General features: G+C 45.4%; 10 protein-coding genes, 2 long non-coding RNA genes and 1 pseudogene across 13 annotated transcripts in view; 5 read left to right on the top strand and 8 right to left on the bottom strand.

Moving 5' to 3' along the window:
• LOC144390812 (histone H2B 1.2-like) overlaps positions 1-273 on the top strand; it is a 3558-nt gene extending 3285 nt beyond the window's left edge. Inside the window, exon 1 of the mRNA XM_078097268.1 lies at positions 1-273. This exon is cut by the window's left edge and continues 3285 nt beyond it. The gene's annotated coding sequence lies outside the window, so the exon portion shown is untranslated.
• LOC120809514 (histone H4) overlaps positions 1-2329 on the bottom strand; it is a 4606-nt gene extending 2277 nt beyond the window's left edge. The window contains exon 1 of the mRNA XM_078097269.1: positions 1-2329. This exon is cut by the window's left edge and continues 2277 nt beyond it. Within this exon, the coding sequence (XP_077953395.1) occupies positions 2018-2329 (312 nt within the window). The 3' untranslated portion in view covers positions 1-2017.
• Positions 803-1438, top strand: LOC120809507 (histone H1 pseudogene; annotated as a pseudogene). Its single transcript, XR_013454628.1, has one exon. The product of XR_013454628.1 is annotated as a histone H1 pseudogene (transcript).
• A 2839-nt stretch (positions 2330-5168) lies between the features above and the next one.
• Positions 5169-5593, top strand: LOC144390810 (histone H2B 1/2-like). Its single transcript, XM_078097267.1, has one exon. It carries the CDS (start codon positions 5203-5205, stop codon positions 5572-5574), a length of 372 nt encoding a protein of 123 aa, XP_077953393.1. The 5' UTR covers positions 5169-5202; the 3' UTR covers positions 5575-5593.
• A 1605-nt stretch (positions 5594-7198) lies between these two features.
• On the bottom strand, positions 7199-7901 carry LOC120809516 (histone H1). Its single transcript, XM_040163362.2, has one exon. The coding sequence runs from the start codon at positions 7843-7845 to the stop codon at positions 7213-7215; it is 633 nt and encodes a 210-aa protein (XP_040019296.2). The 5' UTR covers positions 7846-7901; the 3' UTR covers positions 7199-7212.
• Positions 7902-11253: 3352 nt separating this feature from the next.
• Positions 11254-11894, bottom strand: LOC120809517 (histone H4). The gene has a single exon (XM_040163363.2). The coding sequence runs from the start codon at positions 11857-11859 to the stop codon at positions 11548-11550; it is 312 nt and encodes a 103-aa protein (XP_040019297.2). The 5' UTR covers positions 11860-11894; the 3' UTR covers positions 11254-11547.
• A 103-nt stretch (positions 11895-11997) lies between these two features.
• LOC144390809 (histone H3) lies at positions 11998-14212 on the bottom strand. The gene has a single exon (XM_078097266.1). The coding sequence runs from the start codon at positions 13259-13261 to the stop codon at positions 12851-12853; it is 411 nt and encodes a 136-aa protein (XP_077953392.1). The 5' UTR covers positions 13262-14212; the 3' UTR covers positions 11998-12850.
• Positions 14213-14350: 138 nt separating this feature from the next.
• LOC144390808 (histone H2B 1/2-like) lies at positions 14351-14779 on the bottom strand. The gene has a single exon (XM_078097265.1). The coding sequence runs from the start codon at positions 14745-14747 to the stop codon at positions 14376-14378; it is 372 nt and encodes a 123-aa protein (XP_077953391.1). The 5' UTR covers positions 14748-14779; the 3' UTR covers positions 14351-14375.
• Positions 14780-15552: 773 nt separating this feature from the next.
• Positions 15553-16699, bottom strand: LOC120809510 (histone H2A-like). Its single transcript, XM_040163357.2, has one exon. The coding sequence runs from the start codon at positions 16673-16675 to the stop codon at positions 16292-16294; it is 384 nt and encodes a 127-aa protein (XP_040019291.1). The 5' UTR covers positions 16676-16699; the 3' UTR covers positions 15553-16291.
• Positions 16700-19039: 2340 nt separating this feature from the next.
• LOC120811650 (uncharacterized) lies at positions 19040-24317 on the bottom strand. Its single transcript, XR_013455241.1, has 2 exons — positions 23490-24317; positions 19040-20234 (listed from the first exon to the last, which is right to left on the bottom strand). It is a non-coding gene; the product is annotated as an uncharacterized LOC120811650 (long non-coding RNA).
• Positions 24318-40117: 15800 nt separating this feature from the next.
• Positions 40118-56788, top strand: trhr2 (thyrotropin releasing hormone receptor 2). The gene is made up of 5 exons (XM_078097264.1): positions 40118-40537; positions 43837-43969; positions 44363-44514; positions 45220-45343; positions 56230-56788. The coding sequence occupies exons 1-5, from the start codon at positions 40155-40157 to the stop codon at positions 56662-56664; spliced, it is 1227 nt and encodes a 408-aa protein (XP_077953390.1). The 5' UTR covers positions 40118-40154; the 3' UTR covers positions 56665-56788.
• Positions 49793-51874, top strand: LOC144390807 (uncharacterized). The gene is made up of 2 exons (XR_013454626.1): positions 49793-50057; positions 51532-51874. It is a non-coding gene; the product is annotated as an uncharacterized LOC144390807 (long non-coding RNA).
• Positions 56789-61119: 4331 nt separating the features above from the next.
• Positions 61120-133052, bottom strand: LOC144390803 (zinc finger protein ZFPM1-like). The gene is made up of 9 exons (XM_078097258.1): positions 132316-133052; positions 99692-99838; positions 94626-94784; positions 81593-81726; positions 69125-69227; positions 68096-68347; positions 67096-67329; positions 66596-66838; positions 61120-66453 (listed from the first exon to the last, which is right to left on the bottom strand). The coding sequence occupies exons 1-9, from the start codon at positions 132353-132355 to the stop codon at positions 63860-63862; spliced, it is 3906 nt and encodes a 1301-aa protein (XP_077953384.1). The 5' UTR covers positions 132356-133052; the 3' UTR covers positions 61120-63859.
• Between the last annotated feature and the right edge of the window lie 11127 nt (positions 133053-144179).

Raw genomic sequence — 144179 nt, 5'->3', positions numbered from 1 at the left:
TAAATCTGTTTAAAATCTCTATGAATTAGTCAAACCTTTTGATTGTTATGCATAGAAATACTTTTTTTTATGAATGTTAGTAATGGCAATGATGGTTAGGTTTGCTAATAGGATTCATCAGCACAACAGAAATAACGTATGTGTTATAGTAACAGTGCTATGGGAGCATAAAAGTGTAATTGAGGATTACACATTGATGTATAAAATAACAGAAGACATGTCCACAGTGAGCAGCTCTCATTGGAGGTCTGATTAAACTGCACCATAAGCCACCACCGTCTTCAGTGTGTTTACTGTTCGCAGTATAACTCTAGTTTATTAAAAACTGATCAACATCTGATGGTTATTTTTACATTGCAATCCTGAATAAACATGTGGAGCAGTTGGAAAACGACTTTTGATGGTGATGTGATGCAATTTAAATACTTTAAAGAGAGAATGGAGTGGGAAAAGCCGCTGATCACTGCTGTCCACGGCGCTGAGTAGGTGAGGTTTGGAGGCTCCTCAAACAAAACGCATCGATCATCAGAGCTCTACGTGACCTGAACATGAAGAGAAACTAGTCCGCTATCGGCTCCTCCACCTTCAGCCTCCAGCACATGATGCACATTTAGTTTTTAGTCTTTAATCAGTGGAGAGAAAACACAAGTGACTCGACTTTCAGGCTGCACGAGGAACGCCGGGCTGGGTTGAGTCTCTACGGTTCTCATGGTGCGTTTAAGTCCAGTCCGCTGCTTTGAGCTCTTCATCAGTCTCACTCTCTCGAGTCCTCGACGACACAAACGCACAACAACGGGACAACATGGCAGAAGTAGCTCCAGCTCCAGCCGCCGCCGCGCCCAAAGCAGCCAAGAAGAAGGTGTCCAAGCCGAAAAAGGTCGGTCCCAGCGTCTCTGACCTCATCGTGAAAACTGTGGCCGCATCCAAGGAGCGGAGCGGCGTGTCTGCTGCCGCCGTCAAGAAGGCTCTGACAGCCGGAGGATACGATGTGGACAAGAACAAGGCCCGCGTCAAGACCGCCATCAAGAGCCTGGTGGCCAAGGGGACTCTGGTCCAGGTCAAGGGGATCGGGGCCTCCGGCTCCTTCAAGATGAGCAAGACCACCGCCGACCAACCGGCAAAGAAAGCCGCTCCTAAAGCCAAGAAGCCCGCGACGAAGAAACCCGCAGCGGCCAAAAAGCCCAAAGCAGCGGCAGTGAAGAAAGTTGTAGCCGCTAAGAAGTCACCGAAGAAGGCCAAGAAACCCGCAGCGGCCAAGAAGGTGGCCAAGAGCCCCAAGAAGGTAGCAAAGAGCCCCAAAAAGGTGGCCAAGAGCCCCAAGAAGGTGGTGAAAAAGGCCCCTGCAGCCAAGAAAACTCCAGTGAAGAAGGTCGCTAAGCCCAAAGCCAAGAAAGCAGCACCCAAGAAGAAGTAAACTGATATCAGTCTGAAGAACCAACACCTCTATAAAAGGCTCTTTTAAGAGCCACCCAATCCTTCCTCAAAGAGCTTTTCCTTCATTATTCAGCTGTTGAGACTATAGGTGTGATTTCCAGAATTTAAATGAATCATACAATGGCTAGGAAATTCACTCACATAATGCAAAAGTATCAATTACATTTCCTCAAACAAGCCAATTTACAATTTGCTATAGATGAGTGACGTTACAAGTACAATTACAAATACAAATACAAGTGCTACAATTTTTAGTCTTAGTCTTTAGTCGAGGTACAGTCTGAAGAAAGTAAATGTTCAGCACTGTATTGAAGTACATGTTCAGCACTATATAATGGAGAGAACTAAATTAGCAGACACATGGGCTACTTGAACAGCAAAGAAAAGTGGAGAAAGAGTACCCATCATGTAAAATTACATCTAGACATTGCATAGATTGCAATTGATTAAAATTTTTCCAGATGGTTACAGTTGTCATAGAACGTATACTAAATTTTGATAATCAACAGGAAATCAACTCTTCGGAGAGGGAGTGCGTGGCCCTTAAAAGGACCGTTTGTGTGTTGGTAACAGAAGTCTGTGTTTATCCTCCGAAGCCGTACAGGGTGCGTCCCTGTCTCTTCAGGGCATAGACCACATCCATGGCGGTCACAGTCTTCCTCTTGGCGTGCTCGGTGTAGGTGACGGCGTCGCGGATCACGTTCTCCAGGAAGACCTTCAGCACACCGCGGGTCTCCTCGTAGATCAGGCCGGAGATGCGCTTCACTCCGCCGCGGCGAGCCAGACGGCGGATGGCGGGCTTGGTGATGCCCTGGATGTTATCACGGAGGACTTTACGGTGACGCTTGGCGCCTCCTTTGCCGAGTCCTTTTCCTCCCTTTCCTCTTCCGCTCATGTTGTCAGATAAGTTTGAAACAAGATGAGCGAGTAGGGTCAGTTCACAGATATTTAAACCCAGTCGGAGGACGTGATAGGAGACACGGGCGCTGCTTGAAGTTGGTTCCCTCGCGCCCCCTGCTGAACTACACCACTATTCAATGAATGTCTCCTGCTCGTTGTTGGACTTTCGAAATGTCCTTTGAATTCAGCCTTTGATGAATCTATGGAGGGATTTCTAAAGACAGACCCCTTTGTAATATTTAGCAAAAAGTTAAATCCTTAATTTCTGAGTGAGGCTACTGCTGGTCCATGTTTTAGATCACTGCATTTACTCAGCATATGGATCAGCTGAGACTACAATGTTAAACAGCATCTGAGACCTTTATTTCTAGCAGAAATCAAATTAAAGATGCCTCTTTGCATGAATTTAAAACATTTTTTAATGTTACCTTTAATTACCTGAGTAACCGATATCAGTTCATACTCCCAATATTTAAATATTGTAGAAAGAGAACAAGCTGAGTGTACAAACGTGCTCTATCGATCGGCCAACATAAAAAATGATCTTTCCTCATTTTTTCTGAAGTGAGTGAAGATCCTTAGTAGAGGAGTCCTCAGGTGTGTGCCTCAGGGTTGCTCCTGTTGCATCTCCCGCCAACTCTTCCACACCAGAAGATCTCAACCCTTCCCCAAAGCAACCACGCAACGAGGCAACTTCAGCCTGTTGAACTGACCCACGCCGTCGCCACGGCCCATCGCCAGCAACATGGTGACGTTACCTAGCAACCGGCGACACCATCAGCGAGAGGCAACCACCAGACACTCAACTACAACAGACGTGTGTGAGTTTACCTGCACGGTACGAGGTCAGCGTGCCGTTATCGGCCAGACAGCTGGCTGCCAGCGGGGACAGATCACCAATCAACCGATCAAAGGCACAGATTATCGAGGACTTCACGTCCTCAGAGGAGAACGTGCTGTCTGAGTATGATGACCTCGCTGTCAAACGGGGCTGATCGGTTTGAATTGATGCGTATGTTGAAAGTTAACTTGCCCGCGATATTTTGCCACACTTCTTGTCTTGGCGGTGTCAGATAATGCCAAGAATACAATCAATTTCATTATCTGTAGCCCAAAATGGCAAATTTTCCTCAGAGGCCTTTACAGTCTGCACACTCGTGACATCCCGTCTCAAAACCCTCACAGAAACATGGAAAACTTTTGATAGGAAGAAAAAAAAAAAAAAAGGGGAAAATAAACTTATGGAGAACGGCAGAGGATGCCAGGATGGACAGACTGTAAAATACGTTAAATTCCTCCAACAGAAATGATTCAAATATATGTATCATGGTATGAAATTCTTCATATGTCCAAGTAATATCAATATCATTCACACACACCGTACGGTCCTTATGACAGCAGTGAAAGAATGGTTGGGATTATGCCTGTTAGCTGGGGCACTTTGACGCTGAGGACATACATTATAAACATCTACATGATTAAAGACTGATTATTCAGAAAACTCTGGATTGACAACGTTTCTAAAAATCATGAGTTTATGTAGGTGGTCGCGTTAAGGAATAAGTTCTTTACAGAGAGTGAGGTGGCTCTTAAAAGAGCCGTTGTTGAGAATCAGGGGGTTTAAGCTCGTTCCCCGCGGATGCGACGGGCCAGCTGGATGTCTTTGGGCATGATGGTGACCCTCTTGGCGTGGCTGGCGCACAGGTTGGTGTCCTCGAACAGGCCCACAAGGTAAGCCTCGCTGGACTCCTGCAGAGCCATACAAGTCCCGAGCGATCTCTCTCACCAGACGCTGGAAGGGCAGCTTGCGGATCAGCAGCTCCGTGGACATATAAAGGAGGGTTTGACGCGTTCACAGACACTTCCTTCCCTGAAACAGTCTAACAATGAGCGGCAGAGGCAAAACCGGTGGAAAGGCCCGAGCGAAGGCAAAGACCCGCTCCTCTCGTGTTGTATAAAATACTTAATTGGTGATTAACCAATTTGGGATCAACTGACAAGATAACTGTTAGATCAGTATTTGGTTATAGACTAAATTATTGATGGATGCTGCTGCAGTGTTTTTAACCCTGGCTCAGTGCCTACAATCCATCTTCCCGTTGTCCTTTTTTGATGTTTTGCTATTTCAGTAAATCCCAGTGTGATCAATGTAAAAATACAGCGGATATTTGTCAATTCTTTCCAACTGATTCCAGTCTATCAAATGTCCTATCAGCCAAATTAACCCGATGGTTGATTTCGGGCCACCTTGATCCCTCACAAACTAATCCGCGCTCAAACGTTAATTTGAAAGACTAGATGTCAGTCATCAGGATAATTGTGCTCATCCTACTTCTAAAGTCACATCACAAAGTGAGACTAGCCATAAGAATACAAACCGTACGTGTTTCACTTCTGTGGCTCAGTGTGCCGAATGCCTACAAGTCCCGTTAAGGTGCCCTTTAATATTTATTTTTGACTAATAGACATGTATTTGTCTATTCTGGATGGAAAAAGGTGTGTGTCATGTCCTTGTGTTGAAGTGTGTGTATATGTAATTATCAACAGGGTGCCATGTGATTGTGAATGGTTTGTGTGACCTTCATTAGATGATTTCAGTGCACACAATGATTCTTACAACATGATTCTCAATGTGAAACTCTTGTCTTTTGAAACAATAAATATAATCTCGTGTTAAGAGCACTAAAGTGATTTGGTCTCAATAGAGAAATCTGCTTAGAGGCGGGTTGTGTTACGCATGCGCAGTATCACACAGAAGGCAACCAATCACGCTCGAGCAACAGCACAGTGTACTTTGCATCTAGTTCATATATGAACACCGTGCTGTTGAAATTGCGACATTCTCAGTTTACAGAGAAGTCTCGAATCATGCCTGAGGTTGTGAAAGCGCCCAAGAAGGGCTCCAAGAAAGCCGTCTCCAAGGCCGTCAGCAAGAGCGGCAAGAAGAAGAGGAAGACCAGGAAGGAGAGCTACGCCATCTACGTGTACAAGGTGATGAAGCAGGTGCACCCCGACACCGGCATCTCCTCCAAGGCCATGGGCATCATGAACTCGTTCGTGAGCGACATCTTTGAGCGCATCGCCGGTGAGGCCTCTCGCCTGGCTCACTACAACAAGCGCTCCACCATCACCTCCAGGGAGATCCAGACCGCTGTGCGCCTGCTGCTGCCCGGCGAGCTGGCCAAGCACGCCGTGTCTGAGGGGACCAAGGCCGTGACCAAGTACACCAGCTCCAAGTAAACCTGATGTAGACCACCAACACAAAGGCTCTTTTAAGAGCCACCCACCTCTTCTAAAGACCATTTCCTTATGCTTGTATTTCAAATCTTTCTTAAAGGCTATTAAGACATTCATTTTTTTGTGATAAATAAATTGTGCATATATGTGGTGGACTCAAATCCAACATCTGACGTCTTTATATTAACCAGTATATACTACCAAGATCAACAGTCAAATTGTTTTTGCAGCATTCATTCATTAAATACTGATCGATGGTAATCTAGGTTTAGATAAGACTCTTTTGTGGGCCGTGACTTAATAGTCAAAAGATGTGAATAAATAGTAGATTCAAAGTTATTTTTGCTTTTTTCATTTTTTTTTTTCATGTGCAACCTTGTTTCCTCCACACAATTGAGGGAATTTGAAACTATTTGTGCCTTATCTGCTCCATGTTGATATAGCTACACACTTTGTCTACACACTTTCCTGATGAGTTCATTTTTAAAATGGAACAGTATTTGCTTAAATTATTTATAATGGTCATAATTACATCATTATGTTTAATTGAAATGTACAAGGTCATGGTTATCAATTTAAAGATGAAACCGCCTTGTTGCCTGATATGCATCCATGGTTTGTTTGCTAACAGGACGACCAAAATAACACCATAATAGTCACTATTGTGTATTGAGGAAAAATGTGTATATCGTCCAACATGTTATTTCTAGGGCAGCTATTCCCAAACTCAAGAATGCCGCAGCCCAATCTGAAATCTGAAAATCTTTGGCGGCCCACCCAAACCTTTAATCACAACTCGGATCAAAACAATGATTAGAGAAGAAAATTAAAGGCTTTTAAGTGCGCCTTGGAGTGCGGAAAATGCTGTATATTTACTTTAATACCACAAGAGGGCGCCGCATTGTTGAACAACGACAGGGGGACAAGAGCAGCCGTTTCGAGCGAGAGCCTTAATGTTTTATTAATCTGTCCGTTTAAGTTGTTTGTGCTTCATCAACTAATGTTTCACATAACTAATGTGCCGCATCATAAATATGTATTTATTTAATTTATATAATTTCAAACATTGAAAATTAAAAAACTTTTATTTATTGTAAATGACCTCTCGCGGCCCACCAGGGGGCCACCCCCCACACTTTGGGAATCGCTGTTCTAGGGAATCTATAAATCTAGGTGAATAGGTTTAATTTAACGGGGGCTCAGAAAGGGCAGGAAGGCAAGGTTGAATATAAATGGAAACACTTCTTTGACCGGATTGCAAAAGTTGGGGCAAGATAATGTAGAGACACCAGCAGTGGGTCAAAGGTCTCGTGTGTGTCTGTAGACACTAGGAGACATCAACCAGAATGAGCCAGTTAGTCTAGCAGCAACATGCCAGAAAGAGGGAGAATAGTGGGACAACATCAGGATGATCACAATGAGGGTGCTTTAAATAGAGAGTCTGTCAGATAAGTAAACGTGTTGGAGAAAGAATAGAACACAGATTAAACTGAAGTGCGTTAATCCACAACAGTTAACAGTGTATCTTTGATTAGAGGTAAACATAAAAACTATTGTGTTAATAATTTAAGAGAAGGAAAAGCTCTTTAAGGAGGGATTGGGTGGCTCTTAAAAGAGCCTTTTAGTGTTTGTCACATCAGTTTACTTCTTCTTGGGTGCTGCTTTCTTGGCTTTGGGCTTAGCGACCTTCTTCACTGGAGTTTTCTTGGCTGCAGGGGCCTTTTTCACCACCTTCTTTGGGCTCTTGGCCACCTTTTTAGGGCTCTTTGCTACCTTCTTGGGGCTCTTGGTCACCTTCTTGGGGCTCTTGGCCACCTTCTTGGCCGCTGCGGGTTTCTTGGCCTTCTTCGGTGACTTCTTAGCAGCTACAACTTTCTTCACTGCCGCTGCTTTGGGCTTTTTGGCCGCTGCGGGTTTCTTCGCCGCGGGCTTCTTGGCTTTAGGAGCGGCTTTCTTTGCCGGTTTGTCGGCGGTGGTCTTGCTCATCTTGAAGGAGCCGGAGGCCCCGATCCCCTTGACCTGGACCAGAGTCCCCTTGGCCACCAGGCTCTTGATGGCGGTCTTGACGCGGGCCTTGTTCTTGTCTACATCGTATCCTCCGGCGGTCAGAGCCTTCTTGACGGCGGCAGCAGACACGCCGCTCCGCTCCTTGGATGCGGCCACAGTTTTCACGATGAGGTCGGAGACGCTGGGACCGACCTTCTTCGGCTTGGACACCTTCTTCTTGGCTGCTTTGGGCGCGGCGGCGGCTGGAGCTGGAGCTACTTCTGCCATGTTGTCCCGTTGTTGTGCGTTTGTGTCGTCGAGGACTCGAGAGAGTGAGACTGATGAAGAGCTCAAAGCAGCGGACTGCACTTAAACGCACCATGAGAACCGTAGAGACTCAACCCAGCCCGGAGCTCCTCGTGCAGTCTGAAAGTCGAGTCACTTGTGTTTTCTCTCCACTGATTAAAGACTAAAAACTAAATGTGCATCAGGTGCTGGAGGCTGAAGGTGGAGGAGCCGATAGCGGACTAGTTTCTCTTCGTGTTCAGGTCACGTAGAGCTCTGATGATCGATGCGTTTTGTTTGAGGAGCCTCCAAACATCACCTACTCAGCGCCGTGGACAGCAGTGATCAGCGGCTTTTCCCACTCATTTCTCTCTTAAAAGTATTTAAAACACATCAATTCTCCATCAAAAGTGGGTTTCCAAACTATCCACATGTTGGTTCAGGGTGTCAACGTAAAACGACCATCAGATGTTGATCAGTATTTAATAAACTGGAGTTTTTGTGGAAGCAGCAAACACACTGATGGTGGTTACAGTTCAATCAGACCTCCTATCAGAGCTGCTCACTGTGGACATTTCTTCTGCTAATAGTACCTTTTACTATACGTAGTTACAATTTTTAATTATCAAATATACTGACCCACTAATGTTAGTTTTTATGAATCATTTTATATGCATATAGGTATATTATTGTAAATCCTTATTTCTATTGTGCTGATGAATTCTATCAGTCAGCACAATAGAAGCCAGCACAACATTTTTGAATTTTTAGTGCTGTCATTATTATATTGTCATTATTATGTATGTAGATCAACTGTGAACAGCGAAGCACATGACACACGATTAGATCAATGAACAACTTAATAACTCCTGATGCATCTACTTCAGCAGAAAAATACAAGCTGTCTGCTCGAGACACAATAAGGTGAAATTTCTCTCTTAGTTGTTTTCCTGATAAATCATGTTATTGATGTATAATATACATAGCTCAACTTATAATCAACAAACTCACTCAAACTCAATGCAGCTTATTTTGGGAAGCTTTAATTAGGCAACACTCATTGACATTATTAGTGTAGAGCTGATGAATGATGTCAGCACAGATGCAAAGTTATATTCAGGTGAAGATATTTAAGTTAATCATTACTATTATTATTGTTAAAGAGTTAAGTATTCTTAATAAAAATAAAATAATAATAATAAATGCATTGAGTACCGTTCTGAGCAAAAAACACTAAAACAATCCAGAAGCAATAATATGAAATTAGAATGACAATTGAGTTCGTGGCGTATCTCTGATTCATCAGCATCCACCTTTTTACAAAGGAAGACGGGCAATTTGCGGATTAACGATTGTATTCAGACTAACGGTCTGAAATTGCATAATTGGAACGCTTGACAAAACAGGAAGACAGGAATTTCGGAATAATAATGAACTGAATACAGATATTGGCGCCCTTGACTTATATTTATTAACCAATTCTTAAAATTATTTTTATTTAAAATCAATACTTATAGTGACGACTATATTTTAAGGACTGAAAAGTATATTTTATCATGCCTGAAAGGTGTGTACAGGGTAAAAGTAAAAAGAAAGTAGTCCTCCACAGGGACCTATTGTGGATGTGATGAGACAGAAATATGGAGATCAATCTCTAGAGTTTTTTCCCGAGTGGTCAAACGATTTGGGTTTCCCTGCAATGGTTCCCTCAGTAGAATATAACTGAACATGTTAGGAACAGACTCAGAGGGAAACGAGAAAGGTATAAAAACTGAGAAGGTGATAAAAGGCAAAGACATTGAGAAACAAAGTAAATGTTTCAAATTGACGTGCACGTTGGTTGAAAAACCAGACCCAAGTGTTTCCAGACAAAACGGCCGATGTGCTTCTTCTCCCACGTATCCGAGTCTCACAGGTGCTGGAGGTCTTCTCCTCAACACATGTCCCGCGCCACTGGGCCATTGCTAAAGGGTTGGCAAAGCCCTCGAAGGAGGCCTCGCTCCTTTGTTCTCGTCCCGGCCGGAAACGATGTATCAAAAGTCTAAAGTAAATCTAAAGTGACTTATCAAAGCGGCAGCAGGAGAATTGTAACAGTCCTTTCCCCACTTTGGTCTTTTTAAATCTCCTGAGGTGTGTCTTCTTGGGTGCATCTGAATGTCATTGGCGTCTCCTTCAAACGTGTCTCCTCATGGACTGTCCCCTTCACATCGAGGTGTGAAGCTGCAGCTGTAACCTGAGACCTTTCTGTCCTATCTGTCCCTCACATTCCAATGCATTCAATGTAGATACATTTGGCTTCATTCCTCAATGAGTGAATGTAACAAAGAATGCATAGTTTGTCTTCATCTTATAACTAGTAAACTTTCATTGCAACACATCGCGAATGATCACAGTTCATCACACTACATCATAAGATCTAAGACAGTTCATGTGGTCCAACACTCAAGACATTTCCCTCAATCGGCTTTCTTACATTCAGTTGCTCATCTACTGCCTGACAGGAGAAAAAACTCCCAAAAAAACCTTTTCGGGGAGAAAATTGGGAGAAATCCCTAAGGACGGCAATTAGCATCCGTCCCCAGGTTTTAAAATCCAATCGTGACAGAATGTCAATGTGTACAGTGTTTATATGATTTACATGACTATACGTTGTGTTTGATTCATATTGCATTCACTTCATCTAACACGCTAATGTAATAACTAATAACACACAAACTACAATTCTAGACTAAACATTATTACACGTGTTATAATTTCCACCACTAGGGGAGCACTTCTTGCTTAAATCCCTAACACTATTCAGCAATGTTTGAAAGTGGCAGAGCACAAGCTAATCCAGTCAGTAGCCGCTCGCTGGAATTCAGTTTTTTACAAGCTGGAGAGGCTCTGTGAGCAAAAGGATTGAGAGCATTGACTGTCAGTACATTTCTGGATGTTAGGTTTGAACATCTTTGTTTTCGAGACAAAGACAATGCGTAGGTAATCAAAAAGCGTCTATCAGACACTATCAGACAGTAGATTTTGAGCTTGGGGCTCAGCATCTACTGTTAGCTCTACCTCATGGGCTTCTACCTCAGAGCCAAACCACAGTCCTGCCCCCTCAGGTTCAGGTGTATCAAAAGGAGGCATATGGACTGATTTTGACATGCAGGTTTTGTCAGGACAACATCACCGGTCAGTGATGTGCTCATTAAATCAAGTACGTCGGTGATCAATGTTGCATACTTTTGTTGGAAGTGTTAACATGTTCATGTAACGTGAATTAAAATGAAAGCTTTCAATTTTATAGTTATTATTCTCATTTTAATGTTTAAAAGCATATTTTAATTTATTTTACTTACGAACTTCACTTTTTCTGTTCTGAAGGAGGACGTTACCTCAGTATACTTGAGCTTACAAAAAATAGCTAAACAAGGCATGTCTTTAATTCCTCTATCACCTCTTTTGTACAATAAGCACAACACAGCGACATTTCAGTTTTTGGTTTAATAAAATAGTCTTTATCTATACCCGCATTGAGGCGGGATCGTGAATTCCTTTTTATCTGATTTGTTGCAGTCAACAGACTATGGTGATGATTGATATCGACACATAATTTCATCCTAGCGTTCTGAACACTGGTTATTAACAAGGAAGTCAGCCGTTTATAGAGAACGTGTGTGGCCCTTAAAAGGACCGTTTGGTTGTTGAAGCAGAAGTCGGTGTTTATCCTCCGAAGCCGTACAGGGTGCGTCCCTGTCTCTTCAGGGCATAGACCACATCCATGGCGGTCACAGTCTTCCTCTTGGCGTGCTCGGTGTAGGTGACGGCATCGCGGATCACGTTCTCCAGGAAGACCTTCAGCACACCGCGGGTCTCCTCGTAGATCAGGCCGGAGATGCGCTTCACTCCGCCGCGGCGAGCCAGACGGCGGATAGCGGGCTTGGTGATTCCCTGGATGTTATCACGGAGGACTTTACGGTGACGCTTGGCGCCTCCTTTGCCGAGTCCTTTTCCTCCCTTTCCTCTTCCGCTCATGTTCACTGGTTGGTTTAGTGCAAAGATGATGAACACCAGTCAGTTCACAGAGTTTTAAAGCCAGTCTGAGGACGTGATGGAAGACGGAGGCGGGGCTTTGACGTGGTGCTGCAGCGCCTCCTGCTGAACGAATGTGTGTTTTATTTTCTTCTGCGGGACCAAATAAATGCTGGAAAGATCAGTATCTGACTAACTTCTTCCATGTTTTAAACACGTTACATTGTGAATGTTTTCTACTCAAAAGTACTTGTGAATAAAATATCGATGATGATCTTGATCCAACTCTAAATCCATCAGCAGATATTCATTTTTGAATTATGTCTGTATATTCTGTCTGATGTTTTGTTGACGTGGTTCACCAGTAACGTTATTGTACATCTGATATTATATACCAGTCCAGACAAAGGTATTCTTCGCCAGAATACATATAACTTATTGTACGATGTGTTTAATCACGCACTGGCCTGGGAACGCCTTGGGATCCCCCAGTCAGAGCTGGTAGATGTGGCCCCGGAAAGGGAAATTTGGGGTCAACTGCTGGAGCTGTTGCACCCCGCAACCCTACCACGGATAAGCGGTTGAAAATGGATGGGTTGGTGTTTAATCACTACAGTAGTAACTGTTTGCACGGCTTCTTTACCGCAATATTTTTTTCATCAAATACAGTCTATTACGATCTGTAGTTATATACAAAATGGGACAGTATTTTAGTTTAGTCAACATCTAACATGTCACCAGTTATCAGTTTCTAATGAATAAATCACATTCCAACAATAGTTGGTTTGTAACTTGTGAGTCAATTGCAACATTAGGAATAGTTCTTCAGTTCTAGGCGGTGAGATGTTTATAGAATAATGCATATTGATGCTAAAATCCATGACTAGATGACTTCTCAAATCATGAATTGATGGTCACGTTAAGGAATGAGTTCTTTACAGAGAGTGAGGTGGCTCTTAAAAGAGCCGTTGTGGTGTTAGTAGAGGCAGACTTTTCAAGCTCGCTCCCCGCGGATGCGACGGGCCAGCTGGATGTCTTTGGGCATGATGGTGACCCTCTTGGCGTGGATGGCGCACAGGTTGGTGTCCTCGAACAGGCCCACCAGGTAAGCCTCGCTGGACTCCTGCAGAGCCATAACGGCGGAGCTCTGGAAGCGCAGGTCGGTCTTGAAGTCCTGAGCGATCTCTCTCACCAGACGCTGGAAGGGCAGCTTGCGGATCAGCAGCTCCGTGGACTTCTGGTAGCGACGGATCTCCCTCAGGGCCACGGTACCGGGCCTGTAACGGTGAGGCTTCTTCACGCCGCCGGTGGCCGGGGCGCTCTTACGGGCGGCCTTGGTGGCGAGCTGCTTCCTGGGGGCTTTGCCTCCGGTGGACTTACGGGCGGTCTGCTTGGTTCGGGCCATGATCCTCTAGTCGTGCTCTGGTGAAGAGAAGTGAATTCTGAGAGGAGACACGCGGCTCTTAAAGTGTGGACCGGCTGAGGAGCGGTGACGCTGATTCAGACCTCGGCCCCTGATTGGTGGAGGACTCCTCCTGGAGCTCAGCCGCGCCTCCACAAGAGAGTCTCCGCTGCTCATTGGCGGAAAATTATTTCAAACTGTCCGCCAAGAGCTGCCCACCCTCGGTTATCGTGCCTGGAGCCGCCCGGTTTGCTCCACACGTGCATTAGGGTTGTCTCGACTATACAACTATATATTTATTATTGCTAATGTCAAGCTCCGAAACATTTAGTCCACGGCAAGGTGCCAATCAAAAGGATGAAAATAGTGTACTAGTAGCGAGGCTCTAAAGATTGTCTGAAGTAAACTGATGTGACAAACACTTCTATAAAAGGCTCTTTTAAGAGCCACCCACTCTTTCCTCAAAGAGCTTTTCCTTCTCTTAAGTTATTAACAACTTAAGTTATTAACACAATACATTTTATGTTTACCTTTAATCAAAGATACACTGTTACTGTTGTGGATTAACTCCCTTCAGTTTGAACTGTGGTCTATTTTCTCCAACGCGTTTACTTATCTGACAGACTCTATTTAAAGCACCCTCATTGTGATCATCCTGATGTTGTCCCACTATTCTCCCTCTTTCTGGCATGTTGCTGCTGGACTAACTGGCTCATTCTGGTTGATGTCTCCTAGTGTCTACAGACACACATGAGACCTTTGACCCACTGCTGGTGTCTCTACATTATCTTGCCCAAACTTTTGCTATGCGGTCAAAGACGTGTTTCCATTTATATTCAACCTTGCCTTCCTGCCCTTTCTGAGCCCCCGTTAAATTAAACAGATTCACCTAGATTTATAGATACCCTAGAAATAAGTTGGACGATATACACAATTTGCACATTTCAATTAAACATGTATAACCGAATTATGACCATTATGGATATTTCAGTAAATACTGTGCCATTTTAAAAATGAACACCTGAGGAGGAACGTTTTGAAATACAAGCATAAGGAAATCTTTAGAAGAGGTGGGCGGCTCTTAAAAGAGCCTTTGGGTTGGTGGTCTACATCAGGTTTACTTGGAGCTGGTGTACTTGGTCACGGCCTTGGTTCCCTCAGACACAGCGTGCTTGGCCAGCTCGCCGGGCAGCAGCAGGCGCACAGCGGTCTGGATCTCCCTGGAGGTGATGGTGGAGCGCTTGTTGTAGTGAGCCAGGCGAGAGGCCTCACCGGCGATGCGCTCAAAGATGTCGCTCACGAACGAGTTCATGATGCCCATGGCCTTGGAGGAGATGCCGGTGTCGGGGTGCACCTGCTTCATCACCTTGTACACGTAGATGGCGTAGCTCTCCTTCCTGGTCTTCCTCTTCTTCTTGCCGCTCTTGCTGACGGCCTTGGAGACGGCTTTCTTGGAGCCCTTCTTGGGCGCTTTCACAACTTCAGGCATGATTCAAGTCTTTGTCGTAGAGTGACAATGGCGGGATCTGAACAGGACGGCGTATATATATGAACGAGATGCAAAGGTCTCTGTGCGGTTGCTCGAGCGTGATTGGTTGTCTTCTGTGTGATACTGCGCATGCGTCGCACAACGGTATTGAGACCAAATCACTTTAGTGCTTTTAACACGAGATTGTTTTTTAATTTGTTGTTTCACAAGACAGAAGTTCACATTGAAAATCATGTTGTGAGAATCATTTTGTGCACTGAAATCATCTAATGACCGTCACACAAACCATTCACAATCACAGGGCACCCTCTTGATAATTACACACACACACTTAAATTCCTGATGTGTCAAAACAAAATAAACAAAATAGATAAATACATGTCTATTAGTCATAAATAAATATTATAGGGCACCTTAACAACATTACACAAATTATTAAATCCTTACATTGGCTCCCAGTATGTCAGAGAATTCATTTCAAAATCCAACTGCTCACATATAAATCACTACATGGTTTAGGGCCAATGTATATCACTGATATGCTTCCACTACATAAGCCTTCAAGATCACTAAGATCTTCTGACACCAATCTTTTAGTGATTCCCAGAGTAAATACAAATCATGGCAAAGCATCATTTAGTTACTACACAACAAACAGCTGGAATAAACTTCCTGAAGATTTAAGACTTGCCCCAAAAGACTGAAAAATGTTATGTTCAGCTTCGCCTTCTGCTAAACTTTACCTACATTGCACTTTTAACCTCTCCCTTTAATTAAACAATTTAAATAAGATTTGAATTTATCATTTTATTTGCTGTTTTTAATTGTCTTTTAATTCCAGCATTTTATTTCACTTTATTGTATGAAATGTTATGATGTGAAGCACTTTGAGTCTGCCTTGTGTATGAAAAGCGCTATACAAATAAAATTGCCTTGCCTTAACAGGACTTGTAGGCATTCGGCACACTGAGCCACAGAAGTGAAACACGTACAGTTTGTATTCTTATGGCTAGACTCACTTTATGATGTGACTTTAGAAGTAGGATGAGCACAATTATCCTGATGACTGACATCTAGTCGTTCAAATTAACGTTTGAGCGCAGATTAGTTTGTGAGGAATTAAGGTGGCCCGACATCAACCATCGGGTTGATTTTGCTAATAGGACATTTGATAGACTGGAATAAATTGGACAGATTTGACAAATATCTACTGTATTTTTACATTGATCACACTGGGATTTACTGAAATAGCAAAACATCAAAAAGGACAACGGGAAGATGGATTGTAGGCACTGAGCCAGGGTTAAAAACACTGCAGCAGCTGCATCAATAATTTAGTCTATAACCAGTTATCTTGTCAGTTGATCCCAAATTGGTTAATCACCAATTAAGTCTTTCATACACACATAAAATAACAAAGACATAGCACAAAAATTGAGTTTTAAACTATTGTGCCTTATACTGGACAGATGTGTATCGCAGCTCTTTTCGTGTGAGTGGGTGGCTCTTAAAAGAGCCTTTGTGGTAGATGGAGGTCTCCGGCTTTACTTCTTGGCGGGCTTCTCGGTCTTCTTGGGCAGCAGCACCGCCTGGATGTTGGGCAGCACGCCGCCCTGAGCGATGGTCACTCCGCCCAGCAGCTTGTTGAGCTCCTCGTCGTTGCGGACAGCCAGCTGCAGGTGACGCGGGATGATGCGGGTCTTCTTGTTGTCGCGGGCGGCGTTTCCAGCCAGCTCCAGGATCTCAGCGGTCAGGTACTCCAGCACGGCCGCCAGGTAGACGGGGGCTCCTGCGCCGACACGCTGCGCATAGTTCCCTTTGCGCAGATGCCTGTGGACGCGACCGACTGGGAACTGGAGTCCAGCACGAGAGGAGCGGGTCTTTGCCTTCGCTCGGGCCTTTCCACCGGTTTTACCTCTGCCGCTCATTGTTAAACTGTTTCTGGGAAGGAAGTGTCTGTGAACGCGTCAAACCCTGCTTTATATGTCCGCGAAGCGGGCGGGACGGTTCCTGACGCGCGCACCAACCAGAGAAGAGGCTCCAGGCGCGAGAGCAGAGGGCGGGACCGCTGATATTTGGCGGACAGTTTGAAATCATTTTCCACCAATGAGCAGCGGAGACTCGCTTCTAGAGGCGCGGCTGAGCTTTTGTTCCCAGCAGTTACCGTCTTCTGAATGAATGAATCTGTAGTGGCTATTTGTCCATAAACTTAAACAAAAACAAATAATAACAAACTTCTCAAATGGCCACTCGAGGCTACGTCATGGTTAGGCTTTACGCAGGTTCAGAGGTACCAAAGCAAAGTAATGTCCATAACAAGATTGAGTTTGAGGCGGTTTATTCACACACATAAGCAAGCTCACAGACATTTCTGCTGCCTCTCTCACGCTGGTAAAAAAACATATGCCCTCGTGCCTGAAGTACCTCCCACCTTGACCTACTTATGCAAATGAACATAACACCATGTGACCAATAAACGATAATACGAGTAAAGCATAAATACAAAATACACCAAATTAACTTTAACAGGAAAAGAAAAAGAAATAAGTAAGGCTATAAATTAACTTAAACCCAAAATAAACAAAAATAAAAATATAGCTCCAACTCTCTAACTCCAGCTTGGTTATTGGTCTGTCCAGGACGCTGATCTTCGTTTGGACCTTCACAGAGCGAACCAGTCCTCGGGAGTCAGCTATGGCGCTTAGCACTCTGCCCATCATCCATGAGCCTCTTGGAGCTGTGGCATCAGCGATTACGACAATATCTCCTGGAATAAAGTTTCTCTTTTGCTTCGTCCATTTTTGCCTTTCTTGCATTACAAGCAAATACTCCGCTGTCCATCTTTTCCAGAAAAGCTCCGCAACGTACTGCACTTGCCTCCATCTCCTCTTAATGTACAGATCAGATTTCTCAAACAGACCTAATGGCAGAATGGGCTTGCCTTTTAACAGGAGAATGTGATTTGGAGTAAGCGCTTCTAAATCATTGGGATCTTCTGAAGCCTTAGTTATTGGCCGGTCATTGAGTATCGCCTCCACCTCGCAAAACAGCGTTTGCAGGCCTTCCTCGTCCAGCAGTTGATGTCCAATAACAGAGGTAAGTACACTGCGCACAGAGCGAATCAGACGCTCCCAAACGCCACCTTGGTGAGATGCAGCTGGGGTGTTAAAACTCCACGTCATTCCTTCCTGCACAAAAGTCCTTTCAATTTTAGAGTGATTTAAAGCGGCCAATGCCTGCCTCAGTTCCTTCTTCGCACCAACAAAATTTGTGCCATTATCTGACCTTATACTTGTCACAGGTCCCCTTCTGCAGATAAATCTTCGCACAGCATTAATGCAGGAGTCTGTGTCGAGGGAGTGTGCCACCTCAAGGTGTACTGCGCGGCTACTCATACAGGTAAAAATCACTCCATATCGCTTCAGCACAGTTCTCCCTCTCCTCACCTCCAATGGTCCAAAATAGTCCACTCCCGCATTTGTAAAGGGTGCGTTATCAGGCACAACTCGTTCCTCCGGTAAGTCGGACATCTTCTGTTCTCCAAGCTTTCCTCTGTACCTTCTGCACACTGTACATTGTGAGAAAATCTTCCTGGCCGCAGAGTTGGCATTTATGATCCAATACTTCTGTCTCAATCTGTGCAGCATGTAATTGCGTCCAGCATGTCCAAGTTGGCAATGGATGTAACGCAATATGAGCTGGGAAACATGCAAATCCTTTGACAGAATCACAGGATGCTTTACCTCCCACGGCAGAACAGACTTAAACAGACGTCCACCAACTCTGAGGATGCCATCTTCGATGAAGGGGTCGAGGCGATACAGAGGACTGTCTTTAAAAACAGTCTTTGGGTCATGTTTTAGTGAGGAAATTTCAGTACTGAATCTTTGGTTTTGCGCAAACTGAATTATTGCCTTTTCGGCTTCCTCCAACCGCTCTGGTGTCAAGTTGGATTTTCCAAGTGCGGCTTTGAATTTTTTAATCTCCTTTTCCACATTCTCATTCTGGTTGACCACATATTCTTTTCTCTTTCGGCTCAAAAGTAAAAGTCTTTCTTTCAGCTCCAACAGCCAGGCCACTGATGTTTTAAGCTTTCTCCAGGATGAAAAATAGTGAATGAGCTGACTGAGGGGATTGTCACTGTGTATTGTAACAGCATTCACCTTAAGTTCCCTTTTCACCTCTGCATCATCCGATGGAATGGAAGAGGCGTCCAAGTCGAGTTTCGGCCATCTGGTGGGGGGCAAGTGCAAAAAGTCCGGTCCTTTTAGCCATTTTCCTTTTCCAAACTCCTGAGCTCTTAGTCCTCGAGAAGCTTCATCTGCAGGATTGTCTTTGGTGTTTACATACCTCCACTGATCTTTGTCTGTGGATTCTCTTATGGTGCTGACACGATTGGCAACATATGTGTGAAAGCGCTTTGTTTCATTAAAGATGTACTTGAGAACAGTAGTGCTATCGGTCCAAAAGAATGACCTTTGCAATGGCAACTGTAGCTCTTTCAACAGCATTGTGTTCACTCGAACAGCAAGCACAGCTGCAGCAAGCTCAAGGCGTGGAATGGTTAGTTGCTTTAGAGGAGCGACACGAGCTTTGCCTGTGATAAATGAAACATGCACATTGTCAGTGCTCTCCAATCTCAAGTATGAAACAGTGCCATATCCTATTTGACTAGCATCTGAAAAATGATGCAGTTCTGCTTTCAATTGTGTTCCAAAGTTTTTGGGTTTAATGCACCGTTCCACTTTAAATCCACTCATATGTTGAAGTTCAGAGAGCCACTCAGACCAATGTTCAGAGACATCACAGGGAACTGGCTCATCCCATTTGAGGTTCATTCTGCACAGCTCCTGTAACAGTAACTTGGCAGGGATTATGAAAGGAGACAAAAAACCCAGCGGGTCGTAAAGAGAGCTCACCACAGAAAGGATGCCCCTCCTAGTGTGTGGACGTTCCTGCACTGCAGTCCTGAAGCTGAACGTATCTCCTTGAACACACCATTGCATCCCCAGAGCTCTTTCCACAGGGAGTTGGTCCCTGTCCAAATCCATGTTCTCCAAACCCACTGCTCTGATGTTGCTAGGAATAAGTGCAAACACATTTGAGTTATTTGTGACCCACTTTTGGAGATGGAAGCCACCTTTTTTACAGAGAGATGTTAATCCATGTATGAGCTTCACTGCATCTTCCTCTGTCACAGTGGACTTAAGACAGTCGTCCACGTAGAAATTTGTCTTGACTGTACGAAGGACATCGGGTGAATATTGCAGTGCATTATCCTCAGCAGTTCTCCTCAGTGCATAGTTTGAGCAGCTCGGAGAGGATACAGCTCCAAACAAATGCACGCACATCCTGTATTCCTCTGGCTCCGCTGTAGCGTCTCCATTGGGCCACCATAGAAAGCGCAAGAAGTTAACGTGCTTATATGGCACCCGGACCTGATGGAACATGGCGTTGATATCAGCCATAACAGCGATGGGCTCTTCTCTAAACCGAAGGAGGACACCAATTAGCGTGTTAGTGAAGTCTGGGCCCTGCAAGAGCTGACTGTTCAATGATGTACCTTTGTAGGTACAGCCGCAATCAAACACAACACGCAACTTTCCTTTGGTTGGATGATGTACACCATGGTGGGGAATGTACCACACCTTTCCTTGTTCCAGAGTGGGCTCATTTGTGGGAACCTTTTCTGCATATCCTTGCTCTAACATGTTGTTAAGGAAATCAACGTATTGAGCCTTGAATGAACTATTTCTATTAAATCTCCTCTTCAGGCTTTGGAGTCTTTGTAGTGCAATGCAGCGATTATTTGGCAAAACAGGATCGTCAATTCTGAAAGGTAAGTCAATGTAATAATGTTCATTGTTAAGCACTGTCGTACTCTCCACAATTTTCATGAATTTAATGTCTTCTCGTGACATCTCAAGTTGTTCATCACTTGTTCTTTCAGTAAAGTCATGATTATACTGTTGCATCAACATACTTTCCAAGTGTTCCACAGATATGTGATTAGCAGTTACAACAATGCATCCTGATTTGACACCAGTACCTTCAGAGTTTCCAGCACGAAGAGGCCCGTTTATGACCCAGCCAACTCTGGTCCTCACTGCATACGGTCCACCACATTGACTATTTATCAGTTCCCATGGCTCCAAAACTTTAGGCGAGTCGGTTCCAATGAGCAAGTCTACATCTGCATCTACTTCATGTAGCCTAATGCTGCTCAAATACGCCCATTTGGCAACATCATCCTGACATGGCACATTGATTTTAGATACAGGCATTTTTGTTTGTGTCAGAACAGATGGTAGCTCAATAAAGTCATCGGTGTCAAATCCAGACACCTCCAGACCAGTTACTATAGTAGTGCTAATGGTTTTAGTCTGCCCCATTGTCCTCAACACTACATTACAGTTTTTTCCTGATACTCCCAGCCTTTCAGCCATACTTGTAGTACAGAAAGTCCCAGAGCTCCCAGGATCCAGGAAAGCATAAGTATGCACAACTTTATTACTTTTCCGACTTTTCACCTGCACAGCCACAATGGAAAAAACTGCAATATCCTCTTCACCAGCCCCAATATGACCACACGTCTGCTGCTTCCCGGATACAGTGCTCACAGTTTCTTTGGAGGTTATCCTTGTAGTATCCTCCTTCTCCACATGCAGGACAGATGGATGTTTCCTGTGACACACTTCACAATCCAACCGACCCCTACAGTCTTTGCTCGTGTGTCCATGTTTCAAGCACCCAAAACAAACGCCCTTCTCCTTTAGAAACTGAATCTTGTCCTGTTGTGTCTTTCTGTTAAACTGAAAGCATTTTTCCAGAGTGTGATTGGTAAGATAGCAGAACATACATTTGAGCTGGTTACTGTGAGCTGTCAAGTTTTCCATTTCTTTATGTCCATCCTTTGGTGCATTAACGCTGGTGGCAAATGTACCACTTTTCCTTTTCTGCTTAACTTGCATGGATAGCTTTGTATAGCTGGCTGGAGAAACATCATTAATATTTCCAAACAGAGGATCTGAAACAATTTTGACTTGTTTTTCAATGAAATTCACAAAATCAACATACACTGCTCTGCTTCCAGTTTGCTCCAGTATGTCACATGCCACATTTCTCCACTTTTCCCTCAGCTTGTATGGGAGTTTCATTAGGATTGTCCTGAGGTTAGCTGGCATGTCCAACTCCTTCATGTACTATATATGATGTACTATGTTGGAGCAACCTCGAAGGAACAAAGCGAATGACTGCAGAGCGTTAACATCCTCAGGTTTTATTGAGGGCCAGTTGTTGATTTTGTCCATGTAAGCAGAAGAGATTTTATGTTCACTGCCAAAATGTTCAATCAAAAGCACTTTTGCTCTTTGATAACCTGGTTCAGAGGGCATATGCTGACAACTTCTTACAATGTCTCTTGGTTGCCCCCTAGTGTACTGTTCTAGGAAGTACAGACAATCACTGAAATTTTGAGTTTTATCCTCAATGCAATTTTCAAAGGCTCTGAGAAAAGATTTGAAATACAGGGGATCACCATCAAATACAGGTATATTTCTCATAGGCAGAGCAGAGGCTGTGTTTTGTTGGACCAACAGCGCAGTTATTTCATTTTGACGCTGCATGATATTCAAAATGTCCGGAGAATTGGTGGGTTGATTATCGTCACAAACATCTTGCGAACCAAGTGATTGTGTACCTTGCCTTTGAAACACAGAAATGACATTAGGTATGGGTATTTGTTTTACAACATGTTTGGGTTGAACACCAACAGGGACGGAATTTAACAAGCGACTGGAGGTAGGTTCAGAGCTTTTATTGGTGGGCACATAGCGTTCAGCATTCGGATTTAGTTCATATGTCCCTTGAATTTCTGACCTTTTCAAGTAAGAGTTCGTGCCATCTGATGTTTGAGATGCACATCTTGACACTTTAGAGCCACACTTTGAGCTTACTTGCAGAACCTCCAATTTTGCATTTGTCACCTTTAATTCTGCCTCCAGAGCAAGTTGTTCCTTTGCTCTCCTTAAATGTTCCCGTTTCTTCCGTAATTCCTCTTGTTCAAGTCTTATTTGTTCCTCCTGCCCCTCCAAAGTGTGCTTTTGTTTTAGAGCAGCCATGCGCTCCTGTAATGATGCTCTCTCTGCTTGCGCTAATATTTTTGCAGATGCACTGGATGAAATCCTTGACAATTTAGAGCCAGCCTTTGAACGCGCTGCAGAACCTTTATTGGATACACTGTCCTCAGGCCCAATATCAGTTTGATTATCAGGTGGTTTAATTGGAAGTTCATATGAATGGCCTGTATTTGATAACCAGCCTTTGACGTCATCAATAAAGCTTGAAAAACACTTCTCCTTTTGTTCAAAATATTTATCTTGTTTCTCCTTCTCATCCTGAGGTATGTCCAGTGACACAAATGATAAATGATGTTGTTTTGCCTCATCAACACATATTATTATTTGATCCAAAAGAGACTTGACTGCATCAATATTGTCTGCGGAATGCATCAACTTATCCATCTGATTCATGTACGATTTGGCTCGTTTGCATTGCATCGATCTCTTTTCCTGAAACGTTTGTATAAAAAACATCATTCCTTTAGCAGTAAAACTTGTGCGTCTTCTTGTAGGAAGCGCCGTGTCGCTTTTGGCTTTAGATGCAACGTCAGACATTTTACCCTTTGTTGATGCCGGTCATGTACACACACAGTTGTTTGCAAAGATTGAATACAGCACATACCTTGTGGAACTTTGTTTGTTGCGGTGGTTGCCTTTGTACACGGAGTTGAATGCACGCAGTAGCTGTTGTTGCGCGCGGCCGTGCGCGTTACCTGTGAAGGCTTTGGGCCTTTGCGAATTCAAATTGCAGCAAATAATATCCTCCACTCCGTAGTGCAGCTCCAGCGCTCCAGTAGCTTCACCGTTATCCAGTACGGTGTCCAGGGAAACTTTACACTGTCGGATGGGTCGTATTATTCGATGTTTGCACTGTATCCAGCCCACACCTCCGTCACTCCTAGGCCCTTTCCTTTGTTTGTCTCCCGCATCCAGGTGAGTAATCCACTTTCGAAACGGTAATCCAGCAAACGACAAGTCCAGTATCCACGTAAACCAACGATATATCCAGGGCGGGTTTTTTACTTAATGTAGTGGCTATTTGTCCATAAACTTAAACAAAAACAAATAATAACAAACTTCTCAAATGGCCACTCGAGGCTACGTCATGGTTAGGCTTTACGCAGGTTCAGAGGTACCAAAGCAAAGTAATGTCCATAACAAGATTGAGTTTGAGGCGGTTTATTCACACACATAAGCAAGCTCACAGACATTTCTGCTGCCTCTCTCACGCTGGTAAAAAACCATATGCCCTCGTGCCTGAAGTACCTCCCACCTTGACCTACTTATGCAAATGAACATAACACCATGTGACCAATAAACGACAATACGAGTAAAGCATAAATACAAAATACACCAAATTAACTTTAACAGGAAAAGAAAAAGAAATAAGTAAGGCTATAAATTAACTTAAACCCAAAATAAACAAAAATAAAAATATAGCTCCAACAGAATCTATGAAGTACCAATAACGTTCGTTTCAGTTCATCTAATTCAGGCTTTTCCTAATAAATCCTATTTTCTGGCTCTTACATCGAATGTGTCTGAGAGGGATTTATTTTGTGTATTTACTTCTCCAGAAAGTGAACGGACACATTTTTGTCAGTGTGGGACTGCCGTGCGTGGAGAATTAACAAAAAAAAAATGTATTCTCTACTTACTTGTGATTTTTACATATAAGCATGTTCATGACATTTGTGTGATATTTGTAGTAAATATTTAACACAATTAAATTCTCATGAGAAAGTCATGTTAGTGTAACAACTGATGAAACACTGTTGAACAGATCATTTTTAAGAGCTGCTGGCGCTCACTGCTTTCTGTTCCAGTGAATCGCAAAACACTTGTGACTTGAATGTTGGGATTCATGTTTGACTAAACTGTGTGGCTCGCTGGTCATGTTGAATCTTAGGAAAAGGAGTTGTACTATCTTATAACAGTGTGTTGAAGGGGCAGTTTACCGTAAATGCTCAGTCACTCCAGGTACATTATTATAGTATCTCGGTAAGTCTATACACTAATGATAATTTGCATTTGTCAGTTTGTGTGTGTGTTTTACAATTGTGCAGAAAGAGTGGTAGAGATCAATGAAGCATTGCATTGGCCTTTAAGTCCCTGTCACTTTGGTGTGATTTGGGGAGGATCAGGTCAGCTACCTTCCCGAAATATGACCATCCCTGCCTTTCCCCCGCAAAACTCTATGCAATAGATGGATGTTTACTCAACCAAATGTTTGCTACTCTGCTTAATTTAAAAATCCAATCCGTCACTGGTAGGTGTTTCTACAGATGTCCATCCATCCATCCATCTTCAACCGCTTATCCGGGGTCGGGTCGCGGGGGCAACAGCTCCAGCAGGGGACCCCAAACTTCCCTTTCCCGGGCCACATCTACCAGCTCTGACTGGGGGATCCCAAGGCGTTCCCAGGCCAGTGCAGAGATATAATCTCTCCACCTAGTCCTGGGTCTTCCCCGGGGCCTCTTCCCAGCTGGCCGTGCCTGAAACACCTCCCTAGGGAGGCGCCCAGGGGGCATCCTCACCAGATGCCCAAACCACCTCAACTGGCTCCTTTCGACGCAAAGGAGCAGCGGCTCTACTCCGAGCTCCTCGCGAATGGCTGAGCTTCTCACCCTATCCCTAAGGGAGACGCCAGCCACTCTCCTGAGGAAACCCATTTCGGCCGCTTGTACCCGTGACCTAGTTCTTTCGGTCATGACCCATCCTTCATGACCATAGGTGAGGGTAGGAACGAAGATTGACCGGTAGATCGAGAGCTTTGCCTTCCGGCTCAGCTCTCTTTTCGTCACAACGGTGCGGTAAAGCGAGTGCAATACCGCCCCCGCTGCTCCGATTCTCCGGCCAAACTCACACTCCATCTTCCCCTCACTCGTGAACAAGACCCCGAGGTACTTGAACTCCTTCACTTGGGGTAAGGACACATTCCCTACCTGGAGTAGGCAATCCATCGGTTTCCTGCTGAGAACCATGGCCTCAGATTTAGAGGTGCTAATCCTCATCCCGACCGCTTCACACTCGACTGCGAAACGCTCCAGTGAGAGTTGGAGGTCACAGACGGAAGATGCCATCAGGACCACATCATCTGCAAAAAGCAGCGATGAGATCCGCAGCCCCCCGAACTGTAGACCCTCCTCCCCCCGACTACGCCTCGATATCCTGTCCATGAAGACCACAAACAAGATTGGTGACAAGGCGCAGCCCTGGCGAAGGCCAACCCCCACCGGAAACGCCTTCGACTTACTGCCGAGCACCCGAACACAGCTCTCGCTTTGGGCGTACAAGGATTGGATGGCCCCAAGCAAGGACCCCCTCACCCCGTACTCCCGCAGCACCTCCCACAGTATCTCTCGGGGGACCCGGTCATACGCCTTCTCCAAGTCCACAAAACACATGTAGACTGGTTGAGCATACTCCCAAGCCCCCTCTATGATCCTGGAAAGAGTGAAGAGCTGGTCCGTTGTTCCACGACCAGGACGAAAACCGCATTGTTCCTCTTCAATCCTTGGTTCGACTATCGGCCGAACCCTCCTTTCCAGCACCTTAGAGTAGACTTTACCCGGGAGGCTGAGTAGTGTGATACCCCTGTAATTGGCACACACTCTCTGGTCCCCCTTTTTAAAGAGGGGTACCACCACCCCGATCTGCCACTCTTTTGGCACTGTCCCAGACTTCCACGCAATGTTGAAGAGGCGTGTCATCCAAGACAACCCCCCAACACCCATTGCTTTTAGCATCTCTGGACGGATCTCATCAATCCCCGGGGCTTTGCCACTGCGGAGTTGTTTGACTACCTCAGTGACTTCCACCAGGCTAATTGACGATGATCCCTCCTCCGCCTCCAGCTCCGCCTCCACCAAAGAGGGCGTAGTAGTTGGATTCAGGAGTTCCTCAAAGTGTTCCTTCCACCGCCCGATAACCTCCTCAGTCGCGGTCAACAGGGTCCCATCCTTACTGTACACAGCTTGGATGGTTCCCCGTTTCCCCCTCCTGAGGTGCCGGATGGTCTTCCAAAAACACTTTGGTGCCGACCGAAAGTCCTTCTCCATAGTTACCCCGAACTCCTCCCATACTCGCTGCTTTGCCTCCATCACGGCAGAGGCTGCTGCCCTTCGAGCCTGTCGGTACACTGCAACTGCCTCTGGAGTCCCACCGGATATCATAACCCGGAAGGCCTCCTTCTTCAGTCGGACGGCTTGCCTGACCACCGGTGTCCACCACGGAGTTCGAGGGTTACCGCCCCTTGATGCACCTAAGACCTTGAGGCCACAACTCACCGCCGCGGCTTCAGCAATGGAGGTTTTGAACATAGACCACTCTGGTTCAATGTCCCCTACCTCCACAGGAATGTGAGAGAAGCTCCGCCGGAGGTGTGAGTTGAAAATCTTTTGGACCGGGGCCTCCTCCAGACGTTCCCAGTTCACCCTCACTACACGCTTGGGTTTACCGGGTCTGTCCCGAGTCTTCCCCCATCCTCTGACCCAGCTCACAACCAGATGGTGATCAGTTGACAGCTCTGCCCCTCTCTTTACCCGAGTGTCCAGAACATGCGGCCTCAGATCAGACGATACGATTACAAAATCGATCATTGATCTTTGGCCTAGGGTGCTCTGGTACCACGTACACTTATGAACATCCTTATGTTCGAACATGGTGTTTGTTATGGACAATCCGTGACTAGCACAGAAGTCCAGTAACAAACACCCGCTCGGGTTCAGATCAGGGAGGCCATTCCTCCCAATCACGCCTCTCCAGTTATCTCCATCGTCGCCCACCTGCGCATTGAAGTCTCCCAGTAGGACTATGGAGTCCCCTACAGGAGCCCCATGCAGGACTCCATTCAGGGTCTCCAAAAAGGCCGAATACTCTGAGCTGCTGTTTGGTGCATATGCACAGACAACAGTCAGAGTTTTCCCCCCCACCACCCGAAGGCGTAGGGAGGCGACCCTTTTGTCCACTGGGGTAAACTCCAATGTAGCATCACTCAGCCGGGGACTTATGAGTATCCCCACACCCGCCTGGCGCCTCACACCATGGGCCACTCCGGAGTAGAATAGAGTCCACCCCCTATCCAGGAGTTTGGTTCCAGAGCCGAGGCTGTGCGTAGAGGTAAGCCCCACCAGATCCAACTGATAACGCTCCACCTCCCGCACAAGCTCCGGCTCCTTCCCCCCCAGAGAGGTTACGTTCCACGTCCCCAGAGCCAGCATCTGCCGCCCAGGTCTGTTCCGTCTAGACCCCCCACTGTCACTGCCACCCTTGTAGCAGCGCACCCGACCCCATCGGTTTCCTCCACAGGTGGTGAGCCCATGGGGAGTAGAGTGTTGGGCTGCCGCGTCACTCCTTCGGGCTGTGCCCGGCCGGGCTCCGCGGTAAACCCGGCCACCAGACGCTCGCTGTCGGGCCCTCCATCTGGGCCAGGCTCCAAATGGGGGCCCCGGGCTTCCTCCGGGCCGGGTAACTCCTTCCCTCTTCCGTTTTTCTACAGATGTATTAAGCCCAAATGCATAGATATTACACTCATAGAAAGAACTGGGTACTAGAGTTGTATAGTGTTTCAGTATCTGTAGAAATCATCGACATAGCACCAATAGTTGACAACACGAACACTTGTTGCTCTTGGATCAGATATTTATCTTCCACGAATTGTGTCAGTGAAGGCCGAGCAGAGACAGTTCAAAGAGACGCAGAGTAAACGTGCGAATACATGTATTTAAACCATAGATTTAAATATATTTAACTGTGTTTACATTATTTATGAAGGTTATTCCAGATGTATTTAATGCTGGACTTTTGGTTTCTTTGCCGTCAATAAATTGCCACAATTTTTCAAGAGTGATTCAAATGCCTGATTGGTGTTACAAGAAGACATTGTAACACCAATCAGGCAAATATAACTATTTATCTCTTTATTCTACTTGTAAATAGGTCCAAACATTAATTTCTTCTACTAAATTACATTCTAGTGTCACTGAACTAAAATCTTCAAAAAACATTTCTTTATCTAGTGAGAAAAATGTGAAATATTCTAGAGTCAAAATGTCTGAATGCCATAAAGCCATACAAGTAATTTTCCTTATACCGCAGCATTTGACCAACATTATTTCTTATCATCAGGGCCCTTTGACCTCTTGGGCCTAACCGTTCGATTTCGGATGGAAGTGTGACAAATAAACCAGAATGAATGAAAACAAACGTCTCTATTCATAAACTGACATACTTATTGCTTAATAAACACATGTTCCTTCTTCCATGAAATACATATAACAAGATGTATACAACAATGGTTGCAAATTAACCATAGAAATCACATACAATAAACTGCATTAAATACATCTGTAATAACCTAGATAAATAAAATAAACAGTTTAATATAATTAAATCTATGGTTTAAATACACGTATTCTGCCATCAACTGGACTGTCTGTGTTCACTCAAGCAACACAATACGTGGAAAATAAATAAATATCAGAGCCAAGAGCAATGAGTGTATATGACAATAAACCACTTTGATTGAATTGGATTTCTTAGCTATATTATTACCTACATCATCAACTATATTGCATCAAACAGTGGACCGATTTAAATGCGTATTGCTGTGTACATGAATGAATGAAAATACATCTGTGTTAAGTGGTTTCAACGTACAAACATAAGTTCAAAAGCTGCCTTGCACTTTTGAGTAGAATCAAATTTGATTTACAATTTGGTACAACTCCTAATGTTGTGTTTAACTCGGCTCTGGATTGATCTCTGTAAGTTCACATGACTGCATAGTACATGTTTATTCAACTTAGCAACGTATGTTTAAAATAAACTTAACTTATTATCATGCTTTGTGTTAACTAGGTCTAAGTAATTATTCCAACTTGCTTGTATGGTTGAAATTACTTTCCTAGTTCATTTTACTTAAAAGTATGCATTGTTTCAAATGAATATATATAGTTCTGAGAAAGACCATGTCTTGTTGCAAAAATCATATTTATTTCTCACATTGAAATAAACAGTTTTTACAGTTCAACATGCAGATTTCTAACAACTTCTATACTGTATCTAAACAAAATGTTAAAAATGACGTTAAACAGAATATTCACAAAAAGTTCAGACAGAAAAACCTTACAAGTAAATGTAAAATCAACTTCAATTTACAAATAATGAGCAACTTCATACATCTTTCTTGAGGCAGTTCAAAATGTCTTTAGTGTCTTCAGCTTTGTAGACCTCTGGCGCTCTTGGGACCAGGTCATCGAAGCGTAACTGCTTCAGATCACGGACCAGAGAGTAGAAACGGTCCGCCGTTGTCACATCGATGCACATGAACGCTGCTGACATAGGAGCTGATGCATTGCAGGTATATACAGAGGGGTTATTGTTTTTTTTCCGATGACCAACCTTAAGCGGGCCGCATGCTGACTCGGTGAACCATGAAGCGCCATCAACCATCGTGAATCAGTCCCCGACCCTCACTCTTCCTCCTCCCGCCAAAGTGTTCCAGCTGACGCCGACCCTGGCCAGCCATCAAACACCTTATGAATCTCAGACACTGGAGCAGAAGAAGAGGGAGATGAGGACTCATGGTCTGTACATTTGGTTTTTTTTCTTCCTTCTCTGATGCATGTTTCTGTAAGGCAACATTAGAAATCCTCAGGCAATGGTTTAAAGCCCTCGGTCACTGCATGCAAGCAGAGCAATGACAGTGTGTGTGCTTTATAAAAACTTATAACCCAGAAAACTAAGCCCTTAACTATGAAATCAAAAATTGTAATTTGACTGGCAGAACAGTGGGTGTCATGGATGAACCACTTTAACTGAACGAGATTCCCAACAACGGGGCGTCCCGGCTCCCGATCTTGATCTAGAATCGATTGCTCTTCCTTGGGTTCCCGGATGTTGCGGTTCGAATTTTTTTGCATTGAATTTTTGCATTGAATTTTTTGCGGTTGAATTATTTGCGGTTGAATTTTTTGCAGTTTAATTATTTGCGGTTGAATTTTTTGCAGTTGAATATTTTAACGTTGAAAAACATTCAGATACATGATTTCAATGCATAAATATTCAGTGCTAGAAATTCAATCACCTTTTTCTTTCAAAATCCGATGACACAGATTTACTTCCATAACAGACCAACATTAGATCTTCTCATCTGTCATTGAAGTGTGACAGATAATGATTATACATAAAGAAACCAAATGTCCAGCATTTAATACATCTGGAATAACCTTCATAAATAACGTAAACACAGTTAAATGTAATTAAATCTATGGTTTAAATACATGTATTCGCACGTTTACTCTGCGTCTCTTTGAACTGTCTCCGCTCGGCCTTCAGACACAATGAGTGGAAAAGAAATATCGGATCCAAGAACAACGAGTTTGTTTAACTATTGGTGCTAACACATCCCGTCAGACCAGGATTATTTATTTATATCCATTAATTAACTTCTTACCGCAGGCATCGCAGACGGATTTCTAGCATCAACGTTCCATTGCTTTGAGTCTTGCTGTGAAAATCTACGTACTTCCGGTTTAGCGGCTCCGCTTCGTAGTTTTGTTTAATGGACAAAACCCCAAAAGGGATTAACTCAGTAAAAAGTTGTCAGTTTGTCTTGTTTTTCGGTTCTAAAGGAAAAATGAGAAAACGACTGTCCACTTCCGGTTTACCGTTTTGGATTTAAAACGAGAAACGAGTGTTTTCGTTTTCTGTTTTTTACGGTAAAAGGGACAATGAAACGGTACACGGACCAAGCTAGCCAGGGGCTAACCCGAGCAAAGTAGATTTTTATTTTTAACAGCTGTCACTGTATTTCTCCAAAACCAATTTCCTTTGGGACAATAAAATCTATCTACCACTATAATAAATTATATTATAATAAAGTACCGTAAATTCCGGACTATAGAGCCGCACCACTTAAATATAGCATCTGCTTTTATTTCCTCTGGAAGCTTTTCTCGTCTTTTTACGAGTACGTTCTTCACATTTCCGTCTCCAAACGTCTCACCATTGATTTATTAATGGTAATTTTACGTGCAGCCGCTCTGTTTCCTTCTCCGACAGCCAGATTGGTTGCCCGTAACTTTAATGCCGCGTCATATGCGTTCCTAACGTGTTTGAATATGATGCGCAAAATGGCTTTTCGAAACACAATCAAACGTCTTCCTAGGCCCTGTCTGCCTCGCTGTCGCGTGTTAGCACCGTTGTATAAGCCGCAGGGTTCGAAGCGTGGGAAAAAAGTAACTTCTTATAGTCCGGAATTCACGATGTATTAAAAACAATGTACAGTACAAGGACTTGTAAACAGACCATACTGATTTTTTGCGTACCTTATTGTGTGTAAAAATGTACTTTAGTTATAATAATGATGATTTATAATATAGACATTTAAAAAATACAATTAATAAACATTTTTACCAAATTGCATAAACCTAATTAGGGTATTCATTAAGACATTAAGGTGATAGAAGTAAATAAAATGGGGCAAAAATAGTAACTTCGTTCCTCATTTGCATGATAAATTCGTCATTCACATTTCTTCACGACATACATACATATAATATATTTTATTTTTCGACAGCAGAAGGAAACCGAAACCATCACAAAGACAAAATGTAAACTGCAGGTTAAACGAAACAACTGAAATAGTAATGATTTGAAGTCAAGTGATGTTTAGAAAAACTGAAATTTGTATTGATTAGGTTTTTAATTTAGGCTTTATTTCTTTTATCAATGTATTCCAATGTAAATTAAAAATAGTGAATGAAAGTCATTCACATTTTTGTTGTACCTGTTACATTCCTTTGGATGTCTTTAGATTTCAGTAAACTGCATACGGATCTTTGTGGGAAATGATTCCCATAACACATGAACTTCCTCAAACAAATTTCCAAAGTAAAAGCACATCATGTTCGAGTTCTGGTGAAATGGGTTCTCACGCAGTCGATTCCCTTTGATGAAGTGGACACTCCACATTTTAACGTCTCATAACTCCATGGTTACAAATTACAAATTTAATAAGCGAGTCAGAAGCAGTTTTATATTCAAATTGAGCAGTGGAGCTAAATGCTTGAACTACTCATCTAGGTTTAATTAATTAAACAATGGGAGAGCGCCACAATAGAATTATATCAGCTGGGAAAATAGATGACAGTATGATTTATAACATGCATTATATTTGCATTATATATTATATATATATTATATATTTGCATGCGACCAGTCAAGGGTGCACCCGGTCTATTGCCCGAAGTTGGCTGGGATGGACTCGAGCCCCCCCTGTGTGCAGGATAAGCGGTGTGAAGATGGATGGATATTTGCATTTATGCTGCAGCCGGTAGCTCCACTGAATCTCATTAAATGTTTGACTTTATTATTTTATGCTTATTACTGGCACACTAATCGCATTTAAAGAATATATCCATGGACGTATAAAAAGGAAGCGTGGCGATAGAATTAAGTTTAACCGACTTTGAGACCAACGACACCCACCAGCCAGACCTGCCAGACCAAACACTCCAAAGTGCCCCAGAGAGGAGAGGTCTGATGGAGGCTAAGCTAACCCAGCTAGGCGGCTGCTGCACCACCCAGCATGCTGCTGGATGTCTGATGGATGTCTGATGTGTGTTAGGTCGGTGAATGTTGAGCCCACATCATCGCAGAGACCTGGCTCCATCTTTCATCCCTGATCAGCCTGCACTTTATGGGGGACCCAGAGGACGGAGAGAAGAGCTCCAGAGAGGAGCTGGAGTCGGTGTTCACATCGTGATGTGCTTGGTGCTCACACAGTCACAAATCATGGACAAGGTTTTCCTCATAATACAGTTCCTATGTGAAGATGTCAGCGATATTATCTGCTTAGAGAATGGATTTGCCGATGCCATTTACATTCTCCCGATGTTAACAATGTACTACAGGAATGTTACACTGTTTTTATTTTGTTGTATGTCAGGTATTAGCTGTGTTGAAATGGGCTTGTTGATTTTGTTATGCGTCACTTGCCTTATGAACCTTCACACTTTGATCCTTGAATTTAATAGCCAGATAAAATAAATATCATATGGAATATTGTCTTGATTATGATTGTCATATAATAACGAAAATGAAGCAAACCTTTCCACCACAGACTTGAATGAACTTAATTCAGAATTTCAAAACAGGTTGCCCATTTCCAAAATAGATATTAGGCTTTTATTTTGAAGGCACAAGTGCTTGTTCCCTCGTCAATGTGTGTGAGTGTGACGGAGCTCTGTGGTGTGCGCACTGTGTGGAGGCGAGCGTGGACCACAGCATGGCCATGTCGCCCTGGATTTAACCAGAAAAAATACACTCTTGAAAAGAATCCCAGAAGATGACATGATGCAAAGGTAATTCCTTATTTTTTGCCCGTAAAACTAAGCAGAATAATTAAAAATGTATAATCGATTATATGTGTTTATCTCTATTTCTCTTTTGATTAGATAAAGCCATACCACCACTCACACAAATGTCATCCTCTCATTTAGCACCACAAAGGTGCACGTGAACAAGGGGAAAATAAGAAAGGAGAAAGAAATGATCATGTTTAAAAACAAATATATATATATATATATATATACACTGATGCCAATTCTTTCAATGATTGAATTGCTTATTCTCCATCTTGTTTCATGTTACCCACCTCCAAAATAAAAATATTTCCTTGAACTATCCGCAAAATCATTTCCCGAAGAACATCAAGGTTTTTACGGTATTGATGAGTTCTTTTAGTTGCATTGCTTTCCCCGAGTAGAGTGCTTTATTTGTTATAGTTCCTTCGGAAAGGTGCCGAGCAGTGGAACACCTGTTGGTACATCCAATGATGAGCTCCCCCCTGAAATCTGATTGGCCATCCACACTAACATGTGACTGTAATGTTAGTGGTTAAAGTAAATATTAGTAATCGACACACGAATGGTAAATGAATGCTGTTGTGACATTTTTGTATATTAGTGTGTACACAGAATCCCACTTCATGCCTGCAAAATTACTCAGAAATGACGTTCGAATATTCGCTTAAAAAACACAGTTATTCAAATATATTCGAATATCTGGTTGCGCATTAGACACGTCAATAACAGGACAAATTAATACAACGAGACAAAACTACTTGTATAGGTAATTTAGTTAAGTTAAAACCGATTTAACAACATATTACCTACAAACAAAATAAGCAAAATTAACTAACGGCCAAAACCGCAGACCTCAACAACAACAACAATAAACAAATGCCGAGGGCTGATCAAGGGTTTTGTGTAGGCAATTTAACGTCGCGATTCTTGTCCCAACTATTCGAATATATATTCGAACATAGAATATTCGTTGACAGCCGTAGTGACCACCAGATTGAAGTTGACCCATTCGTTTCTCCTGACATTCTGCTTGTCTGCTGACCTTGTGTTTGCTACAATTAGATATCTGTAATCATTGTAATTCTCGAGGAAATACACCAGAATTCAACTCACGCTGGAAGTAATGGTAATCAGTAATGTGCAATGTGCGTGTGCAATGGAATGGCGAGTGGATGCTGTCTGATTGATGGCAGAATCTTGTTACTAAATTACTTTTCATTCTGTGTGCACCTCAATATACTAGAGGCAGCCCTCAGGAGAGGAGGTCCAATATGTGTCTGTGCGTCTGAGGCTGGGAGGTGAGTGAAAGAGCAACAGATGTACCCTAGCGTTCCACAGGGCTGCACATCGGTTAATTAGCAGTCTGAGGAATTCTTTTGATGGAAAAAAAGCTTTTGTTCCTTGATAACCCTAAAAATTAAAAAAATAGATTTAATAGGAAATGACTATGCTGTACAGGGTTTAAGAATTAGGCTATAACTTGGCGTCATAAGTGCATTATGTGAGCTTATTTTGTTAAAAAAAAATCTTTATGCACTCTGTAGGAGCAGCGTATTGTTGGGGCCACTCGGTTACACCTCTTTTCTTGTCATTTCCGGTGATTGAGTTACGTGGTGTGCATTGGGCATAACGGTGTGTCCAAAGTTAATTTAGGAGACGGGGCAAAGGGGATGACAGCGCCATCTGTACCTCTTGGGAGCAATACTTCTCAATACTCCTCCTTCTTTGCTTACGTTTGCAGAACTCTGCATGAGAGAAGAAAAGTTTTGTATGTACTATATATATATAAATATTCAGGCGGCGTAGTTGATAAAAGAAAAGCTATTTGCATTTTCTATTTGTAACCAGAGTACTCAAAGGCGTATGTATATATATTATGTATACACATTTATATACATACATATGTCACGGTGTGGTTTCACTTCCTGTTGTATTTTGTAGTTTTCTGCCACTCGTGTCCCCGGGTAACTTCACTTCCTGCCTTGTCCCGTCATCCCCTGTGATCGTCTAATAGTTTCCACCTGTGTCCAATCACCTGCACCTCCCTTGTGTATTTAAGCCATGTGTCTCCTGTGTCACTTGTCGCGTCATTGTCTTTTGTCACACATGTTGCCTGCTGCGTTTCCTCCCGGTTCCTGTGTTTTTGAACATTGACCATTAAAGTCCTTTGTGTTTCCTGACAACTCTGCGTTTGAGTCCTGCCTTCCACCCTCTACCCTGACAGAATGACGCGACCAAGAAAGGACTCAGCAGAGTTTTTTCCCCTGGACGAGTTCAGGGGAACCCGTCTGGCAATGGGCGGTCCACGGAGTCTCCAGCGGGCTGCTGGTAATGGGGGAACGGTCCTCCCGGGGGTTCCAGCTGGGTACTTGTACTACTCCGTCTCCCCATCTGGAGCCCTCACTAGGCATCTGGGTCACCATCCGCCGCCTACCACATGGTCCCCAGAGGAGGAGGCCATTTCGTGGTCGTCCGGCGGCGATTCTCATTGGGAGCGGGTAATGGACCTTGCGGTCCGACTCCAGGCCACCTATGCTCCCCACGCTCGGCCGCAGCGCACTATGTCCAGCGCTGGGCCGCAGCGACGTCCCGACCCCGCTGGGCCGCAGCGACGTCCCGACCCCGCTCGGTCGCAGCGCAAGATGTCCCGCGCTGGGCCGCAGCAGATTCCCGTCCCGGCCTCCCGACCCAAGCCCATGACCCCCGAGCCAGTGCCACGATCCATGTCCCCGACCCCCGAGCCAGTGCCACGATCCATGTCCCCGAGCCAGTGCCACGATCCATGTCCCCGACCCCCGAGCCAGTGCCACGATCCATGTCCCCGACCCCCGAGCCAGTGCCACGATCCATGCCCCCGGTACCAGCACCACGTTCCATGCCCCCGACCCGACCAGTTCCGGCGCCACGTTCCATGCCCCCGACCCGACCAGTTCCGGCGCCACGCTCCATGCCCCCGACCCGACCAGTTCCGGCGCCACGCTCCATGCCCCCGACCCGACCAGTTCCGGCGCCACGCTCCATGCCCCCGACCCGACCAGTTCCGGCGCCACGCTCCATGCCCCCGACCCGACCAGTACCGGCGCCACGCTCCATGCCCCCGACCCGACCAGTACCGGCCCCACGCTCCATGCCCCCGACCCGACCAGTACCGGCCCCACGCTCCATGCCCCCGACCCGACCAGTACCGGCCCCACGCTCCATGCCCCCGACCCGACCAGTACCGGCCCCACGCTCCATGCCCCCAACTCGGCCAGTCCCCGCTCCGAGACTCAGGCTCCCTCCCTCCCATCCCATGGTCCTCTCCCACCCTCCCGTTGGTGATTTGAGGGCCGTCTGGGATCCGGCCCTTGAGGGGGGGGCTACGGGGTGGGTTATGGGGGGGGCTGAGCCGACGACTGCGGAGGTGTTCCGTGTCCCCGAGCTGGAGCCGACTACGGAGGTGTTCCGTGTCCCCGAGCTGGAGCCGACTACGGAGGTGTTCCGTGTCCCCGAGCCGGAGCCGACTACGGAGGTGTTCCGTGTCCCCGAGCCGACGGAGCCGACTACGGAGGTGTTCCGTGTCCCCGAGCCGACGGAGCCGACTACGGAGGTGTTCCGTGTCCCCGAGCCGACGGAGCCGACTACGGAGGTGTTCCGTGTCCCCGAGCCGACGGCGACGACTACGGAGGTGTTCCGTGTCCCCGAGCCGACGGCGACAACCGCGGAGGTATTCCGTGTCCCCGAGCCGACGGCGACAACCGCGGAGGTGTTCCGTGTCCCCGAGCCGACGGCGACAACCGCGGAGGTGTTCCGTGTCCCCGAGCCGACGGCGACAACCGCGGAGGTGTTCCGTGTCCCCGAGCCGACGGCGACAACCGCGGAGGTGTTCCGTGTCCCCGAGCCGACGGCGACAACCGCGGAGGTGTTCCGTGTCCCCGAGCCGACGGCGACAACCGCGGAGGTGTTCCGTGTCCCCGAGCCGACGGCGACAACCGCGGAGGTGTTCCGTGTCCCCGAGCCGACGGCGACAACCGCGGAGGTGTTCCGTGTCCCCGAGCCGACGGCGACAACCGCGGAGGTGTTCCGTGTCCCCGAGCCGACGGCGACAACCGCGGAGGTGTTCCGTGTCCCCGAGCCGACGGCGACAACCGCGGAGGTGTTCCGTGTCCCCGAGCCGACGGCGACAACCGCGGAGGTGTTCCGTGTCCCCGAGCCGACGGCGACAACCGCGGAGGTGTTCCGTGTCCCCGAGCCGACGGCGACAACCGCGGAGGTGTTCCGTGTCCCCGAGCCGACGGAGACAACCGCGGAGGTGTTCCGTGTCCCCGAGCCGACGGCGACAACCGCGGAGGTGTTCCGTGTCCCCGAGCCGACGGCGACAACCGCGGAGGTGTTCCGTGTCCCCGAGCCGACGGCGACAACCGCGGAGGTGTTCCGTGTCCCCGAGCTGCCGCCGCCGACCCCAGAGGTTTCCCGTGTCCCCGAGCTGCCGCCGCCGACCCCAGAGGTTTCCCGTGTCCCCAAGCCTGCCATTCTAGAGACGTGCCCTGCAGTCGCCGCTCCGGAGCCGGCTTGGTGACCGCCCGCCGGGCCGACCCCCAGAGGCTCCCCCCTCGTCTGGCCACCCACCGGGCCGCCCGCCAGAGTTTCCCGGGTGGTCCGACCAACGTCTCTGGTTTCCCTGCCCCCCCACCCCTTGTTTTGCTCTAGTGTGAGCCGCCTGGAAGTCGGTCCTTGAGGGGGGGGGGTACTGTCACGGTGTGGTTTCACTTCCTGTTGTATTTTGTAGTTTTCTGCCACTCGTGTCCCCGGGTAACTTCACTTCCTGCCTTGTCCCGTCATCCCCTGTGATCGTCTAATAGTTTCCACCTGTGTCCAATCACCTGCACCTCCCTTGTGTATTTAAGCCATGTGTCACTTGTCGCGTCATTGTCTTTTGTCACACATGTTGCCTGCTGAGTTTCCTCCCGGTTCCTGTGTTTTTGAACATTGACTATTAAAGTCCTTTGTGTTTCCTGACAACTCTGCGTTTGAGTCCTGCCTTCCACCCGCAACCCTGACAACATATACATTTTCTAGTGTTAACTAACATTTGCATTTCGAACCACTGAATGCAGAAACCTGAGGGAGAGAAATAAGGATTACCTGTGTTAGGTGTGTTAACAGGCCCAGATGACATTATACAACATCTCAAGTCATCCTCCTGCTCCTTAGATATTCTTCCAACACACTTGTTCAAAAATATCTCAAGTCCCAGAAAGCTGCAGGTCTGCTGAGTCCCTTAGCGCCATTAAATCCAGATTAAAGACTTTTCTGTTTGCTGCTGCCTTCAATTGACCATTTCTGCAAGTCGGAATTCTTAAACATTCTTAAATTACATTACAATTTTATTTTACTTGAAATATTTTAACGTCTTTTAGATCCTTTTAATGACTTTTTTATTTTATGTTTCGATGTATCAATGTTCTTAACTGTTTATAAATCTCCTTGCTTAATGTTTCGATGTTTTTAATGGTTTTATGTGAAGCACTTTGAATTGCCTTGTTGTTGAAATGTGCTGTACAAGTAAAATTGCCTTACCTTGCGTTTTGACCAAAAAAACAGCCAATTCAAAGGTTATCCTCCATTCAGTTCCGTTTGTTCAACTAATTTGACTCTTTTTGTGTTTCCAGGTGAATCAATGGGGCACTAGAAGTTCTCAGATCTTATTCAACGGTTTATTCTTTTTCACTCTTTATTAGTCAAAAGGAAGAGTCGTGTTAAAGTTAAACAGTAAAGTTAAAAGACCAACGGAAATATCTAAGATAAAATACCCTTTTGCAGTGATTTAAATACCATGGCAACCTAACAGTGATGCCCCTCACCCTTTTAATCGAATGAACATTACTTGTGATTAACAAACATTTGGGGTATACAAAGACAAACTGAGAACAGATATGACAGACAACGGGAGCTCAAGACTTGACAACCCAACCAACATCTCTCTAAATCCCAGCGATGCCACCCGGGAGTCGTTGGAGTACAAGACAGTTTCGGTCTTCCTAGTCCTGCTTGTGTGCGCTGTGGGCATTGTTGGAAACATCATGGTGGTCCTCGTGGTCCTTACCACCCGTCACATGAGGACACCCACCAACTGTTATCTGGTCAGCCTGGCCATAGCTGACCTGACGGTGCTGGTGGCGGCAGGGCTGCCCAACGTTACAGACAGTCTGACGGGCACATGGGTTTTTGGCCACGTCGGCTGTCTGGGGATCACCTACCTTCAGTACCTTGGCATCAACGTGTCCTCCTGCTCCATTACTGCCTTCACAGTGGAGAGGTGAGGATGGGCAACCAACAACCAATTACAACTTTCGCTAGATTTTACTGTACAGCAACAGGTTCTAATTTAATCAAAAAAAAATGTACATGTCAGTCAGTCATCTTCAAAGCTGCTTATCCTTCATAAAGGGTCACGGGGGGCTGGAGTCAATCCCAGCCAACATAGGGCGAGACAAAATGTACATTCAATTCAATTTATTCATTCACATGGATTTGCATAATTTGTCACTACTAACTCTGTCCTGTGCAGAAGACTTGAACACATGATAGATCAAAGAAAAGCAATTGGAGAATCAAAGTCTTTTAAAATATTGGATGTAAATGTTGCTTTCAATTAAAGGACCCGTCGTATGCCCATTTTTCCACAAGTTGATATGGTTCCTTGGGGTCTCAATGAAATGTTTGTAACATATTTTGGTCGAAATACCACATGAATCATTTCAAACAGCACCCTTTTTACCCTGTCAAAAACACCTCCCCACAGATTGACCTGTTTTGAGTGCCTGTTCCTTTAAATGCTAATGAGCCAGCTCCCCCCCAGTAAAAATTTACTTTCGGAACTCATCAAGCAGCAAGAATTTTTTTCTTAAAAAGCTGCAATAATACTGTATTTTCCGCACTATAAGGCACACGTAAAAGCCTTTAATTTTCTCAAAAAACGACTTCTAATCCGGAGGGCCTGTATATATGGATAAATTAGTTGATCCATACAAGGCGCTCAAGGCGCTCTGCCAAACATGCCAAAGCTCGGTCTACGATGGCGAGATGCTGAGCGGCGCTCAAGCGCGTGAAATATGGAGCTTGTTTCAGGGCGCGTCGGAGAAACAAAGCTGGAGTTTATTGAATGGGGAGGAGGGGACTGGTTTCCGGTGGGGGGCCTTCGCCACGGCTGCGCCTTGTCACCAATCTTGTTTGTGGTCTTTATGGACAGGATATCGATCCGTAGTCAGGGGGAGGAGGGTCTACAGATCTGGGGGTTGCGGATCTCATCGCTGCTTTTTGCAGATGATGTGGTCCTGATCTTCTGTCTGTGACCTCCAACTCTCACTGGAGCGTTTTGCAGTTGAGTGTGAAGCGGTCGGGTTGAGGATTAGCACCTCTAAATCTGAGGCCATGGTTCTTAGCAGGAAACCGATGGATTGCCTACTCCAGATAGGGAATGTGTCCTTACCCCAAATGAAGGAGTTCAAGTACCTCAGGGTCTTGTTACGACTGAGGGACAGATGGAGTGTGAGTTTGGCCAGAGAATCGGAGCAGCGGAGGCGGTATTGCACTCGCTTTACCACACTGTTGTGACGAAAACAGAGCTGAGTCGGATCTACATGTCAATTTTCATTCCTACCCTCACCTATGGTCATGAAGGATGGGTCATGAAAAGCGGCCGAAAATGGGTTTCCTCAGGACAATGGCTGGCGTCTCCCTTAGAGATAGGGTGAGAAGCTCAGCCATTCGTGAGGAGCTCGGAGTAGAGCTGCTGCTCCATTGTGTCGACAATCCCAGGGGATGACAGGACAAGGCAGGAAGTGAAGTTAACCCAAGGACACAAGAGGCAGGAAACTACAAAGTAAAGCAGAAAATAAACCCAAACCGTGACAATCTTACTTATCTTGAAACAATAACCTCGAAAAAGTTTCAAATTCCCTAGTCTAGATAAAGCTTGTGGAACTGTTCTCTCTAAAAAAAAGTAGTTCCTTCAAAAGTGAATTAACCTTAACCTTTGTATCCTGGTGGCAGCAGAAATTGAGTGATATACCCAAAGTCACTTTATGTACAACAAAGTAGATACAAGTTATGTACAAACTAGGAACATAAAGACCAAAAACGCAGACATTAGCCTATCTGCCTTGGCTCTCCTCTGCAAATGACCTCGCTCGTTTGACATCAAACCTGTCCCAAAGCAAGCAGTGAGCGCTGCTGCCTGTGGCAATAACGCTGTTTTTGAAGCAATTATTGGATTGTTTGAAAAAATTACAAAACATTTGTACTCGTTAACCTCCATATTTTTTTAAAGATATTCGGATTCATAACCCTTCACCAATACGTCCCTCAGTCTATCATTTGCACATGTGCATTACAACTTCAACAGTACGTTTTCATTTTCACAGAACTGTGTTTTTAAGATGGAAAAGGGTCTGAAATAGATCAACCCACCAATACATTTTTCCTGATACATTTACATTACATGTCATTTAGCTGACACTTTTATCCAATGCGACTTACACTACATTTTCAACCTATGGATTTTTACATTTTTGCCCTGGGAGCAATTAGGGGTGAGGTGTCTTGCTCAGGGACACTTCAACATGAGATATGAGGCAGCCGGGACTCGAACCACCAAACTTGGGGAATATCATTCAAGTGCTTGTGTGTGAGTCTTGAGCAATGCTTTGTTTTTGAGATGATCATTACAGAAAACACTTTTAGGCAGTCCCAAACAGTCTGGGAGAGTAAAGCTGCTGCTCTTTGGCGTTGAAAGGAGCCAGTTGAGGTGGTTTCGGCATCTGGTAACGATGCCTCCTGGGTTTTTCAGGCACGGCCAGGTGGGAGGAGGACCCAGGGAAGACCTAGAACTAGGTGGGGAGATTATGTATAAACACCAGCCTGGGAACACCTTGGGATCCCCTAGTCAGACCTGGTAGATGTGGCCCGGGAAAGGGAAGTTTGGGATCCCCTGCTGGAACTGCTGCCCCCGTGACCCGACCACGGATAAGTGGTTGAAGATGAGTTGAGATGAGATTTACAACCATTTCATTTTGTCAAATCTATTAACATTTGTAATTACTTTCAATATGCCACAAATTCAATCTTAGATTAATAGTCAAGCAGCACAAGTTAAAACACACAATGAAAGAGATTGGTCCTCTTGTTCAGGAGTCTCCTTACATCAACAGTGATATTCTATAATTAGAGGGGAAAGTAATTATACACTGGGAAAGATTTCTATTTTAAGTTGTTCCGGTTATTCTTCATAAATCTCATCAGTGTACTGTTGTTCTCTTGGTATGACCGGAGCTGATAAAAAAAAAACTAATCTGACCAATGTTTTTTTACTGTAATTTCAGTTTTCAAGCCAACTGCATTGATTAATGAAATAGTTTTAGCTTAGTCCTTAGCTTAATGTCTGGATGTATATTAGAGGAGAGAGTGTCATTAAATTGTTTAGTGCTGCAATAAAGACATGTTTATCTAAAAACAGCAAAAACATTGGATAAATAACACATGGCTATCTTCCCACCAACAGCTTAAAACGTTGACAGCCGCTGTGTGGCTGATCTCCAATTTCCTGTTCGCATGCAGGTACATAGCAATCTGCCATCCAATGACGGCTCAGACAGTGTGCACAGTGTCCCGGGCCAGGCGGATAATTTCCGTGGTTTGGATCTGCACCTGTGTCTACTGCATGCTGTGGTTTTTCCTGGTGGACATTCAGGTTAGATAAATAAACTGCATTTTATATTACATTTGATCTGTTAACGGTTTAATTAATGGTTAAGACGGCCTCACAGCAAAAGAATTCTGAGTTTAAACCCAGTCTTCGTTCTCCTGGGTCTCCTACCATTGGTCCAAAGACATGCAGGTGTAGAGATGTATATCTATTTATAGATATATATATATATATATTCTCATACTTTTCTCTCATTTCTCAAACATTTGTAATGCCGAGTCTCGTTTTCATATGCAGGGGGAATGTGAAAAGCTTTTTAAGAGCCCTGTGCCCTGAGAGAAGCATCATGTGTTGATAATGTTATACATTATTTTGCCTCTTAGCCCACACATATCAGTCTGGTTTATAAGTGTCCTGTCATAACTGTGTGCAATTTAGGTCAGCCAGGATGGACATGTGCAGTGCGGCTACAAAGTGAAACGAGAGCTCTACCTGCCTATCTACCTCATCGACTTTTCCATTTTCTATGTAATACCGCTGCTCCTAGCCATTGTACTGTATGGCTTGATTGCACAGGTCCTCTACCTCAGGTACGGTAAAAAGGTTCAACTATAATCGTTTTTGTGCTGGGCAACAATTACAATTTGTTATTGCGCTTAATTACAATTAAATAATCACAAAGTAGTGCATTGGGCACTTTGATTGTGTAAATAATTAGTAAGAAATAAGAAATAGGAGGTTCAGGGGGGTTAACAGCAGTATTCCCTCACACAGTGATGAATAACTTTGGTTCTATCAACTCAGGTGAATGGAAGAGATTTAAAATGAGGAGTTCTGTATTTTTCTCCATTTCCTCCATAACTAACCTAAGTAATATATCATATGTTGGATTAGTTTATAAGGGCCCTGTACCAATTTCATGCATGTAACTCATCAGTTTATTCATTATAAAAGAGTTGTAGAATGTCTTCTTCTTTTAGGCTCCACTTGTTTTTGATGATCCATACAAGGGGGGTGGAAGGGGAAGTCATGATGTCTATAACGAGCCTTCAGAGAGCTAAAAATCTTGAAAGATTGATCACCGTTACTAACTGACACTGAAGGAAATACACTGTGTTCATGAGATGAAGTATAAAGTTCAGTTTTAATTTAAAGGTCTGCATTCAGAAACCTATACTAGGTAATCCTTATTGCAGGATTTCCAGGCCTACAGCGCACGTTAAATATATACACACACATCTTAATTTAATCAATTACCTAACTTAACCAACGAACACATACCTGCTTCATTTCAGCCGCCTGCCCAACCATTGTGACACCAGCGCCACGACGCTGCGTCGCAGCTGCAGGGAAGCCTCCGAAGCGCGGAAGGGTGGTCGACAGGCACGGCCAAAGAGCACACTCTCCTCCAGGAAACAGGTTTCTGCTTCATTCAACATTTACCCTCTATCCTATTAACCCCGTTTGCACTCTCCTGTTGTTGCATCTTGTCTTATTCATTAGGCAATTGCTCACATCTTTGGCTGTGTGTGAGATCTGCTAAAATATAGAAGCCGTGATTCCCTCTTTAGCATGGTGAGGATGTTCCTGCAACCCATTGCTTCGGAAAGGGGGCCTCTTACCAGTCCGCTGTCCTTGATGTTACAAGGCCCTGTAGGCAATCACGGTGGTCACAAAAAACATCTTCTCAAGGTTTTTGGTCTTGAAAATGTACTTTCATAAGCCACTCAGAAATGTGATGTCAACGTTTTTTTTAACCCATAACATTTTTTTAACCCATAAAAGACATTTAAAAGCAACAGTACGATTTAGTAATTTTTTTAAATGAAAATATTTTGCTGATAAATCGGAAACAACCAAAAGATTGATGCATGAATTTCTTGTATTTATTTCTACTCTATACAGGCAGGTTATGAACGTATCTCTGTAAAGGTTTATGTCTGTTGAAGGAGCAAGGTGTAAGATTTGAGTATACTTTTTTGTTTAAAACATTTAGAAAATAACAAACAATTAAAAGAGCGGAAAGAAGCATTAGATTTGACCTTATGCCGAATACGAAGTTCATTGTACATTTTGATTGAATAGACCCAGTTGAAGGTGGCCAGTGGTTACACATCATTATAGAGCTGCAACGATTAAGATAATCGACGACTTTGAGTATGAAAAATCGTCGCCGCAGATTTTTATGGTCAACGTCGTATATTATAAAAGGATTCAGAGTAAGCGACCTTTTTCATTCGGCATTGTAATGCACTACAGGAAGTGGTAGGAGCAGTATCGCTTCTATTGTCTTCATGCACCAAGGCGAAGAAGAACTTTATCAAGTTGAACGTGGGAGAGCCGAAAAGGTCTGGGAGTATTTCATCAGCCAACCAAACAAAAAGTACAACGCAGCATCTGCAGAACAGTGTTGGCGTTTCACAGCAGCAGTACGGCAAGGCAGGAACATGCTGGAGCCACCACGTCTTCTCCTGATGGGTAAGTTTTAGCTAACTAAAGTAACATTAGCCTTGTTAACTTATCGTAACGCTTACACTCACATGTTGGAAAACAGAACGTCTTGGGGAGGATGCTTGCTAACGCTATAAGTTATTTTAAATGCAATGTAGTAAATCGGTGAAATATCCCAGTGGCTCGTCTTTTTGTTTGTTCTTAATAGTTAACGTTAACTTCCTCTATTTAGCACTCTTGTGGAAGATTGTGGAAAAAATGTCCTATCATATTGACACAATTATGAGAGATCTACTCTAGCATAAGAAAAACGATGATATTATAGCGTGCAACGTGATAATTAAAGCTGTGTGTCTTTCTTTTTCACTTTTAGTACTAAGCAAAGGCGCGTGCACAAGTTTGTACTTCAGAGAGGCTTGTGCACCCCTCAGATGGAAGGGCTCTGGACAGAGAGCATCCTCAACATGCTCATCACTTGCACAGGCTTGATTGGTCATTTGGAGTTACTTTAAAAACTTTATTTGCACTTTATCTTTACTTTTAAATGCATATTTGCACTTTTTGTATTAACTTGTTACTGAAATACATTTGAATTTAAAAATCCAACACGTTGAGTCATCATTTTAAATTGCTATTGTAGGGGACTCCTCACGAATTCTCCATTTTATTAGTTTTTTTCCTGCCTGCCTACTTGTCAAGTAACTCTACTGTCATTCCAGATCCTGTCAACACGAGATCATCTTTCATTCTCTTCACCTGGTCCTTGTTGTATTTGTTTTTGTGTCTACTGTCATTTAATTGTCAAAGTACGGCACGTACATTTTTAGTAGCCGGCGCTGTTTGCGTCCATCTTTATTATTTTACTCTTACCTTAAACAGAAGTATTCAAGATACTACACCCCCCTTCCTTTGAAACAAAACATGGCTATAGCTGCCAGGTGGGTTATTAAACATTGTCAATTTAAACATTTCTGAACAATTATATAGGCTTCTATGTATGCCAAATCTACAAGAACTTTGTATTGCTGCAGGGAATATGAAGACAAATACCAGTTCTCAAGTATTAACGGTTTGATGCTAAACGGCATTTCAAGTATTTCAAACGCAAACATTTTTAATTTCTCATGAACACATACTTCAGTTCTTCTCCTGTTCACAAGTTCAATATGTCTTTGCTTCACTATACGGCCTGATCTAGTGGTAGTGCAGTCTGGTGGTTGTTGTGAACCTGTATGACCTGCAGGGTCTCGCTGTACTGCTTGATGCTCAGTTTCCTCAGGCTTCATCTGGTGGTTGTTTGGTGGAAGTACCTGGTCTGTGTCACTTTCACACGTCTGCAGGAGGTGACGGCAATTACCCCTGAGCATGTGACCTCCATCAGTGGGAATGTTGTAGGACCTCTGGGTACCTGCTGGCTCGATGACTTTGGCGGGTTCCCATGTCCCCGTGGGAAGCTGGAAACGTACTGTGGCTCCATCTGATACTGTCTTAGCATTCCTGTAGTAGTAGTATTTCTGTTGACACAGTTGCCTTCTGCTGAGAACTTCGCTGAGACTGACAAGTTCAGGCTGTAGTTGTTTTCCTGTGATTGGTAGGATTGAGCACAGACGCCTGCTCATTAGCAGCGACTTCAGTGCATCAACTGGTGTGTTCCTGTCAGTGCTGTAGTGGTAAAATTAGAGGTGGGTAAACTCTGAATTATGTGATCATACAGACCTCGACGCGATGCGAAGCAATGCAACACAAAGCGTCGCGACTCTGTAAGGCTGTTCTGGCTATATTGCATTATGTTATCAGTAAAATTCATATACAATCAATGACAATGAATAAATGTGTTGTTTGTAGTTTATTAAATTTAAGAAAACAGTAAAGAAAAGTATGTCAACACAACATAACAACACAATTGCAGATTAAGAACTATCTACATATGGAGTCTCCTTTTTACAGTAGTGCCCAGAGGGCCTCCTTGTCCTCCACGTCAGGTCCTGCCTTGCACAGAGGAGCCATGAACCCCAGAACACGTTCATGGCTCCTCTGTGCTTCTCCTCTCTCTATTGGACCTGGTGTTTCTCCTCTCCCTGTGCTCTCTGCATCATTGCCTGTCCTCTCACTGCCTGAACAAATATGTTAAATTTAAGAGTTAACCAGTTAAGCAGCCTGTCAATTACACTGACAACATAAGTTAAAGGAACACTCATGCTGGCGTCACCAGGCGTTTTTCTTTTACCGTGCACGACCAGCGAACACAGAGCGCGCGCGACTACTACCCCCCCCCCGTCGGTCGTTCCACCCGCAACGACTACCTACCCGCCCCCCCCCCCCCACCGTCGGACCTTCTCGACCGGTCCGCAAAATATTTTCTGACATGAAACCGGTCCGTGAGGTAAAAAAGCTTGGGGACCGCTGGGCTGATCCACAGCGTGTATGTGCCTCCTGGATCCTGATTGGTGTCGCGGCTGCAGCCGCAAGGCACTGATTGGATGCTCACAGACCGTAATACAGCGCAGATGAACATGATTCAAACTACGGCGTTTATATGTTCAACAATAGGAAACGTAGTCTTAGCTGTTTTAAAATTACACCAAGTTTATTTCGGATTATTCCAACGGAAGAATACCAGGCGCAGGGAACTTTGAGGTGCGTAAACGCCACTTATAGGTGCGTAAACGCTATTTATAGGTGCGTAAACGCTATTTCCAAATTCTAGAGGTGCGTAAACGGCGTTTACCGTCCACCACAGCCCTGGTTCCTGTATTCCAGTAAACTCAGGTACGGGTCCATCTGCTGTGTGTGTGCTTTGTCCATGAGGGCTTTGACGGTCTGAACAGTCTTTTCAGCCAAATCATTACTCTGTGGGTACTTGTGGTATGCTCAAATTCCCAAGCATGAGAAAAACCTGTGACCTCTTGTGAACTGTAACAATGTCCATTGGCACTGATTACTGTGTGGGGTATTACAAATCTGGCAAACATGGATTTCAGCTTTTTGACAGTTGGGGATGTGAGGCTGGTACCTCAAAGTACCTGCTATAATAGTCAGTACTGTGCCAGGTGAACAAATCTGTGGCTACTGTTTGCCAATGTAGCCAGTGAGGAAATGTCCCTCATGTGATACCATAGGTTTAAGCCCCTCCCACTTCCTGGTTCACCAATTAGTATGGGTACAAAGGCTCCATTTTTACGACACTACAGGAGCGCGCTGTCTTCCTGTGTTGGAGTCTGGTTTTGACAACCTGTTTTGAGCTGGTACGTAGTTTTTATCCGTGTTACCTGAGGTTTTTTAGGTGGTGAAATCTCTGGAGCCAGGGGGTGCAGTGTACGTTGTTGCCCCACATAAGACATCCAACAGAGGTACGATATGTTAACTGTGCCATGTTAAAACCTGTACCTGTTTTGAATTGTGACCCTACCTCTATAGATGCTCCATACCCCACTGCAACAAACCCTATCATCGAGGAGCATGACCTGTGGGCAATGGTTGGGCCTGCAGCTAGCCCAAAGAACTCCCGGCCTAGTAGAGGACAGACCCCACGTCTGGGAGCCCAGCACCCCACGGGATCAGGTGCAACTTTGCAGGAGCCACTGGCAGGCCCTAGTTCCTCTCCGACCACTGTTCCTGAGGGGGTAAAAAAGTCTACCCGTGAGACAGCTGGCCAACATTCAAACCCATATAATTTGCGAGGGTAAGGAGCAGTGCGCACAGGGCTACAACCCAGATACTAGGCGGTAGTACCACCACAGGATATTTTAGACCCTGGTAGTAGTAAATTGTCAGGTTGCCAATAAAAAAAAACGCGGGGTAGATGTAGCCAGTGAGGAAATGTCCCTCATGTGATACCATAGCTTTAAGCCCCTCCCACTTCCTGGTTCACCAATTAGTATGGGTATAAAGGCTCCATTTTACAACACTACAGGAGCATGCTGTCTTCCCGTGTCGGAGTATGGTTTTGACCAGGTGTAATGATTCATTTTAACAACGATTTGAATCGCGATTCATGGTTTTCGATTCATGGACGATCTGGGTTAGTGACTTGAAATCGATTCAGTAACTTTACTGGACAGTGCAGGCAAAGTTTCTGAGATCCCTGTTTCTTGTTAAGAAATCAGGTTTAAATTAATTATGGATATTCTAAACAAGCAAACAACAATTAATGGCAAATGTATTAACATTTTTATTTGAATCAAGTGCCATTTTCAACCACATTGTAGGGTCGCATGTCTTTACAGATAAACTTGGCAATTGTTACTGTGATGTTGAGTTTGGTGCTGGCGAGGCTTGAGGTGTCTGCAGAGCTGGAGTTACCTCCTGCAGCAGCAGCAACGCTGCAGCTGGTAACTCTGCTAGAGGTCCTGACTGTCGGCGTTGTTTAATCCCACGGCGCCTTAGTAGATGGCCGGAAAGATTCGTCGTTTTTTTAATTTGGCTTCTACATATTCTACAAACAGCGACCGACTTATTTAGAACACCTCCGTGTTTGCAAAAGCCAAAATGTTTCCACGCGCTGGATCGATAAGTTAGGTTTGTAAATGTCTCTCTCGCAGTCGTCTCCTCCACGCTGTGTTTTGTTGTTTAGAGTTTCGCGCGGCTGCCGCTGCGTACTGATGACGGCAGACTGAATCGAGTAACGTTTAACGTGTCTAAAGTGCTAAAAAACAAACAAACGCACATCCATACCGTTTTTGTACTTAAATCCAATATGCAGTTTCAGAGTATCGATACAATCTATTATGTACCATTTCAATCGATATATGTCGTCCGGAATGCCGATTTGCGGAGCACAGATCGATTCAGTTGCATCGCAGGAATATAAATCTATTCAGTGAATGAATCGTTACACCCCTAGTTTTGACAACCCGTCTTGAGCTGGTACGTAGTTTTTACCAGTGTTTTAGAAAGAATCATTTTTCCATTCGTGACACTCTGGTTTGTGCCAGAGACCGTACCTCAAGAAGGCCCAAACCAGGTGGGAGCCGGTCCAGGTGGAGAGAATGCAGCCCAGGCCGTGAAGCACTGCTGTTTTGCTTGGTTTTGGTTTGTTTCTCATTTGTTTCATTTTGTTCAGTTAGATTACATTGTGGTAGTTTTTCTGTGTCTTGAACAAATTATGATTTGTCCCCCAGAAAGGTAATTTATACACTTTATTTGTTTCTGTTTAGGAGTGCGTGGGGCTGGCATCAGCGTGGCTACCTGGATGGTGGTAGGGCTGGTTGGACTGGACCTCTCACTTTCTCTTTTTCTTGCCTGTTTTAGATTTAACTTGTTTTGCGTGAGTGTGGATGCGGCACTGGAGGGAGTGAGGGCCTTGTCCTAGAGCCTGTCCCCCCTCTTTTCCCCTTCTCAGCCCGCTGCAGCCTACGGCCCCAATAGAATCGCATTTGTTTATTAAAACCTTTCTTTTTTTTGTTCTTTGACAACATTCCCAGAGCTGATGGGAATTATTGAAATAATTTGTTTCGTACCTTTTTGATATTTTAAGAAACTAAAATAAATATTGTACTCTGAGGGAATCTTTTTGCTTTGGTCTGTTTACACTGCTCATCTGTGGGTCCGTGGTGGATTAATAAATATCCCTACGGGACGATAACCTCCCCTCCGTACCTACCGGTGGTTACACCAAGAATAAACTGGCAAATCACTGTCTAAATTCGAGCAAATCAGGTTCATGCGCACGCGTAAATCAAACATCTACAAGGAAAAGTTAGTCTCACAATGTCAGTCTCGCGGGAGCAAATGTGCATCTTGCACAAGATAGTTGCTCGCTCGCGGAACGTGAACTTTCTTGCTCACAAGGCTAATCTCTGCTCGTGCTCGAAGGTGTTTTCTGCTTGCTGTTTTGACAGTAAGGGGACAGAGCCAGGTACCATGGTATCTACATCTAATTGGTTACAAACCCAGTCTTTGGATTGGCTGGAGTTATGCATTCACAGAATGTCTTTATTCCTCTCCCTGGTTCTCTCCAGCATGGCGCGCAGGTTGGCATCGTGCTCATCTTTTGTACAGCTATATACCAAAATGTCATCCACGATGGCTGGGACACCGTGAAGTCCCTCGAAGGCCTCATTGAATCAGCTCTGCAACTCCTGTGCAGAAACGTCTGCCGTAGATGGTGTTGAAGGTGGTCAGCATGGATGATGAGTTTCATCGTCCAGTATATAGTTTTTATATATATATATATATATATATATATATATATAGTTAAGTGAAATTATGTGTATATAACCATTAATTGGTTTAATTTCAAGCCTGGTATGACAGTTTTTTGATTCCACCCGACAAACCGTAAGCAAGCCTCACTCTCAAGATCCATTTTACGCTCTACCCATTTTGGCTAAGGAAGCTGTCGATCACTTCCGAGTGGGTTCCAAAAAAGTGGTTGAAACACCCCAATTGGCCTACCAGAGCCAGACCTAGAAAACGTCCCCATTTTGACTGAATCGGTTTCTGGGCTGTGACGTCTTCAGAAAAAGGAAAGGAATCAATTCATCCTCAACCATTAAGTTAAATTCATGGGTTAGGTTGCGAGGTCTGTCAACTAGCATGGGACCCCAAAGTTACTGCAACGTGATTAACTCTTGGGGGTCCCGGACTTAGGCTGGGGAGCCATCCTGCCTAACCTACTCCTGAGAGCGGGAGAGGAAATTAGCCACAGCCATCTGTGCCCCCGTCCTATGGACCACCTTGAAATTAAAAGACTAATGCCAGATACCACCTGGTGATCCGGGCGTTGGTAACTTTCATGCGGTGGAGCCATTGGAGCGGGCGTGGTCCGAACACAGGGTGAATGAGCGTCCTAGGAGGTACAAGCGCAGGGAATCGATAGGCCACCGGATGGCTAGGCACTCCTTCTCCACCGGGCTGTACCTGGCCTCCCTCGGACAGCTTCCGGCTGATGTACAACACGGTGCGGTCAACCCCCCCACCTCGCTGGGCCGGCTCGCTGGTGAGACTCCGCAAGCGTGGTTCTCGCACTCCACTGCTAGGCATCTTTCTCTCCAACGTGCGCTCACTGTGCAACAAACTGGACGAAATTCAGCTGCTGGTGAGCTGACTTCTCTACGTCCTCCGTTTTGTGCTTCACGGAGACGTGGCTCTGCGGATCGATACCGGACTCCGTGCTCCAGCTGGCGGGCTTCCAGCTGCTCCGAGCGGACCGCGACACGGAGCTCTCCGGCAAGACAAAGGGTGGAGGAATCTGCTTTTACTTTACAACAGCTAGTGCAATGACGTAACGGTGATCCTAAAACACTGTTCTCCTGATCTGGAAACTTTCTTCAACTGCAAACCATTTTATTCCCCCCGTGAGTTCGCTTCATTCATCCTGGTCGGTGTTTACATGCCGCCGGCGGGCAACGTGCACGAGGCACAGCGGACACTCGCTGACCAGATACGACATGTGGAGCGGACCAACCCGGACTCCCCAAATGCCCCACCAGAGAGGAGAACACGCTGGATCACTGTTACACCACAGTAAGCAGGGCTTATCACGCCATCCCTCGTGCTGCACTGGGACACTGACCACGTCATGGTCCATCTGATTCCTGCATACAGGCAGAAACTAAAGCTCTGCAAACCTGTGGTGAGGGAATTCAAGAAGTGGACCAGTGAGGCGCTGAAGGATCTCCGGGCGTGCTTTGACTGCACAGACTGGGATGTTTTCAGGACTGCTACTGACAGTCTGGATGAGTTCACAGAGGCTGTAACTTCCTACATCGGCTTCTGTGAGGACAGCTGCGTACCATCATGCACCAGGGTGAGTTACAACAATGACAAACCCTGGTTCACAGCGGAACTCAGAACACTACGTCTGCAGAAGGATCAGGCATTTAGGAATGGGGACAAAGACTTGTACGCAGAGTCAAAAGTTTAGCAAGGCGGTGAGAGATGCTAAACGACTGTACTCTGAGAAACTCCCAACAGTTCTCAGCAAGTGACTCTGCTTCGGTTTGGAGAGGCGTCAAACACCTCACAAACTACAAGTCAACCCCCCCCCCACTCCATGAATGAACTCCGCCTGGAAGACGAGCTGAATGAGTTCTACTGCAGATTCGAAAGACAATGTCCTGATCCCATCCCCCACAGCTCCACCAACCTGCCCCAGTCCCACTCCCCTCCCTCCCCCAGCCCATCAGGGGTTTACGCCTCTTCATCTATATCACCTTCCCCTCCCCCACCAGCAACGACCCTCTCTATTCTGGAGAGAGACGTTAACCGGCTCTTTAAAAGACAAAATCCCCGTAAGGCAGCCGGTCCGGACTCAGTCTCCCCTCACACCCTGAAGCATTGTGCTGACCAGCTGTCTCCGGTGTTCACTGACATCTTCAACACCTCCCTGGAGACATGCCACGTACCAGCCTGCTTCAAGGCCTCCACCATCATCCCTGTTCCCAAGAAGCCCAGGATCACAGTACTCAATGACTACAGGCCCGTCCCCCTGACCTCTGTAGTCATGAAGTCTTTTGAACGGCTAGTCCTGACCCACCTGAAGTCCTTCACCGACCCCCTCCTGGACCACCTGCAGTTCGCCAACAGGTCTTTGGACGATGCTGTCAACATGGCCCTCCACTACATCCTCCAGCATCTGGACTCCCCAGGAACCTACGCCAGGATCCTGTTTGTGGACTTCAGCTCTTCCTTCAACACCATCATCCCGTCTCTGCTGCAGGCAAAACTCTCCCAGCTGCACGTGCCCGACTCCACCTGCAAGTGGATCACAGACTTCCTGTCTGACAGGAAGCAGCTCGATAGTGCACTCTATTTTTAATATTTTTTTAACTTTTTAAATATTTGTAACTTTAGCTGTATTCTCTTATTTCATACTAGCCCATAGCCTTATTCTACTAACCCATTGCATTAGCATTTCATTTTATTTTATTACTTGTGCACTGCTGTCTTGTTGTCCATTGTCTGTTTTGTGTCTACTGTCACGCACCAACCGCCAAGACAAATTCCTTGTATGTTTGACATATTTTGGCAATAAATGTTTCCTGAATCCTGATTCCTCCTGGGACAAAATGGCCCAGGTCCAGCACCCCCCACGGTGTCCTGCCAAACCAGTTTCAAGGGAGAAAACCCTGTGGAACCCTGGGGAACCTCCCGCACTGCAAACAGAGGATGAAGCCATTTATCCCAATTACATTCATCTTCGCTAATACATTTACAGATCATGGACTTCAGAGTTTTTTTTCATACCCTGCACCAGACTATCGGTCTGCGTGTGGTACACACTAGTCCGAATGGACTTAACTCCCAGTAACCCGGGAAAGCGACGCAAGCCTAGAAAAATAGGTCGAAGCACGCAAGGTGGTGTGAAAAGGTATGCAAGGGACACGCAAGGGGCTCTTGCGTCTGCGTTTCCTTGCGTCGCTCTGAAAACGCAGAAGCATAAACTAGGCTTAAAGGACAGACTGCAGCACAAGGAAAAGCACGGCAAGGAGGAGAGAGGACCAGGAGAAGTGGAAACATGCATGCGGAGGACATGGGGACGACAAGAGGTGGTGTCAAAGGTGGTTGAAAAAACCTTTGAGAGAACGAGTGGCTTAACCAGAAGAACCAGCTGGACCCTGACTTCCCTCCTGGTGGCTGGCTTTTGTTCATTTAGTAAATTATGGTCTATTTAGAGTCAAATAGACCATAAAACAAGGTATGCTTTAGGGCGGGCTTACTGTGATTGACAGGTCGCTGCCGCTACCTGAGACAACAAAGAGCTTGGGGAGCTTTGTTTATGACCAGATTGTATAGGGTGCCATAATTACATTTTTTTAAACCAGTCTTAACAGGCTTTATTTAAACAATATGTCCTATAATATATGTTTGATAGGGTTTTAATGGGCTGTGTCTCTCTTTCTCCCCAACAGGTAACAAATATGCTGGCAGTAGTGGTCATCCTATTTGCTCTACTGTGGATGCCTTACCGGACTTTAGTTTTGATCAACTCTTTTGTGTCCACGCCCTATCTGGATGCCTGGTTCCTCCTGTTTTGTCGGACGTGCATCTATGCCAACAGTGCTATAAACCCTGTGATATACAATGCCATGTCTCAGAAGTTTCGCTCAGCATTTCGCGGGCTTTATTGCTGCCAACATTTAGAAGGAAATCAGAGGGAACTGTCAATGATCCGGATGGGCGTCGGCAGTATTCGTGACCCCCCAGCTCAAGGCAATAGCAATAGAACAAATGAAAATGCAAGGAGAGAGCCATTCAATGCTGCCACTCACATGACTACAAACCAGAATAGAGGTGGTCATAATGAGATAGCAACAACCAATGGCAAGAAAAACTGGCCTTTATAAAACTTTGATTAAGAAGAAAGTTTCAGTTTCAAACAAGCATTTATCTCGGCAAATTTCAATTTATGTTTCCACGGGCCATAAGAGCCCTTTTATATGGCACATTGCATAAAGACGGCTGTGCCTTGAACTCCTTATTTTTGGTAATCCTGTCAGTAGTTCTTATTAGACAAAGCTGCAAATTTTCCCTTTGATTATGGATACTTGCTCTTTGTTAACATTTTCGGTGAAATCTAAATCTTTGAATGGGACATGCTATGACTTATTGGAGGGTTAGTCTTCCTTTGCAAGTGTATTTTTTAGTTTTTTTTTAAGCATTACCCTGATATTTGACTTTAAAATATAAAATACTGATCCATCGATTAAATGTGTTGATAAAAGTACAATAAATTAGCAGTGTTATCATGATCATCAACATCATTAAAAAAACGCTTGAATAACTGCTTTCGTTTCCTACAAAACTGCATGATAGTAACGTGATGATAAAATCTAAGTAGAATTGTTGTGTCTTGATGACACGGTCTTGTCTCGTGAAAACTGTACCGCATACTCAGAAAAAATGTAGATTGTTATTATAAAGGATAATTGTGTATGAAATGTCGGATTGCAGCTTTGTAAATATTACTTGAACCCGTAAAGTATGTGTGTGTAATTCTGTGATTATTTAGCCCTGAACTTCTGGTTTGTTGCATTTTAGATTATCTGTAAGCATGAATTATTTGTTGATGTGTTTTTTTTTGATGATGTTTTGGTTGATGTTTTCATAAATATGTAATAAACTCTGATGATTAGCTTTGATTGCATTTGCATTGCAATGTCTTTCCTTCTGGATTTTGGCAAAAGTCAATAAAACACATTTGGTAAAGTGTCCCAATCACAACTCTTTTGGACTGTTTTAGTTAGACATACACATTTTCTTAAAGTTGTGTAATTTAACTTTCAGAACTGAAAGTTATGGTCATAACTAACTACATTTAGCTGCAAACTCAAAAGGGCGAGAAAGGTGAGTCAACCGTGGGGTATGCCCCCCAGAACTTGAGACGATTTAGTGTAATCCAAAAAGTGAGCCTTTGTAGAATAATCTATCATACATTCGGCTGGTTCCGGCTTGATTTTCAAGCAAACTTCAACTTCAACCTAAAAAGACCCAACCACCAACAGATTTTTTTCTTCCAACGAGGAAAACTTTGTTAATGAAAGTAACTCCACCACTAGTATGTACAATTTGCGCAGAATGAATTGCTTGCTTTTTTATGCACTGTAAAGATGTAATAAATATGTAATGCCATTTTGGAAAATGGTATCTTCCTTTTTGGAGGATATCTTGAACTATGCAATCTCATACCGCCCAATTGTATTATTCTTAAATGACCCGGCCCTACTAAAACTAGCACTGCAGCAAAAGCGTATCTTATTAATCCCCGACATACGACAAAACACCAATAGTCACCTACTTATCTGGATAGAACATGGAACTCCAGAATGCATGGAGCCAAAGGGAGGACTATCTTATAATGGAATAGAGCAATTGTTCTTAACCTCAGAGAACCGCAGAGGTTGATGAGTCACTCTCAGGGGTTCGACAGGGGTCAAGACACACACTGTATAGCCCGGTTCACACCAGCAATGTTGGGCCATTTCTGGCGGCCGTCAAAATATTGGCTGCCAACAATTTGGCAACAAACAATTTCGCCGTGTTAGATTACACATATTTAGTTGCTTACTAAAAATGAATTCAGCACACTCGTATTACTCCTGACGTCATGCTCTCGACGGATACTTCCCCACCAAAGAGTCATATCCGCTGAGACAGTCGGTCACGTTTAGTGTTGAAAAAAATAGTTTTCCTATAAAGAGATGGGAGGGGATGCGTAAATTGCGCCTAATTACGTAATACGCAGCTTGTACAGAAACCGCCCATGCAAGCGCGCCTCCGTTTTGCGGTGTAAATTCCGTTACATAGGACATTTCCCGTTACAGATTCAATTGTGCGTGCTCGTAATGTACAGTATCTTGGGCGGAGAAAGGCGCTGGATACCTGATGAAGTGAAGGTTTTGTAAATACGACGTAAACTAAAAGTATCACATCGCTTGTGATGGTGGCTGGAAGCATAGTCCAGTGTTTGAACTTAAACATCATCAATTAAGAGACTTGATATAGGTGATTAGTCCCTTTTGGTGCCCGGTATTGAATTATTTTGTGATATTTCTTGGTGATTTTTAATAATTATAATGATGTCAATAATAGTTTTACACCAGCTATTAACCAGACAGGCCAACACGGATCACTAGTTCAGCTTCTTCACTTGCTTTCACAAAGGTTTCCGTGGACCATAGTTACATCTGAACCATATTCCTACTTTTTCCTTAGCCTACTCCTTCCTTCTCTGGCTGCCCTGGTCCTGCTGCTAGTATCATTATTATTAGTCACATTATAACTGTCACCGTAGACACACTTTACTAATTGGCTTCATTCCTGGAGTCTATTTGCTTTCTCTCCTCACAGGTTATTGTGTGTGGTGGTTATATCTGATGGTGGTTATATCTGGACGGTGCTTGTTGCTGCTGTGGTCCTCCCTGGCATTATTTTTAGTAGTCACATTATCATTAATGACCACATTACTACTTTTGTTATGATTGTTAGTCTATTACATCCACTGCAGTTATCATTGGTATTAATTTGAAATCATTACTTGTCTTACTGTTGAGGTTTCTTCCTTTTTTCTCCCCGTTGAAAAAGGTTAACCTTGGATGGTACACACTTTGTTACCAGGTAACAGAGCAACAACACATGCTTTTGTATTTCCGTTGGTTGGAAACAAAACTTGGTGGAAGCAAGCTGGGCCAATGTCTATTAAAACAGTATGGAGGGCAGCAGTAGCGACGTCTGGGTGTTTCTACAATCCAGCCATATGGATATCCTACTGGTTAACTGCAAGAAAACTGTCAGGGATGCGTGGGGAGGCAGGACTCAAACGCAGACTTTTAATGAAAAACGACTTTAATAGTCAAAAAGGCCATAAAGAAAAGGCCAACGGGCAAAAACACACACAGGAACCAGGGGGGAAAAAGGCAGGCAGGAACGAGGAACATCCAGACCACAGACGGGGAACATCCGGGACAAAAGACAATGACGCGACAAGTGACAAGAGACACATACTGCTTAAATACACAAGGGAGGTGCAGGTGATTGGACACAGGTGGAAACAATCAGACCATCACAGGGGACGACAGGACAAGGCAGGAAGTGAAGTTACCCGGGGACGAGAGTGGCAGAAAACTACAAAATAAGACAGGAAGTGAACCACACCGTGACAAAAACAAAGGTTACAATATTGTAACCCTATTTCTACAAGCGTACACCGAGCCCCTCTTCTGGACCCGCTTTCTTAGTTACTGAAAACTAATCCTTTAACATCGGAACCTAGCCAAACAAATAATAACTGTCTCCCATTGCCTCTATGTGTAGAACTCCCATGGCTTCTTTTTTCATTCTTCAATCTTTGGAAACTGACTGACTGAATTCATCTTTTGGTACCAAAAAAATACAATAACACACTCTTGCAATATTTCAAATAAGCAAAAAAACTAAACAATGCTTTCAAAATGAACAAATCCATTTTGGTGGGGCTGTAGCGGATTGATCCTCGCCTCCTCAGTTTATGTCGATGTGGCAAGACGCCCCAAGTTTCCCCCTACTGTCCAAGGATGTTGTGTGAATTAATAGTTAGTGATGTTTGGCAAAGTTGCCCCTGTGTGGTTTAACGGGAGAATGACATGTAGTGTAAGAAGACAAAAGGTGCTATACAAATCTATTCAGCATTTTTGGAATCTAATTACGTTCTGTTTAACGTCACTGGTAGTTTATTGGTATCTGTATTATTATACAGCATCTCAGTGCTGTAAAGCATTCCAGGTAATGTACAGTTGGGGAAAATGGAAGGATGAGATGCTTACATTCTCAGGAATGGTCTGGAGCTATGTTTATATAGACATCTCATGTCAGGGCCTTCATTTAAGTCACATAAGACTCATAAAGGGTTTAATGCCAACCAAAACTGTGCCGGATCACAAGGTACACAGTAACTGAATACAACAGAGAGACATTCATTTACATCCCATATTTGAAGGATAAACCCACGGTGAGAAAGCCATGATGAAAACATGCAGCAGTTTATCTTTGTTGTTTTGCCATTGATTGGAGCATCCTTGAGCTCTGAATGGGCACATTTTTCTCATGCAGATAGAAAGCTGATGATTCACTCTGCCTTTATTGAAGTCAAGCAGAAACCGTGAACTGAGAACTTTCTTATGACTGATTACAAACAAGCAACAGTGAATCAAGGACCTAGAAAGGTCATGGACTCCCGTTCAAGTTTATGAAGAGAGCTGTGCATCGGTGTCTACGCAAAAATGAAAGATCGAAGCCAATAGAAAGAAGTGCAGTCACATCATCCATCAGTGTCTCAGAACTTTTTTTTATTTCCCATGCATAGTTTGGACAAGAATGGAATGGAACTGAAATAGAAATATGGAAATAAAAGCTTTGACATTCATTTTGATTTTCTCTATCATGGACATCATATGAATTATTAACAAAACATGTTTACAACTATAGGAAAGAAGGTTTTTAGGCCAAGGATGAACTCTTTCAGGAAGTCCTTCAAGGTGACGCACTTTGGACAGGGAAAAGTTCTGTATAAGATAAATACAATACAAAAAGTCCCTAAACTAAAACATTCAGCACATTTTTCTACAACACAGTGCAATTAAAAAGGGGTTAAGTTCAAATGATGATTTTCCAGCACCCAGTTATTCAATTTGTGGTAAGTTGACCTTTCTCTGTGACTTTCTTCTTCTTCTCTCTTTCAATTTGGACTGATGAAGACAGACCAGCACAATTGTAAACACTTGGGCCCTAGTTGGGCCTGGAACAGTTCAGCTTCAAACCACCACAGAGAACAGTTGCATAATAAACCAGGAATTCTGAATTCTGTTTTAGAAAATCACACACACACGTGTCAACGAAGGGACAATGGTGCGATCATCAAGAATTAATGAGGAGCTCACATCGCAACATTAACCACAACTTTCAGCTTTGATAAAATGCAAATGTTCACAGCCTGTTCTGTTGTCCCTAATCAGTAATCGAAAAAGACGTACAACAATATTTCCTCTCAACCACTGACAAGAGAAACACTTTTGATTGGGAGCAGGCTGACCACTGAAAAGACGGGTCAATGGCCGCCAACACAAGCTGTGAGAGAAGGTTTACAGTTTGACTGATGTTAGTATTTTAGCAAGAAAGTCTAACAGCTGCTTTGTGTGAACCCTTGCTGGCCAGGAAAACGCTAACCCATAATAATATCTTCCATACTCTGTATTTCTAGCATACGGTCCAATTGTGTCTTAGAGGCTGTTGTTAATTAAATCCTGGGGATTTTATACTTTATAAATTTGGGGTGAAAAAAGACAAACGACAAACCCAGAATCTGGATGCAATCAAATTAAAAATGAAGTCTGGCCCTCAAAGAAAATAAAGACGACCCTTAGAAGTATGCATCAATATTTCAAGAAATAAAAAGCATTTCACAGTTCTAACTAATACTGTATTGCAGCTGCCGCAGCAGCAAGGGTGCATGGCAAGTAAGTGTGCATGTGTGAGAGAGCAATAGAGTGAGAGAGGACAAGGACTTGCTCACACACACACTCATCGGCCACAATGAGTGTCTATTAAATAGGTGCTTACTCTACTGTGTGAGGCCTTGTAATACAATGTGACTATTCCCTGCTATGCCTTCATTCCCGGAAAGAAACACAATCATTTATAAGACACATAACATCTTTTGAGATGTGTATTAGGCGACCAAGCGTTTCATTTTATTTTTGAGTATTCTTTAGTATGATATGACAGTCCAACAAAAGCCGTCTCCGTCATGGTCATAGTTTTCATGGTATGTTGACTGGTAACTCAAGATAACATTTTGATTAAAAATTTGTATTTTATACACCCTAAAATTTGTGGCTACATCATAGTGCTCCATTCAACTTTATCTCTTCTTCTGTGTGATCTGTGGGTAAGGAAGCTGTTCTGATCTAATCATGTTGCTCATCAAGAGGGGCTAAAAATAAACAGCGCTGGTTTTGACCTCGCCATCAATTAAAGACTGCATAAACAAAATACAAAATGCTAACGTGATAACAAGGCCCTGTGTGATCCAAGTGATTACTTTGAGAAGATATTACATATCTACACATCAACACACCCAGATCCAAACAGTTCCTTCCAACAGTATGAAAAATATACAAATAAAAAATACAAGAACTCTCGGACAATATGTAGGTAGTTTTCTGTTGACATGAAATTAGTAAGGACTAAAAGATAAATATATCACATTTTTTTCCTCCCTTGGACTTTAAGGAGAAAATACCAACATGTTTGTCTATGAAAGAAACAGAATTGTCCATTTTGAAATATTATCCTTCAGTAATTAGTAACATTGGGACACCACATATTTGTGTTTCAGCTAAATTGCTTTAGCTAGTTTAGTGAGCAAAAGAGCCAGTGTTGAAACCAAAAGCATTATATAATTATTTTTTTCAGACATCATACACTATGCACAGATATTAAAAACATTAACAATGACCAAGTCTTTTCCAAACAGGAAAAACGATTCCTCTGTTTAGGTCTGAAACATTAAGAGCTCAGGAAAAGCTTGACGATTCAGCGCATTTTTACTGGATTATCATGAGTCACAAATGCCTCCATCGGTCAGAATCTAATTACAGAGACTGTATTTAACGTCCAATAATGCAACATAATGTGAGGCCTGGAAATGGCAGATGTCGAATTAGTAACTTGGGGCGAAGACGGAGAGTGATTTAGGGGACCAGGGCACACAAGTGTGTGTTTAGGTAGCATCAGCTCTTCGTGGGCCACAAACTTTGACCCATCGCAAGAGAATATCAGTTATTATGTTAGTTACACCACCTGTAAATTCTGCTCTTGAGCAGTTGGACATCAGGCCCTGCCAGGTGAGTAACAGTCATTTATCGTCATTCATGGTCAAGCCATTTTGCCCCCCTTGTGGGACAACTGGCAGAGGAGGGGGGGGGGGCAACTGAGTTTCCTGGAACTTAGTGAAGAAAAGCCGCCACTCAAAAAGACAAAGGAAGGGGAGGAAAAAGAATACTGTGCTCACTTGACATGTTCGGCGCTGTGGGAGGAGCAGTAGTATTTTTTGTGAGCTATGAATGTGGAGAGACTGCTGAACTTGATGTTGCAAAGCCGACAGAAGCGGGAATTACCGTTAAGGACCGGGGAGATCACTGTGGATTTGGTGCCGGGGGCAGGCGGGGCTGTGGCGATGGGATGGGAGGTCACAGTCGGGACGGCGTTGTCTGGAGACAACCCCACAGTCCCCCTCAGGACCTCAGGCACAGGTGACAAAGTCAGAGAAGGAGCCCTTGGGGGAGACGGAGGCAGAGGTGAGCCAGCCAAAGGTGATCCACCCCCAGCTGAAGGGCTGCCGTTTACCAGCGGGGAGACCGGAGAAGTTGTACTGCTCCTCGCCTGCCCATTAATGCTGTCTCTGTGAACTCGAGAGACCAATCTAGAATGGCTCATTGGGGTGGTGGAGGTGGTTGCCGCAGTTCCATCCCTGGGACTAAGGCTGGGGCTGCGGCTGACTACACTGCCTGGCTGAGTTGGCTGAACGGTTACAACAAGGCCGTGGGTGGTCTTGAAGTGCTCCATCAAGTCACAGGTGATGAGCCTGTTTGGGCAGTATGGGCACACCGCCTGAGAGGATCTGGCGCCTGCGCCTTTGGCGCCAGCCCCCGGGGTGGCTGCAAGTGTGTTGGTTGCAAGTGTGTTGGGAGATGTGGCATCGGAGGAAGGTAAGGCAGAGGGGTGAGGACTGGAGGATTGAGCCTGGGACACCCACTCAGCAGGCAGAGCTTTAGCCTCCACGGGGTGCAGGTGATCCGTGCGCTCCTGCGCAGGTCTGCTTTTGGGAGAGGTAGAGGCAGAACTCTTGAGCCTGTGAAGCTGCTCCAAGGTATGGGGCTGGAGGGTGGTAGCGGGGCAATAGTAGGTTTTATGGGCCAGGTAGTTCTCAATGCTGTTGAAGCTGATACTGCAAGCAGTGCACTTGTGGTAGTCTGTAAGAGGCAGGGCAGGGAGAATACTGCTGCTGCTGCTATGGCGTGGGACCACTCTCAGGCGGGGCCTCTTGCTGAGGTCAATCGGGCCATCTCCTTCTGGGCTAGAGCTGTCTTCCTCGCTGGGAGAAACCTCTTGCTTCACTGCCAGGCCCAGGACGGAGGGAGATGGTGCAGAAGCAGCCACAGCAGCGGCGGCGGCAGCGGCAGCGTTGGCTAAGGCTTCAGTTCTGGCCATATGAATCTCATACATCTTCTTCCTCTTGCGTTTGCGGATGGGCTGGGGAAGGAAGGCTGCTGGTGTGGTTGCCTTGGCCATGTGTACGGCTCGGTGGTTGGATGGGTCATGGCGTGAAGCGCAGTAGAAGCGTTTGTGTACAGTGTAGTTTTCGTGACGACTAAAGCGGATGTTGCAGGCCTGGCAGAAGGTTCTATTTGGATCGTCTTCTTGGTCCTCCGCAGAACCACTAGCAGGACTCTGGCTGCCTTCGCTTGCTCTTCCTCCTCCTACACCCCCTCCTCCCACACTTCCACCTCCACCTTCCCCTTCAGAAGAGGAAGATATTCCCTCTCTAGAGGTTTCTGTCTTTATTTCCACCACCCTCTTGGGTTCTGTTGCTCCACTCTCTGCTGGAGGGTCAGACTCAGTAGGAGAAGCAGAGGCTGCTCTACTTGCTGCTCCACCTTGAGGAGATGTGGGGGAGCCACGTGGCATTGTGGCAGGGGCTGCATCTCTTGTCGATCCAGGACCTGAAGCGGAGGTTGCACCTTCTCCGTGGTGCCTACTGGAGCAGTACAGCCTCTTATGTGCATAAAAGTTGTTGATGTTGTTGAATGTGATGTCACACTCAAAGCAGGTGGCTCCTTTATGAGGGGGAGTGGCTGCGGCTGTAGGTGCAGTCTGTCCAGAGGGAAAGAAGGCCGCTGGATTGTTCTGAGGAACTGCCTGGCCCTGTTTCAGTCGGCTGTGCATCTCGGACATTTTAGCCAGTATCTCCGAGGCCTGGGGCATAATGGCTGCCTCGGGATTAAACATGTACTGAGGCAAGAACATTGCTCCACCAGGGAGAACTGACCCTGTGCCTCCCTCATGCGCAGGGCTAGAACCAGGGGTGGGACTGGTTGGCTCTGCCTTTACACTTGCCGTGGCTGGACTCTTCGGAGAAGTTGATGTTGCACAGGAAGATGTGGCGATTCTCTTCTCGTTTGTCTTGATTGTTATTTCTTGATGTGCCTCCTCTCCACTTAGCTCATCTTTCTCTCCACCCTCCATAATCTCCATTTGCTGCTCTTCTGCGTCTGAGTCTGAATGAGGCTCCTCTTTGATCTTTAAGTCAGTAGTTTGTGCATTCTGAGGACTGGAGTCTCGAGGCGGGGCTGAGCCGCCATTTGCACCACGGCTGGATGAGTCCGGGCTCGGGACACAGCCAAGGGGCTCCCTCTCATGGGGAGACAGCTGAGGGTGGTCAACTGATGATGGGGTTCTTTGCCGGGGATTGGGGCTCCTTTCAGTTGGGACCCTGACCTCTAGGTGGGTTCGCACATGCTGCTGAAGCTGTGCAGGGGAGTCAGAGTTGTGGCCACACACTTGACACTTCAAAACTACACCAGAGTCTCCTGGACTGAGACCTGAAGGAGAGAGTCAAGAGGTAGGGGTGACGATACCAGTAGCTTACACTTGAAAACATTTGAAATGTCAAGATTTTCAAAAAATGTGACTGGTCTGAATGCAAGTTTATCCACAAGCTGTCACAGGGAACGCATGACTTACCAGTGGATATGGGCAGCTTGGGGAGGCCTGGGCCTGGGGAATAGACCTCACTGCGAGATCCAGGCTGGCACACCATGTGGCTGGTGACCAGATGGCTGTAGAGGATGTCTCTTGTGGTGGAGACAAAGCCACAGCCGTGACACACTCCGTTCAGCGTGTCCGTGTGGACTTTGAGGTGGCGCTCACAGTTTGCTTTAGTGGTGAAGGCCGACAGACAGATGAGACAGACAAACGGACGTTCACCTGTGGAAGGACGGCGAGGGACAGTTGTTATCGGAGCAGACATTGAACGCCAGCTTCCAGTTAATCTACTGAACTGGTTGATGAAAGCGCACCGCTCGTTCCGACACGATTCAGAGAGCAGAGGAGAAACCAATGTCGCGACAGAAATGACATAAGATGAATAACATCAGGCTGTTTAGTTTGTGACCTGTGTTATTGGAAAGGTAAGCTGATCTGATGGTTGGGTAAACGCTGTTCACAATAAGTCTTGCTCTCACCACTGTGTGTGCGCATGTGGATCTCCAGTGAGCTGGCACTGGGGCAGCTCTTGTTGCACTGCGGAAAGGGGCAGATGCGTTCATTGGGGTAGGACTCCTTGGGTTTGTCTTGTGGCGGGGACGAGGCGGCTGGCGGCTGCTTCTGCCGGCTGGCGCAGTAGTACATGAGGTGGGCCTGCAGGTTCCGCTCACTGCGGTACCAGATCCCACAGTCCTTGCACGGGAAAATGTCCTCTGATAAGACGACGGAAGAACAAACATTCAGAGTTAGTTGACATTTGAACACTAGCAACTTGATGAAAAGTGCAATTGATCAAACAGACACCTGTTTGACACCTCAAGTGCTGATTCTGAACTTTAATGGTTAGGCTTCACTTGCACACTTAATACAAAAGACAAAAATAGCTAACTTATGTGCATGTATCACAGCTTTTTGACTTGTGCACGCACAGAAGCAAGCAAATGCTCAACACAGACACACGCACACTCCACTGCAGTATCCACGGAAACAGTGGGACAATATTCATCATTCATCTCATCGTCGTGCTTTTAGTAACATGAAAACAGTTTGCCGCAGTGTTACCAGACATCGATTTAGGGTGATTACCAATGGTGGCAGCAAATGTGTTTGGGCAGCTTGCAGCTACGGACATTAGCACAGCACTTGCCAAACACTGCTGTGAGTCAGGGGGCAGGAGAGTGGAACAGCTGCAGTGCCATCTTGTGGCCAAAGAAACCATTGCAACCTAAAACACCTCTGCTTGATAATGGCGCGACCGGCTTCTACAGCAATGATGGAAATAACAAATAAAAGACGTAAAGGCTCACAAGACAAGAAGGCTAAAAGATTGGAATAGGAAACCGTACAGGACGTCATACTCTGAAGCCCATATGTATTTGTTGTATATTCAAAATGGGAAATATCTCCTCTTTTTCATTTATTCTGTTTCTAGCACGTGTACCACGTAGATGATTCATGCACATTAAATAGAACACTCACTATTGACAACAGCAGTGGCCAAGATGGCGGCCATGCCCGCCTGCTGTGGGAGGAGCTGGATTTCTGAGCGCAGTGCCGGCGAGTACAGCGTCTCGTCTTTGACCACGGCTTGCTTCTGGGTGACGAGGCTTAGCGGAGGAGAGAGCCGGCTTAGCGGTGAGGACGACGAGGAGCTGGGAGGAGGGGACAGGGAGGCCAGGAGCCCTTCGCCGGCCGTCAGCTCTCGGCTCACCTTGCAGAACAACTGCTCACCTGAAAACACAACCGCTGTGGTCACAATCAGGGAGTGATGAGGGACACCCCTAGTTAGGGACGACATGGGGAAAAACCTTTACACACCAGTACAGTGAGATGCTTAGAGATTGGAGACATTTGGACTTGTATTAGCGGGAAACGCACTTGTGGAACTAATATTGTCGATAATGGTTCCTTTAAATTCAAGTGTGCCAGTAGACAAACCGTGACGCTCCCAAATGGAAAAAAGACACTGTTTGAATGTCACAATGTCTGCGCTGAGAAATACAATTCAATAGATTCTTACTGGTTACGAATGAGAGAAGTTGCTTTAGCATTGCATTTTAATGCCAAACCATGTGATGCAAATAATTTATTAAATGTAAGAACCGTCCATCAGAGACTTTACATTTGGTGAGTATATTGCTCGGCACGTGAGGAAGCGCGGCCTTTAATTTTATTTTTTTTGATTAAACATTAAACAACGTAGGTCTACCTCCCTTGTGCTGCATCATCATGCATGTAGCAAGAACTTCTTCACTTCCATGGAGTTTGAACTCTCTGAATAACGACATCTTCCAAAAGGAAAATGCACTAGTACGGCTTATAGATTATAAAAAAACTGTATAATGTTACGAGAGAAGTAAACGGGGGGACGCTTTCTCAAACCCAAATAGGAATTCAGCCAAAGTCAGACATACAAGGCAGTCAGCACGCATTATGATTCACGAGAATACACTGCGCGCTGCACATAGAGCAGTATTGAGGAGGAGACGGGGCTTGAGATGTTGTCACCTTGGCTGTAGATTGTACAGTTGGCAGCGGAGACGTCACATGTCAGAGGGAGCAGACTAATCCAGCAGTCTGGATCGTCACACGCCAGAGTCAACCTGGATTGCTGCGCACACACAGAAAGGAGATCGTTAACAAAAATAACCTTGTCACTTAGTGAATTGCTGTCCATTGGGAATACACAGCCCTGCGTTACTGTACAGCTGTACTGTACTGTAAAAATAACGCCTGCAAGCCGAGGATGATTACAACCAAAGGAGGAGATGGGGGGGAGCAAGGGCTGAACAAAGCCATGTGGGAAATGAAGAAGAGAGAGACAAGAAGGGTAGAAAAGGAATAAAAGATGAAGAGTCCGAGAAGAAAAGGGAGAGAAAAAGATTGGATGTCATCGGCAATTTCTCCTGCAAATTGCTTAAAGAACAATTCAAAATGTCACTTGGGCACAAAGTTAAGCATACAAGAGTATATTTGCCTGGATAAGCTGTCCCTCTGAACTTTAAATGCCTTATCATACTCAACAAACTGCATTAAACAGCCGCTTGCCAAACAGTCTCTTCATTTTGGATAGTTTCTCAGTGAACTGCATCACAAGTAGTCATAATACCCCTAATCTCAGGCTCTGCCTTTATACGCTGTCACTCTTTGTACAAATGGTATTAATGTATTCTATTGTGTTGTGTTGCATTGTGATTTACAGTGTTCATTGTGTTTAGTGTTGAATCATCTTGTTAATATTAGACCGCTCCATTGCAATCACATGCCGATTGGGACTATGGATAAAAATGATCACTCAGTCACTTGTAAATAACAAAATCAATGAAATGAACAGTGTGGTAGACAAGAGGAGACATGAAACATTTCTTTAAGAGATGCACGATAAATACCAACACTGCTGGGGTGAAAGTTCCCCCTCCCTGGCCTGCAGATAACAGCAATGGTTATCAAGGTGGTACATGCGTATGTGATGGGCTGTGTGTGTGGGGGGCGTCTGTTATTCTAACTGACAAGATGAAATTAAATAATGTAAAGTGTGCTTTGCTCAGCTATTTGGTGTTTTTTTTCTCCTTCATAACTCAACAATTCAAAAGGGGGTAAAAAGTATTAATAATAAATGAATAAAATGCAATTTAGTCTATGATGCAGTACCCATCAGTCTCCACCAGGAGGAAGCACCACCTCAGTACTGGACTTAAACCAGACGAGCAGCTTCAGGGTCAAAGTTGACATGATGGTGTACTTTGTCTATTTACATCCGTCAATTTCTCCTAAATTCACCAAACGATGCGAATAGATAATGAGTCGTTTGCATATTTCAACATACTATTTCAGAAAACATGAATGCTTTCATGTAAATATTGAACTGTGGAAGTTATCTGTTTGTTTTTATTATTTCATGCATTTGGTCAAAAAAGGATTCCCAAGACTAATGAGTATTTTCATTGAACATGTATCTGACTATTATTTCGTATTTGTAATTAAATCCCTAACACCTGGTTTGAGTCTTGCCTAAATGGCGTTCAGCAGAGCACAAGGCCCAGGAGCCCAGACGATCCTCCATATTCATGTTATTAGTGATACAGCGTGATTTTAGATTTTCTTGGATTTATATTATTGCATCAGTGTTTCAAATCAGCAAGCTTTGCCTCACTACTATATTTTAGATTTTTGATAAATTAAATTAAATGAAAACCAATGGAGCCTGGATTTCTTTTTTACCTGCCATTGAAGGTATTCGTGATTTGGATGCTAAAGTGTTTTCCAATTTAAGCTTCAGGACACTTAGGAAGGAAGACAGAAAATGTGCTTACTTTTGCTTGGTTTTCACAAATCTTTTTAAAACCGGGAGTGTGAATTCCCCAGGATTCCAAAAACATGTTCAATTGAAATTATTTTTTAAGAGGCGCATTGCTCAAAAGGAGTGACAAAGTGTTGAGGTTCCGCTTTCTTGGGGTAGTATTACCAGACTTCCTAGCCACAGTTAAGTCTTTAAATACCTGCAGAGGATGCGTGTTGTCTGTGGGACAGACAGTGAAAAGGGCAGAAGGAAGGAAGCCTCTCAGCCTGCAGATCGACGCACAGCGTATTGGATTTCACGGGGAACTAGCGCTGATGAGCAGATACTGCTTCTTTTGTTTTAATTTGTAACCCAATGCTGGAGCCGTCTGAGCTGTAAGTACTGCTAATTTGCTTCAAGACTAATTCATCACGGCCACGGCTGTGGAATTGGCCATGATAGAGCAATGCGGAGAGCTCAATCATGGAAAACACACACACAAACACACATAAATATATACATAGCAAAACATTTTATATCATGGCAGACGCAGATTTGTACTGTTCTCCAAGACAAAAGAAACACAATCCACGCTATCTTTGGTAAAGTTATTGATCCATGGTTATACATCATCAATGTTCTTTTTTCATATCTGCTTTCTGAACAGTTTTATAGAGGTACTTCCATCTTGACATGAACAAAACTACCACATTGAAAATTAATTTGAGTCCAGACTCCCTTGTAATCCCATATGGGCCTTCACAGAAACGGCAAGCATCTAGTAGAACGAGGCCCTCGGGCCAAGTGGCAATCGGGATCCCGTGTGAGGACAGGACGCCTGGAGTAACATATTTTAATGGCCTGCCAGACTCATTACTAGAGCAGAATGCTAATTCAAGCACATCCACGTAAGCAGGGTTGGAATTCTACTGGACATTCAAACAGAACGTCCTCCATATGACCAAAGCCGGACTTCGCAGACACGTCGTCATTCACAAGCTGCTCACAGGTTTTACTCTGAGAGGTTAAACTAATGTCACTATGAACGGCGACGTGACCACAGATTAAAATATTAGATTATCTTCAACGTCAACCTGCACACACGAAAAAGCGTATACTCTGCCTCAAACGAGATGAGAACACTGCCTCAAATGAGATAATGCGAATCAGAAAGGCACAGGGCCAGATCCTTCTTTGACTGTGTGTGTGAGAATGTGTGTGTGTGTGTGTGTGTGTGTTAGCCAGGCCAGCAGAGAATGCAGATGCCAAAGATGTTGGAGGGGGGGTTAAGGAGAACGGGGAGGCTTTCGGATGGTATCAATGCTCCTTTTCACTTCTGTTGGTGTGTTGCCGATCTCGTTGACTCAAACAGCCAAGAGTCATTCGAAAAAACGTGTCCGGCCCCACAAAGAATCGGCCTGGCCGGAGGGAGACACCCAGTGTGCACAGTCAAAAGGCAAACTACACACATAAGACCCAGCTAACTCGAGCACATTGGTTCAAACGTGAGTTGTCTGGGACCGGCCCCACCCCCATCAATAAGCACATAGACATGCTGAGGCCTCACCGACTGGGCGCCGGCCCACAGCACTGATGTAATCTAATCTATATTAAACCGTGAACCGTGGTATTATAAAAGAAAATGATAATAAAATGATTTCAAAGTATCTGGTCAGGTTTTCTTGTCTGTCTTTTGCACATTTCTCTACAATATTCTCATCTCATTTAGGTTTTCGGTTAGGCTCGAAGAGACAGTCGTCCAATAAACCAAAGATCAGCGGTTAGATTCCAGACTCCTCCTGTCAAAGTGTCTTAAGCCATTCCATAAGGGCATCGGTGTGCTGGTGTGTTCCAACGGGCATTTGATTACATCCTGATAGCACCTTCTATGGACACTTGGAAGCGTGTTTGTTAATGGGTGGACTATTACATGGAATGTAAAGCCATTTAAGACTAGTACGGATTTGTGAAAATGTCCATTATCCATTTTATAATTACATATTCTCACTGTCGAACGTTTGTTGAACGGTGGATAGTTAAATGGTAAAAGTACTTTATAGCAAACTCGTGTGTCACCCTAACATCCACCCAACCCTCCATCTCTTGTGTCACCCTACCATCCACCCAACCCTCCATCTCTTTCTCTTGTGTCACCCTAACATCCACCCAACCCTCCATCTCTTGTGTCACCCTACCATCCACCCAACCCTCCATCTCTTTCTCTTGTGTCACCCTAACATCCACCCAACCCTCCATCTCTTGTGTCAAACTAACATCCACCCAACCCTCCATCTCTTGTGTCACCCTACCATCCCCCCAACCCTCCATCTCTTTCTCTTGTGTCACCCTATCATCCACCCAACCCTCCATCTCTTTCTCTTGTGTCACCCCAAATATCCACCCAACCCTCCATCTCTTTCTCTTGTGTCACCCTAACATCCCCCCAACCCTCCATCTCTTGTGTCACCCTACCATCCACCCAACCCTCCATCTCTTTCTCTTGTGTCACCCTAACATCCACCCAACCCTCCATCTCTTTCTCTTGTGTCACCCTAACATCCATCCAACCCTCCATCTCTTTCTCTTGTGTCACCCTACCATCCACCCAACCCTCCATCTCTTTCTGTCGTCTCACCCCAACTATCCACCCAACCCTCCATCTCTTTCTCTTGTGTCACCCTAACATCCACCCAACCCTCCATCTATCAGAGGGCTGTCAGGCCTCCCCGGCAGAGCTCCATCTCGGTTGAGAGTGGTGCCTTAAGCCCCATCAGCCAGAGGAGTCTTTGAGCAGCAGTCTAAGCCCCTCGCCCGGACCCTGGTCCCCTCATGAATATTAACCAGCCCGAGCCTGGCTTTAATCTGCCTGATCCCCGCACTGCTGCCGCTGAGACGATAGCGAATCTAATTATTTGGTCTGATATTAACCCCCCCCCACATGCACACCACTCCAGCCCCCAATGCCCTGTCCTCCCTATACATGCTGCAACATTCGTTAGTGCAAACAGACGCCGGCTGAACTCCACAGCCACCTCTTTTGCCAAGTCAGTTCACATTTAAAAACATTCATTCGCCATTCATCCATCCACACACACACACACACACACACACACACACACACCTCCACCAACCCCCCTCCACCTCCAGCGCAGCCTGCGACGCCCTCTCCTTATCAGGACAAAAAACGCCCTCTCCACACCGATAAAACTTGAATGCAAATGATGCCAGGCTGATTTCGTTTCTTCATTTTCTTCCTCTATTCCCTTGTTCAGTATCAGAGAGGCTCTTTGCTCGCTCGCCCTCCCTCCCTCTCTCACTCTCTCCTCTGTCTCTCTGTGGTGAGTGAGGATGAGGATGATGATGATGATGATGATGATGATGATGATGGCAGTGATGGGGACGGGCAGAAGAAAACTTCCCTCAAACTAACCGCAAAGTCTTATATATTTTGGGGAGTTTTTCCTGTGCCGATACGAGGGTTTCGGGACGGAGGATGTCATATGTGTACAGACTATAAAGCCCTCTGAGGCAAATTTGTAATTTGCGATTTTGGGCGATACAAAATGAAATCTATATATATATATATATGAGCCTGCACCACAACCAGCACACTCCTCTGCAGATGAGCGGAGGAGATTTCCCTGCACAGCTGTCAACGGCCACAGTTTTACTGCTTCCCCGGGGGAATACGTATGTTTGTATATGCAAATCATAACTGGTACATCTAGCACATCTTTGTCTCAAAGCTGTGTTACAGCCTGAACGGCCCCGCGGTCATTACATGTAAAAGTCAACAGTCCATATTATTGCAGCCTTATGAAAGTCAGAGTTTAGCCACCTATTAAAGTCTCAGTGACCACTGAAACAATTTAGTGCACAAACCAGCATTCAGCCACACACACACACACACACACTGGCTGCAGAGGCTACAGATGTTCTACCTGACAACACATCCAGTGTGTGATCAGTGTTTCCCCCTACCATTAGATTAGGGGGGCGCCCGGGAGTGTCAGTTTCATTTGGATTCATATAGTTTTCTATAAATCGCCAGATCACGTTAAAGTTATTTAAAGTTACCTTTTCTATCGAACAAGTCTATATCTTATATATCTATCTAACCCTTTCATTAAACAGACTAATTCTATTTATTGGTTTACAATTCTCCTCTGTAACAACAAATAACCCAAAACCTATTGAGAATGATAAAAAATAGGAAAGCCTCGAGGAGACTCAAGGAGGTGTGCAGCCCAGGGCTTTACAGTCTGGCTGAAGACAAGAAGATGTTGGTTTCATCTAAAAACATTGCCCTTCATTAATAGCTTCAAAGATGCCGTGCTCCTCTATCAAGCCACCCTACTCCCCTCTTGACCTTTTCAACCATCCTTAATTCATTCACTCCTCATAAATGAATTCATTCAATCATCCAATTCACCCTCTTCTCCTCTTCCACAGCCTCGTTCCTCTCTCCCCCAACTCTCATTCCTACCATTCTGTATGCCTTCCATATCATCTCTCTCTTTCCTCTCGGCCTCTCATTCTATCTCTTGGACACAGGAAATGGTTTCGTTCGCGATCCAGGAGGTTGGAGGGGGTACACTCACTGTCCCGGACAAAGAGGTCACTGTGTGAATCCTCCAAAAATACAAAGAAGAAAAGGAAGGCAGATAAAAATCTGAAAACCTACTCTCATCCTGCCTTCTCGCACAAACACACACACACACTTGCACGTTACCTCCGTTGCACCCAGGCAAAGCATTTCTCGAGCATTCAACAGACACAGGATTGTTTTTAACATGCTATATGTATACGGTTGTGGCTCAGTGGCGGATTGTAAGCTTTTCCCCGTGTGCTCATATCGGCGCACAATTCTGAGCGGCAGAAAAGGAGAGGGTGAAAAAAAAAGAAATAGAGGGAGCCAGGTTTGATGAGCTGCATGCAAATGACATGTAAAAATATAAAACTGCGATACTTAAAATGGGGGCTGAGATAAGAGATTTGAAAATGAGGCACTCCTGGAAAGCAGGCTCCTGAACTGCCGGAGATGAGGCTCAGAGATAGAGGTTTTCCCTTTCCTCTTCTCGTCTCTTAAACCTCCTCCTCCTCCTCCTCCTCTTTCCTACCTCCTCCACCCTGCAGAAGCCGGTGCAGATGACAGAGAGATGCAGATACCAGCCAGTCATTGCCTCTGAGTGATGAACACCCCCCCTTCTCATTTAACCCTCCTCTTCCGTGTTTGCCTTTCCTCTCTTGCGGGTCTCTTTTTCCTCTCATATTTTCTTTTATCTCGCCTGCTTTGTTTTAGCGGACAGACCTTTCCCGCCTTTCTCTTTGGGCCTCTTTTGTTTCCCTCCGTCTCTGGCCTGGCCGGGCCGCATGACCGTCTATCAGTATTTTATCTTATTTGGCGGGTTTTCTCTCCCCTCTCTCCTATCCTCCCTCCCTCCCTCCTTCCTTCCTTCCTTCCTTCCTCTCTCTCGAGGTGATCGGCTCCTCTGTCAGGGCCGGGTTGACGGACTGAGACAGCTGCCGTCGCGATGCGGGCAAGTCGTGCGACAGGTAGCAGGTGGAGCACACTGATTCAATCACGCACAGATAGAAGCTCGCTCCCCTCAAGGCCCCCGATGCACAGGGTGAACATTTCAAGGCGACGCGTCAATCACCAGGGTGCGGGTTTTCTTCCAAAAATGCTGCAGTGGTGCGACGGAGGTCATAGGATCCGTAGCTTCTGTAATGCGAGGTCTTAAAATGGCACATTCTGTTTTAGAAGGGATCGCGTCAAACAGCGATTGAGCGGTTCGAGTGTTCGTTCTGCACACGTCACTTTCTTTTTTCATTCGTCACTTTGTCACTTGTTCGCTAGTGCACTTTATTTTTTCATATTTTTTTACTTTTTAAATATTTTTCATTTTTAACTTTAACTTTATTCTCTTATTTTATACTAACTCATAGCATTAGCATTTTATTTTACTTTATTACTTGAGCACTGCTGTCTTGTTGCCTATTGTCGCACTGTCTGCTGTCGCGCACCAACCGCCAAAGTCAAATTCCTTGTATGTTTGACATATTTTGGCAATAAATGTTTCCTGATTGTAAAGATGAAATAATACGTGTCAGAGAACCAAAACAAGAGTCTTAGATACAGCTACGCGGTTACAAATCTCTGAATCCAACTCAAACGTTTTCGAAATATCTGTCCTTAATAGAGAGCGAGAGAGAGTCCCAACACGTCAAAGGCAGTGCTGTGCGTGGCACCGCCATGGCCACCTGCTGCTTGGCTCCGCCATCGTGGCGTCGGGGGCGCGTATCCCTCCCCTGAACTCTTAAAAAATGTGCAGAAATTAAATTTAAGCAGTGGAACCAACACCTGGAACACATTGCAAATAAAACCATGACTCAATAAGGTTGTGTTGACTTCAGAGGGGCTTTAATATTTAATTTATAATATATATATATATATAATATCCAGTAACACAGGGACAATTTTTGGATGTCTTCTTTATTTTATTGTCCCTTTAGAGCTAGAAACGCTTTCCCTGCTCTCTGGTGCCTTTTAAGAACGCTCCTTGTGTATTGCGTTCTTCTAGGGGGGGGGCAACGCAGAAGGTATCTCAACACTCGCTGTAATCATTGATTTGTCATCTTCTGAAGGAGCACCATTTTAATTAACATTCTAATTTGATGGGGCGGAGGAGAAGAGAGAGAGAAACACAGGCAGAGAAACACTGTTGATGAGTCCAGATAAAAAATAAAAAAAAGATCAAAATCTGGATGTAAACAAACCGGCTGGCAGTCGACGCAAAAAAAGGAAGAAGCAAACAGCTGGAGAGGCGATGAGGAGGAGATGGCGATCACCTTCACGCGTCCTTCCAGGGGAGCGAGAGGAGGCGGGGGAGGAGGTGGAGGAGTGGGGAGTCGAGGAGGTAGAGGGGAGGGGAGATAGGGAGTGAGAAGAGACTACCCAAAAAGTGTTTGAAAAGCCGTGGGTGGCGCGCCTTATCGCCCCAGTTCTCCTGCAGAGATTATTGGGGGATTAGCGCGAACGCTTGTTTCTAAAACACGATGAAAAAGACGTTCGGCGCGCGATAACGCTTTGAACTCCGCCACTCTGCTCCTTCCAGGATCCTGCCTTCAGGCGGCCTTTCGAAAGGAAAGACTGGATTGGGGTGGGGGGGGGGGGTCGGGCTGCTGGGTGCTGGCGAAGGAGGGAGGACGGTAGGGACGCGTACCTCACGTTGGCCACCTGTCCGTTGGGAGGACGCAACAGATGCAACCACCTCCAGCGCTGCGTACGCTTAAACGCACCCCTCTTCCCCCCCCCTCTCGCTCCATCGCAGCTGAAGATTTCACAACAATCCCGCAAACTTTGCTCCAATCCCACGCACTCCCACTATCAGTTAATTAAAGCGGGGTCCAATCAGAAGTAGAGTAGATATAATATCAGATTTGTCATGCGCGATCCAAATCGGGGGAGTAGCAGAAGTGGCGCGCTCGCTCTCCGCGGGTTGCCAGGGGAGGCTCGCCGACGAGGACCCGTTTGCTCACTCGACCGTGAACCGGTGACGATCAGAGACGCCGCGGATCGGCCGATCAGTAAACATTATTATACCATGTTCTAAAGTCCAACAGCCGTATCAGCCGGAATATATTTAAATAGATAAACGGTTTCATGCCTTTTTCTCAAGAGACGCAAATGGCAGGATTTCCATATGGCACAGGCAAGTTGACACGGCACCAATCTAATGAAGGAGATCTGTCATGGGCCTTATTTGCTTCTCGCGTTGTCTCCTTCTTGCTCTTTCTGCTCTACCTTGATTTGTCGGTATGTTTTGTCGGTAGATTTAAATGACCACCGCCTCAAATAAAGGAAATAAAGTTATTGCACATCATGTTTCTTCATGTGTTACTGGGAGGACACAGAGGGGGCCACGCCAATCTCACCCGGAGACCCGGCGAGGACGAGGACTGAGCAAGACAGGTGGTAAAAGTCAGATAGAAGTGGGGACGGACAGAGAACTGGTCGAGACCTGACGGAGAGCTGAAATATAAATATAGCGGTGAGCAGATGGTGATAACATGTCCAAAGCAGGGAGATGAACGATAAGAGCGTCCAGCCAAAAGATCTTTCCACTCACATAAGATACTAACTTACTTTACGTATCTATGAATGAGTGTTGAGCAAGTTCACGTTTCATAAGAGCTATTCTCCATTCTATTCTGATCCAGTCTAACTTATTTTCAGCATCTGGGTCTGATGTCCAGAGCTGGACGATACGGGACTTGAGACTTCTGAGCTCATCACAAATGTCACTTTACCCCTATATACGGAAATTGGTATCACCAGGTCTTTATTAGGGGTTTTTACCATTAAATCATTTTGAAATCCACGTAAACTTTCCCCCAACTTCCAGATGAACGACTATTTTGTGTTGGTCCGTTCCATAAAATTCATGACATCGTGTGACAAAATGTAGTACAGTCCAATGGGGGGTGAATGCCCGTGTAAGGCACTGTGCAATATATTATTATGCTCATTTTTCAAATGGACCTTTGAGACTGTCCCATCTCACAACAGCAATTGACATTATCTTTTTCATTAACCATAATTACACCCATTCCATAACACTACCTCACCTAAATCCAATTAAAACACGCTCACATCCTTTTTACACGCTCAGATTAACTGAAGTGGAGTTAAATGTGAGATCGCACACAGGCCTGGCGGAGATGGAGGCGGACGGGTCGGTCAAACCCAGGACATTCATCGAGAGGGGGGGCAAACGTTGCTCCGCTGCCCGGAGATCAGACTGTGCTTGAAATGCATCGGAGCAACGCTGGGCAACTAAATGTTCCTTTTGCTAAAGTACTGCAGTAGTGGAAGCATCTTCGTATCGTACCAGATGGAAACATTACCTTTTGACATAGAAATAGTTATTTAAAAAAAGTTACTTCATCCCCCCCCTCTCTCTCTGTTTCTGAAATAGCCAAATCAAGGAACTGCAGCGCGACGCCTCGGGCTTCAGCGGCGCCGCAAGAGATGAGCAATTTCTCTCTCTCTCTCTCTCTAACGCGCTGAGAACGAGAGCCTTGACCCCCGCTGACCCACGAGGGAGGGCTGGGGCGATAGATGGAGGGAGGGGGAGGATGCAGAGTGACAGGGGGGGGGGAGAAACACAGGAGGAATGTGAGATTAAGGCCACTATCTCCAGCAGATACCGAAGGTCCGTCTCCTCACTTCTCCAGTCCACAGATAGGAGGGGCGGGAAAATGAGGACGGAGAGAGAAAATGGGCGCTGAGAGTCGGGAAAGAGACGCGTTCCACGTGAATGCAAAGCCCTCAAAAGAATAGAAACTCGCTTTACAGTTCAGACGGAGAATAAGACGTGTGTAGCGGATGGGAGGGGAAGAGCAAAAAGTTATGCACACACACACACACACACACAGACACACACACAGACACACACAGCTGTACACTCAGAACCCCACTGATAATAAATGAAATCTTAGAAATGAGCCTATCAAGCAGGAATCAATCACTGGGGTTTGTTGTCCAGGAGGATGGCGCCATGTGGAGATAAAAGACAGGCGGACGTCTGGGGGGAGCTGGGAGGAGAGGACGGGGAGGGAGGGGGAGGGGGGGAGGGGAGAGGATAGCAGGGAAGAGGAGGCACGGCAGGAGAGAAAAGAAGGGAGGAGAGGAAGAGGGTGGCGTGGAGAGGTAAGCAAGAGGAGGGAGGATTGTCGGGGTAGGCGGTTTATTTTTACTTGGTGGAGCTTCTTGTCAATCTGGTTCTAAGCCCTAAACCGGACGTTTGGAGACAAACAACTGGAGATGTAACAGCAAGTTATGCTCAACGTAGATCAATACCAAAAAAAAATACGTGGGAATAATGATTGTCCTGCATGTGTGTTTGTTGGAATCTGTTCTCCATGCCAGGAAGCCTCTCCCAGCATCAGTATCGTATGATTAGATGGACTCGCACATGATGCACAAACCCAGCCTCTGATAGGGGTTCATCCGGTCCCACACTGCGTCCAACAAACACACACTCGCACACGCACACGCACACAGTGAGCTGTGTCACACAGATGTGTGATAAGGTGTTTATTCCCTTATTATCTGACCCGTGACCTTTGACATGTCCAGAAGGCTTCAGCTAGCTTAACGTCTTGAGCGGTGGTTTGCAATTCATGGCAGATTTGCATCAATGTTATACATCATTCAAAGGTTCACTCAAGTTGCATTTATTGGTGTCTTATTTTAAGTCTGTAGGTAATAATTGGTCAGTTAAAAGCAGAATTTCCTCCGACTTCAGCAGTTTTTAACTCCATAAATTGATACATTTTCCGCAATTCTACTAGTTCAGAAGGCCTACTGATCTTATACGGAATTCACTGGTTTTTGAAGTTGCAAATATTATTTACTGCACTTTCTTTTTGTGATCATCTAGGAGGTTTACATGTAATACTTTTGTCAACGACAAAAGGCTCAAAAGGATCAAAATCTGCAAAAATTCTCACAGTTAGAAATTCAACCCAACATTTATTTAGTTCTTATGATTGGAAAAACATTAAAAATGACTAAATATTTAAGATCATAATCTTTTGTGAAAGTGTGTCGATGAAAGTATGTGTAATAATATAATAATTCATATACATTCTCATTGCCACTTATTACTGGACGGTGTCGAAGCTCTTACCGTTGTCTCCCGATCGTCCGTCCCGCCCTCTGACTGGAGGACTCCTGGGTAGGGGCCCCACGTTGTGTCTGGACGGAGGTCCCTGGCAGCTACCACCCTGTTGCCCCCACTCGCGCCGCTGAACTCCAGGGAATCTAGAGGAAGGGGAGGAGAGAGCAGCGCCGAAATGAGCCAAATATACACAAATGTTCATGTGGAAAGCAATATTTAATTTATCCTTAAGCTAGTGGTGTCATTACTGCCCAAATATAACCTTTATATTAACCCACTTTCACGTAATCTTTTATTTATATTTCGATTTCATCAATAAAAGTCGACGCTAAAGCTTTAAGACTTTTAAGACTTTTGGCATTCTTCCACTTCAGGACTGCTTAGGGCTTCGATGTGGCAACAAACCAATTATAAAATTATAAGATAGTACTTATGGGCAGAAATAACTGATCAAAATATTGCTCTTAGCCTTCAAAACCGCTGCCGGTTGAGACGGGACATTTAGCAGAAACCACGTGACGGCCTCAAGAAGAAGAAGAAGAAGAAGAGTGAAGAACCGGAGAAGAAGCAGCATGTGGCTTGAACTTGACCTGAACCCTCACAGCAGAAACTGTCAACGGCTCGACAGCAGGGGGGGGGTGGTGGGGGGGGGGCTTTTCTGTTTCTGGCACGGTTCAAACAGGGGAAACTTCTCGTTTGCTTCCTCCAACTGATAGCTGCACGAGGGGTGGCAGTGCCGCCTGTGGTCTGAGCCTGCCGTAGCCCAGATAGAGTCGGTTTGCTGGAAGGCCCGGAGGCCCATGCATCCGTTTTAGAAACTTAAGACAGCTGGCGGACGGAAGTGCAAGTAACTTTCTCCATTATGGCTGCCAGCCGCTCTTCCTCTGATCGACGCGCATTCAAAAAGGAGGCCTTGCCTCCTCACATACCCCCCCCCCCTCCCCTCCCTGTCTCATCTCGCCCATGGTTCAGGCAACTGTTTTTAGGGGTCGGTCTAAAGTGGCGGACCTGATAAGAGTGTTTGTCTAACACTCTCCATGTCAAAACACTCATCTATCTTCTCTGTATCTATCCCCACCAGAGAACAACGGGCCGACGCTGATAAAATGGCTTTCCCACAGCCGGGGAAGGGGCGGAGGAGAAGGAGGAGGAGGTGGTGGTGGTGGTTTGGGGGAGCTATGGAAGGGAGAGGGAGCAGGATGGAGTGTGGCTTGAGGGGAGAAAGCAGGAGAGACAGCGAGCGGGATACAATCATTCAAAGACGCAGACCTTTCACACCAAATTGCGCTTTTAAACATTGTTCCCTGTGTTGTTGTAGAGTCGCACTGGTGTTGTGTTCCCATAAACAGCTCAACGTTGCAATGGCAGTTCAACGAACGGTTGCACATGAGAGCGTAACACAGATGCAACGGGACTTGACCTGCAGTGCTCGAGTCAGATTTGAAAATCCAGCCCAACATTTCTGGGTATTTTGAGGTGCAGCCCCCCCCCCCCCCTCACAAATTCTGGGGCTTTGGACACGAATGTTCCGGGTTTAAGTGGAGTCAGTGTCCTGGGTCAAGCGTCACCTCAGAAGAATCTAACCTGCATGCTACGAAGTCCAAAGTCCAGCATCTGTCCCAGTGCAGTGTGCTAACGCCCGTCCCACTGGGCCTCTGACCCTCCTTATCTCGGCACTCCATCAATGTCCGGCCTGCCTGTGCGCCATTGGCCCGTCTTCGTCACGTGGTGCTCTTATCAGGCTGACCAGCTCAACTGACCCTCATTGTGAAACGGAGCCAAGGATTGAGCCAACGCATGTGTGACCTTATAAACAAGCCCAACGTGAGCATTAGTTTGTTAGATATTAAGGCCGAACCCGTGCTATCGTGTTCCTTTCCCGTCTGCATTTCATACAGGTCCATGCGCAAATGTGTCACGGAGTCTTCACTACATCTACAAGCACTGGCGTAACTGGGAAAAGCTGACCTCTTGGACAAACACTTCTATTTCACAATTTGCGGTGCATTTCCTCAATGCCGTTGGAATGAAATGTGTCTGAGTCTCCGCTCCGTCCTGTTGCTTTCCCTGTAATCTATTGCAAGCTGATACAGCTGTTTGCTTATGCCAAGGGAGGGGGGGGGGGGGGGGGTTGTTGAGCAATGTTGAACATGTAACAAAACCATTTGAGATTTTGTAAAAAATGTGCTTGAAATCAACTGTACATTTTGTGCAAAGGCATGATGGCATTTTACTAGTTGATTATAATATAGTTAATTATAGGCATCGTCAAAAGGCCGTAGATTAAGTTGGTCTGAGTGTCTGTTTGATAAAAAACGCTCATAAATGCTCTCCTCGCACCTCTGCTAATGAACACCGCTCGCTAATCCCTGCAGGTCTGCAACGTTCACTGAGGTCACATGAGGCCTCCAACAATCCTAATCCCTGTTAATTACCTGCCGACCACCACAGACCCGCGTAATAACCCGGCGCTCTTTATTGATACGCTTCTGTGCTGCGCGCGCACCCGTCTCACTGCTGCTCGGCGATTTCCACAAACGGCTGACTCACACAGCAGCAAACAAACACACACACACACACACACACAATCCGGTTTTACACTACATTGTAAAAAGTTGATTTACATCCATTTCCTGTGCAGCTGGCCGAACATAGAATGGGATTATTTATGTTAGAAGGGTTTGCTGCCAAGAGGAAGGCTAGTCCCCACAACACGCGTAAAAAGATTTATGCTCACAACACACACACAGATCCACAAGGTACAAAATACACACTGTATACCATCCGTGCACATGGTATCACACCGCTATACACCCCTCATCACTAGCTACACACACACACACACACAAAAGCTTATCGATACAGACGCTTCGGCAGCCACTGGGGCGTCCAGGCCTCTTTGACGAGCCAACACAATAAAACAATCAGTCCGCCATTAATGGAATGACTAACGCAATTAACTGATGAGTGTGTGTGTGTGTGTGTGTGTGTGTGTGTGTTACAGAGGGGGGTACTGAGCTGGAGGGTGGCAGACTGGTGATATGCTGCCAGCATGTTTTGGCTGGGTACCGTACTGCGAGTGGTTTGTTCTGACACATCACGTGCATTAAGCCGTGTGAATCCGTATTTGAAGGGTTAATTTACCGTTAATGCGGGCGATGCCCACGAAAAGGAAGGAACGATTAAAAAAGAACTTCACTGACGTTAAAGTGGGAACGGCCACTTCTGCCACGGATTTATTGTCACCAACGAAAAAAATTGAAGGCGTCTTCATGTTCTTCTGGAAATGAAAACAAAAGCGTTGTTCTTTCCTTAATCACGCGGAATCCCCTTTTGCGTCGAGGCATCTCTCGGGAGGAAAACGAACACAAGCTGCATTCTTTTTTTCAGCATTTCCGTTTCATTGACTCCCTCTCTTCCTTTGTTCTTCCTCTGTTTGGAAGCGTTTGTTAACACTGATCCTTGAAATCCTTTTTTAATTTTGCTAGGTATTACCCTTTTTGAAAAGAAAAGGCACACTGGAGTAGCTCGGGCACACTGTCCTACTAATAACAACACTAATAATACCTACTGTACGCATGGGAATGGATAAACTTTGACCTGTGTTGTATATTAAAACACAGACACGCGATGATCAAGTCAAAACAAAAGAGTTTTATTGTCAAAGTGACATCATTAGAAGATGTCACAGACGGACATTTAAGCTCCACCACATTACCCCTTTTCAAGAAGATTCTTATGATGACATTTTTCATTTTTGGAGACCAAACGTCTTAATGTGCGACGGCCACAGGCTTGATGCGCCAGGGGTCACAGAGGCGGTTCATTGTACCCGCTCACCCAAAAGAAACCAGAAGCCTCAACACTGCGATCAGTGCGGCACGAAGGTGTAACCCAACACTGATGTCCTCCTCTCTCCGGTCCTAATTGATTTTTAAAAAGACTATTGTTGATATCAAATGAGCACATCGCGGCACAGCCATTGATTTTTTGACACCGCGCAAACAGGAAATCTTTATCTGCGTGCTACTCCGACCCCGCGCTAATAGGTGGGGGGGGCGTAACCTCTGCGGGATGACAAATCCCAACGCCTCCCGTTGAAGTCGCGCTCGGCTCGACGAAAGCAGGTGTTCTATGGGAACGGATACTACAGAAACTAGATACTATAAGTACACACATTTATAATCCAAATCAATATTACAGGAGCAGACATGTATCAACCTTAGCATGTTTAATTCTTTGTGTACACGTATCTGTTGTTTTCTCAAGTTGATGTCTTCTAAAAGCCATGTGAACCGGTTTCATCAGCTTCTGATTCTACATGAACACATCATCCAAAGGTAAAGCTCTTATTATTCTTAGATCGCACCGATCACCAAGAACAAATCACCCCGTATGTGTAACATACGGGGGGGATGAACGGCTTCTGGTTCTGGTGAGCAACCCCTTCAACATGACACTGCGCAGATAAACCGTTTTACTTTGTATATCAAAAGGATCGAACACGTGGTTGATGAGTCTTCAAGGATCTTAGGTGTTTGAAGAAGTAAAATACTTCCCCCACAAAATGACGACAGGTTTAAATGTTGATACAAAACATGGATGACTTGGCATCACTTAATCGAGACCTCATGAGACTAAACAATCGCTTTAGCGCTGTCCTTATTACCTTGGATGCTCGAACACCTTTAATATCAATCTTTCATCTGTCATTTTGGTAAAAGTAAAATGTGCATCTACGATTCACCTAATATATAAAACTGTCTGAAAAAAAGGGCCACATTCGAACAACAGCCAAGACCTGACCGCGTCTCCTCTCTCGCTCCGTGGTCTCCCGCGCGGCACCCATGGGTCCCTGGAGTCCGGCGGGCTCGGTGGCAGACAGACATTCGGGGATAGGCATCTTCTGCACAGGACCACGCAATCATTTCCATTTTACCCTCTGTTGCACAGGCAAGATAAGACACCTGCGTAGCCCCGCTAATCAGATGAGCTTCCAACAGAACTTTATCGTTGACATTTACCACTGTTTACCCAACTAATTTCTCTTAACTGCACTGCTGAACTTTTATCTACAAAATACATACGCCGCCAGAAAAGAGCAAGAAGCAAACATGCAAATTCACAAATATGCGAAGAAAGATAAAATGAGGTGGTGAAAACGGAAGCCTTTTTTTTTTTTTTTTTTCCTGCTCAGAGGACCAACGGGGTGAGAACAGAACAAGCGACAAGGCTACTGTTGATGAGATGAGCCCTACTCCCCCCTCCTCCTCCTCCTCCTCCTCCTCCTCAATCCGCACTCAAATGCAAGGAATGCTGACATTCACATTCAAAATCTTCATTTGGCAGTTCAATCACCTGGATGCTGGCGGCTAGTTTTATTTATCGCTGATAAAAAAAAAAAGGTGCTTCTGCATGCGTGTGTGTGTGTCCAGCGTAGTCCAACCAGTCACAAGACAGCCGGAGACAATCTGCGTTCACCCAGCACACTGCTTCAAGATAAGTTAATGTTGTAAATGTTCATTTCAATATATCTCGTCGTCTAGCACAGTAGACGCAGGCTACTTGGTTCTCTCCCGAGCGGATACACGCGTTTTATGGCAATGACCAGCGCGCACAGCCCTGAATGAGCCCCCCAACCAGCCGCTAGTCCCACTGTGTGTAACCTAAAGAGACTCATCTCAGATGAAATTATTTCTTTTCAAAACCCACTTTGATACCGGAGCTTGAGAATCGATCCGATCCCAGTGCCTTAGATTAAAAAAAGTTGAAAAAAAACCCTCTAGAATCTGGTGTAAAATGCTGTGAAAACACCTTCTTCTACTTAATTTATTAAAACGTTTATAATAATAAACATTTGAAGACAGCAGCAGATAGTTTAACATAATAATTCTTATTATTCTCAACTCAAGTGTTCCTCTAGCCTCGTGCCGTGGCCCTACTGACGCACTCTTTCCCACCGCCTGTTTGAATTCATGTCCCTTGAACACAGTCAACTGACCCTTCCTGATAGAGGGAAAGAAGCAGCACGATATTCGCTGACGTTGTTTGATATCGGTGCAAAGTCCCCAAAAGGTTGCGTAATTTAATTGTACAAATCATTACATATAATACAAATATAATGCATCACCAATTCGCCATTTTCATTTGGAAGATAACAAATGGTGAGGGTTACCATGGCAATGCATTCCATGTTCTTCCCAATGAAATACGAGTTTGTGGTTTAGTCCCGACAAATTACATCTTTTTCATTTGTGAACTGTTGCTACGTGACGATGCTGTCCCCACACAGAGCTCTCATCTGTTCAACTAACCAATTAGAAAAGGCCATCGATCAGCACAACTCACATCGACGCCACGGTGAGTTCCAGGTGACTATTCGCAGGTCTGGGACCGGGTTCATTATTGGACCCTGGGGCAGAAGCTCGTACATACCCAATAAACTACAGACGACGTGCTGAATTAGCATCACACAGCCGAGACGGGGACAAATAACGCTTTCAGACCTCGGGTATTACTACTTAAAAGGGTGGCAGACCAGGGTATGGAGGACGATCTAGAACAGGAGGTGGGTCCCCCATGCTCAGTTCTGGGGAGGTGACAGACCAAACGGATGCCGGGTGGCGTACCAGTTAAAGAGTGGTCCTGCACACAGTTTAGGTGTAAAAGGTTCATTTGACCCGTACCCTTTCTGCCCGGACTCTTAATCAATGCACACTTTAGGTTTCTGAGTCTAAACCCCCCTCCCCCCCATGCCCCCCTCCTCTGCAGCCTGTCCCAAATTGAAAGTGGAGACATTCCAGAAACTACCCCCCCCCCCTCCCCCCCCGATAATCACACATGAATTAATTACAAAACGTTTCTTGACATTCTCTTCACACTGACGGGGGAGAGGGGAAAAAGACTGAGGCAAAGCCGCCAAATTAATTGTACGGTATGCGACTCTGGATAATTAATTCAATCGTTAATTCGCGTCTGCTTTAACAACTCCTTCTGGCCTCCCGCGGGGAAAAAAGGGACATTTCAATCACAGCGGTATCGGCAGCGCGGTTCACAGAAGGAGACGTGGAAAAAGTTAAAGAGTGATGGGCCTGCTTGACACACTCGGGGTCATTCGGAGGTTCATCAATTCAAAAGACAAGCGCAAGAGAGCAGTGAGTGAAGCGAACAAACTGAAACAGACTGTCCATATCTAAAATATCTCCCTGGCAAGTACCCGTTTAATGGTGTCAACTGAAGGGAAATCGAAGAAAGAGTTTATAGGGGAACAGATCAGTTCAATTACACAATATTTTAGTCTTGTCTACAAGCAACATTTTTTTTCCTACCCTCTAGTTTGTACCGGTGGTCCACTTATCCAGTATTTTGAATAAGTTTGTAATAGTTTTGCGTAGGTAACGTTAATAGCCAAAATGACCTCTAGTGCTGCTGCAGACACACAAAGTCCCTTAACACTTGGGAAAACAAGAGATTGTTGTCTACGAGAGGAAGGAAACTGGTGAGTGAGAGATACTGTAGAGGACACACAGAGAAATAGACAGAACACGATAAGAAAGAGATATGAACGTGGGGAAAACGAGTGCGCTAGTTTAGTCTTCTTCTATCCGAGAAAAAGGCCCAGATCAGTCTGGGGTCAGCTCTTCCATTTATCATGTACTTTAAACGGATTATAACGACGTTAGTGCTTCGGTCTAGTTTTTTTCAGTTAAAACAAGCGTAAGCAGTGTTACAAAATATGCAGTAATTGATAATTAAGCTTTGGTGGTTGTCCCTCCACCATCTACTGGCGTCATGCGCCTCATCCCAGTCGAACATGACCCCTGAGAACCATCAGACGCCAGACACGCAAATATGTACAGCTCAAACACAACGGAGGGTCGTCCACTATGAAGTCTGAATATCTGCACGTAAATTAAAACTAACATACCCTAATATATGAATATTATATTTCATTAAGGCAGGAGATGACATTCAGGGTGACATTCAGCATGAGGTATAAAAAAACGAAAGCATAAAGTCATTGGGAAGTAATGCAACATTAGACATTCATTGCTTACATTCCCCTTTTTTCAATTTCGCTAAATTCGATGGACTTTAAACATGTCTGATCGTAAAAATTCAGAGCACTCTGTCCATCCACAGATCTCAGAATCTCATTTCTGAAAGAAATTTCCAACGTCGAAAAATGAAAAGGCGAATCCCGCTTGTGTTTGCATGTGTGAGCCGGCCGAGGGAGGGACATCCTACCGCCATCCAAAACGCCATTAATTCTTCATTCTATCCTATAGATGTGTGTGTGTGTGTGTGTGTGTGTAATTTATCATTCATTTACTTCCCATTAGTGTATGAATTCTGGGGTTTTAGGGCCACTTTTTGGAGACTAACTGAACCTCTTCACATTTCAGTTGAATATCGCCGCTGTACAGTGTCGGCAGTGGGATTTACTGGGAGAATTGGTTTTGATGTGGTGTAGTTGTAGGGGGGTCATTGTGGGGCTGAAAATAACTCTAAGTGAGTTATGTAAAGATTCCCGTCCCTGTCTGGTCTTCGTGGAAATACACGTAAAGACCACAGTGATTTTGTAGCACGCTGCAGACGTGTTTGTTTCTGCTGTAGAGTTTTCAGCGCGGGGATCTGGAGGCAATCGACTCACGTTTTGAGCTCGAGTGGCCGCTTGAACAGCAGTTTCTGCCACTTCCGCGTCGGCTTCGTTCCTGAGCACCAGGAGCCTCTGCTTGCTGCAGACCAAAGTGGTCGTTCTTTGCCCGGGACGGATCAACCCTAAAGTCTAAGTGCATTCCTGCCGCTGACCCACGTGCATTCGTTTCCTTCCATTGAACGGGACAAAAAAAAAAAAACTGACGTGACGAGCCCTCTGGACACGTGCCAACCAATCAAAATCCCACAGCGTTTTGATTGACGTGTGGAGTTGACGGGGTGCTTGCAGGGACACCCTCCTCCTGAGAGACGTGGCGGTCTGCTGGCTGGAGATACGGAGGAAGGTTACAGAGTACAGCATGTGTCAGCAGCTCACAGTCGATTTGGAAGAATATACGGGGGGGGGGGGCTAGATATTAGAGGCTGAACAATCGGCCTCTCCCAATTGAAATTTGATTGACACTTCTCACTTCCCCGGTTTATGTACCTGATGCTCAGAGAACATTGGCACGTATTGGGGACATATCTTGTTGGGACTTTGGCAATTTCAAATCGTGGGCTGATAGTTCATTTATTTCTATAACCACGCCCTGTCACCTTTTATTCATTCATTCATTCGGTACCGATGCTCTTGTATAACACTAAAATATGAATATGAGCATCTTCACTTATGTGAGGCATTTACACACGTTCAAAGTCAGCTGCATCAGCCAAATAAAACTTGAATAAGACCAAGATAAGATGGTATGTGAGGTATCAGAAGGTCCTGGATTTGCCTTACTAGCTCTACAGAGAGCAAACGGTGCAGGAAAACCAGGAAGCTCTTCCACAAACATCTTATCCCCCAGTGGACGCATTCAGCCACCCGTGACGAGACGGATCGAACGGAGAAGCTAAAAGGTCCGATCGCACGTGGACAAAGTGATGAGGGTGCACCTTGTGACGTCCATGGCCGTTTTCGCCGGGAGGGGAACGGCGCCGCGGGCACAATATGCAAATGTGTAACGTGGCCAACATCTCTCAGTCCCCAAGCCAAATAAATGAGACCCTCAGCGGCACCGGCGTGCCTTTGTGCTCCATTATAATTAACTACTGTATGATAACCCAACACACACACACACACACTGACCCTGGTAAATAATAATAATAACCATTATTATGCCTGCCATTACCAGGCTTTATTTGAGGTCATTTAAATGACTGTGTTGCGGGTGATAAGGGAGCGAGGAGCGCTGGGCCGGCAGGAAGACCAGGGGGCTTCCCTGCTACCTGTGCAACCTGAGCTCAAATATGTTTTGGACAATGTAATTGTTTAGGAAATGATGAACACAAATATGCTTATTAAATGCCTGATGCGACACATTTGTTGTTGAACAAGCCGAAGAGGATAAAGGATTAAAAATGTTTAGTTTCATATGATCATGTTTTTGAAAATGTGCTGATTTCACATCTTGAAATAAAAAATAATAATATTTCTGTTAAACCAGCTAGTGTGCAGATTTAAAAGATCACTATTGGAGTAGCGCTGTAACTACTGATCAGTTCCAGTACGACTTCTTGATCAATTGATTAGTTGGACTGTGTTATGCAAAATAAGAATGGTAACGCATTAAAAGTTCCTTTTCTTCAAATAACTTATGTTTCATCATAAGTTAACCATCACATAAAATAAGCAGGGAGAAAACGGAGAAGCTGAAATAAGAATAATTCAACATAACTTTTCCGAGTGATATTAAATAATTGAACATTCTGAATATTATTCTGTTGAATTAATGGACCACTTCTGAGGATGCGACTCTCAAATCACATTTCACAATACGTACAGCATGTCAGTTTGTGTAGTATTAAACGGATGAATACTAGTGTTTGTACACAGAATGCGCATATGTCATCAACAGGACTGGTTTCTCTTTATTGATTGATTCATATTAAGGTTTGCAGAGGACGCCAGCTCGCCAAGACGAGGGATTACTGTCGCACTCATTTGCATGTCACACATTTTAGGCAGTGAGGGGGGGGGAAATATTGAACCCTCCGGCCTGCAAGGTCAATCAAAAGAAAATGTTCTCCTCCGTTCACCGTTTTATTTTGCATATCACGCAGTATGGACACACTCCAGATTAAAATGGTGGCTTTAGCATATCATGCAATGCCTGATAGGGAGCAGCTCCCACCTAGACACCGTGTTACATCCATGTTACACATACACACAGACACACACATCATATGATTGTTGGGTTTTTTTAAATGACAAAAAAAAAATTGTCAGGTTTGAAACATAATTAGTGGATTAATAATAAAATAATGTATATGCATATACTGCATGGAACCTCCAAGAGTTCTGGGACAGAAGATGTTGCACGTGCACAGACTGTGATTTCGGATTTTGGGCTCTACAAAATGGACTGAATTAGATAAATAGGTGGTGATGAGTGCAGGGAGAGACAGCACAGAAGACAAACATGGGACAGAAGTCAGACTGGGTTCTAACCAGTGTGACTCAGCACCCATCTTGGAACAATCAGATCACAAAAACTGAGAAAAGTAGGAAACCCGCACAATGGAACCAACAAAACAGCTGTTGCTCAATGTTTGGTTGTTTCAGCGCTGTTGACAACACATACGTGTGCAAAGCGCGGCGGTGAGGGTCCTTACATCATTGTCAGGTTACTGTCAAGCTCCCTGCGGCAAGCATGTTGGATGTAGATGTCATTGTATTATGTAATACCAATTTAAAAGTAATAATATCAAGAGATAATGTCTAGAAAATATTTGAAACAATTTTCGGTTTAATTCCCATATATATTTTGGAGGTTTCTTCATGGAAGGGGTTTCTTTATTTAAAATTCATAGCCTTATTTTTGAAGTGAAACAAGAATCTGGAAACATTTGTGTCCTACAAATATTATATATATATTATTATTTATGCAAAATAGCATAAATAATATAATATAGAGATATATAGAAGATAAATCACCATTTCCATATTTAAAATCGCCCTTTTCACCTGTCGCGTCTCCCCTTAAAGTAACAACTGGCAGAGAGTCCAGAGGAACGCCAGCACTTAGACACGTCCCCTCATCTGTTTACGGAGGACTCGTCCGCTGCGACGCTCGGGTGGTAAAGTACGAGGAAGAAGAGGAAACAATAAGAAGAGAAAGAACAGGAGAAACCTTTTGCGGTTGGGGTGGGTGGAGAGGAGGAGGCCTGTGAGTGGGGGTTGTTAGTGGGGATGGAGGGGCCGAAGGAGGAGAAGGTGGATGGGTGGGGGAGGGTGGTGTCGGGGGGGGGGAGAACTCGACGATAAGAGAAAAATTCAGACCGGTCAAAGTTTCCTTTTTGCCAATCGTGCTCCTGATAAAGACAGCGCCTGCTCCGGAGCTGATAGAGGGGCTATCTCTCTCCCCCACCCACCCTCCCCCCTTCTCCGACTCGCTCACCCAGCAGTTAGTTTGTGAGGAGAGGAAGGGGGGGGGGGGGGGGGAACACACACAAAAAAAAAAAAAAAAAGCGGACAGCCCTATCGGTGCAGCATCATGGTGCTCTACCATCAACCAGCCGGAGCACAGCAATTAATATCGCTCCAATTACTGTTAAAGGGACGAGGCTGGGACGGGACGATAATGAACACATCCTGCCCACCACACACACACACACACACACACACACACATAAAGCGTGCTTATAGACAGCTTATAGAGGAAATAATGTGAGATAGTGCGGTAATCTTCTGGCATTGTTTAACTCATTGAAGACAACAGACAGAGAGAAATAAATAAGCAAACAAACCTCGATAAGAGAGGAAATAAATAATGAAATTATGGCGATTTACTTGTTATCTTCTCTTAGACGCGCGTGTGTGTGTGTGTGTGTGTGTTTGTTTGCTACGACTTGAATGCGTTTTCTCCAGACCCGCCACGGGGGGGACAGCGGGACAGAACGGGGGACACACAGAACAGTGTCTCCGGGACACGGGACAGCAAACGAGCAGCACGCTGGAGGACTTATGGGAAAGTAGACGTTTGAATTTTTCAAAAAGTCCAGCGATGGTCCGTCAGCGAGGAGGGTTTTACTTTCTTAAACTCGTTACCCAACAGTGTCCAACACCATATTTCCAAAATAAATAGATTAAAAATGTTATCACGGGTTTGGCAGAATGACTGCACTGGGAAATGGCAAATATAGAATATAACTAAAAGATGAATCCTTTGTTTGTTTGCAAAAAAATTGAGTTGTTGACTGTGATGTTTTCAGTTACACACATTTAAGTATTATGAACCACAGAATGTGACCATGTCATGATTTCATTATCACATTTCACATCCTTTTAGAACGAAAGCAGAAGTGAAATTGGGGGGGGACACTTGAACGTGAGGGTACCGACCTGGACCTCTCCACTGCGACGCCTCCTCCTCCTCTTCCTCCTCCTCCTCCTCCTCGTCCTCGTCCTCTTCGTCTTCCCCGCCACTGTGCGACAGACCTGGCTCCTCCCCGTCCTTGTCTTCCTCATCAGGGCCTCCTCCCGAGTCCTGCGTCCTGGGCTCTGGACACACAACGCGGTCACACTCAAACACATTTCCAACGTTCTACACTTTCCGTTTCAGCCTTCCGAACCTCACGTGGAATAAAACCAGTGTGTGTGTGTGTGTGTGTGTGTGTGTGTGTGTGTGTGTGTGTGTGTGTGTGTGTGTGTGTGTGTTGGGCATTGGCTGTTCCTGTCTGATGATCAAAGGCGGCGGTGAAATGGCTCCCTTTGATTCTCAGAGACTCATGAGAAACACTGAACCTTCACCTCTATCTCCGTCCATCTGTCCAGCTTCTCTCTCTCTCTGCTCCCGTAATCAGCATTGATATCCCTGCTGTCATTGATCAATCTGATTTCAAAGCCTCCTCCTTGCTGATCAAAGAGACGTGTGTGTGTGTGTGTGTGTGCGTTTGCATGTGTGTGTATACACTCCCGAACCGTGAACTTTGCCCGTGCAGCTGCTATCAGCAGGTCCATCACGCTGCCGGGTCCCTCCTTATTAGCGGGACCTCTGATCAGTCAGATTAGATTAATAGTTGCATCACCGCCCCTCCAGCTATCGGAGGCGAGGATCCGTCTACATGGTCATCAGGGCCACGTGTTTTAACCCCGACGGTCGCTTTTGGCAGCAAGAAAGTGGCTCGGATCTGCGAGTAGATCAAGTGAAGGAACGTACGGTGACACAGAAGAACAGAACCTCCCCCTCTGAATGCATGAAACGATTGCACCAAACGGTATGAAACATTTAGCGGTTGTTTTAGCAGTGACAGTTTAAGCAAGATCTCAAGAATTTGGGGGTTGGGGATCATTTTGTGCCCAACTGTGCTATTTTGTCACGTACCAAACTATTTGTTTCACTTGTATATATAGTTATAGCGTTCGATTCATTTCATTCATTAGGTTGGAGGGCTTTTCTTTTACTTAACCCAGACCTCTATATATATTCTACCATTTAAAAAAAATCAATTCTACACAAAATGGCATGTCGGTGCGGATTCCTCGGCGAAGGGTTAGGCCATTAGCGTGATTGACACCTCATTGGAATCGAGCCTATAGAATTCAATTCTCATAGAATTCTTGTGAATGGCCAATAAATAATGCCGGGATTGTCACCTTTCCTTTCATAAAAGACGGCACAGTGGTTCCCATGCTAAAGGGGCTAAGTACGGAAGCATTGAAGCTACTTTCCTTAGCATTAGAGAATTCAAACAGCTCTCGTCGTGGCGGCAACTTGCACTGCTTCTAGCTCCTTTCACTCCGTCCCGAACCTTTCTAAGCGAGTTTGACGACTCGAATCCAGCGCGACGGCGCTGTTAAGCCAACCGGGTCCAGCGGAGCGGCTTCGGTTTGAGCGAAGCCGCTCGGCAAACGACGAGGCTGACGAGCGACCTTTGAGCCCCTGAACCATTGTCGGAAAAAAAACGATGTCCCTCGTGGACGTTCTTCGGCTCGGTGAGGGTTTTAACTGGGCAGCAGATGGACGGACTGCGGACTGTCTTCTTTCTTTATAGATGTAACTTCTGTGTTTTGCCTAACGTAGGCTGGCTCTCGAGCTAAAAATGTTTCTACTCAACATCAAATATAGGTAAAAGGTACATTTTAGTCAGTACTGACTTTAGTAATGCTCAATGTGTGGCTGACAGGGATGACGTGTAAAGAAAACACAAATGCTGCTGTGGAAAACATGGAATCCCTGCAGTAAGAACCCATAATGCAGAAAGTACATTATTATAACTTCCTCTATTAAAACACTCAATTCTCTCTCTCTCTCGCTCGCCCACCCTCAGCCTCCCCTCTCCCGATAACACCTCAGCTGTCTGCACAAAGGCCGTGTTTACCCTTGCATTCCCGCTCCGATAAACAGCGATAGCGGCCGATCGATACCAGCCATAAACGGCCCGCGACCACGTGACGCCCCTCACACTCACACACACACACACACACACACAGTTATTAATGTGACCGTTGAGAGATTGGATCTGCATCGGCAAATAAATCCACACACACACACGTCTCCCCGTCACGTCCACCTCTCAACCTCATCGCCGTGCAAACACACGGCAACATACTGTCCACACAATAAAGCGAGCACACACACACACACACACACACACCTTTGCCTAAATCGTGCCATTATTTTCAGCTATAAATCACATTGAATGGCACATTGATTTTATCCTGCAGGGCTGAAGCGAGGGAGGGAAGCTGGAGACACAGTTATTGCGTTTAATATCATCAATATTATCTCCCATATCATCTCAGACATGGAGGCAGGTATCGGGAGGAGTCGACAGACACTTTTCTGGCAGACCCTCTCCCCTCGCTCTCTCTTACTCTGTCGCTCTCCCCCTTCCCTGCCTCCCCCCCCCCACTCCCTCCCCCCTGTAGCGAGACAGTCTCCATCAATCTGATAAGCTGAACTTCCCCTGTCACACCTGCGGGGCAAAGTCACCCGACAATCTTCTTCTACAACTTCCACAGCCTCTCTGAAGTTGCACTGAATTCTGTCTTCGTCCATCAGTCCTCCCAACAGCTTTTCATCGTCCCCCCCCCCCCCCCCATGTCTCTCAATGCTGCCGTTTGTCTCTTTCATTTACGTATCGCCACGTGATGAAGAGAGATGAAGCAAGTCCTCCGTGCCCACTCAGTATCGGCAAAGCTCATTCCGATACACAATTAATGTGTTTCTACCCTGATCTCCCAAACACGGCTGACGCATATGAAGTTCTTACATGTTGGATGGCGGTGGAAGGGCCTGCAGCAACAGCTGTGGACCAACGTGATGTTCTCACGCTTTCTCCCCCAAAATCCTGACGATACAACGTTTTATTTCGGCCCATTCATTTACATCGCCTTGCAACTACGTCACTAGAAACTAACAAACGGAAGGTTCTTCTACGTTCTCTGATAGGATGCTTTCTTAAAATATTGTGTTTTTCCACAGATAACAGACCGACAGTCCGTCATTTTCCTTTTTTTTTTTTTTTTTTGCCGAGGGAAAGTTGATGGTCACGTGACCTAGTTGCAAGCGAAACGTTGCATTTCGTGTGAGACTTTGTTGCCTGCAGAGAAAATGGAGACGCTCCCTACTGGGCTTCTGCTGTGTTCTAATCGGACCGGGGACGTGTGTTGCATCTCTCTCTTCATTTAATTTCCAAAAAAAAAATAGCTGAACCGATTTTTCTTTGAAGTGACAATAACTTTGATAAGTATTGAAACAATTGCTCTGTATCAGCACTTTCTCTGTCAGCACTGATCAGATTCCGAAGAAGAAAAACATTACAAAAAAAGGGGTTGCGATTGGTCAAACGGAGACAATTAGGAGGGTGAAAGAGGAGGCGACATTCTGAGTAATCGCGCCACGAGTGGATTCCATCAAACTTCCTGTGATGCGTGCGCGATTGTCTTCGTTTCAGGAAATAAAAAGTACCGAGACTTTGCTGCAACTGTAGAGCGATTCTGAGAAAAAAAAAAAACGAGAAAAAAAAACCACAACACAACGGAGCGAGGGAGCGAGAGGCATACGGAACAGATGCTGTGCTCTTCCTTTGTGAGGCCGCGTTGTGCGTCGTGTGTGCATGCGTGCGTCAACAGTAATATATTGTGTCTCTTCATCAGGTTGAGGAGGTGCGTGTGATGGAGAGAACAGAGACTTCTCTCCCGTTACTGCTAGAATGTGGTGCTTTTTCCGTGCTGTTGCTAAAGTTATCAGGGCGGTTATCTGCAGGGGCCGTCTGTGTGTGTCTGTGTGTGTGTGCGTGTGTGTTTCTCTCTCTTTCTCTCTTCCAGATGGTGGATAAGAGGCCTTGCCTTTATTAGCCAGCTCTGGCCAGATAAAAGACCTGGTATTGATCCCAGGTTGAAAGAGCAGGTTCGTCAAACATGGCTGATTTACAGAGGACTGATAATGGCAGTGCCGGGCAACCGAGGAACCCCGGAGAAGAGGGAGAAGTAAATCAACAGTGTGATGGGAGGGTTGTGTGTGTGTGTGTGTGTGTGTGTTAAAGAAGGGTGAGTCAGTTTGTCACCGACGGACACAAACTGGCACACATGTGCAGCCTGCTTGAGTTCTCTCATCCTCCTTTATCTAACACACATATAATCAAATCCGCACACACTCGCACACACACACACACACACACACACACCCCTATAGCTAATCTCTAATCTCGTCTCGATTAGCACCTGACAGAATTTCCATGGGTTTATCAAACCGAGCCAACCAACAGACGCTTATCACTCCCAGCCCTAAAATTTCACAAGAGCAGGAATTTTTTTTTAGATTAAAAAAAAAACACAGCTCGAGAAATCTTGAATAAGTAAAAAAGAATATGACTGAAAAACTCTGCTATCACGCAGCGCAGGGGGGGTGGGGGGGGGGACCCGGGATAAGAGGTGCACGGGGGGCGGCGGGTTCACTGGAGCCAAAGAATTTTTTTGTATTCATTTATAGACACAGCGGAGATAAAAGGAAAGATGCACGTTGGAAAGCCGCGGCCTCGTAATGGCTCCTCGGTCGGCTTCGGGTTGTCTCTGGGCGACGTTAACCGTCTACTGACAGATAACAGGTAGATGAAAAGAAACAGACGATGAGGAGATACAGCTGGTGAGAACCACTAATAACTGCCACCAAACTTGACATCTGGCTTATTTTACCAGATGAGGTGTGTGTGAATTATTTAAAAACGCAGAAAAACCAGGTCAGTGGAACCTTTTGGATGCGTTGGTTTGACTCTGAGAACGAGCATTAAAAAAAAAATGCATCCAGGTGTCGGGCTTTATTTCGACGGGCGCACTGGCAATCGGGACTGAGAAATGGTCGCCAGCAAAGGCCTCTTGGATGCAACATCGACTTCCACGAGACAAACTGGTGGAACCGACTGTTGCGGTGCACAAAAGCGGCCCGACACCGGCCCTCCTCTTACCTTGGACGTACAGCGACGCTGGCGCCCGGGGGCTGCAGCCGTCGCCTTCCGCGGAGTCGTCGAGGTCCGACGCGGCCCCGTCCTCTCCCGACAGGCTGAGGCTGTCCGGCGCGTTTTCCTCCTCGTCGCCGAGGTCGCCGATGGAACCTGAACGAGGAGCAAACGTGCGTTTAGACGGATCGGACCTTCCGTTTCCTGCTCCCTGTTGGGGAAATGTACATCTGCAGGGAGACATTATTCATCATGTGCATAGAGATGAAGAGCATCCACGTTATGCACATGAATATGAGGAGAATCCCAGAGAACAGAAGGAGGAGGAAGGGCCTGAACTCTGAACACACTGGTCAACTTTTGCACCAGCTACTTATGTGCCGCTAAAGGGAGGAAAAATACCTCCAAACACACAGACGCTCTCCTAACTGGACTCATTCTAAAAAAAAAAATCAGAATTGGACAAGCGGAACAGTCTAATCCAGAAGATTAATAGCAAGAAGCCAAGGGGGACCTCAAAGCCAAATTGCAGTATACCTAAAAATTGTAGCTAAAAGAGTGATTAGTGCAGGGCTGATCTGTATCAATTACAGTTTCATAATCCCTGCTGACCATAGTAATTATACAGTACTTTTGATCTATTTTAGCCTATTTGAAGATTACAGCCCCCCCCCCCACCAAAAAACAGTCAGTTAATATGGATTTAATGTGACTTTTTGAAGTAGCTTGATGAATAATACTCCATCTGTACGATGAATTCACCAGGATTCTTTAACGGTGCATTAAGAGCTCTAAGCTTTGAAATATGGTCATATTCACTAACTGTTGTTTCTATAATGTTCACGTGCGAGAATAAAACGAGAGAATTATCCTCTCAGGGTGCTCGTTTCCTTAAGAGGACTAGAACGAGAAGCAGAAGCCAATGGAGACAACAGAAAGGAAGGTTGGCACGTTTTTCTGTCGTTGTTTTTTTTTAGTAAAAGTCAGAGTGAAATTAAAACCAAGAGAAGATTTTTTTTTTTTTTTTTTTTTTTCATTTGCCGCCTTTCTAGAAAGGTTGTAAATTAATTTTCATTAGGTTTGTGTTTAACGAACGGAGGGATTGTTTCAGAGCTAAAGCCGTGACTGGGGGGCGTATATATTTACAATACCGGAACAAAAGGAGTCTATAATCTATACAAAGCACACAACAATACCCATGAATAAAGAAGCTTGTAGAAAAAGGGAGAGGCAATTTTTCTAATTCTGTTAATTTCACTTCCAAAGCAATTAAAAGCAGGCAGAGATAATGCCGGGAAACAATCGCCGGCTGACAAAGTGTTTCTGTCTTTGTAAATGAAACATCTTTAGGCTAATTCCAACTTCCACGCCTGCATGGTTCACTCTAATTTCAGATAAAATTTACACAGCTAGATTTGGGCCTTCATTAAAAAAAAAAGAAGCAGAGGAGAAAGAGGGGGGAAAAAAAAAAAGATCGATCCTGTACACAATATTTTTAGAATGTCACACAAGCTTTGCTAGATCTAATTTTCACTATCTATAAGGACATTTTTATACAATTAATTTCCCTTTAATCATAATTGTACAAAGGGACTTCTCTGTATAAAATTCCAATTATATTTTCTGTTTAAAATGTGAGTTTGAATTATGATTTCTTTCCTCATTACAGCTCTGGTTTAATGAATCAATCGCTGCATCACTGCTTTCAGACATCAAATGGTGCGGAAAAGTTTCGGGCCGCACTTTTATCCAAGGAGAAATATTCTCGTGCTGCCCGGGATAGTTGGCAGGGAAGGATAGTGGGCCCGGCTGATAAGTTTGCCACGTTCCACGTTCATTTGCCCGTTTTAAAGTTAAAGCCTTATTAATTGTTGAAGCGCGATATCCACATGAAAGTTGGACCGAACTTGTTTCCAGAGATGGAGGAATAATAGGAAGACATAACCCACATGTGTATCTCTGTGGGCGGGACATCAATTAAGTGGAGCTTTCAACTAAAAGCTGGCGCTCACATTTATTCATATTTCCAAACTTGAGGGCAAATAAAGTTTGATGAAATTGTGGAAACATAATAGGACAGTTCTCCTTTAGGGAGTCAGTGGCGGAGGACATGAGGACGACTGGGAAATCTCTGCTGAAGATGTGTGCGGATATATTACACATGTATCAGACACTGAAGCTGCAAATTGATTGTTATATCCGTTTTTATAAATCATTTAATACGTACAATTTGAGAAAAAAAACGAAAAAATGTGAAAAATCAGAAAAATAGGTGGAACCAGAACATGGGTTTTAAATATGGTGAACTAATAGCAAAGTTTGTTGTACAAAATAATAAGAGAGAAAAATAATGTGATCACACCGACTTCAAGAAACGTTTTGTTTTTGTATCTCTAGTTGATTGATATGAAATCGGTCATACAGGCATAAATCGCAGAGAACAAAAATCCATATGTCTGAATAATCAAGTGTTGATTATTGACCTGATGCCATTTTACTATTTCTATACATCTAACGTAACCACACAATCCTCCTTCACTGCAAAACATGAAACCCACGGTCATGATGTACTCCGGTTCCACACTTCAGACTGAAGGTCTAGTGACCACAGATGTTTGATTCTCAAGGCAAAGACTGAGAAGAAGGTTTGTCATTGAAATAAAAGAGTCCATGTAGGTGGAGGACGAGATGAGAGCGGACAGATGTGCTGAACACTTGAGCTCCAGCTGCCTGTCTCAGAACAAAGTGCCGCGGCTGATGAAGGCGCCCGAGATACTGCTTTATTAACTACGCCGTCCACATCAAAACCTGCAGCGAGCGGCTCGCTGATTAAACCCACATCAAACCCGCGTGCTCAAACAGGCCTGATTAAAAGGGACGCAAGCCTCGACGCTCCTCACGCTAATAACCCGCCGCCGCGCCGAAAAAAAACACACACGTCAGAACCTGAAAGCGAAGACAGGGAGAGGAAATCAAGGGAGAGCAAACATTAAAAGGAGGAGGAGGAGGAGGAGGCGTGAGCTCTCCAGGGAGAAAACCCGGGGGTACCTGACACAAGAGTCACGGCGCTGGAGAGGAGACACTTATTGATCACAGCGGCAAGAGAAAGAAGCACTTTTAATCCACTCGGCTCTTTTAGCATTTCGTCGCCGCCCGTGGGAACCGTCGCCACGTCGCTCAGCCTCAACGAAAATACTCGTTCCCTCCTCGCATTGATCCCGACTGGAGGTGATCGACTGGAGCGAGGCCGACCTCGACAAACCCACACGTCTAATGTGCCCATGATGCTTCCCCGTGATCCCTCTGCAACATCTCGCAAAGTAAAGTAAAGTAAAGGAGCAAACGGTTAGTTTTGTGGCTACATTGGAAATCGGAATGTAAAAGGGTTTCATTCATTTGGGAAGCTTCTGTTGCTCAAGTAGTTTACGACACTGTGGTGACGGAGCCAACGGGCGTATAGAGCACTGCAACAGGAAAAATGGAAAGTGTCAATCAAACCGGGACTGAAATCTTGCAAAGATTGCAACTTCGTTATGAAAAATGTGTTGTTATACACAGGAGAAAATACTGCAAAATGCGCATTGCGGACAGGAACATAACGGAAGAGCTGCAGCTTTGAGGAACCAAAGCCATTTATAAAAACAATGGAAAGACTGTAGTTCATTTTCAAAATCAAAGTGAGGGCAAATCAACACCCTATGTGGAAAACTAAAAAGTCACTGCAATAAGTGTATTTCAAAAAGGTAGAGGGAGAGACAACGAATGGACGTTCCCTTTTTCCACGTCCACGTTCTAAGGCTAACGATAAGGATAATATCCGCTGCGCCGATCGGGCCGGCGAACGTGACGCCGCGCAGCGCCGTTTGGGTCACGCCGGGCCGTTTTTAAGACCTCCAAAAGTCCTTGAACGGATTCAAGTGAAACCTTCAAAAAGGCCTCGAGTTGAAAAAAAAAAAGAAAGAATCCCAGGCATTGTTTGACTTTTATAGTCCCCGGATTTTCTCAGCAAGACCCCTCCTCCTCTCCTTATCCTCGCTTCCTCCTCTCTTTGGGTCATTATCTCTCCGGTCCTCATCCCCTTATCCTCCCCCGTGCTCCCCCCAAAACCCCCACCGCCAACACGGCCACCACCACCACCACCACCTCTTTTTCTTCTTCTCCGTCCCCCTTTCAGTATTACTCAAGCTCTCTCTATCCCTTATTCTCTATCACCTTCCCTCCCTCCCCTCCATCCCTCCCTGTGAAGAAGCGTGGTGCCTGGGAGCGTCACTGTGTGCGGATAGCTGGAAGCCGTTGGCGGTTATCGGCTCCTGCAGACTCTCTCTGCCGGTCTGATCTGTCTCCTCTTCATTAAGCAAATACGCCGACGTGGAAATGAAAACATAATAGCTATTTGATTTCCAGCGAGATATTTTGCATATTGGTTCGGAGCTGATAGCGGAATTTCATCAAGTCGTTTTTTTTTTTTTTTCTCCTTCTCTCTCTCTCTCTCTCTCTCTCTCTCTCTCTTCCCTCCCGCTCCCCGCCGCCGCCGCCTCCGCCGTGCCGCCCACCACACTCCCCTTCACCTCCGTTTTTTTTTTTTCTTTCTATCCGCATGCTTTAAAAACTGAATTACTGAGCTGGACCGGCTTTCAGAGAGATTTCTTTACATTGCTGGGAAGAGAGAGAGAGAGAGAAATCTAGTTCCCCTGGAAGACTACTTAACCGATTAAATATCCCCCCCCCCCATTCCCATCTTTTTCCTCCGTCTGCCTTTTGATAACAAGGAAGAAGATTTGAAGAATTCACAGTGCTTTAGGTTGACTGTACTAATCAGAGATAGGCGCGAGAAAATTAACTCCTTAATGAGCAGAGCCTTTTCCCTGATAAAGGTCCTGGGGAGATGGCAGGGGAGGGAGGATGGGGGAGGATGGGGGAGTACCCTGGCTGAACCTTGGGAGAGGGACATGGAGACAAACGCCGTCCGTCGACCAGCGGACGGAGGGACGGAGGGACATCCCCCCCCAGTCCTCCTCCGAGGAGCAGATGTTTGGGGCGTGTAGCTTCACGAGTACCCAGAGTGCCTTGCATCGACTGTGATGGACGGTCCAGTGGCAGGGCCCCCCCTACCCCTACCCCTTCCCCTGCCCCCCACAGACAGAAAGAAACCAGCCCTGGAGGAGGGGGGGGATCAGCAGCCTCTTCACAGCGGGCCTATCTGATGGTCCGCCGCCTCTCAGGAGGACTATTCGGCGGCCTCAGTCCATGAAAATAAATCTCCCGCTGCTGCTTTCCATGTTAGAACAGCGTGTTGCTTCATACCTGATAGCAGTGCCGCCCAATACTGCACACACACACACACACACACACACACACACACACACACAGGTAACCAAGGTCCTGAGGTGAGGGATTGCTGTCAAGAGCTACTCGGGCTGTGACTTGTTGAAATGCTTAGATGTTCACATAATCAATTCTTAGTTTGGCAGATAGGGCTGGTGTTCTGTATCATCCTTAGAATCACAGACAACAAAGGGCTGCTGAGCTTGTGCTTTTTACCAAATAGCAGCAAACAAGGCACTTGCAAGGGACTATTTTCAGTGGCGGATCAATAAACATCAACAACAAGTTTCTTCAATTTGACTTTTTGGTGGTTTTTGTTTGTGTAATAGAGAAAGAGGTTTGTCAACAGTTGTTTTTTTCCACCAAAGATCACAGGACAAAATAAAATCGGATATTATAAGATTATCCATCATCATCATACCTCATCATGCATCGATGAAGTGCACATCTCAGACGCATTGGGAAATATCCAAAGGAAATGACTTTAATGCCACGTGTGCTACGTCATGTGTCTCCCGTAACGCACTTCAAACCCTTGCAGGGTTTCCCGCAAGGAACCGCACGAGCAAGAAGGCGTGGAAGGATAAGAGAGCAACCCGGGAAGAACACGCGACAAGCGTCCCATTGTGCGGTAACACATTTCAGCCGATTTCATCACCTTCGACAGGGAGATGGCATCAGCCTCTCCACCTGCTCCGGCTGTCTTGTTGGTTTGTCATACAGCACCAACGCTCCCCATGTCATATAGAGGAATAAAGACTGTACGCCAACCAATGGGAAAGCTCGTACGAGCAGGATTTCATTGCAGATCTGGCCGAGTTAATAAAAGATACAGTACCGTACCTTGAGCTACCTACATCTACTACGTCTCATACATTGCCTGCAGGTTCACTGGGACCCCTGATGATGTGCTGGAGCTTTCCTCTGGTGGTTTACAACCCTTTCTCCTCTGGCAGCACTTCACACACTCACTCACCCCGACTGCTTGATGCTGCTCAAGGACGCCTCACTCCCACATGCGTCGCAGTGGACTAGCAGGCTTACAGTTTAAACACAGACCAAAGGGAGCGCTGTGCGCCCAAGAAGAGCCTAATACCACAGGACCACGTGCGCGTCGTGATAAGCATGCAAAGCCACGAAGAAGAAGAAACAGCGTCCGTGGTCGCCGATGTGTCAAATTCAATCCGATCAATATCCTCCGTTTCTCGTGTTGTGTTATTGCCACCAAGGTACTGAGGGTGTAAATCCCAGGTTTAATCACAGAGCAATATTCCTAGCTTGCCACATGTGGAACATGAATTCAGCTGGTGAAAATATAAAAGGTATATAAAAGGAAAGGACCACAAGAGTGTTTTCAGTTTTAAACTTGTTGAAATGACTATCGCAGACTTGTGATCTGACTATTAGTGTAGGTACCTTTCAAGATGAAGAAAAATGAGTACATACATGACACACTGTCCATATACATCAGGGGTAATTTATTCAAATGCATTGAGCCCCATCTCGACAGAATTCCCTCATGTCCAAAGGTCCGGAACATCTCCATAATGTTTATGATTACTTCTGCGATGTCTTAGCCCTTTGTACGTTGACGTAGCCTCGTAGTTGTATTGACGTCTGTATGTATCATTTAAAATATAGAAGGTTACTTATCGTAACTTAATAAGTACAAGTTTTAAGTGAAATGAGGACTTGATGAAAAATAAAATGCATAATAGAAAGATTTTTAGAAACTGTGCATCATGGTACTACTATAGTACTGCTCAAAAAATGGATTGAACTGAATTGTCCCACAGCTTTAAATTCAGTCCCATTAGGGTAAACTGATGTCAATCAAAAAAGCCACAATATTATTCTGACCTTCTACAAAAAAAGAACTTTGTGTGCAGTGACTTTATCTGTGGTTATCAAACCACTTGCTTCACTTCTATTCCTCTTTGTTAACATCAGTGTTGGGCAGTGATGAATGTGGCTCTCATGTCGCTGCATTTCTGGGCCTTCAATTCAGATGTGAGTGGGTACGTTTGGTCGGGGAGTTGTTCTTGGTCTCATAGTGGAGCTTCACATGACCTCTTACCGTCATGGGCTTTGGCCTAGAAGAGTCGGCCCATTCTTGGTTAAAGGTCTGGTCCTTCTGAAGTATTACCCTCTCACTTTCATACTTCTCAGACTATTCTGTCTCTCCTGTGGTTGTAAATGCCCCTCGAGTCAGGCCGCTTATCAGAACACACGCATTTGATTGGCTGAGTAGCGTCACGTGATGTGATTTGCATGATCATGTGATTGGTCGGTGAGTTCCCGTTCGTGCTGAACGAGTGCTGTAAAAGGGTTGCAAGTCGAAATAGAAGCGCTCCTTCCAAATACTTTGCAGTTATCTAATGGGTCCAGGTCCAAATACAGCGTATGGGTCTGGCCTCTGCTGTACCTCCTCCGTCTTAATACCAAGTGACCCTCCAGCGAAAGCCTCCCTGTCAGTCAAAATATCCTCATTCAAGGCTTCATAAGATAACTCACCTGAGGTCACTCCTAGTTTTTTGTACGTTTTATATAAACGCCAGAAGAAGGTGTGTGCGTGTGTGTGTGTGTGTGTGTGTGTCTTGTGAAATAGGTCGTTGGGTTAAAGCGACAAAACCACTACGTTGGGTTTAGGACAATGTGGTTGTTTGGGTTAAAACGATGACGGAAGTAACATGACGGAAACACAAACACGAACTTCTCGTTTCACATCGGGAACGAACGCGCAGGGTGCAGCGCCCATCTGAAGCCGCGTCTATTGGACGACCAACAACCTCCAAAACAGGAACGGCCGATACCAAATATCCTCTTTTCAACAGGCTGGTAATGATAAAAAAAAAAAAAAAGTCGAGAGAAAAGGGAGTCGGGAACAGGTGGTGTTTCAAAAGGAAAAAAGCAAAGAAAGGAGGAGTTAGTAGGGAGGGAGATAGAGCGCAGAGACCCTGGACTATTGAAGCCAGGCATGCAGACGAGAAAGCCAGCCGATAAGCCTGCCTGATAAAAGATAGAAAATAGCAGCAGATTTGAACTTTCCCACCGTCCTAAGATCCACGAGGGGGGGGTTGATTCAACTACTTATTGAATCCCTTCCTATCTCCAACAAGCCTCCCGCCCCCCCTCCCTGCACCCGACAGCCAGGCAAGGCCACGGGTGGAGCGGGGATACAAGGTTGAAACATACAAATACACACTAACGCTCACCAGCAGCAGGGTTCCCACTGCTCAGACATTCCACAAGTCCTCCAGACACTGTGGGGAACTCACACACACACACACAGACACACACACACACACACACACACACACACACACAGACAGACAAACAGCTTGATCTAATCACCTATTGCCGAATACTAAGAGTTAATACAACCAAAAGGCTTTTTGTTTATTGGAGGGGGTCAAAGGAGGGTGAAGAACAACTGGTTTGCCACAGACACACACACACACACACACACACAGACACACAAGGTCAAACATCATGTGAAGTCTAACCGCCATCGCTTCATCGTCAAATCACATCAGGGACAGTGTTTCTTTCCGTATCTCTGCTGCTCTCCGTTGACAAAGAGATTTGGCCTCGACTACAATGGTGAGAATTTTCACACACTTCTACGTAAAAACACACGTGCACACACACACACACACACACACACACGCACAGTTTGGTAAAATAAGGTCGTTCCTGTATTCCACATGGTTTAGGCTGGGAAATCTATTCACGAGGTGCACACTGCTGAGGCCCTTTGGCACCAGACGACTCTCATGCTCGGATTCTCACGTACAGGAGCCGTCAGACTGCGCCGTGTCACACGTGGAAAAATACCCCACAAATAGACGCGTGTGCGGGGCCTCCCCCCTTTCAAGGTGTCCATACTTGCACTGTTGGTTAATAACCGACATGAAGGCGCATGACAAGACGTATTGTATAGTGTCTCACACCCGAAGCAGTCGGTAAATAAAATGCTCCAGGTTTAGCAATCTAACGCCTGCTACAATGCCGACTCTTTTGATTTCATTTGGATTTGACGATATGTAAGGTTAGCCTCAATGTCACTATCCATGATGTTAGCGATGAAACCCATGGTGGCACTGAGACCCCCATAATCCACAGGGGGACTTCATGATGTGTGTCACTGGCATCCATAGCTTGCAACGTGATGCATTCAAGCTTTATTCAATCAAAGGTTCATTGGTTAAAGCTAAAATAAAACCACACCATGATTTGTTAAAATGTAATCCCTTGAAATGCATGAAATGTGGTTTACAAACCTCATTGATTTGGCTTCCAAACACAAGCTCTAAGCATCCTTAGAAATATGAAGAACACAATTTATGCCTCATTTAAAATATAATGCATGTATTTGTTTTCATGCAAATGACCACTGCAGATGGTAAGAAGAGTCGTATGCCTTCGGGTCGGGTTAAAATGATTGTTGGACTGGAGAGTTGTAAACCAGCAACAACGTGACTAGGACTTCACTACGGATAACGGTGCTCAACAAAAGATTCCCGATGACGGATAGGACCGGTCTTTGAAATGTGACGACAAATCAGAATGAGGCCAAAACGATCTGAGCTGCATCTGGTCTTTGGTTAATAACAGAGGTCGTGTCATCTGAACGGAGACGAAGAGAGGGGACCGCTGAAGACTACAGCGGGATCCCATCCAGGTGGATCAGAGAGACCGTCCTCGCAGTGTGGGAGAATGTGTGTGTACCTGCTGTGCGACTGGCCTATGCTGTGTGTGTGTGTAGGATATAATGAGCCTGATTGCGATCCCTTCTCCTTGATCTCAACCCTGAATAAAGCGGAAAAGGCAGATGAGAGATTAGGGTGGTATGCAGGAGGAAGGAGAGAGCAGCCCCCCCCCCCAAAACTCGACATCTTTGACATGAACCAGCTCTGCGTTCCCGCTACGGGTGCTGAGGGAAAGCATTTTGTCAGAACTGCAGATGACAACATTTTCAATGGCAGTACACAAAGGAACCAAAACACGCACACACACACAGATGTTTCTGTTAGTCCCGGAGACTAAACACACTATGGGAGGGAGGGAGGGAGGGAGGGAGGGAGAAACTAACCACATGGGCTGTTGCTCTGTTTGAAATGATACATCTACAGTGACATTGATCACTACTATTGTTTGTCACGATTATGTGACACCACCTTCTTGGAGGAGGCTGAAGTTGCTTGTTGTGGTCCAAAAGGAAGTGGAAGAAGCATTTTGTGGACCTGAACATGAAAATGGATCAGAGTATCAGCTACAGGGGGACTTCAATCCAAGGATGCACCTACTTCCATGAAAACCGTGACTCAATTACAACATCCATTCTGCTGTTCATTTGACACGCGTCAGAGGAAAACAATGTACAGTTGTGCGCATAAGTTTACATACCCTGGCAGAATGTATGATTTCTTGGCCATTTTTCAGACAATATGAATGCTAACACAAACACTTTCCTTTCACTCGTGGTTAGTGGTTGGGTGAAACCATGATAATCATCATATCAGACAACTGAACAACAGAAACTACCCAAATGACCCCGATCAAAGGTTTACATACCCCAGTTCCTAATATTGTGTATCGCCCCCTTTAACATCAATGACAGCTTGTCTTCTGTGGTAGTTGTGGATGAGGCTCTTTATTTGCTCAGATGGTAAAGCTGCCCATTCGTCTCCGGTTCCTGTAAATTCTTGGGCTGTCTTCCATGAACTGCACGTTTGAGATCTCCCCAGAGTGGCTCAATGATATTGAGGTCAGGAGACCGAGATGGCCGCTCCAGAGACCTTTACTTTATTCCGCCGTAGCCATTGACAGGTCGACTTGGCCTCGTGTTTTGGATCGTTGTCATGTTGGAACGTCCGGGTACGTCCCATGCGCAGCTTCCGGGCTGATTGGTGCAAATTTTCCTCCAGTATTGTCTGATAACATGCTGCGTTCATCTTGCCATCAATTTTGACCAAGTTTCCTGAGCCTTTGTAGCTCATATATTCCCCAGAACATCAGCGATCCACCTCCATGTTTCACAGTAGGAATGGTCTACATTTCATCTTAGGCCTTGTTGACTCCTCTCCAAATGTAACGTTTACAGTTGTGACCAAAAAGTTCAATTTTGGTCTCATCACTCCAAAGTTTTGAGGCTGGTCTCGGTGCCGTTTGGCGTATTGCGGGATACTTTGTGGCATTTGAGTCGTAATGGCTTTCTTCGACTCCACCATGCAGCCCATTTTTCTTCAAGTGCCTCCTTATTTTGCATCTTGAAACTGCCACAACACATTTCTCAGGGAGTCCTGCATTTCAGCCGAAGTTATTTGTGGGATTTTTGTGGCAGTTATGGCTGAAATTTAGTTTGGTCTACCTGACCGTGGTTTGATTTCAGCAGAATCCCTAATTTTCCGCTTCTTAATTAGAATTGAACATTGCCGATCGGCATTCTCAATTCCCTGGACATATTTTTTATATCCCTTCCCTGTTTTATACAGTTCAATTACCTGTTCCCGCAGACAATTCTTTTGCTTTCACCATGACTCCAAACGCCAGTGCAGCACTGGATGAAAGACGTACGGGTCCGTCAGGAGCCCAGAAACTCACTGACCTTTTACACACACACACACAATGACTACAAGCAAACCGATCACAGGTGTGTATGGTTACCTTTAGTAGCCATTCAAACCAGTTTGTGTTAACTTGTGTGCATGTTATCAGGCCAAGATCACCAGGGTATGTCAACTTTTGATCAGGGTCATTTGGGTAGTTTCTGGTATCACTATGATTTAAAAAGAGTATACATGGTTGAATGATAACAAATGGCTTCACCCAACCACTAACCGTAAGTGAAAGAAAGGTTTTTTTGTGTTATCATTCGTATTCTCTGAAAATGGCCAAGAAATCGTGAATTCTGCCAGGGTGTGTAAACTTATGAGCACAACTGTATGCTTTAATCTACACAATCAAACAATGACACCATGTGCAATACTGCCGTTTCTTACTTTGCTCTTCTGTTTTCAAGCAAAAGTCTTCAAATACCTCGGAGCATCATTATGTGATTCCATCGATTAAGTGACATTAATGATCTATTCTGAGAATACTGTACAGAAGAAGTTAGCGATGACTGCTCATGCTGACATCATTATGAAAACAGCTCAATGTTAATAGCATAGAATAGTCATATTAGAACATTCTGTATACAGATTGCTTGGTGACCAAGGCACTAAGTGAGCAGCTTCACAGTGTAAAACTAGAAGAATATATGAATTGGCTGTAAATATCAGAAATGAGCTGCTTTCAGCCAATATATGTTGCTGTGAGCGGATGTCCAATGGTTTGTTTGACTTTTTATATTGGAAGGATGCTTTGTCTACATATAACCAAACTGAATATATCATATATACGGTTTATGTATAAATGAGCACTAAGCAGGCCACGCAAATATTCAATCCGCCCAAGTGTACATCTGTGTGATCTCCGGCTGCCTACTGCGCTGAACATCTGCCAGCCAAGAAGAAGAAAGCTCTTACCAGGAAACCCTGTCTGAGAAGTAAAGAGGAATACCACCAGAGACAGGGGGCGGGGGGGGGGGGGGGGGATAAAAGGACCGAGAAGTGATGAAGATAAAGAGACAGACAAGCAAAGAAAAAGAGAAAACAAGGGAAAAGAGAGATGGTTGTTGGCCAAGGAGCAGAAATAGAGAACAAGTGTGTGTGTGTGTGTGTGTGTCGGGGGGGAGGGGGGGGTACGCCACTCACAACTTGGCTTTGCATCTCTTATCTCCGCCTCCTGTCACAAGGCTTAAAATAAAAATAAAAATAAAGTGCGATGATGGCAGCAGTGTCGGTGCGATAGCCCCGTGGAGCAGGGAGGGGGGGGATGTGGACCAGATAGCTGGTTAAATATAACCCGCTGCAGAAGAAAGGGGGTACTTTCAAGAGGCAGGGCATCACTGGAGCCCTCACTGCCCTGATAACATCCATGTTAAGAGTGAGTCTGTGTGTGTGTGCAAAAAGACATATCCATAACTAGCCTCCCACACACACACAAGCCCATACATACACAATTACTTTTGCACACTGATAGAGAAAGACACACACACACACACACACACACAGAAGCATAGCCAAGAAAAGATGCACCCGCTCACATCTGTGTATCTCCTCGCCTTGCCAAAGGAAGTATCAGCGACCCCCCCCCTATCACGCAAAAAAGTCACAACGGGATTTCTGATGGGAAAAATGTGCTTTCCTCAGATGATGGTCAGATAAGAGGGGGAGTACAGCCAAATGTCAAATATGATAAATGGAAGGGTTCCAAGACAAGATCCCTCACACACACACACAAACAAACGAAATACTCTTCCTCAGTTCTCATAAGAACACACATGCAAATACAGGCAGGACACAACAGGGCTGCAGCTGTCACTCACGTTTGAGCCATCTATCAAAGCTCACAGAATAAGCTTTTAATAACCTGGGTGAGAGAGTGCACTATTAAAAAAAAAAAGACCAAACAAAGAAAGTTCAGTTTAGTTTTTGTAACGTTCTGTATTTGTGTTGCGTCTTGGACTAGAACTAATGTTTTTTTAGCTTCATCAGTTAATCTCTTCAATGAATTGTTTTAATGTTTGCTCCAAAACACGTGGTTAACAATTATGAAATAAATCCAAGCTTAATCTTTCTTAAATGTTAAATGGACTGTACGTGTATTTCTCTTTTCTAGTCCTCTGACCCCTCAAAGCTTTTTAACGCTTCATGACATCATTCACACCCATTCGTACTCTGATAGGAGGATTAGTGGCTGTTTGAAACACATATTCACAAAATCCATCAGGGGAGGTTTGTTTGCTAAAAACGACAAAAGAAGACTTGAGAATTACCTACGAGGCCGCAACCAGGAAATGCTTAAACTAGTTTCAATCATTGACTAATGAGTGACAAACCAATTCATCCACTCATCTGACACCTTCGCACCCAGTCAACTTACCGGTATTGTTCTCCCGACGCGTGCAAGGACACAAAATCAAGAGACGGCTGCGGCTGATGAGGACCCACATTAATGAAATGTAGCAGAAATGTGACGCCCGGCAAAGGATTGGCTGTGTTTTCAAATGATATCCATGCTTAGAGGTCAGGGGTCACAGGTGGAACCAGTGTGGGGTCGAGTGTCTTGCCCGGCCAGCTAAGAGGTTTGAACCTGGAATCATGGCTCCACTCTGGTGGAGTCGGTATCTGGTCACTAGGCGACTCCACGGATAACATCAGCCTTGTCTTTCTCCACCTGGATCAGCCTCAGCCAGTCTGGTCTGGTGGTTTAGTCGTACAGCTGAACTATAGTGCGTGTGTGTGTGTGTGTGTGTGTGTGTGTGTGTGTGGATGACTCCAGAGATTATTTTAATATCAGGCTGGTGTGGATTGCTGATAGTGTTTTAAGGCCGGGCCCGGTGGGCCGGGCGCTGGTAGTACCTATCTGTAATTAGTAACCATTCCCTATCACCGATAAGATAAACTACGCCTGACCTTTTTTCCATTTGGTCACCATGGTAACCCGACACCCCCACCCTGGCAACGACTGCCCTCCCCTCTGTATTATTTTAGTGATTAAACAGCAAATAGCACCGAAGATGTGAGGGGCTGATAGGCGCTTGATTAATAATAGTCCTCCGCATGGTCCTCTGAGATGTGTGTGTGTGTGTGTGTGTGTGTGTGCGGACGAGGAGGAGGAGGAGAGGCCCATCAGTGTCAAAGAGTCATAGTGAAAAGGCTTGGCTTGCCTTTTTGTGGTGAATGATGGAAACCGAAGATGAGCTGAAAGTGAAATAAAAGCAGCGGGATGAGAGCGATGGGCGTCTCTGAGGACAGGTGATTGGTTAATGTGGCCTTCTGCCCTGCACCGTGGCCCTTACTTTCACAGGGGCCCACGCGAGGGAAGTGGGCGTCCGTTTATGAATAATGAATGCTGGATTCCAGGGTTACCTGTGGTTTTAGAGTGGCGGGCAGGAGGACAGAAAACCCCAACGTAGTTCTCGATCCTCCCGGAAAATAAGTCATTGTGGAGATAGTGCAGGAGGCACTCGGGTGTGAATATGGTGAAACGCTTTCTAAAAGAAAAACGTATTCTACATCATAATCTACGGAGAACTGTAGGTCTGTCTGGAAGATAGGACGCAAAACAATCTTACTTTTGAAAACAAACTTACATGAAAAAGACACGCGATTACTGGCTTTTGGGTCGCCGCGGTGTCTACAAAGGCACTGAAATAAAACATGGCATTTAGATCCCTCCCTTCCTATATCATACAACAACCGTGTCCTAGTAGCAAAAAGAATAATCCTCATGATGAGAATATGTTTCCTTTAAATCCAGCATTACATTTAGCTCACAGTACTTTCTAAATGTTGCTTTTCAGCACTATATATTTATCGTATTTATTCACCGTGAAGTAAACACTAAAACATTATCTGTTGGTTTAGTGATGAGTAGCCAACAAGTGTCAAAGATCATCAGAGCCAAAAGCAAAGGGGAAATTTGACTTGAAAAAAAAAAAAAAAAAACCTACCCATTTATTTTGAATTCATGCTGCTGAACTCTTGTCTTCTGGATACGTAAACAGGTTATTTTACAAGGCAACGTTAAAAAGATAATAATATCCTGTTTTTCAGATTGATGCCTGATGTTCGATTGTCCAAAAACAATATTGTTTCAACCTTGAATGTTTGCATCGACAGTAGCAGGAGCACTGCCCCCTCTACTGCACAACTGCCTGGTCCTTTTATTTAAATGGACCTCTGTGGTTTGTGTGGTTCCCTCTTTCACAACGCCGATGTCGCGCACAGTCCTTTGGTGCTTTCATATTTTGAATAACCTTAATATCAAGTTCCACAACCCAGTTAATCGCCACTCTTCCTGCGGGGCCCTCTACTGAAGGTCATGACCCCCCCCCCCACCAAGCCTGTTGTGCATCTCCCCCGGTTGAGTACCAGGGAAACAGAAAGTAGTTATGCAAAGCAGGAGAAAGGCTGAAAGGTTAGCGTGGGTTTACTGATATAGGCCTTCACCAGGGGGGGGGTTGAGACCCATGAAATGAGGCCTCTGAACAAGCGCTGCTCCACACTAGGACCTTAAACAGAGGGCACCGCGACCTCGCTGCATGTATACCCTTCTTTGGGTTTTTAATCCGTCTACGCCCCCCCCCCCCCCCCTAACCCACCCTTGGGGGAAGTGCAGCATTGAATAACCGGAGTAATGTGTCCATTCCAAACTGATTGGACCAAACACTAGAAAGAAGAGTCTAGTCCTGATGTTTAGGAAGGCGGCCACAGCCAATCGAATGAGTGTCGGCCGTCCAGAGAGATTTCAAAGATAACAAGCATTGTGTCTCTAGAAAATTGCTGCTCCTTACAGTGGAGCAGATAATGCCGCCGTACACTGCTGAGTGATGTGGACGGGGGGGCAGGATCGGATTCACAAATACACCACGCACGCACAAGCGTATACATACTGCAGCTGCTATGAGCACTTTAAAGGCAATGTGACAGTATGGCCGCATGATTGCTTGAGTAAGCGAATTAGCCTCAGCAATGGCTGAGGAGGCAATAAGTTGGCAGAAAAGAGGGATAATCTTTTATCTTTCACCCTCCCCAAATGATTTCTTAAAGTCTGTATCGCTTCCCTGACAGTTGATGTTCCACTTTTTCCCTCCTCTTTCATTATTTATTCATCTATTTTTGCTTTGTGTGAATTCAGCTAAAATACTTCTAAAGCGCTTAATGGCCCTATCACCGCCTCGGATCTGCTGCCACATGCTGCCTTTTTCCCCCGCTTCTTTTTTTTGGGGGGTAGATATTCTCCTGCCCGGCCCCCAAAGAGCCAGCGTTTTATCAAACCGCCATGACGAGAATGACACGGCCAATTATTGACAAATTATTCCTTCATAGAATGACAAGTAAGACAAGGAGCCCAGCGAGAGGGGGGGGGGGAGAGACCATTGGCTTGATGAGTGGAACCCAGCCCAACGCCCCCTAACAGGCCTGAGGAGACAGGCGTCTATCTATCAGATTCTATTAAGAGCTCTGCGCTTTGACGAACAAAGCTGCCCGCGCCCCGCCACGCATTAACTGCCATTATACGCTCATGAACTTTGTCACGAATCACAATGTTTCGCCCCGTTCTTCCTCGTGCACATTTTGAGTCTCCCTTTGTGATCTGAAGAACTATTAAGCGCATTGCCTTTCCCTTTGTGAAAAGCCTGCATGGTCCCGTGTGTGTGCGTAGGAGATGATGTACTGCACAAACAAAACACCTGTCACGAGAAGCTGCTGTGGGGATTGACTGAGCTCTATCGTTGTTTTGGTGCTTCACAGGGATACCCACTGGGAGCTTTCCAGTACAGCCCAGTACCCCTGGGCTAAAAAATTAGTCTTTTTCTTGCTGTCCACAAATCATAACTATAAAAACCCACACACACACACTGTAGTATATTTTGATTGAATCCCCCCCCAAATCATAACTATAAAAACCCACACACACACTGTAGTATATTTTGATTTAATCCCCCCCACACACACACACAATCTCTGGTGCTTGTTCCAGTGGAAATCATCCCCGATGTCTTGACACAGTCGCTGTCAAACGTGGCCGGTCTGGCTGTTTATACGTGACAACCTTCAAATCAAGGGCTGAGCGCAAGAGGACGTCTGAGGCAAAGACAGGTCTGACCTAAAAAAAAACATTATAGATGTGTCCTATGAAACCATTTTAAGCAAGCAACAGTAACAAAAAAGACATTTAGGTCCAGGGAGAAGACAAATCGGTTGTTTTAGGTCCAGGAAGAAGACAAATCGGTTGGTGCTTGGTCCCTGTTATAAAGCTTTTATTTGATTATCATTATGTCCTTTTAGCTCAAAATAGAGGTACTAAATTTGGCCTCCAGTGGCTGATACCAGAGTAGCAACCACTTCTCGAAGTGCGCTGAGCTCTGAAGCGGAAGGGTTGGCGCCCCACCCCATCCATTGGCCATCCTGGATCTGAAGAGTTCAATGCAAGCGTTCAACACACCCGATCTAGATCGACGCGGCTATGAATGCCAGTCATTAAGTAGCTCCTCCCCAGATGCTGCTTAGTCTCCCGAGCTGTTTTTAGGCCACGGGTTGCTCCAAAGTAGCCTCTTTGTCACTCGCATGACCAACGACCCAACAGCTCATAGTTGTGCTCAAATGCACACCGGCGTCAGATCAAAAACGCCCCACGTTGTTAAAAAAAGAGCCGGGGTGTAAAATGATATGGCTCTCTAATCATCAGTGGCTAATGCTTTATCAGGTCTTTGTGCCTCTCGTATCACCTGCATCGTAATCGGGGGGGACGACTGTCGATGTGTTCACGGGGACAAACGGACTGCGGAGTTGGCGGACGATGAGAACTTTGATACCGACGCAACACAGTTAGGCCTTCAGGCGGGGGTGTTAGCTCCTACTTCATCTTAGGGTGAATTATTGGAGAAATACCCCATCAGTTAAGGTCTCGTCAATAAAAGCTATGAAGATTCTGGGGTCAGCTGATAAGAGAGTAAACAGCCAGTAAAGAAGTTTTAGTTATTTGAAAAAGACCTTTTCATTGCTATTTCGAGCATAATTTCGTAGGCTCGGGTTCAACTATTGAAAGTAGTCACTGCCACTCTCCTCCTCTTGCCTTCCCCGCCGCTCTGCTTTGCCAAGTCGGTAACAAGGGTGTAGTTTCTTAACATTCATCATCGCTGAACTCTGAAACTTTATCAGCTCGGGAGAGCGGCGCCACAGCCCCGGCCCCCGGCTTTCTGGGCTCTCCGATAGGGCCGATAACGCGCTGATAGATTACAGCAGATTGTTTTACTTCAGGGGACACTGCTGCCGCTGCTAATACTAATGCGCAGACAAGGAGGACTCTAGCTGTGATGGAAGGGGAGGAGGGCAAAGACGAGGTGGGGCCAAGGAAGCCCTCGATGAACCGCGGGAAATGACAGACCGATGTCCGATATGTCGTTGTCCTGCCTCCCGTCATGTGGGAATCAACACGAAGGTTGTGTGCGGTTTTATGGCACAAAACTAAATTCATGACGTGAATCGTAGACAAAATACTCCGCTGTTTTGTTATTCGTTAAGTCTGTGAAATGGTGATTTCTAAAAATAAAATGTAAAACCGTGTCGCACACGTGCAACTTTACACTGGTAACCTGAGCTAACATGTGGCGTGCCAGGTGACCTACAGTGGAGACAAAAGGACCTCTCTCTCTCTCTCTCTCTCCCTCCCCCTTTGCCTCTCGCTCCACAAGAGACGGTTTACTGCTTAATAAAATCCCTCTTTCTCGAAGAGATCTAATCTCCACTAACCTCATCAAATCTAACCTTAGAAAATAAGGACTAGAACCTCATCAAATGTCTTTCCAAGAAATTAAATTAATGGTTTATCATTCGGGACTTTGTTTCATTCATTCTACTGCACATCTCTCTCATTTAATTTACAGTTTTTTCCAAGGCTATTTCTACAGGTGTGATCCGTAGCGGCAATGAGGCGAGCCAATATTACCCTAAGTAACTATTAAATATTAGGCCCTGCTCCTGCAAATGAGCAATGACGGAGTTAAAACTCAAATCAAAGCAATGGACAAAGCTGCTGTGAGGTAAAGATGGGCCTAAAGGTGCGTTCACACCAAACATTAAACTTGGGGGGGGGGACCATTTTTGGTCACTTTGCATAAAGAGGGTCTAGACGCGACTAAGAGGGGGCCGTGGCTCGTAACAATCGAGGTCCTTTTGACACCCAAAGAAGGGAAAGTGCATTTTCGAACATTTCAAACTATTCCTTTTACCTGTTGCCACAAAATAATGCAGTCATTCCACAGCAAACTCTGAAAGAGTCAGATTTACAAACCAACCCGATGGAGTAGCTTAAATTCTCAATCTCTACATACCTATTTGATTCCACAAAGAGGACGTGCCCCCCCCCATTGCCTCACAATCTCCCGTCTGAACAGTAAAACGCACAAATTCAGCAGTTTTAAAATGCTTAAGAAATCGCATTTATAGCACACATAATATTTACTTTCTCATCATTTGTTGCCTCCCCCGACCGCACGCCCCTGCCCGAGAGAGAGGAACGTTTCAACGATCGGGATTTTATTGCTCAAACATATATCTCCATAGTTAAGTTAGGCAGGGGGTGTGAAAGCGGTCGCAAAAACGCAGCGAACGCGGGATGCGTCAGCAGCAGGGAGCACGGAGCTGCTGCGATGCGCACGGCGGCAAATTAGGGATTCACATGTAAAGTGGGTTCAGGCTGCTGACCTCGCCCCGCTCCCCCCCTTGTCTTCGCGTCTCCCGTCGGGACGCCAAACGGACAGCTTGAAAGGCACCAAGCGGCCAATCGCAGGGCCCCGGTCCTGTCGACGGCGTTTTACAGCCCCGTCATTGTGGGAACTCAAACCTGTCCCTTGTCGGTTGGCGCCTCTCTATTAGGGACAGATTGAGGACTGCTTATCTAGGCCCACCAGAGTGTGTGTGTGTGTGTGTTCATGAAGACACAGGGTGTGCGTGCAATGAATTGGTGTCAGGGAGGGCATAAAGAGTTAAACGAGGTCTAATCTGCTAATAACAAGCAACGGCAAGAAATTATCAACGCACAGCTTGCACATAGTGCAAAAACCTTTATACACACACACACACGCACGCACAATTTAAAAGAAAAAACACAAACATCATTAATAAAAAACACTTGCAAAAAATAAGTACATTGTGTATTGGTCCTAATTTCGGCATCAACATTTTATCAGCCGAACGCCATGAATAATCTGCGCGGTAATTTCTTTCTTTCTCCCCTTTTTGTTCCTGGCATTTTGGTGCAGCGAGATAAGGGCTAAAAAAACAACAGAAGGGCTTGCAGAGTGGAAGAAAGACAGATAGATAACATTGATATCAAACTCCTACACAACACACTCATTCTCTTATCGGGGCTTTTTATCACAGTTTCGTTTTTCTTCTTTTTTTTCTTTCTTTCCGTCTAAGCCACTCCTTGTTCTTTGTGCACTAAAGGACGAAAAAAAAAAAAGGAGCACAGGCCTAAAAAAAAAAGTAAAGTCAGATTTTGGTTTCGAATCAACCTGAACGCTGACTCGCAGCAATCGTTCAGTTAAAATGACAGAACTGGACTGTGAGCTCTAAAAAGAAAAGATATTTAGATATTTTAGATATGGGGTCTCGTCAGGTGGAAATGGGGGGGGGGCTGCAGAAGGTTTTGCTGGTAGAGGACTGACACACACACACACACACACACACACACACACACAGTCATGTCTGGGAAGAGGAAAAACTATTTAACACACAGACTTATCGTTGCTGTGTGTCAGACAGAAAAGGCTCCCTGGGTCTAATCTATCAAGGTCAGCAAGTGAGGCCCGGACAAACGGCGTGCTGTTCTGTCTCTGCTGGAGAACACAACGTGTGTGTGTGTGTGTGTGTGTGTGTGTGTGTGTGTGTGTGTGTGTGTGGCGCTATATATGACAAGCTGACCCGACATCTTATGTTCTAGCGATGAATGGATTAGTGCACTGAACGCAGTCTGCTTGGTCTGTGATGACCGGTTTCTATCTGCATCCCTTTTATGTACAAAGAGGCACAATGAGTTTATACCTTTATTTACCTTTTTATTCCTAAAACACCACAAAAATTGAGTCTTATTCTGGGATTTTACGGTTAAATCAAGAGGGGGTCGAGGGGTCTCTGACCTCATTCAAAGGGTTCGGGTGAAGACTCTTTTCGATTGTTCTGACCCACAAGTCCTTTAACCGCACGTCATCGTTCGCCCATTCACACGTTGCCATGCGTCATGAAAATGTTGCAAGTCAAAATAAAGAGGACTGATGGCCTTTTGGTATCAGTGGAGACCCGGCGTGGGAGAGAGGATTCAGCTGTCTCAGCAGGACCAGGACAGGCCTGTCAGCTTCTGGCCCGTCCTGGTCCTGGACGGGGTGAATTTTGGTGTCACTAGAGCCACACATTCATACACAAATGTCAGGCGCTACCCATGCACGGTGCCACCTGCCCGTTGGTAACTAGCAAATCACACAACATGCCACCAACAGCTAACTAAGTGGACTAGTGAGTGAGCCGGGGGGTCGAACCGGTGATCCTCTGATCGGACTACTGTGGATCAGGCCAAACAGAACCGGTTAGTGTCCTCATGAAAGTGTTTATTTTACAGCCATTTACGTTCCTATGGGCAACCATCGGGTTTTATTGGGCTGGAAAGTCACCATTAGCACAGCGACCTGTTACACTGGAACCCCCGTTGCTTTTGGAGCGGTCCTCGTTCTGCTGTCGGGCCAGACAATCGAACGTGACTTGGCGGGACATTTTGATGACAAGCGGTGACAGTTTTCTTCAGAATTCTTACTCTTCCGATATGCTGAGGGGGGGTAAAAAGTGCTACTTCCGTCACTAAAACTAGCGACTCAATTATCCAATATGGCTAGAATGGCACAGATTCCTTGAGATCGACGGTGGAATCGGTTACTCTGCTCGTTACTTAAGCACGATCAAACGCATTCCGTCTAAGGACGTACGTCTATTTTCTTCAGGCACTTGTCCAAAGGGAAAAGAGCATCAGACCCGTGATTTAGCATTCAGTGCAATGCGTGTGCAGAGGCTCCTGCGTTGCCTTTCTGCATCGAGGGTAGAAGGAGCGATGTGGTGCAGATGTGGAACTTCTCCTCGCAGAGGAAGGCGAGAGGGAGAGTTGAGACGCAAGTTCAGTTGGACAGAGCGAGAGCTGGAGAGCCAAAGATAAGAGAAGGGAAGGAGATAGAGGTTGCTTTGTGGTGTGTGTGTGTGTGTGTGTGTGTGAGACTTGGGGATGGGTGCTAAAAAGCAAATGGGTTGGGAGGATTTGGATGCAGGGAGCATATCCGTCCGTGATCTCTCCTGGTATCAAAACCGGAGCGATCCGTGATAAGAAAGACGAGAGTCCACCTGGAAAACGCCTGCAGCTGCAGCGGGAGTTCAGTGGGGCTGCAAATGGCCGGTCGCCCCCCCTTCTGCCTCCACCCCTCCATCTACGACCCGGAGAGTCGGCAATGGCCCGACGGTCCGTCTGTGTGTGTGTGTGTGTGCGCATCTGAGCTGCCTTCAGGATGAGCAAATGAAAAGACACTCCACACATCTCCACACCCTCCGCCCGACGGAGAGACCACCACACACACACACACACACACCCCCACCTCTCTCTCCACTTCATCTGCCTCCTCCTACTAAAAATAAAAAAAAAGGCTTCACAAAAGAAAAGAGAAATGAATTGAGGGGAGGGTTTTTCTTCTTTCTGCTGTACCCCACCCTTTTTCTAGAGAGAGGGAGGGAGAGAAGAAGAGAAAGAAAAAAAAAAAAAAACATAATTTATCTGTGTATTATCAAGAAAGGCAGACACTTTAATCAGTCAGCTATGAAGTCAGTATTTCCATTCTTATCTGTCGCAGGAGTGGAAATGGAGAGGAGATAGCGTTCTGGGAGCCCATCGGTGGGCAGGAATGATAATGGGGGGGGGGTGGGAGGCAGGCAGTGAGGGGGTGAGAGAGGGAGGAGGGAAGGGGGGGGTCTGGGCTATTGGACCGCTGTGTCAGCGCTATCTGCACCCATTATCAACGGCCTTATCGGCCCTGCCATCAGCCGCGCTGTAATGGGGCCAGTTCAACTTTCCACATTATCATACCGCCAAGACCTGGTTCGCCCGGGCTAGGGGTCCGACTCCAGACAGGGGGGGGGGGGGGGGGGGGGTAGAGAAGTGGAGGTGGAAGAGGTACAGATCGAGGGGGTAGTTTAGCAATAAAAACACAAAAGAGGAGATTATTTTTTTTTAAAAGTGGCGGAAGGTAAAAAACAGACTTTTAAGGAAGTATCCCAGCTCGGATGTTTGGCCCGATACCGGTGTGACTTTGCGCTGGAGGGGCGTCGTTTACTCCCGGACTTCCCGTCTCTCCCTGGCCGTTAACTTATATTAGAGCCACACGCCCCTAATAAATGAGGTCACAGCAGGGCTTCATTAATCAGGAAGATTCCAGTCTCCATTGAGAGGGGAAGACGAAAACGTTTATTCCTGAGTCTGATGTGGCCTTTTCATTAATGACACACGTTATTGACGCGTCAGAACCGGCCCGTTTTCCTCTGCAACATTTGCAACTTAAAGAATAAAGCTGGGTTTTACTATTTCAGCCGTCAGCATGTAGTGAGATAATGTTGCTTTTCTCTGTTTTACATCGATCTAAAGTGAATGCAGTAGTTTAGCGCACTTCATTTTGCACCCGGTGACGATTCATTTGACGGTTCAAAGACCCAATGATGATTAGACAGCGGTAAAAGTGCGTGCGGCCCTTTGAGGAGGTTAACGGCGTGAACCTTTCGTGCGCGCGTCCCGACGCCGCCGTCTTCTCACGGCGTTTCGCGTCAGCTGGTCTCAGAGGCCCGAGTCGCAGTCAAGGCAAAAGGCAATACAGGCAACGACAGTCTGCTGAACGCCGGCAGCTGCACTCAAGAGAGTGATGCGAATCATCAGAGCTCACATATAATAACGCGCACGTGTGCTCACAGCAATGCTTTTACAGTAACCGCTTCATTTCAAACGTGACATCGTTTCACCTGTGGTACATTCCACACACACACACACACACACACACACGATTGGCAGCTCACTTATCAGTTGGGAGCCGGAGCGGTTTACACAAGCACAAAGCAATCCAAAGGCCGCATCATCGCTGCTTGGCTGGCTCACGTGACTCATAGTGCACACACTGAGACAAGAGAGAGAGAGAGAGACACACTGGCGGGGGAGACACAGAGAGAGACACGCGGGGACGGAGACGGACACGCAGCAGGCGCCGTGTCACTCTTTTGGCTCACCGGCAGGAGCAGCATCCCAAAAGGACGTGGCGAGCAGCCGCTGATGACTTGTATCATCCTCTGTTGGCAGCCAGAGGGAACTGCAACGCAAGCGGCCGGGCGCGCAGACAGACAGACAGACAGACAGACAGACAGACAGGAGCCGGCGGTCTGGACCTCCTCCGTTGAGGAGGCCCCCCCCCAGGAGGCTCCTCCAGCATCTCCTCTTTCCACTTGCATTGTCTCGGCCAGCGAGTTTGCCCCTTATCGCCTCTTATTCTTCCTCCTCCGAACCCTGCTCTGCCTCTCTGCCCCCTCCTCCTCCTCCTCCTCCTCCTCCTCATCATCGTCTTCATCCTCTCGCCCCCCCCCTTTTCCATCAGCCTCCTCTTTTTCGCTTTTATTCTTCCGTCTCCATAACCAGCCTTGTTGCTTAGTGGTCTTTAAATCCTAACAATGACACGGCCTCCTTAAGAAATGAGACTTTCTTAGCCGTGAAAATGTAGTAAATCAAAAGATAAGAGTAATAATAAAGCGTAATAGTGGAGACCCTGCATGGGAGGGAAGATTCAGCTGCCTCAGCGGGACCAGGACAGGCCAGAAGTTGACAGACAGGGTGAATTTCGTGTCTCACCAGAGCGACGCAGGCGAATTGATCTGAGGCGGAAATGAGCGCAGAGATTTGAAAAGAAAACGGAATGGAGGAGGAAGAAGCAGAACATGACAACGCGAGCTTGTATTCCCACGTCCATTCTCATCATTAGCACGACAATGACTGCACTCTATCTATATATAATATAAAAGAGGAAACGTATTTGAAAAGTTAGTGCTGCGATAAGATGTGCGTGGCTCCGTGTTCTGTGTGCGACGGGACTCTCAGAGGGGGAGACGTCCCTGATAACATCCTGCATTGCTTTTTTTTGTCTCCTTCTCTTGACTCGTCACAGGTGTCCTGTTGCGTTTAAATGTCCAGTAGCTGAGGACAGACCCTCCCCCCCCCCCCCCCCCCCCCCCCCCACCCCAAAAAAAAATCTGCCACCTCCTATTCTGCCCGTAAGATGATGACGCAATGATGATTTCTCTACCACTCAATGGCTGCAGAAAGAGCAGGTGCACACAGGGTCAAGAGGTCAGACAGAGGAAGCGCATTGTGATCCACGGAGCCATTGTTCCAGCTCCTCCATGCTGTGACCTTTGACCTCTCAACCGTTTGACTGATTCCACATTGGGGATTTTTTGGGGGAAAATTCAGCTCGCCAGCTTTAAGCTACAGATGCATTTATTGTTGGCTGGTCAGTACAAGAGCAGTTAGTGTGTGTGTGTGTGTGTGTGTGTGTTTGTGTGTTCATGGCAGTAAAAGCAGGTCAGGCGGTGTTGTTTGCCCAGGTTGCCTTAACACCCTGGAACAGAGCGCTCAGCACAGTAGGAGCAAATGGTCTGTCTTATCGCTGCCTGGAGGGGTAGGGGGGGGGGGGGGGGGGGCTTGTCATAACACCGGCAGTGTGTGTGTCATACAGACACGCACAAACACACACACACACACACACACCTTCAAGTGGCCAGAGTCATTCTGACCGGAGATCAGAGCCACGTGGCCCAAAGCTACTCCTCACACTGAAAACTAGTCCTGCATCGACCGACTACACGACACACACACGACACACACACACACACACACACACACACACACTGGTTAAAGAGCTCTGGAACCTTCCACTCATTCCTGACAGTTTCTGAGTCTCTATCAACTACGATGCACCCATTTGAATGTACGCGGCAGATTTTTTTTAGAAAGCATAAACTGCTGATTTTGAGATTTTTTTTTCTTGTAATTAAGAGCACACGACATTTATTTTGTTAACACCTTAATTAGAAAATCTAAAAGTTATCCTTTTACCATGTTAATGTTATTAGGTGCTATATGAATAAAAGGACACAATTCAATTAATTCAGGGCATATTGAAAAAAAAAATTTTTTAACATTTAACTGGTAATTCACCCTCTAATATCTATCTATCTATTGTTTCAGGTTTTTCTCATGTCACAAAATTTGCTTTGTTAATGAAAAAGGCTTGAATGTATCAGCATCCAAGGTGTGTAATTGTTGTCATGTGAGGGGGGGGGGGGGGGGGGGGGAGACGGTCCCGAGAGCCCAACTCACAAGTCTGTAGGACTGGATTTGGCTCAATGCAGGTCTCGTTTTACGAAGCAAAGGGGTTATTACATTAAGGGGGGGGGGGGGGGGTATTACTGCTGGAGCAAACCGCTTGGACGTTGATCACGCTACTGTTGGCCGGGGGGGGGTTGTGTGGGGGGGGGGGGGGGGGATGTTTTCTCTCCTCCGGCGATGAGCTGGCCATAACTCACCAGGAGGCTGCCTCCTGGGTAAACAGCAGGAAGGGGTAATAACTCATCCACAGCGAGCACAAACCGCGTTTCCTCTATAACCCGGGCCGACTTCCCCTTTGCTGTATCTGACCATTAACACACACACACACACACACACACTCCATCGACTTTACTCACATGGCCACAATGCATACATCTAGGCCTGCGGAGAGACAATGGACGTTAAATTGTCATATAATAATAATAATGTAAAAAAAAAGGTCCGTTGTGTCACTTTTCACCTCCTTCAACTCTTACTCAGAAGTAAAGACATTCTAGCGGACTTGTTCAAACTCACTGGGATGTACTTTAAAATCCCTCCCGCCCCGCCGGATACTACTTGTGCACGCACGCGTGGGCGGGACTGCGGTCGTATGCGACTTTCCCAGCAAACCGTGTGTGCGCGCGCGATAAACGCCGGTGGCCCAATCGGTCGCCATCTAGCCGTATTAATATCTAAATCGGCAGAATCAGCCGCGTGCGAGTCATCCTGCTGATGCGGTCGCGCTCCTCTTCCCCCGCTTACTGTTCACTTTTTACGACTCTTGACGCTCTTCAGCGGAAAAGGCCGCTTTAAAAAAAAAAAAAAAAAAAGAATCCTCCCTGGAGATAATCATCGACGAACGCCAAAATTTCCCAACATGCGCCTTTATCGTACAAGAGATCCGGAATGAGTAATACGTGGTGTTAATTTTAATTAGATTAAATCAATGACGATGCTTGTTAAAGGAGGCGAGAGAGCGGGACGAGGGGAGGGGAGGAAAGGGGAGGAACGCGGTGGGAGGTTGAACGAGTGAGAAAAGATTGAGGAGGGGGGGGGGGGGGGAATGCATTCACACCTATCACCTAATTATAAAACAACATTAATCCCATTAGGGCTGGAACTGATTGCCAGGGTCCGGACCCCAGCTGCCGCCGCCGCCGCCGCCGCCGCCGCCTGTTGTTATTGCGGCGGAGCCTCGGCACCCGCCTGCTCCGTCCTGATAACAACTCTAATCACGCCTGCCCATCTCTATCTGCACCGGAGATCAGGCCCCGCGGCTTATCAAAAGTTCACATCTCGCTAAAAGCAGAACAAAGAACAAAACACACACACACACACACACAAAAGGGAAAGCCACCAGGGCGCTGCAGGAGTCTCGCATGTGTGTGTGTGTGTGTGTGTGTGTGTTGTGTGTGTGCTTGGAATGTCGACATGCTTGAGTGTTTTATGTCACTTTGGCTCACAAAGAATGAATTAATCCCTCGATTGTGCGTCTGTGTAACAATCGCGCAACACGAGCCGCGTCGGACGCCTCTTTTCAGCCGCCTGAAGTCATCTCGGAAAGCGTCTCTTCCTTCAGCCGAGGAGGAGGAGGAGGAGGAGGAGGAGGAGGAGTTCCACCCGTCTTTCCGGAGTGGAGGGAAAGGTGGAGGTCAGAGTGGCGGGTTTCCTCGTCCGGGCTCTGCAGGCGTTTTGCACGCCGACCTCTGACCTCCGGCCCTGATGTCATAGGAGCCCCGGTTCCGTCGCTCGCCCAATCCGTAGTGTTGATCTGCAGCCTGTTATCCATCTACCATCAGTGGGCCTCCAGATCAGCCCCAAACATCTTTAACAGACGGGGGGCAGATCCGGCTGGGCTGCCATTAAAAACACACGACTCGTTCATCAAGCAGCTATGTTTTCCACACAATCTACTTTTTCTCTCCTCCCTCATATCACTGTCCTCCTGTTCATCTCTTCTTTTAATTATCCGGAGATCCTCCCCCAGCCAATCACAAACAAAACAACAGCGCAACAATGCTGGGAAAATGGCGTGCACCAGCCAGATGTAATTACAACGTGGCCTCCATCTCGCCCCCCCCCCCCCTAAACCTCCCCCTTTCTTTCTCCTGCGTTTTTCCCGCCGTATCAGCTGCAGCGATCGCCGCCAAGTTTTATCACGTCTCCCATCTCAACCGCCAGAACATAAGCCCAGGGATCCAGCCTCGGCCCGTCTGCTATCGCCCCATCGAGGAGGGGAGCCTTATCAGGCTGAAAAGATCGCTAACCGTTGGGGGAGGATGACGCACAAAGGGACACAGACAAATATCCATCTGCTGCGCCGACACACACTTTTTCGACCCACAGAAGGCCCCGGACCTAATCCACGGTTGCTAGGGGGAGATCCACGGTGTGTGTGTGTGTGTGTGTGTGTGTGTGTCAGTAGTTTTACCAAAGTTGTTTCCGGTCAGAGAAGTGGGGTGAAATGTTTTGGTCAGGAGAATCACAAACTGAAACCGCGGTAACTTTCGGACCAAAGAACCGGTCAACAGCGTTGGCATTTTAACCCCGCGTTGGGTGTCATCCTTCGGCGCGTGATGGTTGCCGATACACAGCGGTGCAGACGGGCGTTTGGTAAACACTCGGCCCTTATCACCCGTTTGCCTTGGTGATGAAGTGGAGGTTACGGAAGTAGCCTTCAGTTTATCATAGGGATGTTACTTTTTCGCCCACCAAAAAAAAATAAAGTTGAAGTGAATGAGAACAAATAACTTTGTTTGTATATTTTCAATAGATTCGAAGCCAATTAATTGCTAAGCTAACACCGTTGTTTCGCTCGCCGAGCATCAGCAACAAGTGAGTTCACATGTAAAGGAAATGAATAACACGCTACCTGGGTTTCTCGAAGACGTTTACTCGTTTCTCTTTAAAAAGCATAATCCGCAGCTGGACTCAGACACCTATCGGACCGGGTGTCAGACACACAGCCAGAGGGCCCCACCAAAGGTTCTGGCCCCATAGGACCGTATGTGAGAAGCCTGAGGTCCGTTTGATGGATGCACTGCCATAGATCCCACATGCTGCGTGGCACACCACTGTTAAACGTAGGCTGCTAGGAGTCTCTTTTTAAAGAGCGCACGCAGCAGGGGGGGAGGGCGTAGTGGACCAGGAGCACCGGTCCCTCTCGTGCATTTGTCTAGCCTGGGTTCGTGAGGGGTCGGGGTCTGGGATGCATCTCCAGGCTGGCTTTACTGTACGCGCCTGCTGGGAGTTGCACCGATGACAGGCCTCCGGAAACAAGAGTGACAGACTGCAGACTACCTGCAGAAGACCTCATCAACCAGAGACCCTTAACGCCAACCCAGCGGATACAGCTCGATAGCGGGCGTCAAAGAAGCGCTTACGAGCCTCAACATGAGGAAGAAAGTGAGCACCTAAAAATAACTTATCTACGCCAAACAAAACTCATCCGTAGCTGCAAGGGGCAAAAAAAACAACAACATGACGAGTTATGGACAGCGGCCATTGCTGCAGATCGAATGGGTGTGGGTGACAACCTTGAAGAACGACATCAGGTTACTGGCTAACTGAAGTAGCTGCTGATAGACAGCACTGCAGGTTAAGATTCCTCAATCTACTTGATTGATTTCGCGCTTTAGGAATCGTAACAGTGGCGCTCGTTTGCTCGTAACAGGACCAGGATCTTGCAGAACAAAATGTGTCAGAATGACGAGATTCGTTTGGCCACAGAGAAGGAAATCCCGTTGGCGCGGTGGGGACCCCAACTTTTCAGGTGGGCCTTTGAATGTGCATCATCCACGCAGCTTCTGCCGGGAACCGAGATCAAGTGTCTCTCCGAGCAACGGCTCCTCCGGACGCGCTGCCTGCGATCGAGGAATAACAACACAGAAAGCGAGACGTCGGGATGTTCGGAGGAACAAGCCTTCTCGCCCACGCGACCTCTTGGGCCTTACGAAAGAGGTTTGCGTTTGATCGCCAAGCAGAAAATCCACCAACCGCAGAACAGAACTACGGCACTCGATCGGGTTCGCTTGGTCCAGAAATGTCCACTTGTTGATGTCATTTGTAACGCTATTCGTGGACGGTGATACTTTGCGGCCTTTCAAGCGTTACCGGCTTTCTGCGAACACAATCGCGGACGACAACATATTATTTTATTATTTGCTCAAAGCGATAAACTGACCAAACAAGCGTCATGTTTCCATTTCAACTGCAGCTTGCAGAATAGATACATAGATTTTTTTTAATCTGCAGACCGCTACAATTAAAAATCGAACTTTGGCCGTTTCTCAGGCCCGAGCGCAACACGCCAGAGGAGAGTCTAATCACAACGTCATCAATATGCTTCTATATCAACTTTGAATGATCAGCGATAAACCTTCACACGTTTTTATGAACAGGAAGAGCTCGTCAAGCACGGAGAGCATGCGAGAAAAAGAAGAAGAAGAAAAAAAAGGCCTTTCAGGCGGCCCCAAGATGCATTATTGAGTTAAAGGGATAGCTGGGGGGAAAAAAAAAGAAGAGGAGATCCAATTGTAAGCAGCTATCAGCAGGGGAGATCAGCCAGGCGGGCCAATCTGACGCCCCATCTCCGGGGGGAGTAGAAGTGAAAAAGCCAGGGGGGGGGAAATGCAACGGCGGCCTCGGAGACAAAACAAATAAAAAATAAAAAAAAAAGAGATCCAATTTTAATCTTTATCCGGGCTCACATCGGATCGCCGCCCTATCTCTGCCCACATCACCCCTCCTTTTGCAGAGAACACTGACGTTTCCACGGCAGAATTCAACAGGAAGCCGCAGCTGCGGCTCAAGCTGCTGGCGGACAAAGCATTCTCCACCCGGCTAATAGACGACAACTTTTTTTTTTATTATTATTATTATTATTATTTCAACAGATAGCGACTTCCAGACGCCGTTTGCGCACCGCGGAGTCTGCGTCACTGGGACCCAAGTGCTGGATCCGGACGGCGACTGATCTTGCGCGTTAAGGTCCAATCAGCTGATGTCATCGAAAGCAAACGGCCTTCTTTGCGGGTCCAAGTCGTGTACTGTGCACACGAACGGTGCCATCGCCCTGCAGCGGACGCGGCTGAGTTTCCGTATTAACGTCACTCGTTAACTTTGAAGTGGACGCAACGCACGCGGCGCACGAAACACGCGCCTCCTTCGCGGGGAGCGCGTGGCTCTGCGCGCACTGCAACTAGCAGCAACAACAACAACAACAACAACATTAGGCGAGGAGCCGGTTTCATCCTTACGCTTTATCTGCCGGGGCTTGCTCTGCTTCCTCCGGGACATGGCGGCTCTTCTCTCCGGAGGAGAAGGGGTCTGCTTCTTCGGGCTCGTGCTCTCGTTCCGCCCCGCAACGCCGCGCGGTTCACTGCCGCGACGCGGCGCTCCGACCAGCGAGCGGAGAGATCCGCATGACCCGCCTGCGCTCTGGTGTCTTCTGCCACGGCAGCTAAGCGCGGGGTCCGCTCGTCGCTCGTCACTGTCCTCCTGGTTCCGGTTCGTCGCACGAATACCTTCACCCTCACCCCTTTCTCGCCCGTTTCCCCCCCTGTAAACGTTATTCCTTTCGCCCGGTAAACCGCCCCCGCCGCCGCGTCGCGTCTGTTGGCGGACACGGCGAGCTTATCTTCGGAGGGATATCCTGGCGGGTGAACGCTAGCGGCTGCCCGGCGTCGAGCGCTGCGGCTGCGGGCTGTTTCTGCCAAGTTCGGTCCCGCTGTACCGTCACTAAAACCGGGGAGCCACTTTCCACAGAGCAGCAGCGCTCCAGTCACCGCCGCTTACTAGCGAGCAAGGGGCGCGCGCGCGCCTCTGGGCACGCCCCTTGCGTGTGACGTCAGGGTCGCACTCATCTCCGATTGGATCAACTGTTATGACACGTGGAGCAGGACATTTTTCGATAGAACACAATGAAATAAAATGCTTATTATACCCATAGTTTTACCGCAGGATAATTGAACTATACCTGAAATAAACCATGCCATTGATACATTGATTCATTAGTACATAGTAGTATGTATCTTGTGGCACTGTGGAACTTTAAATCTTTAAATTATAATTCATAAACGCATATCCCTATTGTTTAGGGTGTAAAGTGAAAAATAAGGGATTTGTTCAATGTCAGGTAACTGTTTTTTTTCTTTCTTAAGAAAACCTTGGAACGCACACATTTCAGGCCACTGTGTCACCCCAAATAACTTGGTGTCATTATTATTAAAATGTCCCATTTAATCAAGTAAAAAGCACATGATATTGTTCTGCATGCTTTCGTTGTACTGTTCCTGTTGAGATGTGATACAGACATGAGATTATCCAGGATTTCCTTTAAGGCTGACGACAAACTGTTCTAGTTTCCTGCTTGAATGACTCAGATTGAAGTTATTGCTTTAGGTACTGCTCAAAGTGTAACAGTACCCTTGAGCTATGCTGTATATTAAGGCTTTGATGGGAACACACACTATGAACACTGCTTTATAAACGGCAGGGGAAATAAAGTGTGTCGTGTTCTCGTCGTTGATTCGTCACATACTTTAGTAAGACAATATCTCATATGTATTTTGCAAAGGATCGAACCACCACATCAGTGAACTATAACTAAAGAAACCTGGCTGAAAACATGACATTTCATTTTTTTTCAAGGAGTCAAGGGTCACACATATTGCTCTGTCAAATAAGCTCTTACATTGTTAATGGACTGCACATGTGTAGTGCCTTTCTAGTCTCGCGGCCCCTCAAATGATTTAACAGGCTTCACAGTGCCATCTGGCCATCGGTAACTAGCAATCGCATCCTTCACGCACCTTCGTCACAGCTTAAGAAGCATTGTTAGGGGTTACGTGTCTTGCCCAAGGACACACGGACATGTGGGTCAGCTGGACCTGGAATCCATCCGCCAATCCACTAATTGGAGGACAACCGTGCTCTCTGCTCACCCAAAAACAAAACACCCAGAGGAGATGGATGCTGGCTCCTCACCAGCTAACATCACTTGTGCCATCTAGTGGCCATCTTTCAAATCACAAAAGTGCCTCACAGAGGGCTTATTGGTCAGACAAATCCCATGCTCGGTGCACCTAAACAGGGCAGTGCCACACCGGCAGGGTTGAGATGATTTAAAATTGGGAGGAGATTCATCTTTTGAGGATAATTAACCAAGTTTAGTTAATGGCAATGGTGACTTGCAGTCTTCACACCCATGCATGTTCAGAGGAAAAGCAAACCTGAGGTGTCTTAGTAAAAAGTTCTCCTCTAGAGCAGTGTCAGTGCTCCTCGTCATATACAGTGCATTGCATAGGAATCCAACCCCCTCAGACTTCACTGCATTTTGTGATGGTATAACCAGGTTCAAATGGATTTCATTGGGATTTTATGTAATGGACCAACACAAAATAGTCCATCATCTGGAAGTTGGGGGAAAGTTTATGTGGATTTCAAAATGATGTGCAAAAAAATGTGTTGAGTTCAACACTGATTAGTAAATGCAAATTTAATTTCAGTATAAATACACATGTTCTGTGAAGGCCTCAGTTTGTAAGAAAGCATTACTGATTAAGGAGCGTCATGAAGACCAAGGAGCACAACAAACAGCTCAGGGATAAAGTTGTAGCGAAGTACGGAGCAGGTTTAGGTTATAAAAAAATAGCCCAAGCTTTGAACATTTCACAAAGTACCATAAAATCCATCATCAAGTAATGGAAAGAACATAGCACAACCACAAACCTACCAAGAAAAGGTCGTCCACCTAAACTGACCATCCGGACAAGGAGAAGATGAATCAGAGAAACAACCAAGAGGCCCATGGGAAATCTGGACGGGATGCAAAGATCCACCGCTGGGGATCTAAGAAATCCTGTTTGGAGTTTGGCATCAGCCGTGTGGGAGACCCAGCAAACACGTGGAAGAAGCTGTGTGCTTCTCTTCAGCATCTCCAGGGAAACTGTGAGGGGAAGATTGGATGGAGCCAAATACGGAGCAATCCTTGAAGAACACACGATGCAGTCTGCAGAAGACTTGAGACCGTTTGGACCGAACCATCACTTTCAGACCTGTATGAAAGCATCTGTATGCATTAAGTGCTCATTTATACATATTTTCTTTCATTTGGTTACACACCACGAATCAGTCCGGCTATATTTCATATTTTAAGCGAGTGTCACTGTGTGTGTCCTGTCGTCAGTGTGTATATATGGGTATGAATGATGACGTGAAGGGTTGAGGAGCTTTGAGTGGTCTGAAGACCAGACAAGAGAAATGCAGGTTTTTCCCAACACAAGTACAGTCCAAATATCATTTTACTGTTCTGTTGCATGCAGTTTGCAATCATTTGGGACATTCTACCACACTCAACAGTACTGTTATTGCAATGCACATTCCAGTCCCTTGACTTCAATTATTGTGATTGTATGAAGTTGAATGGACCTTTATGGATTTGATAGGTTCATTAAAGTAAAAAAAAAAAAGAGGCCAGCATGAACATTTTTACAACATCACAAACAACGCACACAGAAAAATACACCTGTAACACATTACATGGGTTAAACAAAAGACGAAGGGTATTATAATAATAATATTAGTAATAGTGTCAGGGTCATAGCTTCGTCACAGCAGCAGCGTCATGGAATCTTTGTTTCATAGATCAGTAATAGTATCTGAATGCTCGTAAGTAAATCTACCTCATAGCCGAACAAGGTTGAATTCAAGATTCAATATATTTATTTTCATGTTTCCAGTTAACGCGTCACTCTGTACAATGAAATCCTTACAGTGTTGCCAAACCTGATCACTGCCGTTGAAGATTGACAGGGTCTGCTCACTGTTTCATCGAGCCGGTGTGTAAGAGGTAAGAGGACCCCCCCGGCCACTGTTCTCCAGCTACCTCCTCCGTCTCCTCAGATGTCATCTCAGATGACTTCCAGGAACCTCGGTGTGACACCCGACAGTCCACTTTCCCTCACTGCCAACAATCACAGAAACAACACGATCCTGTGTATACAGATGCTGCACAACATCAGGAGAATACGTCCCCTTTCTCACCCAGAAGGCACCTCAGGCTGCGGTCATCTCGCACCGTGGCTACTGTAACTCCCTCTCAGCACGTCTACCCGATAGTGCCATTCAACCTCTGCGGCTCATCCAGAAGGCAGCAGCTCGACGGAATTCACCCACACGACTCCGCTCCCTTCACTCGTTGGCCGTAGTTGCCCACATTCGTTTCAGAACATTGGGCCTTATTCAGAATCAGCTTTTATTTATTCAGCAATTGGCCAATATCTTCACCAATGAGTCATTTGTTACATTTGTTCTTATGAAAGTTCCCAAGAAAAGTCTACCTGTGATCCATGACGTGTCCCTAAACAGCGGAATTGTTCGCAGGTGCGGTCTTTGAATGATGAATCCCAATATGTCAGAAATTGAAAGCTCGTGCGCCGTTGCTCCTGTTTCGCATGGGTTTACGCACCGTTAATTCCCATTAAAAGGGCATGAGATGGCCGAGCCGTGTGCACACTCAGAGAAATGTCAGAAAGACTGTGGAGGCCTCGACTCCGAGAAAAAGAAACACTTCAGTGAGATATTGCTGCAAGAAGTAGGCGCAAAACTCAACATCATATTAAGCAGCGTCAGCCGTGGCTACAAAGCGGTAAATAAAACCGATGCAGGGAATGCAATTACCTATGCAGTGAATGCATCCGGACACATAATTGTGTGTAAAATGAAAATAATTAGCTGAAAAAATATAAAGGAGGGCGGCACGGTCGCCTCACAGCAAGAAGGTCCCGGGTTTGACTGGCCTGCTCTTGCCCCCCTGCGACCCTGTGCGCAGGATAAGCGGTTTGAAGATGGATGGATGGAATTATGAAGAGAGAAATATTCCATTTTAAAATAAAACAGACGAAAACGGTGTAACTACTTATTTTGTCAGCTCTCAATTGTGTGTGAGAGTGGTCCTGGGTGTGCGTGAATTCTGTTCAAGAACAGATCCCAAATAAGAACATTGGTGAATGCCAGAATCTGTGTGAAAACTGCGTAAGTGGGAATGAAGCACAAATTTGTTCGTGAGAACATTTGGTAAATGAGGCCCATTCGTATTTGGGTGCCGTGCAGCGAACAGATCATGTCCAGTCCACATCTACATTAAACCTTACCTTCGTGTCCGCTCACTCCGCTCTGCATCTGTCTGTTGAGTTAAACACTCAACATCATTTTAGTAGCACCGGGCCGAGGCGGTTTTACACTCCTGCACTGTAAAAAAAAGTATGTTGATTTTACGGTAATAAACTGTTAAATCACAATGGTAAAAATTAAAAATAGGTCATTTTCTATCACATTGAAATACCGTATATGTATATATCAGCGCAAACCGTAATTAATGCATCTATTTCTTGTAAGAAATACATTTTCTTACTGTTAATTGTACTAAACAGTGTACCGATAACGGAAATACACCGTATTATGACAAAAACACCCTGTACCATAATTTTTATATTTATAACTTAAAAAATATATAATCTGTCCCTGTTAAATGTACGGACTACTGTGCTGGCAACCCAAATATAACATATTTTAAATGTAACAGCCAGCTCCCCCTGTGTTTGTTTGCTTTGCCTGTGTTTCCCCTGTCTCTGTGTTTGCCTGTGTTTCCCCAGCCTGACGGCAATCAGCCATCGGGGGACTCTCCTACATCAACCCGGGTCTTCCTGCCATTCAGCGCCACTCGTCAGAGTGGTAACTGTGTATTCATGCCACCTGCTTTTAGACGCTGTCTTTGTTCACCTCGTCCTGTTTTTTGCCACGTTGATGCCTTTGTGCTAAAATGAATCCTCTTTTATCATTCAACCTGACTCTTATTAATTTTGATTAACTATAAAGTGGAATTATATTCAGAGTGTTGGTTTCTTCTAAGTCATTGAAGCTCAGTTAAACGCAAGAAGGCAGTGAATGTATCTCTGCTCAAGCAGTTCATCAATCTAACTTTGCCTTTGTTTCTGTTTTTGGGCTACAGAGAGGATCGTCCCAATCCACCTGGGCCCGGTTTTTCTAAAGGTTTAATCTGGATAAAATTGATCCGGATTTAGTAATCCCATTTTTTGCGATCCGTGATCACGTAATCCATTTTACTTTTGAGCCAGTTTTTCAAAGCAACATCGGATTGGATCAATCTGATCCGGATAGGAACTTCTCAGGATCACCAAATCTGGATAACAGGATGGGAAATCACATGTATAGATATGCCAGTGTGGGGTCAATATAAGTTTATTTGAAATGAAAACGCACACATTTAAAAAAAACTAAAAACAAGAAAAAACCCACTCCATCCTCTTCCAGCAGTCCGCTCATCTGAGACCTACAACACAAACACTGTGCATTGAGGATATTTATAACAAGTTTCAAATATAGATGTATTGAATTTTAAAAAAGACTTAATGTCAAATACTCCACAATAATTTCAGACTTCCTCGTCTGATGTGGGGAGACCAGCTTGTCTGAGCGTAGCCTTTAGGAGGTGCATCTCAAGTCTGGCCTTGGTTTGCTGCAGTTTGGTCAGAGTCAGTTGTTCCTCTGCCAGAACGAGCAAACAGGACGAGCAACAAGGGACGCAATAGTTAGACACTATTTCTGATTTGGATTTGTTTTGGATTTCAAAAATCAGTGATTGCCATTCTTTGCATTTTTTTGGTTATTCTGTAATCATTGCATGCATCACTACTAAATATCCTAAAAACAAAAATATTTTCAATTGTGATGAATATATATATCAATTAGTGACAGAATAAAATGTATTGTTTTTGGTCAATTTTGACAGCTGTTTGGGGGATTATTTTATGAGGCCGAACTCTTTCTACTTTGCTGTAGGCCTATACTGAAAGGCTGAATACGTTAAAGCCTACCTAATCACTGACGGACAAATAAAATTAAAACCTTATGAATAAATAGGATATCTTGTAAGATACTGCGTCATCCAAATATAGTATTATTTGATACATTTTTAAAGTTTTCATTACATTTTGGGCATGAAATCTACGCTGAATCCACCCTTCTGATGGGATCAATTTAATACAGATTTTTTGGATCAAAGTGATCCAAATCCTACAAAAAAGTTCTGAAAAACCCAAACTAAAGGTTTGATCCGGATCTAAACCAAGATTGGATTACGTGATCTAATCCGATTATGTAATCCGTTTTTTCTTTTGAAAAATCCATTTTCAAGATTTGAGCCAATCCGTTATCCAAAATCCTAGTGGATTACTTTTGAAAAACCGGGCCCTGATGATACAAGTCCTCAAGCAGAAGGTCCCGACCCGCTCCTGGATGTTGATACCAACAATTTGCAATTTGCTTTGAACTTTGTATTAAAATACCGTAACTCAAAACACAGTACAACCGTACTGTGTTTATCTCTGAGAAAGACCTTATTTAGGTTCAGAATAAATGCTGTTTTTAAAAAACATACCGTATTTTCTTATACAAAGAAAACGGTAATTTACCGTATATTTCACGGATTTCTTTTTACGGTGTATCTGTTTTTTTAATAGTGGTTTTCTCTAAACAAAACTGTTCTTAACTGGGAATTTTACGGGTGCAAAAAAACATACCGTAATGTCTTATACGGTGTCACTTTATTTTTTACAGTAAACCTCTGGCAACCACAGCTGCCAGTAATTTACTGTATATTTCACAGATTTTTTTTTTGCAGTGTGCCACACAATTCACTTTCCAAGGTCAGCATAGTAAGATAACAAAGGAAGAAACAAAGACATCCATTGAGACGAGTCAAACCCCCGACAGGTGGCCTCTTGGTATCTAACACGGTAGTGAAAGCAAGGTTGGGAATCAGGTCAAACTGTCTGTGCTACCAACATGTTCCTAGTCTAAACAAGGCAGACGTTCTAAATGTTCTCACCTTCATCAAGCAGAGCCGCCAGCACAAGCTCTCCTCTGTAGCTCACCTTGTTCTGCACCGCGGGCAAATACGTGTAATGTACGCAGCTGTGGCCGGTATTGGCTGGTTGTTAAGCCACGATAGATTGCAGACTACTTTCCGGTTACAGACACGGAAGCTTTGTTGAACACCAGGCGGAATTAAAAAAGGCGGAATTTACGCATCCCCTCCCATCTCTTTATGGTAAACTCTCACTTCCTTGACCCTCCTGTGAATCCTTGAGGCTTATAATATATATGATAATGATTCGTATTAGAATCACAGTTTGTGTCTTATTAGATATTACATTAGTATGTTAGACGAATTACTGCAATATGAATTAAACACTATTTGTATTCATTTGTCATATAATTAGTGTATACATAACATCCTGCCACAATGTAACGTTAAAGCCCTACGGGAAGGGTCACATTTTCTCCCTTTTGGAAGTTTTGGTCTCCTGTTACACTGTACATGAGCAAAAGGAGGTAGGACTGCCCCGTGAGACAAATAGTTTGATTTTGGATCATATAAACTGAGTCATACATAATGGTTGACATGTGATGAACTGTGATGATTTAAGATGTATTATGATTAGAGTGTATTACCTATTAGATATCAATATTATGCATGTTATGTTATGTTCACATGGAGAAGTTTTAAGCCAAAGGTGTGATGATTGAATGTATTGTAATATTGAGCCAATAGGGATCTGTAAGGTCAGTGAGGGATTTCAGATGAAACCAGGACAGAGTCATTGAGCAGAAAGGAATTCACGAGGACAACGTGGGAGGAGGTGCGCTTGAATGTGCAGCCAAATACGACCACAATGGACAAACCTCACAATATGCATGCCACGAAAATTCAAATCAAATCAGTTTAGCCATGTACTTTAAGCTTAAAGTAATAATGCATCCATAGGGCAGAGGAGATTCCATCTATCTTCTCTTCTGAATGAAGGACAAAGTGCGAGAAGAATGTCATCCCAGCTGTCTAAATATTCAGGGGTCATACAGCAGAAGGAGTCTGCACTGCAAGTAAATAATAGAAATCTCTATCAATCAACCAATATATATGACAGTAGCAGTTACTGAAACACGTAACCTTACTTTCTACGTCCAACTGCCATAACTGGCCAAAGTGAGTCCGCTTAATGTGAACAGTCTCGCATCTCCTTCTAAATCAAACACAGAAAAACATTATGTGTTGTGTAATCTAAGCTTTCTGTTCACCGCCTCTCAGAAAAAGAACATTGTGTCCGTTTGGTTTAACAACAGAAATCATGTTGAGTTGTTGTGTTATATCCAGAAAAGTTCATTTAATCAAGTGTGTGTCTATGTTGTCTCTGGATTTCCTGTTTTATTTTGAAAGTTTACCTTCCTCTCGTTTGTTTCCTGATTGCTTCCACTTGTGCCCTTACCCTGTGCGTCTATATTAGCTGTAGCTGTTATATATATCAACATATCCCAGCATGCATACATACACAAATCCATGACAAACATACACAACCAGCAGCTCACGGTATCGGGAGGCTTGTCTGTAGTTATTAGGGAAAAGTCACTTTAATGACCGTTTTATGTACAGTTTATACTTCTTATCATGAAATGGATCAAAATGAGCTCAGGCGGACAAGTTCTGAACCTGAAATCACTTTCTAAGTCAATAAAGATACAGAATAAATACACAAAGAAACTGAACTTGCTTTGCTCTTATTGTTTTGTTGCGTGATTATGAACTTTACGTTTAGTTGTGTTTTATGGAGCAGGAGGAAGCAGCATCAAACTGAAGGAGAACGATGTGTGTACTGTAGCTCGGACATATTCTGTAATATCTTAAGGTTAAAGTTAAAATAGCTTGTACCCCATGCAATAGAAAAATACTTGCATACAGGTGGTGTTTTTTTACAGTATTGATTGAATATATCCTCTGCCTTGAGATTGCATTACTGCATTTAGATGAAAGTACATGGCCAACGGACTTAATTTGAATTTAAATTCTTCTCTCAGCCTGTATGCTCCGGAGGAGAAGCATATCTTCCTCAATTAAATGAAATAAGAAGATTATCTTCTTTGTCTGTAGGTTGTACATTTTTGGGCTTTTACTGTCAAGTGTAGCAGGTTGCTAGGCAACGGGGAGCAGTGGAGGTAAAGCTGATGACGCAGACAGGAAGACCCCCCCCCGTAGGCCAGACCGCCCCACTTCAGAGACCGCCCGGTTCAGCCTATGAGGTTGTTGGAGGACCGAGCCCGGGTCTACGGCCCAGGTTATCCAAGATGGCGCCGACGATGACGATTTTATACTACTAACCCATAGCATTATTCTTTATTTTATTCCTCTTTATGTCTGACATATTATGGCAATAAATGTTTCCTGATTCCTGACACAGCTATCGTCTTCTCCCTGCTTGTCCTGTGCCAGTTCGTCTTGTTCCGCGTGATAGCGCGTACCCATGTCCCATTGCCAAGTCTTCATGCTACTGTTACATACATTTATTTTTTAACCTTGCCTCTGGTGCATTTGGGTTCAGGGCCATTGTCTGTTCTTGACCTGTTGCGATGTTTGAATTTGGAGAATGCATGAACTTTAGTACCACTCTGCACCTCCCACCACCCCCTCCCTCGGGGGCCGGCACAGGGGGCAGAGGGATTTGTTACTGAAAAGCTCACTGCAGTCCTCTCTGTGCTGTTCTCGAGGCCGGTCAGGATGAGGGCGGCGGCTCAGTTGGTTGCGTTTCTCCTTCCTGTGCTGATAGCGATAGCACAGTCAGCACCAGGTAAGAAAGTGATTTGTTTTACCCCGTGTGACATTCTGATGCTCCGGCCACTATGACAAATGCTCAGCTTCATTGCGAAAAATCATAAATATTTCAAGCATAATGAGTCAGGAAGCAGGATACTAAACCAACAACCAAGACCTCTTCATCGTCACCACTCACCATGCTATCGGGTTTAACCATCACCAGACAATTAATAGGATGATAATACACAATTACAACTGCAGGTCGCTGTGGTGAGAAGCTAATGCTAGTCCTACCTGAGCTGTTGTTTCCGCTGACTTTCCTGGTGCTACAAAGTCTCTTTGTTCCAAAGTTTCCCCGCTCTTACCGGCTGCCTCTCAGAGTCTTCTGGCAAGCAACGCATAGTTGCAGATTTGTCTTTCCGAAACTCCATCTGCGTGGTCGGTCTAAGATCAGATGTCATTTTCTTTTGACTTTCTTTGAAAAAAAGACAAAGGAAAGCATGAAGAGAACAAGCAAACACCACAAACATCTTCTGACAGGGATTGGGTGAACTGTTGGGGTTTAAGTAGTTGCTGCACAATTAATTGAATTTTAATCATGATTTTGGCTGCCACAACTAAATGAGCCTGATTGTCAGCAATATTGACGTATTAAAACGCGAGCTCTGCTGCATATGAAATCAAGCACGTCCTTGACTAACAGTCAGCCAACCACCGCAGGGAGCTAGTCCCCCGAAAAGGATCATCATCCTTTGGCTGGAAATTTTGGGGATTTAGGGCAAGTGATAACCAAGAACAAAACATGTGCGGTTAAAGTCGTGCCTGCGCAAAATGACCACAAACCATATGCACGGCAAACGCATCAAGGCCAAAGCTAGCGCTACCTCACTGAATCTCCGTTAATGTCCAAAGACGTCAACCCAGATAACCAGTTCAAAGGGAGAAAATCCTGTGGACGCCTGGGGAACCACCCGCACTGCAAATCAGAGGAACCACCATTAATGGTAGTGAACGCCAAAGTGCCCTCGGCATTGTCGGGGTGGTTTACCAATTGATACTCCGAGGCTCGTCTGCCTGTCGTCTGTCACCACCACACCCCTCCATCACATATCCATCCATCCATTGTCAAACCGCTTATCCTGCACACAGGGTCGCGGGGGGGCTGGAGTCCATCCCAGCCAACTTCGGGCGATAGACAGGGTACACCCTGGATTGGTCGCCAGCCAATCGCAGGGCTACACAGAGACATACAACCATTCACACTCACATTCACACATCTACGGGCAATTTAGAGTCCCCAATTAACCTGATCCCCAGAGCATGTCTTTGGACTGTGGGAGGAAGCCGGAGAACCCGGAGAGAACCCACGCAGACACGGGGAGAACATGCAGACTCCACACAGAAAGGCCACTGGGCGGAATCGAACCCAGGACCTTCTTGCTGTGAGGCAACAGT

Source organism: Gasterosteus aculeatus, chromosome Y (genome assembly GCF_964276395.1).
Source record: "Gasterosteus aculeatus chromosome Y, fGasAcu3.hap1.1, whole genome shotgun sequence".
In the NCBI taxonomy this organism is placed as follows: Eukaryota; Metazoa; Chordata; class Actinopteri; order Perciformes; family Gasterosteidae; genus Gasterosteus; species Gasterosteus aculeatus.
Note: the sequence above shows the minus strand (reverse complement) of the source record. Positions and strands in the feature narration are given on the sequence as shown.

Coding starts and splice junctions, on each gene's coding strand:
- LOC144390810 (XM_078097267.1), top strand. CDS start 5,203: ATGCCTGAGGTTGTGAAAGCGCCCAAGAAGGGCTCCAAGAAAGCCGTC.
- LOC120809516 (XM_040163362.2), bottom strand. CDS start 7,845: ATGGCAGAAGTAGCTCCAGCTCCAGCCGCCGCCGCGCCCAAAGCAGCC.
- LOC120809517 (XM_040163363.2), bottom strand. CDS start 11,859: ATGAGCGGAAGAGGAAAGGGAGGAAAAGGACTCGGCAAAGGAGGCGCC.
- LOC144390809 (XM_078097266.1), bottom strand. CDS start 13,261: ATGGCCCGAACCAAGCAGACCGCCCGTAAGTCCACCGGAGGCAAAGCC.
- LOC144390808 (XM_078097265.1), bottom strand. CDS start 14,747: ATGCCTGAAGTTGTGAAAGCGCCCAAGAAGGGCTCCAAGAAAGCCGTC.
- LOC120809510 (XM_040163357.2), bottom strand. CDS start 16,675: ATGAGCGGCAGAGGTAAAACCGGTGGAAAGGCCCGAGCGAAGGCAAAG.
- trhr2 (XM_078097264.1), top strand. CDS start 40,155: ATGACAGACAACGGGAGCTCAAGACTTGACAACCCAACCAACATCTCT. Junction 40,538..43,836: donor ACTGCCTTCACAGTGGAGAG/GTGAGGATGGGC, acceptor GTTCGCATGCAG/GTACATAGCAATCTGCCATC. Junction 44,515..45,219: donor GCACAGGTCCTCTACCTCAG/GTACGGTAAAAA, acceptor GCTTCATTTCAG/CCGCCTGCCCAACCATTGTG.
- LOC144390803 (XM_078097258.1), bottom strand. CDS start 132,355: ATGTCCCGGAGGAAGCAGAGCAAGCCCCGGCAGATAAAGC. Junction 81,727..94,625: donor GTCGCAGTGGAGAGGTCCAG/GTCGGTACCCTC, acceptor CCCTTCCTCTAG/ATTCCCTGGAGTTCAGCGGC. Junction 69,228..81,592: donor CGGACGATCGGGAGACAACG/GTAAGAGCTTCG, acceptor GTGTGTGCGCAG/CAATCCAGGTTGACTCTGGC.